At 38.8% G+C, this 104256-nt stretch overlaps 3 protein-coding genes and 1 long non-coding RNA gene across 4 annotated transcripts; 2 read left to right on the forward strand and 2 right to left on the reverse strand.

The window, feature by feature from the left end:
* Window positions 1–11149: 11149 nt before the first annotated feature.
* Window positions 11150–17352, forward strand: MNX1 (motor neuron and pancreas homeobox 1). Its single transcript, XM_074195082.1, has 3 exons — window positions 11150–11939; window positions 15232–15392; window positions 16071–17352. Exons 1-3 carry the CDS (start codon window positions 11345–11347, stop codon window positions 16422–16424), a joined length of 1110 nt encoding a protein of 369 aa, XP_074051183.1. The 5' UTR covers window positions 11150–11344; the 3' UTR covers window positions 16425–17352.
* Window positions 17353–47707: 30355 nt separating this feature from the next.
* On the reverse strand, window positions 47708–71887 carry NOM1 (nucleolar protein with MIF4G domain 1). The gene is made up of 11 exons (XM_074193268.1): window positions 71003–71887; window positions 68868–68989; window positions 66630–66825; window positions 58799–59122; window positions 58153–58263; window positions 55371–55535; window positions 54284–54405; window positions 50810–50942; window positions 49714–49845; window positions 49180–49289; window positions 47708–48836 (listed from the first exon to the last, which is right to left on the reverse strand). The coding sequence occupies exons 1-11, from the start codon at window positions 71870–71872 to the stop codon at window positions 48662–48664; spliced, it is 2460 nt and encodes an 819-aa protein (XP_074049369.1). The 5' UTR covers window positions 71873–71887; the 3' UTR covers window positions 47708–48661.
* A 230-nt stretch (window positions 71888–72117) lies between these two features.
* LOC141492683 (U3 small nucleolar RNA-associated protein 14 homolog C-like) lies at window positions 72118–99687 on the forward strand. Its single transcript, XM_074193269.1, has 3 exons — window positions 72118–72171; window positions 73507–73550; window positions 96760–99687. The coding sequence occupies exon 3, from the start codon at window positions 96815–96817 to the stop codon at window positions 98936–98938; it is 2124 nt and encodes a 707-aa protein (XP_074049370.1). The 5' UTR covers window positions 72118–72171; window positions 73507–73550; window positions 96760–96814; the 3' UTR covers window positions 98939–99687.
* On the reverse strand, window positions 73005–80202 carry LOC141492684 (uncharacterized). The gene is made up of 3 exons (XR_012470031.1): window positions 79769–80202; window positions 75904–76005; window positions 73005–73089 (listed from the first exon to the last, which is right to left on the reverse strand). It is a non-coding gene; the product is annotated as an uncharacterized LOC141492684 (long non-coding RNA).
* Window positions 99688–104256: the final 4569 nt, after the last annotated feature.

Raw genomic sequence — 104256 nt, forward strand, 5'->3', positions numbered from 1 at the left:
TGGACACCTTGGGTTCTGAGTCTCAGGGATGTCGTCAAACCTGTGATTGGTTTTAATCCGGAACAGCAGTAAAAGAAATTCGTTCTGAGACCCGCAGAGACCCCCTCCCTTTCTCTCCCCTCCTCGCTCCCCCCTCCCCAACATAACCAAGCAATAGGCCTCGCCGTCTGTGTCTGGGGCCCTGACTCCAGTCCTGACCCCTCTCTTGTGGCTGGGGGTAGGGGGCGGAGCTGGGGGGCCGAACGGACACCTGTTCCGAGGGGGTAATTATTTTAATGCAAGGAGGCCCAAGAGTCACCCGGGCCTGCCCTCTCCTCCCTCCGGTGACAGACGGCTGAGGTGGTGGCAGAAGCGAGCTCTGAGGCCTTTCAAGGGAATTTCCCAGATGGGCTGAGCCCAGGCCGAGCCCAGTGTCACCAGGGGCCCTTTAACGAGTTCATTAGCCAAATTATCTCAGCCCGCAGGATGGGGAGGGGGAGCCTAGGGGCAGGAGGGGTGAGGGCGGGGTGAGCCTCCCGGTGCTCCCGCAGCAAGGTATATGTCCTTAGGTGTCTGTACCATTTGCTTCCCGGGGAAGGTCAACACGAACACACGTGCATGGAGTAACTGGAACAGGAATGTCTCCCCAACATGGTAGAGGGGTGCCGCTCTTACACGTGAACCTTTGGCGTTTATCATCCAAGAGATGTGTTTATTTTTTAAATTTTTTTAAAAAAATAATATTTTATTTTTTCCAGTGACATGTAAAGATAATTTTCAATATTCATTTTTATAGTATTTTGAGTTTCAAATTTTTCTCCTTCCCTCCCCAAGATGGCAAACCATCTGTTATAGGTCCTACGTGTTCATAATTCTTTTTAATCGTGGACTAAGAATATTAGATAACATAATATGATGAATACACTGGACCTAGAGGACAATTATGCCTTCTAACAAGTTAGAAGGATCACAACAACAGCTAAAACAGTTTTACATCTGTATACATACATAGAAAGAGGAGATGGTATGTTTGAAATGAAGATCTTGGGACAAAATAATTCAAATTCAAATTCTAGTTTAACTCATTTAATCTGTTACAAGTTTCTGTGTCCAAGGTCATTTACTTGGGGCTCTCAGAGATCCAAACAAGAATATATTGCTGATCTACCTTCAAGGAGTTTGCCATATAGTCAGGAAAGATGATCTCTATCAGAATTATCCCACCAAAACCAAATTAGACTGTTATGCTCAGGGTCCCTTGCTCTCTCTAAATCTGGGGGGGGGGGGGGGGATGTAGATTTATACATCTATATGTGCAAATGTACAAAATGTAGGTTTGTGTCTCCCAAGAAATATAATTTTTGCCTACCCATAGAGAAAAGTCATGTTTAGATGTCGAATAATATGCCTATTGAAAGAAGATAAAAACTTTTATGTCAGAACATCACCTTTCCCTACAAAAGAATAGGTTCTCTTGGTTAGATTCATTCAATATTTACAAGAAAAAAAATAAGAGGTGAGTAATTTGCTTATTTGGCACTCTTTTTGGAGTTCTGGGAAATTTCAGCTTGTTGGACCTGAACCTCAGAATGAAGGCTCTCCAACCCACCAAGTGCTGGAGCCATAGGCCCCTCCTTCTCTCCCCAATCTGCCACTTCTGCAGCATCAGCACCTACTAAATATACCAATTAACTAAGACTTCCTGCCATTATCTAACATGGATTTGAACATTACATCGATACTATTCATCCATAATTTCAACTCAGAATGCACTTTACAGTTCATGAACTGAAACCTTAAAAGGTGAAAGCTTATGTCCAGGAGCAAGGGACATATTTACCCTATAGGTGCAGGGATGTGTACTTTATCTATCTATCTATCTATCTATCTATCTATCTATCTATCATCTATCTATCTATCTATCTATCTATCTATCTATCTGTCTATCTATCTATCTACCTTTCCCCTATCTATATCCTCCCTGTTACCCTCATCTGGAAATGTAGATATGATAGAAAGACATCTTTTTGGCAACACTCATGGATCTGGCTTCTTAATACTTACTAGCTTTTTGACCATACAGCATTCTCTTCTGAAAAGTAGGGAATAATAAAGTCGGTAAGATCTGCCTTACAGGGTGATTGTGAAATTCAAGTGACATAATCTATGTAAAGTGCTTACTAACTCTAAAGAGCAGCATAAATGTCAGCTGTGATGATGATGATTAATGATGATAATGGTCTGGGATTTCTGATTGTAAATTTTGTCCTGCCTGCCTGTACCCCAAGTTCTTTGTGTTTGACTGAATTCCATCTGGGTGGACAAGCTAGATTTGAAAAAACAGGGATTCATTAGAAGCCTTCTCTCATTTCTGGGTATCTTATTTTTGTAGCCCTGTAATATGTAGGCTTGTTATAAAAACACATTGTTTTGTGAGTCATTTCCATTTGTTTGCCCATAGAGAAAAGCCATGTTCAGATGCTGGATATGCCTATTGAAAGATAAAACTATTTTTGTCAGTTAGAATATCACCTTTCCCTATAAGAGAAAGGAACCTCTTCGATGGATTCATTTAGTATTTAGAAGGGAAAAAAAGAGGTAAGTATTCCCTTACTTGACAATCTTTTTTGGAGTTCTGAGAAATTTCACATAGAAAATGAGAACATGTCTATAGCTATATATCCATCTATAGATTGATGTATGTAGCTAACTTTGTGTTTGAAGATGTTTAGCACCACCTTCACTATATTCTCACTATCTAATTTATATGTAATCATATACCAGGATACAATGTAATATGTGTAATGGAAAACATAGAAATGTATATAAACACCTGTCTCATTTACTGAGATCTTACATGCCTTTCTATTCAGATACCATTTCCCAGTGTAAGCGAACTGTTCACATCTGCTGTCTTCTCCTCATTTCCCCTGTAAGGGAAAACATTTGTACAAATCAGGTGGTCTTTATTCTGCCTACTTGAAAACAAATTCAGCCACTGTGTTGTGCTCCAGAGGAGGCTGAAAGTTCTGTACTGTAGGGGACAAAGACTTGTTCTACGTTCAAATTCTATCTCTAAAACTGCCTTTCTGACCCCAATTGGACAAGTCACTTCTCATCCCAGACCTCAGTCTCCTCATCTTTGGGATGACCTCTTAAAATCCATGGAAATCTTGATCTATATTCTTATGAACTGGTGGCTCTAGGATTCTAGGAACGGAAGGAAGTTTCCACTGGGTTTCTGAATGTCTTTACCTCCTTACCCACTTCTCCCAGTAAATTTTCAGGGCAAGTGCTCAGAAATTTAGTCTCCTGCTGAGGGTAGCTAGAAGGCACAGCGGCCCTGAAGTTGGTAGAACCTGGGTTCAAATCTGGCCTCAAACATTAAGTCACTGTATGACCTTGGGCAATTCACTCAACCCTGATTGTCTCCCATCCAGGTCTATCTCCAGTGGTCCTGATTCATAACTGGTCACTGAACCCAGATGGCTCTGGAAGAGAAGGAGAGGCTGGTGACTTAGTACATCACCCCTCACTCAAATCTAATTCACAAGCTCATCATGACACATCTCTCTAATATCTTAGTCTTCTTTGAAAATGAAGGACAAAACATTGTTATCATGTTGCCAAGGTTAAGACCAGTTTTGGCTTTGCCCAGATGCCAATGTGGATATCATTATGAAACTTTTTCTTTTTCTCACTTGGGAAAAAATGGTGTAGAAACTAGATTCATATTAAGACTTGGAATTGACTCATATGTACAACCTACAAGGTTCCCTTCCATCTTAAATTCCAGTTAAAGTCCCTCTAGGAAAAGCCTCGTTGATCTGGGATCTGCTGGTTCTTGGTGGTAGTTGGATCATAACCAACTTTCAGGTGGGAAGATTAGAAAGTGTCCAAGCAGGGGTGAAGTCACAGGTCAAACCACCAAGCCACAGGCCAAGAGGTTCTACACTCAGCTTTCTGATTCTGCAGCCCAAATGGACCAAACTAGACTTCAAGGAAACATACTACATTGATTGTAATTCAAACCTAGACCATGATAATCTAGCCCCAGGAATGGGGAGGAAGGTGATATTTAGGCTGGCCAGTGTTCTAGGACCAGAAGCTCTGGTTTTATTTTCAAAATGTCTTTTTTTCCCCCCTCCTTGAGAGCAAATGAAGTTTCTAAGGAAGGGGAAGAAAAACAAAGAAAGAAATGTGTCAGGGTCAGGCCCCTTTTGTCTGCTACTTATTTCTCTTGTCTTAACTGAAAAATCCAGATAGATTATCTTTACCATTTGTGCTCCTTTGCCCTAATTGACTCTGGGGCTGAGGTCTCTGAATTTCTTTTCCAGGATTTTTCACTCTGATTCCACCTGTATTAATGCATCTTTCAAAAACATAGAATGCTGAACTTGGAGTCAGGAAGAGCTCAGTTCCAGTCCTGCTTCAGATATTTACTAGCTGTGTGACCTTTTCCAAGTCACTTGACTTCTCTCAAATTCAATTTCCTCATCTATAAAACGAGGATCATGATGACACCTACTTGACAAAGTTGTTGAGAAGATAAAATTTTTTTTTACCCTTTCCAACTCTTAGGACACTATATAAATGCTAACTTTTCAAAGATATGGATAAATGTAGTCAGAACTTCATTTCCCCCCCCTCTGAGTTTTCTGGTCTACCCTTTTCTATTTCTCTTCCTCTTACAAGACTCAAATCACTACATCTGATGCTCAATGTATGAGGGAAAGAACTAGTGTTTAGGTAATATGGCTGTCAGGAAAGCATTTATTTTCAGAAAACATTAGCTCAGGTTTAAATAACACTTTAAAGTTTGCAAAGCATTTTACATAATTTTATCTCATATAATCCTCTTTATATAGTGCTTACTTTGTACCAGAGATGATCCTTAGAGATAGATAAATATTATCTCATTTGATTCTCACAATGACCATGGAAGGTAGATTCTATAATTATCCTCATTTTTACAGATGAGGAAACCGAGGCAGAAAAAATTAAGTGACTGGTCCAGTCAAGTAAACCAGTATGTATCTGAGACTGGATTTGAATCCAGGTCTTCTTGATTGCATTCCCAGAGCTCTAAAGGCTTTCTATTGTCCAATAAACTCTGAAGAGTGTTTCATATTGATTTAGAGTTTGCATTTCCCTTTTTGGTACTGGCTTAGGACCAAGACTATGAAAAGGATGAATACTTGATTTCCTCAGCCTGAGGTTGCTTCCTTGACATGAGATTTGATTTTTTCTGAAAACCCAACCTGTGTATTTATTTGGGGAAGAAGGCATCTATGCTGCCAGCTTTGGAAAGGTTAACAGGTACAAAGAAATTTCTCACCCTAGAATTTTCCGGTTTCCATATTCAGATGTGAACATGAAGATGCATATCTCCTGCAATACCATATACTATATGTAGTAATCCTACAAAACACAGACTCTGGCAGGCATTCACTCACTCTGCTTATTTTTTGGGTGCCCACACACATCTAAAGACACTAATACTCCTTTCCAGTGCTGCTGAGCTATAATTCTAAGCTGGTTAAAGCTGGAATAAGACAATTGAGAAAATCCAGAATTTTTAGGACATCTTGATGCAGGTCTTGATGAAAGTTATGCCCTGTGGCCATTCTATTGAGGAAGAAAACAGAATGTGCCTCAGAGATGGCTCAAATAGGACTCTTCCTTTCAGCCAACACAGCCCTCCCAAACTCCCAAATACCCTGGAAAGTGTGATCTGAGGCCACAACTGTCCAAATTCCTGCTTCATAACTCAGAAAAATGAACCTATGCTCAAGACACCATGGAAGCAGGGAGAAGGCCAGAGTTTCTAATTCATTGATTTCCTGCCCAAACAAGTATCACACAAGGGGTGATCACAAACCTCCCCTAGGCAAATCTCTCTGTAAAGTCGTGAATAAAAAGGAGAATAAAGCTAGAAGTATAACTCAAACTATATAAAACATTAAGACAAGAGGGAGAAAAAAAGACAAGAGGGAGAAAAATCAGCTTCACATATATAAAAAAGGGGATGACTGGTTAAATGGCAAACAGTTCATCTGAAAAAGAGCTAGGGGCTTCAGTGGACAACAAAGTTCACCATGCATCAACAGTGTCCTATGGTACTCAAAAGAGCTGATTTTGTGCTAATCTTGTTCTGAATTAAGGAATGCATAACTACAAATTGTTTACTGTTTATACATGGAAATGTAAACATTATATACAAAATTGTTACGAGTTATTGGGTAGATGGAAGGAAAGATTGGGGTAGAACTGAGTAGGATGGAATTTTAAAAAATTAAAAAGTGTAGGGAAAGCTACATACAATGCTACATACAAATGAGATGTGAGAGAAAAGGTTGGGCAGAAGAATTAAATGGGGAAGGAGAACTGATAGTTTTGGAAGTCTACTTTCATTAGGAATGGGTTAAAGAGGAAAATTTTATAAGTGTGTGTGTGTGTGCAAATATATAATGTGTATGTATGTATATATATATGTGCATGTATGTGAATATGTTTAGATATATGTGTTCATGTAAATGTTTGTTTATACACACTTAATTATGGTGGAGAAGAAGAGAAAGTAAAAAATAAACTGCACAGCAGAGAACAGGAAGCAAAGAAAAGATGGACAACTTTGAATACAATTTGTAGTATTTACTATATAGGCTTTCTTGAAATGGAAATTTTTGCTTAATATTATGAATCCTTTTATTTTTTGCTATATGACAAAAAAGCATGACCATTTATTATTTTGTATTTAAGTCTAAAAATAAAAAAAATGTAATTAAACAATTAAAAAGAGAGAGAAGCATAGCTGCCAACATTAAGAGATGGTAGACCCAGCAATTAGAGCTATACAAAATTGGAATGAACTGGTAACAAGTCAATGATTCTCTCCCTCATTAGAAGTCTTCAAGAAAAGACTGGACAACTCCTTTCTGGATATGTCATGCTAGGTTTCTAGTTTTGTTTTGAATTGGGCTTTATGGCATCTGAGTGTTCCTCCAGCTCTGAGATTTTGTGTGATCTCAGAGTTCATCTAAAGACAGAATATATGACCTGGAAAGAGATCATCCAGTTCAAAGGTGTTCAAAGAATGATTTGAAGATCCAGAGGGTCCCTTAGACTCTTTCAAGAGCCTGAGAAGTTAAAACAATTTTCATAACACCAAGATATCATTTACCTCTTAAAGTACTACTCCCTTTTCCAACCACATATCTGTGTGAAACCAGATTTTCTTCATATACTTTAATCAAAACAACATATTGCAGCTGATTGAATGTAGGTGCATATATGAGAATCCAGCTGATTTCTATGTCAAATATTAGAAATATTTGCAAGAATATGTAAAACAATGTTATTCTTCTCACTTGATTTTTGTTTCATAAAAATTAATTTTATAAAGTTTTATATATATTGACATGTTATGGATTTATTATTGTTATTTTAAAATGGAACAGTTTTAATTTCTAATATGGTAAATATTGAAATGATAAACATAACAAAATCTCTTTCATCTCCTCAACTTTTCAGAATATAAGAGGATTCTTAGACCAAATAAATTTAAAACCATTTTGTAGCTGAGGAAATTGAGGGAGGGGACTCAAGGTCATACAAAGAGCTAAGGATCAAAGCCTGGACTAATTCATGGGCTTCTCTGAGAGACAAGACAGAGGTAGAGAAACTAGGATCAACCACATAAATATATATATATATATATATATATATATATATATATATATATATATATATATATATATATATATATATAAACCTAACTTTTCTCATCTTTAAAAAGGGAGGAATAATATGTGTACTATCTACCAAGGGTTGTTGTGGAGATCAAATGAGATCATATAAATAATAAGTGTTATATAAATGCTTAAATAGGAGATTGATATAAACTACTGTGATTAGGACTCAGACCTTTCAATCTAGGGTCCCTCTGAATACATCAAACTATCATTCTCTTCCTCCAGGTGGGATGGCACTTTGAATATGATCCCTGGAAAGACAGCATCTCTAGGCATAGCTAAGCAACTGTTAAAACACTATGCAAAATCTAGGTCTTCTTTGTTCTTTAGATGATCACAACCTCCCCTTCCTCCCCTCCCAAAAAAAGACCCCCCAAATATTTTGCCCAAAGAAATAACTATTTGGTATTCTGAGAAATCTTCCATATAAGGATAGAGAAGCTCTGTGATTAATTGTGAACCTTTTGAAGAGTGGGGACAATGCCTATCTTTACTTAAAAACAACTATCATTCTGTGATATACCTATAAATCCTCTTCTGTCCATTAAAAAATTTGCTCCCCACAGATTTCTCCTCCTCCCCCTGCCACACTCCATATTTTGACATGCTCTCCTTCCCCTTCATTTAACTATCACCTACACAGGAAACTGTGACTTTGTAAAACCTGGACCTCTTTCTCTCAGTTCTCGGTGTGCCTGTTTGGGTAAGATAAGTGAATCTAATAACACTGTTGACCACGCCTCATTTTTGGTGGCAGACTTGACTCTTTGACCTACAGGTGTTGATTCTTTCCTGCTCCTTAAAAAGTGCTTGGAAATGCATTTACTGTAAATATTTGAAGTGCTGAGGCATGATTGAAAATTGGAATCTAACCCCGTTCCTTGTCCGGTCCTAGTCTAAAACCTGAGGTCAAAAAAAAAAATTCTAGCACTAAATATTGGGAGGGGGTGATATGGGGAAAGCCCCACCCCCAGTTTTAGGTTAGCTTATTCTGGAGTGAAGTCTCCCTATCACCCCATCTTTCTCTCACTTCTAGAACTAGAAAGTGGTTCTTTTGACACCAGAATCTACTGCCTGTAGCTTTCAGTATAGCCCTGGAAACTTGTAGGTCCAGGATGAGGTGTGGGAGGCTCTCTTCTTTAACCCCTCCTCCCCCAACATCTTTCTTACAAAAGAGAATGAGTTCAGGTTCCATGGAAAACATCATTCTGCCTTCCCATCTGTTTCTATGTATTTCCCCTGGGGAACTGAAAAAACCATAGGACAGGGGTGCTGAAAGCCTTGCAAGTGAGATTAGCTTTTCCAGGCACCCAAAAAAACAGGTATTGACCAGTAATACCACTACTGGGTCTATACCCTGAAGAGATGATGAAAAAGAGTAAAAACATCACTTGTACAAAAATATTCATAGCAGCCCTGTTTGTGGTGGCAAAGAATTGGAAATCAAGTAAATTTCCTTCAATTGGAGAATGGCTTAGCAAACTGTGGTATATGAATGTCATGGAACACTACTGTTGTATTAGAAACCAGGAGGGATGGGAATTCAGGGAAGCTTGGAGGGATTTGCATGAACTGATGCTGAGTGAGATGAGCAGAACCAGAAAAACACTGTACACCCTAACAGCGACATGGGGGTGATGATCAACCTTAATGGACTCGCTCATTCCATCAAGTGCAACAATCAGGGACAATTTGGGGCTTTCTGCAAATGGAGAATACCATCTGCATCCAGAGAAAGAACTGTGGAGTTTGAACAAAGACCAAGGACTATTAACTTTAATTTAAGGGGGGGGGGGGGAACTGATATCTTATTGTCTGATCTTACTATCTCTTTTACTTTATTGTTTCTTCCTTAAGGATATGATTTCATTTCATTTAGATCAATGTATGCCATGGAAACAATGTAAAGACTGGCAAATTGCCTTGGGGGGGGAGAAGTAAGATTGGGGGGAAAGTGTAAAACTCAAAATAAATAAAATCTTTTTAAAAAAGGATATAATTTCTCTCTCATCACATTCAATTTGGATCAATGTATACCATGGAAACAATGTAAAGGCTGGCAATTTGCCTTCTGTGGGGGGTGGGGGAGGGAAGTAAGATTAGGGGGGAAATTGCAAAACTCAAAGTAAATAAAATCTTTTTTTAAAAAAGGGATGTGATTTCTCTCTCATCACATTCAATTTGGATCAATGTTATACCATGGAAACAATGTAAAGACTGGCAATTTGCCTTCTGTGGGGCATGGGGGAGGGAAGTAAGATTAGGGGAACAAGTGTAAAACTCAAAATAAATAAAATCTTAGAAAAAAAGGATATGATTTGTCTTTCATCACATTCAATTTGGATCAATGTATACCCATGGAAACAATGTCAAGACTGGCAAATTGCCTTCTATGGGGGTGGGGAGGGAAGTAAGATTAGGGGAACAAGTGTAAAACTCAAAATAAATAAAATCTTAGAAAAAAGGATATGATTTCTCTTTCATCCCATTCAATTTGGATCAATGTATACCATGGAAACAATGTCAAGACTGGCAATTTACCTTCTGTGGGGGTGGGGAGGGAAGTAAGATTAGGGGGAAAATTGTAAAACTCAAAATAAAATCTATAAGTACAAAAAAAAACCGGGGATCGGCGTACGGCAGAGTGTTTGGGGAGAAAATAGGGTGAAGCAGGTAAGATGCTAAAGATAAAATCATTTTGATGATTTTTAAAACTCCCAAGAGGAAATGATTTGCACCCCAAAGGGGCTGGCTCCATGGATGAAGAAGGCATGCTGCTCCCACCCCTTCCCCCTAACACCAGTGGCTTTGGTCTCATTTCTCGTCAGATCGGTGTGATTTCCAACGAGCAGAAGAGAGAGAAAGCTCCGGAATGAGCTTCCTCTTAAAGAAGCCCCTTTCCTCGGTGGCCGCGGGGGTGTGATCCCCCAAAGCAGGGCATGCTCCGTCTGGTCCCTATTTGAGTCAGCCTCGTGCGGGACCCTCCGAGCCCCCAGGGGCGCGGGCATCCTGGCTCCCCGCATCACCCTCATCCTCATCCTCCTCGGGGAGCCGGGGTCCGGACCTCCACTCCGCTACTGGCGAGCTGGGTGACCTTGAGCCAGAAGGCAGGGTCTGGGCGCGCCCGCGGCCGCCTCCCGGGGGGCCCCGTCAGCCCGCGCCGGGCCCGGGTGAGGGTCGCCGGCCGCAGCCGCCAGCTTTCCCGCGGGGGGGGGGGGGGGGGGGGGCGGGGCGGCGGGGCGGGGCCGGCCCCCGGAGACGTTGACAGGTGTCGCCGCCGGCCAATCCGGGGGGCGCGGCCGCGGCGCCGCCCCCACCCCCCGGGGCCGGGGTGTCCCGGGCCGCCAATGAGAGGCCGCGCTGAGCTACAAGTGGGCCGCGCCGGAGCGCGGCTCTTCCTATCGCGGCAGCGGCGTTCGGCGGCGGCTCGCGGGGATCCGGGAGCCTCTCCCGGCCGGCTCCTCGGGCTGCGCGAGGCGCGGGCGGGCGGGCAGCGGCGGCCCCGGCCATGGTGCCCCCGCGCCGCTAGCCGCCCCGAGAATAAGGCCAAAGACCCGAAGCAAAAGCCCCAGCGACCCGAAGGCGCTCCGCCGGCGGCCCCGCGAGGACCCATGGAGAAGTCCAGAAATTTCCGGATCGATGCCCTCCTAGCGGTCGACCCGCCCAAGGCCGCCTCGGCGCAGGCGGCCCCGCTGGCCCTGGTGGCGGCCTCCTCCGGCGGCCGCAGCCCGCCCTCGGCCGAGCCCCGCGCCGGCGGCGCCGACAGCCCGTCCCCGCCGCGCGGGCTGCCCGCCCCCTGCGGGCTGCTGCCCAAGCCCGGCTTCCTGGGCGGCGGCGGGGGCGCCGGGGGCGCCGGGGGCGGCGGGGCCGCGGCCGCCCACCCGCACCACCACCCGGGCGCCGCCGCCGCGGCCGCCGCCGCCGCCGCCGCCGCCGCCGCGGGCATGGCGCTGGGCTTGCACCCGGGCCAGGGCGGGGCGGGCATCCCGGGCCAGGCGGCCCTGTACGGCCACCCCGTGTACGGCTACTCGGCCGCGCTGGCCGGCCAGCACCCGGCCCTCTCCTACTCCTACTCCCAGGTGCAGGGCGCCCACCCCAGCCACCCCGCCGACCCCATCAAGCTCAGCGCGGGCACCTTCCAGCTGGACCAGTGGCTGCGGGCCTCCACCGCCGGCATGATCCTGCCCAAAATGCCCGACTTCAACTGTGAGTACCGGCCGCGCACTGGCGGCTCTCGTGGCATGGCGAGGGCACTCGAGCCCACCTGCGCCACAGCGAGGCAAGCGGGCACCGGGCCCTTGTGGGGGGCCCCGCCTAGACCCCGAGCGCCCCGCCGGAGCGACCTGAGCGGACGGACCGGCCGACGGGCAGGGGCCGGGCCAAACGGCCCGGGGCACCCCTTGCTACACAGATTGTTTTTATTAAACATTCTGTTTGAGTTTTACAATTTTCCCCCAATCTTATTCCGCCCCCCCCCCCGAAAGCAATCTGTCCGTCTTTACTTTGTTTCCATTGATCCAAATTGCAGATCGTTTTTTATTAAAGATTTTGAGTTTTACAATTTTCCCCCAATCTTATTCCCCGCCCCCGATGATCAGTCTTTACTTTGTTTCCATTGATCCAAATTGCAGATCATTTTTTATTAAAGATTTTGAGTTTTACAATTTCCCCCCAATTTTATCCCCCCCATTGTCAGTCTTTACTTTGTTTCCATTGATCCAAATTGCAGATCATTTTTTATTAAAGATTTTGAGTTTTACAATTTCCCCCAATTTTATCTCCCCCAGATTGTCAGTCTTTACTTTGTTTCCATTGATCCAAATTGCAGATCATTTTTTATTAAAGATTTTGAGTTTTACAATTTCCCCCCAATTTTATCTCCCCCAGATTGTCAGTCTTTACTGTTTCCATAGATCCAAATTGCAGATTATTTTTTATTAAAGATTTTGAGTTTTACAGTTTTCCCCCAATCTTATTCCCCCCATTGTCAGCCTTTACTTTGTTTCCATTGATCCAAATTGCAGATTATTTTTTATTAAAGATTTTATTTGAGTTTTACAATTTTCCCCCAATCTTATTCCCCCCCAGATTGTCAGTCTTTACTTTGTTTCCATTGATCCAAATTGCAGATTATTTTTTATTAAAGATTTATTTGAGTTTTACAATTTTTCCCTTATCTTCCTTCCCTCCCCCCCGACCCCCGCCAAGGAAAGCAATCTGTCACTCTTTACTTTGTTTCCATGTTGTACATTGATCCAAATTGCAGATTTTTTTTTATTAAACATTTTATTCATTTTGAGTTTTAACTACATAGACTTTTAAACCACCCTGCAGATCCCTAGCTCAGATCCTTTGCCAGTGGCAAAGCCTTCAGTCCACTAGGGTGTAGGTTTACTTAGCCCCCTGCCAGAAGGATAGGAAGGTGTATAGTATTTATTTATTTTTTTTCCCGCGACCGTACGCCTAAACAACAAAAAAAAAGCACCCATTGTTTTCGTCTGAATGGGTTTGTTTAGACTAAGAAGATGTAGACCTGAGGAAAAGAGAAAAAAAAACCCTAGGAAAGAAAAACGTGCCAGAATTCTGCCTCCTTTTCAGGGAAGCTTGATTGTAACTGAACTGAGAAGGGCAGTGATAATGGAGACTGGGAAAAAAAAAATCGCAGGACGGTGAGAAAATCCCGACTGGGTTACTATTTGTTCACCGGACACTAGTGCCTTTTCCCCTTGGCCCTTTTAACAGGTTAGCTCCAAATGAGGTAATAAAACCGCTTTCTCTCTCCTACCACTTTTTCCTGCATAATTCGAAGATTTTTATTCTTTTGAGGCACTTCCCCCCCCCCCCGCCCTTTCCAAAAGCCAAAGAAGAAATAGTGGATTTCAAGAAATGGGGGAAAGCAGTCAATTATGTTGGGGACAGCAACCTTCAGAGAGCTCTGAGTTTGGGCCAGATTTCTGACCCAACACCTTTTTTTGATTCGATCACCATTAAAAAGCAAAACCAACACCATGCAGTCCTTTCCCCCTACATACGTTTTCCATTTATATCTGGGTTTGGAGATACTTAATCATTGTAGTTGGGGTGATGATGGTCGTGGTGAGGATTAATATCTTTCTTACAGAACCATTAAGATCAGAAACTTGCCTCCCTGAGATAACCCTGGAATTTTCATTAAAATCTATATAATGAGAAGTAAAATCACTCACCAGGTAGTTTCTCCCTCCGTTGGTTAGGGTAGGAATATATCCTTCAAACCTGTCTGGAAGTTGCCCCCCCTGCACCCCAATCCTTATCCTTAATGATTTAAATTAATTTAAATTTAAAAATAGAAGCGTCCTCTCCCTTTAGGGACAGAAAACACACTTGAGATACCCTTTTGAAAGCGAGTGAAGGATTGAAACAGATTCCGAAAGACAACTCTTTCTTCGACTGTTGGAAACTTGTTTCGTTTACCCTAAGTAGCTTTCCTCATCTCCCACTCCATTGCAATTTCTCAAGTGGTCCCCTCGGAGCCCTCGCTTTAATTAAAGTTCTAATGTATTGTCAAATTGGGAATTCAGGGCCTTGTGTAACTAAAGCGAGGGGCGTGGACCTTTTTAAATAAAGCAAATTGTCACTCCCAAGGGAGACTGAGCTCATCCCACCCCAATCCCCAGTCCTTTTTCTTTTCTTTCCTTTCTTTTTCTCTCCTTCTTTTATTGTCTACCACTTGTCGGGCTCCTGGGAAATCAAGGGGAGTCTCATTTTGAGGTCATAAAATTCCCTGTGATGTAACCGTGCGAAATTATGTAAATAAAACCGCTGTTTCAAATAGCCAGTTAAGCCCTGGCAGCACAGACAGGTTGGGTCTTTAATTTGCGTAATGCGAGTTCAACAGAAAAGGCTTTTCTTTGCACCTTCTCCCTTCCCGGGCCCACACACCCCTTTAATACTCAAAGAGGGAGAAGTGGAGTTTATTTGTGACCAAAATCACCCAGTATAGAGGCCGGCGCTAGATTTAGGAAGGAGTTGGGTCCCCGACTGGCTGAGTTTTCCACAGTCTTGGTTTTTACCCAATGGGATAAGAAAGGATATCTCTATCTGTATGTGTTAGTGATAGGCAGTAAGTCGTTTCTGTACTTCTTTTCAGAATATTCTCTCAAAGTCACCTGCAAATTGACAGAACTACCAGGGACAGAAAAAAATGATTTAAAAAAAACTGGATTTTTCCTTTGAATCCGGATGGCTATGAGCTGTTAGCAGGAAATAGTTTTCAGGTCCTTGGAGAATGAGCAAGGAGTGAAAACATAAGAGAGAAGGAGCTACATAAGAGAGAAGGAGTTAGTCAGTCTTGTGATCTGGAGCCTCCATCGGAAGGCTGAGGACTAAACTGAATATTTATTGCTTTTGAGCATTTGTTGGTTTGGGGAAAGGATGGAATCTAGTTCCTCTGAGAGCCTTTATCACTTCCCTCTTCCACTGATTCTCCTCTGGCCCCTCCCCACCTTGTTCTTTGTAGCCCAGGCCCAGTCTAACCTTCTGGGGAAATGCCGTCGGCCCCGAACTGCCTTCACCAGCCAGCAGCTACTGGAACTAGAGCACCAGTTCAAGCTCAACAAATACCTATCTCGTCCCAAGCGCTTCGAGGTGGCCACGTCACTGATGCTCACGGAGACCCAGGTAGGCATTTCGGATCTTCTCACTTTGCTGACCCTCACTCTCTCTCCGGGCAGAGGGCCCCCTCCCCCTCCCACTGCATACAAACCCCTCTCCTTTGCAGATATCCCTAGCATGCTGAAAAGCAAGCTTTGGCCAGGAAACACCAGGTTTTGAGAGAAGGCCCTTTCTTTCAGACTGTCACTCTGAAGGTCAGACACACTTCATCTCGGGCCATCTGGCCCGAGTGAAGGCAGCAGTTTGGAACTCCTTTCCTCCTAAACTACTTAGTCATCTGGCCTCTCTCTAACTGTACTGCCCCTGCAATTTGCTTTCTCCTCTGGGAACAGGTGGGATCGAGGAAAAGGACTTGAGAGAGATGTTCTAACAAGACAACTCATGGTTGAGGGAGAAAGGGTAATGAAAGAAAAAGGAAAGTTTGAGGGCCAAGATGGAAGGCTGGTAGGTTAGTTTGTCCAGGGTCAGGTTTTCATTGAAACCGGGTGAGGTTTAAAAGCAAGACATGATGCAGATCGCTCTGGTTCTAGTTAGTAGCAAGGGAGTCCCGAGGCTACAGATTGGCTGTAAGAAAGTTAAGGCCACAGCAGCATTGCCTGGGAAGGAAACTTTCCAAAAAAGAATTGGGGTGAGAACCCAAATCGGCCCTGCTAACCTCGGGGGCCTTCTGTTTGTCTCCTTCAGGTGAAAATCTGGTTCCAGAACCGGAGAATGAAATGGAAACGGAGCAAAAAAGCCAAGGAACAGGCGGCTCAGGAGGCTGAGAAGCAGAAGGGGGGTGCAGGGAAAGGTGGAGGAGGGGAGGAAAAGGGAGAGGAGGACCTGCTGCTTCCCTCAGACAAGAGCAACAGCCGACGTCTGCGGGACTTGAGGGACAGTGACCCAGAGGAGGACGAGGAAGAGGAAGAGGAGGAGGAGGAGGAAGGGCATTTCTCCTACAAGAACAATAATGTGGCCCACTCCTCTGATTGCTCCTCTGAGGACGACTCTCCGCACACAAGACCCGTGGGGCCTGGGCATCAGCCCCTGCCCCAGTGAAGAGCCCCTGCAGCCTGCTGGGGTGGGAAGGAGGTGGTGGGCAACCTCGACCTCCCAACCCCCCCCCCCAATTTGACAGAGCGTCCTCCGGGTTCAGTTGGACCTGGGCACATCCAGGACTTGGGAAGCTGACAGAGTTCCTTGCATTCAGCAACCTGCTATCCCGATTTCTCTATCCAGAAAAGGAGAGGAGGAGTCGGGAGTGAGGGGGAAAGGATCATTCTTTCCTTGACTGTCTCAGCCCTGCTCCCCAGTTCTCATCTCCATTTTTCTGTTTTCTTGCCTCCTCCCACCCCATTTTCCGCGGGGTTGCAGCCCAGAGTTGTCTTTCGGGGGGAATTGGTAAATCCAGCTGCTGTCATTGACAAATGGATGAAGATCTGGGGACTCCCTCCCCCACCCCGCCCATTACGCCCCCCAGGAACCTGAAATCCCTGGAAATTTGGGACGTTTTTGACTACAGAGCTTCGGCTGCTATTGAAGGGGAAAAAAAGGAAATCCAGGGGAACGTTCAAACTTGAATTTTTTTCCTTTGTTTTTATTTAATTTTGTTGTGGTGGTTGAGTAAGAGGGGGGTGGGAGTGAGATGTCAGAAAGGGTCCCATAATGTATAGGAGACCGTCACATTTCCCCACCAAGTAGAGAAAACTTACCACACAGTGTTAAGAGACATTTAAAACTTGAACCGTGGAACCGATGTTCTTTTGCTGAGTATTGAAAAAATGTTTTGTGCTTATTATGTGTCATGAAAAAAAAACCAAACTATGTCATGAACGTTCAAACTGCTGGAAATCTCAAGACTGTACTGTCTTTATTTTTGTATATTGTATTTATATAAAAAGATACCTCTACTTATGCATGCTAAATTATTATTTAGCTTCTCCCATCGTCCATGATGGAATGTAAAATAAATTGGTTTTATACTAGATCCGAGTGTAAATCTGGATTAAAAGATAAGACTGTGATCCAATTCAGTTCAACAAGCCCTTATTAAGCGCCTCTTACATTCCCAGTCCTAGAATAGGACTCCTCTTTATTATGTCAAGGCTCCCTCTGACCATTGAATGGTCCATAGGATCCCTTCTCCGAATATATTTTAAACAAAATTAAAATGTTGATAATACAATTTAAATTTTATAAAAAAATAAGTGTTAAAATACATATTAATACAAACAAATATTTAAGGAATTACCAAAATACCAAAAAAACAAAAACCAGAGGCTCCAGGTTACAAACCCTCTCACTACAGAGAGACAAAGAAAAAAAAGCACCACGCAAGTTTTGCCATTTTATCTGTGCTTGAAATGAACATATGAAGGGTCACAACTTCGGCCTCTATTGTGTAACGTTCTTTTGTGTGTTGAACTGCTGAGTGAGGGCGAGAACAGGGAGGATAAAATCAGAATTGCAAACTAAGATGAGAGCTTAGAGATATATCCCAGAGCATCAGGGGAAATCCTTAGGTGCTGGCTTAGGTACCTCCCTACCTTGGCTACCTTTCTGAAAGGGAAGTGAGCAATTTTGTGTTGTGCAGCTGAATGATATTTGACCTGGAGAAGCCGCAGAGACTCAGCATGGACTAAGAATGACCTACCCCATCTCACCCTTTTGTAATCTTTATTTTTTAAAAATTGTATTTATCTGAGTGTTTCTTTAGCCCTCTGAATTTTTCATAATTATTTTAAAATCACTTAAAATTGGGTTGGTTTTATTTTTAGACCAGTTTTTTTTGTCCTTTTTTGCTTTTCTGAAGTTAATTATCCTCTATCAAGATTTTAATGTCCAATGGATTCTTCCTACCTCTTTGCATCTTTTCCTCTCCTTCCCTTTGCTTAACTGGTAAAAGCTCACTCTCAGATCTGTGCAAATTTGCAGGCGAACAAACGTGAGGAGAGCCAGTCAAACTGCAGATACATTTCACACTGGAACTGCAATGGCTTTGGATTAATAAACCTCTGCAATGTGTCTCATCAATCACACAGGGGCTGCAGAAGGGCAGCTGGCCATGTGCTATGCACATGGACGACAGAAACCCTGGATCAAAAAGCCTGTGGTTGCTGCTGCATGGGTTCCCAGTCCAACCAAAGTCACAAACTTTGGATTCCCAAATAGCACTGGGAGCAGGAACAGGACTTGAGCTGAGAAGCGTATAAAGGAGTCAGATAGGATCTTTCCAGCTTCCTCCACTCTTGGTGAGAAAAAAAAAAGTCTCATGGAAAGAGCCCCAGATCTGCTGTTTGCTAGCGCTAGGACCCTGGACAAGTCTCTGCCCCACTGCCGGGCTCTTATTTTCTCGTGTTTAAAAAATGAGAGGGATGGACCTCAAGTGACCCTTTGAGTTCCCTTTACAGCGCTAACATTCTGTGGTTCCTCTTCTTTTCTTGAAAGAATGAAAATGTCGGCCTCTTCCACACTCTCTAGGGGAAGGGAGAGAAGGAAATACAGGTGGCTTTCCCTCCTTTTTATAAGCACTTGGGTGTCCACCAGCTGCCACTGCCCTGCCTCCTCCCAGTTGATAAATGAGTTCAGAAGGGTCTGGTATTTCATTTGGGTGATTACAGCCGAGGCCAATCCAACGGCTCATCCACCTATAGGGCTGGGGCGAGATTAATATCCTGTGGCAGCTCATTATCACCCCCAACTCCTTCCAGCAAACCAATCGCGGCCAAAGCTAGGGAGGATCGAGTAGGGGAGGGGTATTGGGAGAGGGATGTGAGAAAGGGTGGAGGAAGAAAGCGCTATTACACTGGCCTCAGGGTCCAAAGGTGCTTTGAGGTAATATGGGCTCCAGCAGCTGCACAGATTCAAGCTGGCAGCTACTCGGCTGCCAGTGACCCAACTCTGCAAGTGCAGAGATAAAGGTGACCCGACTCAACAAATGCAGAGATAAAGGTGCAAAAAGAAGACTTCCTAAGTCTTTAGAGGGAGTTCCCCAGAACAAACAAACAAAAAACAACCCAACTGTAGATTGTTAGTGTGTGTGTGTGTGTCTGTCTGTCTGTCTGTACACTCAAATCCACAACTAATTTTAAATTTTCTAAAGCTGGATGAAGATGAGTCTGAAGCAAAATCGCATCTGGGGGCTGGCTATTTCTCAACCAGACCAGTCCCATCAGGGTTTCCCCTCCTGTGGAAGTGGCCACATGGCAGGTGACCAGGCCTCCAGAGGAGAGCAAGAGGGTGGGGTGAGAGGTCAGGACCAGGAAAGAAACTATTAATTATAACCCCTCTGGGGTCTGGACACCCTTTGAGTTCTGGTCTTCTTTGAGATCCATTCCTCCGCTGAAGTCACGACCCCCCACCATTTACTCTTCCCCTCGCACCCCGCAATCCCCTCGCCAAACACTACCCCAGGAGCTTACTGTGATATCATCCTTAGGGATTTTCTAGGGGCCCTTAGTGTTAGCAATTTCTCTTGTGGTGCAACAAAGAGTCACCCCTAGACCCAGGTCCCGGATCCAATTCTCAGATCGCAAGCCTGAAAGCCCAAACCGGTGATAGGGGACTAGCCCTGGGCTAGCAGGTCTCAGTTTTGGGCTGCCTTGGGAAAGGCGTGGGGCTAGGCCAGGCAGCCCCAGTGTCTCCAGCCAGCTGCTTAATCGCAGCGGAATTTATCTCGCTAATAAATTTAATGATCAATTCGTTCTTGTCACTGCAGCTCTTCCCCAAATCAATTATAGCAAATTTAAATATAATCACTGGCTCATCCTCACCCACTCGGGGCCACGACGAACAATTCATTCCCGCTAATGAATGACTGCGTGTCCCTGCTCTCCTCTGCCTCCCCCCCCCCCCCCACCTCCCCGGCTTGGTGCCCAGAGAGGGGGCTGGCTCGGCTACAGCTCCCAGGCGTATGGAACTGAGCTGAGCGAGGCCCGGATGTCAGAACAGTAAAACCGGGTGATCCCCAACTAAGCCATGCAGAACCACAATTAGTTGTTTTTTCCTACTGAAGGGCCCGATTCTCAGTGCACCAACTGGGCTACTCAAGCAAAGCCCCGACCCTCACCCCCAATAATGCAATGATTAGGATGGATTTTCATCTTCCTCCCCTAAAGATACAAATCACAAAACCCTTGCAAGGCATCCCCTTTCTCCCAGAGCAGAAGCGGTTGACCTGGTCTAAGGCAAGGGAGACTTTGAGGGGAGCTCCGAGCTAAAAATCCAACCGTCTGCAGGCTTCCTCAGAGTTTGGCAATCCAAGGGACCCGAGTCGAATTGTCCTGCCTGGAATCAGATCAAATCCAATAGACAATGATTCAGTCCCCGCCTACTCTGGTTCTCCCGGACCTTTCTAAGAACTGAAATCTTTGGTGCTGTCTAGCTGATCTCTTCAGGAATGAACAGTTTTCTACTGGCCTTCTTGGAAAGCCGGCCTCCTCTCTCTGTCTGTCTGTCTGTCTCTCCCCCCCACCACCACCATTTACCCCATCTTCTCTTCCTGCCCTTTCCATGCTGAATCTTTCCTGTCAAATATACTCATTGAAACAAAGCCCTGAATGTCCAGTAGACATCAATCTGTACTCTCCCTTAAAACAAACAAAAATGCGATGTATTAAAAAAACCACTTCCACATTCAAAAGCAAATTAAAAAATACCAAAGATTTGGATATTCATGGCATGTGGAACTTTGTTCCAAATTGTGACAAAGGAGAGTTACTGCTTATAACAGAGAAAACACACAATTTCTCTGTTCGCTAATCCAAAATGTAAACTGTAAAGTTTAAAAATGTTTACAAAGAAGGAAACACATATTAGCTCAATCTTGCCCCTTCCCAGCACTCTTAACAAGGGGCTACCCCACCATAAGGCCTTCGGCTTAAATTTCTTATTGGAAGACAAGCCGGAGGATTCTGATGAGAAGAGAGGTTCAGTACTCAATCTTGGGGGGGAGGGGGCAGGAGTGAGGAAGAGTGGGTGAAAAACTAAATAAATCTCATTTCGCACGTGAGGAAGCTCTATCTGGAAGGGTCGCCTTGGACTGCACTAGAGGGATCCTCATCGTTTTCTCCTTTTCCGAGGTACCTCGAAAATACCCGACAGGACCGGATCAGCGAACGAAATGCAGAGGTTCGAATCCTCATCGGGGACTGGAATCAATAGGCAGGGCAAGAAATCAAGACCCCAGCAAAGGTGGGGGGACCTGCTGCAGGGAAAAGAACTAACCAGCGTCCTCAGCCAGGAGAATTTACTGCTCTCTGAGTTCTTCCAAGCGGACAGCTCCCTGAAACTGAAGAGCAGTAATATCGGGATTATAATACGCATTTGTAGGGGAAAACACACGCGTGTGTGTGTGTGTGTGTGTGTGTGTGTGTGTGTAATTGTGTGTGTATTTGTATGTGTGTGTGTGTGAGAGATTGTTAGTATGTGTGTGTGTGTGTGTGTGTGTGTGTGTGTGTGTATTCCATCAAGGACCGGGGGAAATCACCTAACAGGACATGGGCGCACTACTCTTGGGCTCTGTATCAAAGTCCTACTGGTGTATTGTGTCTCCCTCAATAAAACTAATCCCTTTAAAGGTGTAACCTCTAACAAGAATGCTGCAGTGTTCCAGACTACAAGGGCAAATATGTTTTTCAGATTCCGTTTTTATGGTCGGATTAAAGTTTATTTTCCATAATAGGGCACCTAATAAAACTCATAAAGCTCTGTCAGCCCTCCAGCTGGTGGCCTCATTTAACACTTTCACTTCATAAATCATTTTACAACTTGCCAGGTGTTTCCAAAACTGGAAGCAACCAAAAAAAAAAAAACCCATCAAAAACTCACTCCAACAAAACCTTAAATCTATTGAAAATCTGTCTATAGCTCCTCAGAACTATTCGAGAGAAAACCTCGCGTGTCTTCCTACCTGCCCCCGGGCTCGGGTGTCTGGGGAGAAGGGTGGAGCCCTAACGTGGGGCTGGTGCTGAGAACGACACCTTGCTAGGCGCGATAACTGCTCTCAGAGTCCAATCCTCCCTCCCGGCCGCTGTGTAATAAAAGGCTTTGAGGCGATTAGGGAGGAATCCATTACAGAAAGGAGGAATCGGTTCCCCCAGGTCTAAAAAAGCCAGTCAGGTCGCTCCCCAGGAGACGCAAGGGGGACGGGGAGGGTGGGAGGCGGCCGGAAAAGCAGCCCAGATCTCTCCACCTTGCCTCTCCGGGGGCGAGGAGGCGTAACTGGGGAGAGGCAGGTCCACGCGGTCTGAAGGCCCCAGGGCTGGGACTGGCCAGAGGGAGCTGTTGGGGAGAGGAAGGAACCTTGGGGAGGCTGGGGGTGGGGCGTCCCCTCTCCTCTGCGGGCCCTTGGCAGGTATCTGTCCAGCACTTTCCTCCCTGGCCCCCGCCCCCATCCCACCTCAGACACGTTCCTCATTCCGCAGCCCCCAGCACCTGCCTACTCCCCTCTCTCCTTCAAAGGTGCGAGACAATGCCTTTGTGACCTGGGGAGGACAAAGAGTGCCCTCACCTGGGACATGGGGGCGGGAGAGGAGAGGGGTAACTGGAGAGGCGTGGGAGGGGGCGCTGGGAAGCCGGGGACCCAGAGTAGGGGTATGCAGGAGAGGGGGCAGGGCGACAGAGGTGGCAATAACTGAGGCCGGTTTACCCAGCTGGGAGCTGGAACAAAGGCTTCCAGGAGGCTTATCTCTGCCCAAGTCGGCCCGGAACAGAGGAGGGGGTGGCCAGAACCCGGGCCCCTGGAACGAATCTATGTCAATGGGGGCGATCCACCTGGGCCGCCGGGGTCAGGCGGAGGGCGCTCCCGGAGCACCGCAGGGACCCTGAGGCCACGCTCTGTAGGTAGGGAGAAAAAGGATGCTGCAGGCGCTACTTGAACCGCTGGAAGGTCCACTCCGTCCAGGGGAGTGAAATGAGGCGAAGAACGGGGAGCAAACAGGTCACAATTAGCCTTGCTGTCTGAAAGAGTTACTAATAGTGGAAATCATAAGGATGTGCTCTTCGGTAGCGTTGTATGGGACACACCCTCCCTACTAGACCAGAAACTCCTGGGAGGCAGGGCCCTGGAAAATCTTATCTTTAGATTTTGTACAGCTCCAGTACCCTGATATGCTTGTTGTTTGGTTTGTTTGTTCATTCGGTGGTTTCCTAAGTGTCTAAATTCTCTCCACTGGTGGAAATCTTCAGACATCCACAATTTATAATCTTAGAGAATTCCCTAGGCTAGCTTCTTGTCCACAGTAGTAATTCAGCTAGGAGGAAGCAAAAGGATGTGAAGATATTTTCTGTTTCTAAAAGGGCCTTACCTGGTTATCAAAAAGATGGTTCAAGGATCTCTTTGCTTTGCAATGGAATTACAAAAACAAAACAAAATAATAAGACAAAGAAACTTTAATTTGCAAAACAGTAAATATAGCTAAAAATAAGCCACATAAACAAAAGCTCTTGGGAAGGGGAGATTCTGAATAATTCTGTTTTTAAAGATTTTATTTATTTTTTATTTACATATTACTAAAATATTCTTGTTTTAAGAGTAAACACAATACCCCCTCCCCCATTAAAAATATAAAAACCTGATGAGAAATAAAGTAAAAGAAAGAGAAAAAGATGTGTTTCAGTCTATGTTCTGATACCACCAACTCTGTCTTGGTGGATCATGTTCTTTATCATAAGTTCATCATAGAAGTTACTTCCATATTTTTCCACAGTTGCTGTTGCTGATTGTAACTCCCTCCATCCATTGAATGATTCTTTTTTTTTTGGTTTTTGCAAGGCAAATGGGGTTAAGTGTCTTGCCCAAGGCCACACAGCTAGGTATTATTATTAAGTGTCTGAGGTGGGATTTGAACTCAGAGACTCCTGACTCCAGGTCGGGTTCTCTATCCATTGCACCACCCAGCCACCCCCATTGAATGATTCTTAAAGAGTACAAAGTAGGTTCTGAGTTCCAGATGTTGGATAACAATTGAATAATACCAAGCTAGTTCTCATTCTGTTTATGGTAAGCCTTTACTAAATGATTCAGATGAGTTGAAGGGCAGTTAGATGCTGCAGAGGCTAGAGCACTAATTCTTGAGTTACAAGGACCTGAGTTCAAATCTAGTCTCAGATCTTTGACACTTACTAGCTATGTGACTTTGGTTAGTCACTTAAACCTGAATGCCTCACATCCAGGACCATCTCCAGTCATCCCAATTCACATCTGTTCACTAGACCCAGATGGTTCTGGATGAGAAAGTATGGCTGCACAAAGCACCTCCTCACTCAAATCCAATTTCCTTGCTTGTCATGATGTTATGAACTTTTTTTGAGAATCAACTACAAACATCAGATGAGTTGAAAATAGGTGGGAAACTGTCCTGCTTTTTCTGCCTTTCCTTGAATGATTTTTTTATTTTAATTTTTAATTAAATTTTTTATTTTCAGATTCCGATTTTCTCCCTCCCTCCCTGCCCCAGTCTCTAAGCTCCTCAAAATCCAACATATTTTCAACTAGAGATGCTCATTTTTGCCTTGACCCTGGGAGGAGCACAGTGATTTTTCTCAGCCACTCAAATTGTCAAGGGTCAGAATCTGGTCACAATAAGTAATAAGATTACTTATTTGAGAAAATTTAAAAGCAGCCAGATTTTGGAGTCGGGTAGAGTTGGTTCAAAACTGACATCTAGTTATGTGACATTGGGAAAGCCACATAACATGCTTGCCTCAGTTTCTTCATCTATAAAATGAGGATACTATCAACTACCTCCCAGGGTTGTTCTGAGGATCAAATGAGATAATATTTGTAATTTGACTAAACATATATGTATATATGTACTAGTTATTTTCATTATTAGCTCAGGCCCAACTAAGTTTCCTAAGTCATCAAATATTTATGTGCCTTTTATAATTCTAGTGTGCCAGGCATTCATAGAGAAACAGAGGCAGTTCTCTACCTAAAGGAGCACACAAATTTAATGTTGAAGACAACATGAAAATAATTGGACACATTTAAGAAATAAGCAGAATGGAAGGTGATCATTTTAGGCCTATGTCCAGAAGAAATCATTAAAAAATGGGGAAAGTCCCACCTACTCTAAAATATTCATAGCAGTTCTTTTTGTAGTGGCAAAGATTTGGAAATTGAGGGGATGCCCATCAACTGGGGAATGGATAAACAAGTTATGGTACATGAATACTATGGAATAGTATTGTTCCATAAGAAACCATAAATGGTCAGATTCTAGAGAAGCATAGAATGAATTACAGGATCTGGTCAGCTAATCGAAGAAAGCAGAACCAAGAGAACAATGTACACATTAATAACATGGTGAGATGATCAGCCTTGATGGCTACATCTCCTCTCAACAGTTCAGAGGGCTAGGACGAACCTATTAGATCAGCTATGGACAATGCTATCCCCTTCCAGAATAAGCAAAACAAAATCCTTCAGAATCTGAAGAACACTACATTCACTTTTTTAAAAAAAATCTCATGTATTTCTTTCCCTTAATTCTAATTCCTCATACTAAAAATGACTACTCTGTAAACATGTTAACACAAATATGAATACAATATTAACCTGATTGTTGCTGAGGGGAGGGGAGTGGGAAGGGAGGGTGGAAGGCAATTTTGTAACTTAAAAATATACACATGCATATGGATGAATGTTGAAAAACTTTCATAACATGTTTTTGGAAAAATGAAATATCAATTAAAAAAAAGAATGAAAGGTGATCTCAGTGGGGAAGTCTCTAGAAGCCTCCCTTTTTCCCATTTGAAAAAAAAACAAACAAAAAACAAACCTAAAATGTGACAATGAAACAATTGGAGAGGAGGACAGATATTGAGGCTTGGTGTGAAGGAGAGCATGTGCTTTGAAGGAATATGGGATGGGAGTGATGAGAATTGGACTCTGGTTTCATTTTTCTAGGAATCTCCATTACTTCAGATGAGGAGACTCAGTATTTTATGAAACTTCAATAAAAGAAAAATAATAAACTGTAATTGAAAATGAATCATTCATGAATTTTGTGCTTGGTGATGAAAGATTCTAATTAGAGGTATAAAATATTTCCCCTAGAATAAGTAAAAACTGTTTTTTGATCTTTTTTTTGTAGGGCATCTACTATATTTCAGCAGTAATTTCTTCATTTATCTTTTCTACAATCTACCATCCCCTAAGTCTTTTTGAGAATTAGCCCTGAAAAATGTGCAAAATTGCCTTTCTGGGTTTTTGTTGTTTCATACCTCAAACCTCCTAAAAGTCCTCCAAGGGTACTATGAAATTTTTGTAACTCTAATGCATTTTAACTAAAAGGACTACTGATTGATTATTTCTGGTGATTTACATTTTTAAAGATAAACTTGCAAATTTATTGTAAACTAAAAGCAAATTACATCCCCTTCTCATATACACACACACCCCTGAACATAAATGATCTTTTATTGCAATCATACACTCACTCTAAAGACAGTTAATATTATGTTATAGCAGTGAACAATTTGTTTGGAAGAACATATTAAGATTATACTAAGGAGCCGAGTGGGGGTTGGTCTCTGAGGTATGTTTAAAGATTTATTTTGAGCATTCCAATATTCAATTTAAAACATTTAAAATGACCTTTACCCTTTGGGTAGAATTGATTTTCAGGATAGGGGAGCCATATGCTTTCCCTCCACTAAATAGGGATTTTATGCATGAATTAAGAAAGTTTCAAAAATTCTAGACATTAAGTATACTAGATTAAACTTCTTTGCAAAGAAAACCAGCTAAAATTAGCTGTCTAAAAAAAGCCACCTTTTTCACAGAGGTAGAGGTCTATGGGTATGTCACCTTAAATGTACTGTCAAGATTCAGTTGATTCATTGCTTAGTTTTGCTGAATTACTAAAAAAGTCTTTTTTTTTAACTTTGTTACATAGTCATGGATGGAGGTGATACATATTATATTTGGAAAGGAAGATGTAAAAACACAACATAAATATAAAAATAAACATGAGTCAGAAGAGATTGTCCAAATACTGGTTCTGCTACTTGCTTCATTGAAGAGCAAGGCAAATCACTTCTTTTTTGGTCTGTTTCTTCATTGGAAGATGAAAGAGTTCAGCTCTCTTAAGGCCCTTTCCATTTCAAATCCTTTGAGCCATTTTGTTGGGGATTTTGCAGAATGATCGAAATGGTGTTTGACAGCTTTGTTGTTGCTGTTGTTCAGTTGTATCTGTTTTTATCTCAATGGCCTATGGTTTTCTTGGCAAAGATGCCAGAATGATTTGTCATTTCCCTCTCCAACGCATTTTACAGATGAGGACACTGAGGCAAACAGAGTTAAGTGACTTGCTTAGGGTCACACAGCTACTGAACTTCTGAGAGTGGATTTGAACTTAGGTCTTCCTGACTCCAGACCTAGTACTCTATCCACTGCAATACCTAATTGCCTCACAATGCCTTGGTTTCCTCTTCTGTAAAATGACCTGAAGAAGGAAATGGCAAACCCTTCCAGCATGTTTGCCAAGAAAACCCTAAATGGGGTCACAAAGAGTTGGACACACTGAAAAAACTATTGAATCCAATTGAACTGAATACCATTTAGAGTGGACTTTATATAGAGTGGACTTCATGTGAGAATTTGCTAACAGGACAGAACAAAAGAAAGGTGGGAGCAACATAGGATCAGAGATTTACAGCTATAGGAACCTCAAAGGTAATTTAATCCAACATTTTCATAGTTTACAGATGAAGAAACTAAGGCTAGGAGAAGTTAATGATTTGTTCAGTCCCATAGTGGAGCAGCAGTGCTGTGATTTGAACTCAGGGGCTCAGACTGCAAATCCAAGAGGCTTTTCCCCAAAATCTTTTAAACATTTCAGACTCATTCCTACTTGTACAAGGTCTTTTTTGCCCCAGATATTTGCCCTCCCTGGAATTTTCCCTTTAGCTCTTTCCTCCCCAACCTTATTCTAATTTTCCAGATTCTATTCACCTTTCAAGGTCCATCTAGAATCCCAGCTCCTCCAGGAAGACTCTCCCCTAAGTCCAACACAGGCAAAGTTGTAATTATTGCCTCAGTTACCCATTTTGCCACTCATCCTATTGTCCTATGCATTCCTCTAATTGTTTCATGCATATTCTAAACTTCAAGATTCTTCAAGGCAGGAATGATAGTTCCTTTCTGTTGAACAGGGCTGGGCAAATGGCAGGCACTCCACAAATGCTTGTTGAACCAATCTGAAATCAGTTTACCTTTGCTATATTAAAAAGTCCCAAATCCTGCAGACTCTTAAGGAAGACACCAGCTGATCCTGAGGAACTCTTCTATGAATAAAGATGCTGGAAGGGAAAGGGCAGTTGGGTTGATTCTGGGAAATACAAAGGGAAGGAAGATCTCATCAACTGTTTTTCTATGTAATCTCTTGATAAGATTCAATTTGAAAGTAAAAGTTATATTGCCCTGCCCCTCCTGTGTCCCCAGGAAAAGCGAATTATATTCTCTGTACTCCATCAGACACAATATAATTTCAGCAGACTGGGATCAAATATTTTATCTGCCACACTCCAGCAGACTGATCTTTATACTAATGAAAAAGGCTAGTTAAGTAGAAATTGCAGGCACAGTCAGAAAACTTGTTTTACTTCCAGGCTCTTTGTTGAAATGCCTCTGTAAACTTGGGCAAGTAATTTCAATCCCCTGATCTGTAAAATGAGAATAATTTTTTTTGCTACTTCAAAGAGTGGTATGATTTGCTAATCATTTTGCAAAACCTACAGGAGTAGAAAATCAGTTATAACAAATTTGAAAATGATTATATTTAAATAAAATTTTTTTCAAAATTACTTATGGTTACCATATCTTGCATCAAGGTTAGATCTAGGCAAAGGAAAAAAAAAAGGAAAAAAGGGAAAAAGTAAGTTTAATTCTTTTCCATTATGGTTGTTTTTAGTCTCTTCTTTTTCCTGAGTGTTGCCATCTTCTTCCTCCAACACACTCAGCTACCCAGTACTTTCATATTGATCTTGGCTGCTTCCTTTCCCACCCCATCTCTCCACTCCATTCAGATTTAGTATCTAGAGCTGGTGACAGGGACGCTTCCCTCCCCCTTCCCTACTCTGCCCTCCATCAAAATTGCTCTTAGGTCAAATCTTGGAAAATATCCAATAAACTATTTCCTGATGAGGAGCTAAAACATGCAACTCTGCTAGGGGTATTTCTATTTTATAAGGGGCAATCTCTTGATACGGAGAAATGATTCTCTAAAGGTAAAATTTCAAACATTAATGATAACTAAAGGGCGGGGGGTTAAAGGGAGAGCTCTTATAATGCTTTCCAAATTTCACTATGAAGGGAGGTTGGCTAAAGGTATGACTCTTCTTGGTCAGCAGTGTAATTTTCTTTTTTGGCTTAAATTTTTTTAAAATTTAGCTTTTTTAGTGAATAAAAAAATCTGTTTTCTTTTCCTTCTACCTCAGCCTTTATAACAAATGTGAATAGTCAAACAAAGCAACATGTCAAAAAAAAAATGTCTCAGTCAGTATCAGCAGCATACATCTTCCAAAATCCTTATGTAATTCTCTTCACAATGTAGTAATGTATAGATTGAAGTTGGTAATTTTCCCTACCAAAGAAAGATACAGGTGTTCCTTTAGCCCAAAACTCCCAGAGTCCATTTAGGATCTTTTTCCAAATTGGAAATTTTAGGGTGTTTTTCAACTCAGTGTTTTGGGAACTGGGAGTCCTTAGTATTTGTACTAAAGAGCACTAAATTTGGAGGCAGGAAAACTAAGTTGAATTCCTAACTCTGCCTCTTACTATCTCTGTGGTTTTTGGTAAGATAGTCTCTCTGGACCTTAGTTCCCTCATTTATAAAATGAAAATTTTGGAATCATTGAACTGGACGGAATTCTAAGGTCCTTTCTATTTTTACAGATCTAGGAGCCTCGATGGACTTCAAGGTTCCTTTCAGTACTAATATTCTTGGATTCTGTTTTTTTTTTCCAAATTGGGACAATCTGTGTCCAAATTGGGGTAATTCCAGTTTATTCCAGTTTGGTGTGTGATTTGGGGTCCAAACTCATAGCAGCAATTTCAGAATTTTAACTCTCATTAAGTCAGTTTGGGAGCTTTGGAGATAAGTAACACCTTCCCTACTCTGGAAATTTGATCAGGTGTGAGGATGCTAAATTATACCAAGGCTCATCAGAAAGGTGCATTCCACATGTCTGGAATCCAGTTCGACTGAAGTCATTAATCAGATATCTTAGTCACTTTGCTATGCATGTTGTAAACAGGTACACTGCAGGCATTATGGCTAGGCAGTTTCCTTTGAAGGATCCTAGATTAAGTAAACTATTTAAACTGGTGTTCTTTTTTTGTAAAATCCTATGCCTATTGAGAGACTGAAAATTACTGGGATTAGGAGACATGCTTTATATGGAAAAGTGACTGAGTAATATTAATAGTTATAAAATCACAGGAGTAGAAGGAAACTTGCAAGGTCCATACATCAGTTTTCTTGTCCTAAGAAATAATCTCCTCTGAAAATATTTTTAATGTCTTTCTTTAAAAATCTTCAGAGGATATTTAATAATAGGACTAGCAGCCTGTTAAAAGTTAACATAAGTCCTATTAAAAGCTACAGAAATGAGTTTTTTGCATTGTTTACCAAAAAAATCATCTTAAAGATATATATTCTTAGGAGTGGATTGAAACTTCCAGAAAAAAATATTAATATTAAAAATAATACCAATTGCTAGTATTTATTAAGTATTTAGTATGTGAGCAGGAACTATTCTAACCACTATATGAATATCTCACTTGATCCTCAAAACATCCCTGAGAGGTGGGTGCTGTTATTATCCTCATTTTACAGATGAGGAAACTGAGGTAAACAGAGGTTCCCATAACTTGCTCAGGGTCACACAACTAGTAAATGTATGAGGTCTAATTTAAACTCAGGTCTTCCTGACTCCAGGCTCATTGCTCTGTCCACTTTGGATTGAGAAGGCTACGACAAGCTGAGGAAGAGGGAGAAAGTAGTTATGTTTTAGATGGGCAAAAGTTTTCTGTGGCTATAGATTTTAAATAATTCCTCTTATAAAAGTTTTGGTCTAGGGCAGCTAGTTGGTTCAGTGGTTAGAAGTCAGACACTTAATAGTTACTAAGCTGTGTGACCTTGGGCAAGTCACTTAACCCCATTGCCTTACAAAATCAAAACAAAACAAAAAAGTTTCAGACAACTTAAAGTGAAAGATCTAGACTATTTGTGTTCTTGGCTTTTCAGAAATCTTTCCCTAATTGGTTCAAAAAAGAGTTTATTGAAAACTTCTGTTCCCTGATTAATTTCAAAAGAAACTTATAATCTGGAGTCATCTCATATTGGCAGTTTTCAAGTCTGCCTGTCATTTTGCTTAATAAATGAAGAAAAATAGGTTTACTAAGCTTTTCCAAGAAAATCTGAAGGGAACTGTCCATTAGTCAAAATCTCCAGAAAACAAACAGCTCCCTGGAGCCTCTCTCAAAGAACTAAAAATTTTTAAAAATTATAGGCCCTCCTTGTCAGTCAGTATCACTCTCTCTCTCCTGCCTTAGTCTACTATCCATCTGTATTTACTTCATGGAAACTCAAGTCATATCACAGGGCCCTCACTAAGCTGAAACAAAAAGGCCTTAGAGGCTTTTTCAATCCTATCTTCATAAAACAAAATAATTCCCTTTTAATGACTGTCCTTGTTTTCTTTCCCAGTTCTATTTAACCAGATAAAATGTCTGGGGCATTTTCAACTGGGTTAAACCACTGTGACCTTCATAATCAGGAAACAGAAATAAATTATACATTCTCGTAAATGTTAATATGTCTCCATTACCCAGCTGCCTCCTAATCACTGATGGTAGTGATAATATTTAGCCTTTATCAGGCCTCTCATTCAAGGATAACAAAGTACTTTATTATTCCTATTAAGCAGTTAAGGAGTCTTTTAGATTTGCAAGGTGTTTCACACACAAGTATATGACTGTGAGTGTTATTAGGCACTGGAAGAATTCCCATGGCAGAGTGGGAAAACAAACAAACAAACAAAAAACATTCATCTATCTCTGAGTCCCAAGATCTAGGTTCTAATCCTATCTCTTCCCCCCTCAAGAAAAGCCCCCCCCCCAATTCATGTCTCTGAGTCTCAAGACTGTTTCTCCCCACCCCTGCCAAAAACAAACAAAAAAATTTCATCTATCTCTGAGTCCCAAGATCTAGGTTCTAGTCCTGTTTTTCCCATTTGCCTATCTGTGTGACTATGGACTTAGTGAGGATCCAAGAAAAAAGGGAGGAAGAGTAGTAAGCCTTAAGGAGATGAAATCATGAAAAATGACATATGGTGAAATAATGATGGGTAACCCACAATTTTCTGATATCATATCAATAAAGAAATTATACATTCTGGAGAAGATTAGACTCATTTAAAAAACATTAGACCTTTTATCGGTCAAATGAACTCAATACAATACAGACCAGTGATAGAGAGGCAGGGGTGCTGACAATTGAAAAAATATATATTCAAACATATATGCAGAAACCTTTCACTAAAGTGGAGGTAATAAAGGTTAAGTGACCTCTAGTAAGTGTTGGGGGCCAGATTTGAACTCTGGCTCTACTGTTCTACTTTTCCACCCAGCTGCTCCAACTCTCAATGTTTGTAAACAATATCAATAATAAAAGCTAGCACTTGGATAACCCTTATGTTCTAGGCACTATATTGAGTGCTTTATAAATTTTGCATTTGATTTTCTCAACAATCTTAAGAGGTAGATCTATTATTTATTCCTACTTGACACTTGAGGAAACTGAGGCAAATAGCTTAAATGGCTTATTCAAAGTCATATCTATTTTTTTCTAACTGATATTTTATTTTTCCAATTACATGTTATGAAAGTTTTTAAACATTCATCCACATGTATATTTATGTAAAATAATTTCCTTCCATCTTTCCTTTCCACTCCCCTCCCCTCAGTGGCAAACAGTTTAGTGAAACTTGTACATGCACATTTGTATTTAACATATTTACATATTAGTTATTCTCTTTATAAGGAGTTAGGACTAAAGGAAAAGAAACAAACATGGGATTGGAAGGAAAAACAAAACACATTTAAAAAAAAGTGAACACAGTGTTCATTCAGATTCTGTAGGGTTTTTTTTTCCTTGATCTGTACAGTATTGTCCATAGCAGGTCTCCCAGAGTTGTTCTAGCTCTCTGAACTGCTAAGAGCAGCTGCATCCATCAAAACTGATCAACTCACAATGTTGTTGTTAATGTGTATGATGTTCTCTTGGTTCTGCTCCCTTCACTCAGTCATGTAATTCTTTCCATGCTTCTCTAAAGTTTGACCACTCAGGATTTCTTATAGAACAATAGTACTCTACAACATTCATGTACCATAGCTTGTTCACTCATTCCCCAATTGATGTGCATATCTTCAATTTCCAATTCCTTGCCACTATAAAAGGAACTGTTATAAATATTTTGAAACATCTAGAACTTTCTCTATTTTTTTATAATTTCTTCTGGATATAGACCTAGTATTGGGTCTATAGGCTATGATCAGTTTTATTGCTTTTTGGGCATAGTTCCATATTGCTCTCCAGAATGGTTGGATCTGTTCACAACTCCACCAGCAATGCATTAATGATCACAACCTCTCCAACATTGATCATTTTCCCTTTTTTGTCATCTTAGCCAGTAATAGGTATGAGGAGGAGTTCATAGTTGTTTTAGTTTGCATTTCTCTAATCAGTAATTATTTGGAGCAATTTTTCATATATAGCTTTAATTTCTTAGTATGAAAACTTCCTGTTCAAGGTCATATCTATTGACTGAAGCTGTATTTCAATTCAGGTCTTCCAGGCTCCAATTAGAACCTGTATAATTTCTATATTGAATAGTGCTGAGTATTATTTAAAAAAAAAAACAAAGCTAAAAGACCCAAGTTAGGACAAAACAAGAAAATTAGGGATATATCCATTCCCCTCAACTCCCATTATAACTACTCAGCTTTTTAATATTTGGACTGAGGAAGCATAGAGTCCTGAGAAACCTGGCAGGAATTTGAGTTTGTGAGATTAAAATATTGCTAAAGACATTTGCAATTTGATTTATCTGTTGGTTACATAGTCTGTAAAGTTGAAAACCAGACTTTGGACTTTGGTCATTTTGATTTAGAAAACAGAAGGAGGCTCTGAAAACCTAATTGTCCATTCAAGTAAAAAAAAAAAACCCTAAACAACCTGCCTCCTAAAAAAGCCCCAAGAAAGAGGAGTATTAATAATTTTTTCAGTTGTCTGACTTTTTGTGACCCCATTTGGGGTTTTCTTGGTAAAATTTTTGGAGTGGTTTGCAATTTCCTTCTCCAGTTCATTTTTGCAATTGAGAAAACCGAGGCAAACAGTGGTTATGTGACTTTCCCAGAGTCCTACAGCTAGGTGTATGTCTGAGGTCAGATTAGAACTCTGAAGGATAAGTCTTCCTGACTCCAGGCTTGAAGTACACTGCATTACCTAGCTACTTGTCAATAATCACTACATGAACTTTATTAGCTAGTTGGAGCTCAAACTAAAATAGATTTCCTTTTCTGATCAAATATGGTTCTTGTGGATGTAGCTGTGGAATGAATGTTAGGAAGACCTGAAATTGAATCTTGCCTCAGACCCTTGCTTAGTTGTACCCTCTTGTCATCTGTAAAGTGGGGATAATAATAGTGTCTACTTCAAATGGTTGTTGTGAGATCAGATAAGATAATAAGTATAAAGAGTTTTTTAAACTTTGAACTATTCTTATATAAAGATACAGATAAATTTCAAATGATAATACTGTTTTATTAACTAAATATAAACCATTTTCTGCTCTTATTCTTTCACTAAAATCCTTTTTGTTAAAGATTTCTTTGTTTTATGTAACATTGTTATATAATATTTCATTCATAATAATTAGGCAATAACATATTTCATTGTGGCAGGCAACCCTGGGTTTCAACCATTACTCCAATAAAGCACATTCTTTGGGTAAATCCTTCCAAACCTTCCAGTAAAGGGCTCAGGCTCTAACTATATATCTGTATCTGAGACCCAATCTAGACAAAAGCCCATCACTGCATTAGGTTCAGCATGATGGATTTCTCCATTGTAGCAACTTTCAAAAAACTCCATAAGTTGGAGGGGGCGGAGCCAAGATGGTGACTAGAAGGGATCGAGTCTTAGGAGCTCTCTGATAAAATTCATCAGCTAAGGACTCTAACTAAACTTTAGAGAGACAGAACCCACAGAGGGACCCAGTGAGGTAGTTCTCCTACTCAAGGTAACCTGGAAAAGAGCAGAAAGGCTCTGCTCCCCGGGGTCGGAGGGGCGGCCCAACGGAGGGGTGGCCCGCCAGAGCAAAACAACTTCAGCCTCCCGGAGGCAGACCCAGGGAAGTCTACTGAACTGCACCCCGGGGAGCAGCAGGCACAAAGTCGGGGAACAGCGGGGGACCTCTGCCAGAGAGAGCACTAGCACGTGGAGCCCAGCCCTCAGGGCACACAGCTAGCAGCTTGGTCTTTCCCCAGCCCTGATCCAGGAAACAGAAGCAGGCAGAGCTGGTAAGCAGGAGCCTCCAGGGCATGAGCCCATAGAGCTGAGGGAGGGGAGTGAAAGACTGTGAGCTCAGTCCTCTGCCCCTGGAACAGGACTCTGGGGCTTTGACCACATTCAGATCCTGATCTCAGTCTAGGCCCCCCCACAGAACAGCAGCGGCCCCCCCCCACCTCAGCCCCGTGGCAGAGGGGGGCGCTTATGGTCATTCACAGACCAGGAGGGAGGACAGAGCCTCACACACTGAGACCCTTGTGGGAGTGTCCCAAAAGCTCAGGAAGCACCCCCAAACGAGGCCCAGGCTGGGAAAATGAGCAAGCAAAGAACCAAAAGGAAGACTATTGAGAAATATTTTGCAAATGAGACCAAGAAGGATCAAAATACTCAGTCTGAAGATGAGGAAGCACAAGCTCCTGCATCTAAAGACTCCAAGAAAAACAGAAATTGGGCTCAGGCTATGACAGAGCTCAAAAAAGACTTTGAAAATCAAATGAGGGAGTTGGAAGAAAAACTGGGAAAAGAAAGGAGATGCAGGAAAAACATGAAAATGAAGTCAGCAGCTTAGTCAAGGAAATCCAAAAAAATGCTGAAGAAAATGGCATGCTAAAAACCAGTTTAAGTCAAATGGATAAAACAGTTCAAAAAGTTATGCAGGAGAAGAATGCTTTAAAAAGCAAAATTGGCCAGATGGAAAAAGAGATAAGAAAACTCTCTGAGGAGAACAAATCCTTCAGCCAAAGAATAGAATTCAGGGAGATTGATGAATTCAACAGAAATCAGGAATCAATACTTCAAAACCAAAAAAAATGAAAAATTAGAAGAAAATGTGAAATATTTCATTGAAAAAACAACTGATATGGAAAACAGACTTAGGAAAGATAATTTAAAAATTATTGGAATACCTGAAAGTCATGATCAGGAAAAGAGCCTTGACATCATTTTCAAAGAATTACTACAGAAAAATTGCCCTGATATTCTAGAAGCAGAGGGCAAAATAGAAATGGAGAGAATCCACCGATCCCCCAGAGAAAGAGATCCCAAAAAACCAACCCCTAGGAATATTATAGCCAAGTTCCAGAACTCCCAAGTCCAAGAGAAAATATTACAAGCAGCCAGAAAAACACAGTTCAAATATCGTGGAGCTGCAGTCGGGATCACACAGGACTTAGCAGCAGCTACATTGGAAGCTAGGGCTTGGAATACAATATAACAGAAGGCAAATGAGCTTAGAATGCAGCCAAGAATGAATTACCCAGCAAGGCTGAATGTCCTCTTCCAGGGAAAAAGATAGACTTTCAGTGAACCAGGGGAATTTCAAATGTTCCTTTTGGAATGGCCAGAGCTGAACAGAAGGTTTGATCTTCAGATACAGGACTCAGGTGAAGCAAGGAGATTGGAGGAGAGGGGGGAAATATGAGGGACTTAATGAGGATGAACTGCATGTATTCTTGCATAGAAAAATGACACTGATAATACTCATATGAACCTTCTCAGTTAATAGAGCAGGTAGAGAGAGCTTTTATAGTTGAAGCACAGGAGAAAGCTGGTGTAAAAATGGAGTCAATAGAAAAAAAGGGAAATGGAATGGGAGAAAGAAAAAGGAGAGGGGGAATAGTCCAAGAAATTTCACATAAGATTTTTTTTTATTTACAATGAGATATTGCAATGATATGGAAGTGGGGAGTCAAGGGGGAATGAGGGAACCTTTGCTCTCATCAGAGATGGCTAGGAGAGGAAACAGCAAATATACTCAATGGGGTATAGACGTCTGGAGTAAGAAGGAGGGGGGAGCAGGGGGAAGGGGTGGGGATGTGAATAAAGGAGGAGAGGATGGACCATGGGGGACAGTGTTCAGATATAACACATTTTCTTTCTTACTTCTTGCAAGGGGCTGGGATTGGAAGGCCTGCCCTGGACCACGGGGCCAGGTGAATTCTGGGCCTAAGGGGTGGTATGGGAGCTCAGGGCTTCTTGGCCCCAGGACCAGGGATCCGTCTGCTGCGCCACTCAGCAACCCTACAGCAGAGTCAGAGTGAAAGGAGAGAGAAAATAGAGTACATGGTAGTGGAGAAATAAGAAAGGAGGGAGTTGCAATCAGCAATGGCAATGGTGGAAAAATATGGAAATAACTTTTGTGATGGACTTATCATAAAGAATGAGATCCACCCATGACAGAGTTGTTGGAGTTGGAACAAAGACTCAAGCACATTTTTTGTTATTATTATTTGGGGGAGGGTGCAGGCAAGTGGGGCTGGATGGCTGGCCTGGGGCCACATAGCGGGGTGATCTTTGGGTGTCTGAGGCTGGATTTGGACCCAGGTGCTCCTGGCTCAAGGGCCAATGCTCTGTCTGCCACCCAGCCACCCCTACTATTATTACTATTTTATTTTATTTTGGGTCTTTTCTTTCTTTCTTTTTTTTTTTTGGTTTTTGCAAGGCAGTGGGGATTGGGTGGCTTGCATGTCACACGGCTGGGTGATTGTTGGGTTTACGAGGCTGGATATGGACTCGGGTGCTCGTGGCTCCAGGGCTGGTGCTTCGTCCATTGCGCTACCTGGCCATACCTACAATTATTACTATTATTTTTTTTATTTTAGTTTTTTTCTCTCCCCTTTACTTTTTCACCCAAGCAAGTCTATCTATACTCATGGGGGGAGGAAGGGTATTTTGTTTACTTGTAAACAAGAATATTTTATTAATGTAAAAAAACATTTGTACAAAATGAGAATAAAAAATAAATTAAAAAAAGACTCTATAAGTTGTAGAAGCGTCAGCTATCTGAAGGAATATCCTTCCTATCTACCTTTTCCCCCTCTCCACTCAATGATAAAAGTAATACAGCCTTTGAATTTGGAGTCCTTTAGATTGGAAGAGAGACCCAAGATAAGGCATCTAATTCATCCCCATCTTTTTATAGATGAAGAAATCAGGGCTTGGGAAGTTGAAATAACTTGGATCTTGTCTAAGGTTACACAAGGCAGTGAATGAGTGTAGACCTATTGGAGTTTATCCTTATGACCTCATCTTGTTGGGTGCCATGGTACTTTCCTCTCTCTCTATGCATAATACTCAATAGATATTTGTTTGGTAGCAAGGCTCTAACTATGAGTTTCTGCTATTAATGATGTCATTTGACAGAACCAAACTCCTAAATATATAATTATCTTCTGGTGATCAGAAGTTTGAAAATATGGAAGAGAACAAATGGAGTAGTTGGCATAAAAAAAAATTAAGGATGCCCTGAATTGAGACATTCAGGACTGGTCAAGACAAGACATGGGATAATTTACCTGAACTTTCATTTGGTCAGGATAGGATAACTTCATTTTAATATACTTGACTTGTATATTTTGAATTTATCCTTCATTGGAAGTAGCTTGCCATTTCCTTCTTCAGCTCATTGTACATATGAGGAAATTGAGTCAAACAGGCTTGCATAGCTCAATGAAGCTACGCAAGGTTATCCTAGATGAACAGTTATGACTAAAGGTGGTTCCCTAAAGAAAGAAATGACAAACCACTCTAGTATATTTGCCAAGAAAATTCCATGGACCTCTATCCATGAAAAATCAAACATAGCCAGACAACTGAACATCAATTGAAATAAGAGGAGTTTGGAAGGTAAAAGACTAACAGTTGGTGGGATTAGAGGAAAGCTTTCATAGAGAAGATGTTGCTTTGTCTTGCAGGAAGAAAGAGATCCTGTGAGCAAGAGGTGAGAAGCAAATATATTTAAAGCATAGGAAACATCAAGGGCAAAGGTACAGAGTTGAAATGTTTGTGGGTAGTAGAGAGAAGGCCAGGATGAAGAAAAGGAGTAATGTTCAGCAAGGTTGCAAAGATAGGTTGGGGCCCAGTGTTGTGAAGAGCTCTAAAAACTTAACAGTTAACATTTTATCCTAGAAATGAAAGGAGTCACTGGAGTTGACTGAATAGAGAAGTGACAGTGGTCAGATCTGTGCTCAAGGAAAATCACTTTGGAAGGAGAATGTGTAATGACCTGGGGTAGTGTGAGTCTTGTGGAGACATCAGTAGTTGATGAAAGGTGATTGATACCTGAACTAAGGTGGTAGCTGTGTGAGTGAATAGACAGAAAGGGTAGGTAAGATGATATGGAGTTAAAAACTTTAAGATTGTACAGTGCATTAGGAGAAATCAAGGATAATGCCAAGATTACAGTCCTAGGAGATTGACAGGATGTTAGTGCCTTCTACAGAAATAGGCAAGTTATAAGAGGAAAGGGTTTTTTGGGGGAATGAGAAAGATAAGGAGTTCAATTTTGGAAATGTCAAGTTTGAGATATCTCCAGAATACCCAATTTGAAATGGTCACTAGGTAATTGGTAATGCAAGACTAAATCCCAGGAGGGAAATTAGTACTGGATATCTAAATCTAGAAATCACCTGCATAGAAATGGTAGTTAAACCCATGGGAACTGATAAGGCTACTGAGAATATGGAGAGGAAGGGGGCACCCCCAATCAGGGGGCCTGATAAGGATAATGAGCTAGCAAATGAGATATACAAAGAACAGCTAGGCAGAAGAACCAGGAGAGAGTAATGTCACAAAAACCTGGAGAGGAGAGAATATTCAGATCAGGGTGTTCAGCACTTCAAATATGACAGAGAAATATAGGACTGAGGACAGACCACCAGATTTGACAATTAAGAACCAACTCCTTTGCTTCCCAGATGGAAGAAATTAAGGCCTAAAGATGCCTAAATGATTACAAAATGGCAAAGCCTTGATTTAAAATCAGATTTTCTGATTTCAAACTTGCCTCTCTGCTCTATCTGCCATGACACCTTTTTAGCTTGGCATTCAAAGTTCTCTCAGTCTGACTCCAAATTACCTTTCCAGTCCTGTACTTCAATACTTCCCTTCCTTATGATCAAGATAAAGTAAAATAATCAATTTCTGAAGACATACCATTGCTCACATGATGAGTTCTTCAACCTAGAATCTCTTCTCCATCTTACCCACTTTCACATCTTTCCCCATTCCCTCAGAGATGATTTTTCTCTTCTCTGAACTAGAGTACTTTTCCTTCTCTTATGTATTTACTAAATTCTGCCTTTTATTATTATAGTTTTATGCATATTTTATTTCTTCAGTTAAATGATAAACTCCCCATAGAAGGACTCTTTCTTTCTTTATTGTTGTATCCCCCCAAGTGCTTAGCACAGTATCTTGTATATAGTAGACATTCAATAAATGACTGTTAAATACTTTAAGTGAAATTTTAAAAGTATTTGTTTGTTAATCCCCTAATATGTGATCAACCACTGGCCTAGGAGCTAAAAGGGTGTCTGAAAAAACACAAATTAAAGTCTTTTCTTTCTCTAAATCACAAAGACTGATTTTTAATTCCCTCAAAAAGGAATTTTAGTAAAAGCCGTCTTATGTAAACTAGCCAATATCTTACATTTTGTAAAGCACATGATAGTTTTTGAAGTGCTTTCTCAGACATTATCTCGTTTACTCTAACAGTCTTGGGAAGAAGGGAAACATGGCAGGCAGATCTCTATAATGATGCCTGAATGCCAGCCCTTTGGGGTGAGTCACTATGTTTGTTTGATTGGCATTGCCTGAGACATCATGCCTCAAACTGTTACTCTTAGTGTAATTAAAACCATAAAAACGCATGAAGCTATTTCCACTGGTAATAAACAATATTCCTCTAAAGCTGTGGCAAAGGATATATTATTTTGTTTACTGTTAGATGTAGGGGATGGCATTTTTAAAAACATTTTAAATCTTTCTAATTCACACCAGATGGAGCCAAATCCATTTCAACATACTCCAGAAAGTCAATAATGGTTAATAGTGCAAAATAATGTATGATTTAAAGCTACAGCCAGTTCTCAAATAACTAAGATATTTTCTTTATTAAAAGATGTTAGCTAATTGGTAAAGTGAATCTATTTTTCTGAGTCCTTGCAATTCCACTCATCATAGTTTAATGGAAGAGAGTTGGCCTTGGACCTGAGAACACCAGATCAGCCTTTGACATACATTGGATGTGTGATCTTGGGAAAGTTAGTCTCTTAATTTCTTACTACAGAAGTCAATTCTTTCTTTGGTAGTGGGGCATGGGGAAAGAAGTTAAAATTTTTCTTATTTTTAATTTTTTGAATAAAATAAACATTTCTATAACACAGTACAATTAAAAAGATGATTGTACAAGAAACTGCAAATGCTTTCAAATATACAACAGAATTATCATGTAAATTTCCTTTTTTTCTTCCCCCTCCTTTACCTCACCCTAGAGAGGACTAGCAGTAGACCCAAATTGGTGTATGTATGTGTGCATTTATATAAATACATATATATATGTATATAAAAATATGCAATAGATAATTTTACAAGACTTGAAATTGCAGACCTTTATTGAGAGTTTCCTCATTCTTGAATTTCTTCCAACATTGAAATAGGGATGGTTTCCCAATCCCATGGCATTTATGTTGGAACTACTGACCATTTACTTTCAAAACAAATAAAGCATTTAATTATTTTTTTAAAAAGTTCTACTAACATTAAAATGGGCAGCAAGATGGCTCAGTGGATAAAATGTGGGGTCTGGAGTCAGAAAGCTGAGTTTAAATATGGTCTCAGATACTAGCTTTGTGAACTTGGGCAATTCAATCCCTTTTGTCTCAGTTTCTTCATCTGAGAAATGAGCTGGCAAACCAGCTCCAGTATCTTTGTCAAGAAAATTCCAAAATGGGGGCAGCTAGGTGGTACAGTGGATAGAGCACTGGCTCTGGAGTCAGGAGTACCTGAGTTCAAATCCAACCTCAGACACTTAATAATTACCTAGCTGTGTGACCTTGGACATGTCACTTAACCCCATTTGCCTTGCAACCCTCCCCCCCCCTAAAAAACAGAAAAGAAAATCCCCAAATGGTTCAAGATAAAAAAGTCTGATTATAATTCTGGTGTCTAATTGTACTTTTAACTTAGGATCTAAAATGAGTTATTCTTTATTTCTAGATAGAAGATGTTTTAGACCTGTGATTTCATCAATTTAGGCACCTCCTTCCACTGCTCAGAAAGGTGCTTAGTACTTGTGACTTGGCCAGGGTTCCACAGTCAGTTCTGTTGGACATAATTTAAACTAGACTTTCTGAGAAGTCCAGTATCACATCCTGGGCTGTGCTGCCTTCAGGGCTCTACAGTAATTTTTTTTTTAATTACCAAGCCCTTTTCTGGTGAAAGGAGATGAATAGGTAGTTTTCAGAAGAAACCAAAGCTATTATTAGTTACATAAAAGAAATGCTCTAAATCAATTTTGATTAAAGAAATGCAAATTAAAACAACTCTGTCCACATTACAACCTACAGATTGGCTAACATGACAGGAAAGAAAAATGATAAATGAGGAAGGGGATATGGAAAAATAGGGATAACAATGTACTGTTAGTGGAATTGTGAACTGGTCCAACCATTCTGGAAAATTGTTTGGAACTACTCACAAAGAACTTTAAAACTATGCATACCCTTTGATCCAAAATACCACTTACTAGGTCTGCAACCCAAAGAGATCAAAGGACCTATATGTACAAAAGTATTTATAGCAACTCTTTTTGCCATGACAAAGAATTGGAAATTGAGGAGTTGGTGATGCATCAAGTGTGAATGGCTGAACAAGTTGTGATATATAGCTGTGATGGAATCCTATTTTACTATAAGAAATGAAGTTTTCAGAAATACCTATTAAGTTGTATATGAAAATGAAGTGAGCAGAACCAGCTCATTGAAGACAGTAACAGTAATGTTGTATAATGATACAGCTGTGAATGACTTAACTATTCCTTAAAAACAATATATTTATTTAAGGCAATGGGGTTAAATGACTTGCCCAAGGTCACAGAGCTAGGTAATTATTAAGTGTTAAGGTCACATTTGAACTCAGGTCCTCCTGACTCCAGGGCTGGTGCTCTATCCACTGAGACACCTAGCTGCCTTGACTTAGCTATTCTGATCAATACAATGATCCAAGACAATTCCAAAGAACTCATGATGAAAAATGTTATCCATCTCCAGAGAGAATGGATGCATCACTTTGTTTCTTGCATTTTATTTTTGTAACATGGCTAATATTGGAAATGTTTTAAATGTCTTATGATATCTACTTGATACAATATTGTTTGTCTTCTCGGTGGGTGAGGAAGGGGCAGGAAAGAGGGAGACAATTTGGAACTCAAATTTAAAAAAAAGGCTAAAAATAGAGAGGTGTTTTTTTTTTCTTAAGGCTGCTTTTCCGTTGGCTGTCTCTTTGGACTTTATTCAATACTCGGTCCTTGATTTTGAGGGATCCTATATAAAATTAGACTATTAGTCAACAAGAATTTATTAAGAAATATATTATATGGTGATATAAAGAATGAGCCTCTTCCTCCCAACCTGTCTACAACCGGCTCATTGACCTCTGTTATTTTTTTTTTAATTACAGGAACTCTACCTTTCCAATCTCTGCTCAGTGCCGCTTTCATGCAGGGACATGTCTAGTGGAAGCTGATACTTATTTCTGAGAAATTAGGAAAAATTGAAGTTCCATTATCAATCTCATTTTCCTCTCCACTCACAAATATGAGACTATTATAATGAAAGCATTATCTTAAGAGAACTATTCTGAAACAAAAAACATCAATTAATTAGCATTTTGTTTTTTAGAATGAGTCATCTTTGATGCTTGATTTGATATCCTCTAGGACAAAATATAATACCCTCTTCGCTTTTAAAGTCTCTTGGCTCAGGCAAGGGATACAAAATTCGGTAAATATGAGGAATTCAGAGAAATGTGGAAAGTTTTCTATAAGCTACCTTGACCAAAGGGCAGGATCCGGCCCTTGCCAACTGCTCTGCCCATGCTTTCCTCTACAACAATGGACACTGATCCAGAACCAAAGACCCTTCTTGCACCTCCCCTACCCCTATTATCTTTTCTACCTTGGAGAGCCCCTTGGGGCAGAGCTGATGGTCATCGTACCCCTCTATAACTAGCAAGGTCTTCAAATTCCTCCTTGACCATAAAAGGCAGGACTAGGGACTAGCCCCTCTCCCCAACCTCCTTTCCATTCCTTGTTTAGAGATTGCTAATCCAATTGACCTTATCACTGCTGTGTGGAGTCCCCCCCTCAGAATCCTTAGCTTTCTTCTTGGACACCAATACTCCCCTCTTCTCACCACCGTATTATCAGTCCAGTGCTCCTATATCTCTATCTCACTCTCCCCTACTGTAGGTCTAGAACTTATTCTACCATTCACAAACTATGCCTTCCTGCTCATATATACTTTGTATTCCTTTCAAAAGAGCCTAAGTTCCTTGAGGGAAGTTTCATATTTGTCTTTGAATCATTGACACCGAGCATAGCACCTGTCATGTAGCAGTGGCTTAATATATGCTTACTGAATTGAGGTCAAAATAAGCAAAACCAAGAGAACAATAAATAAAATGAAAAGATCACTAAACTGAGAAATGGAAAATACAAAGTAAGTCCTAGAGATTGAAATTTTTTCCTCCCTCATGTTGGACTCCAAGGACAAAATACATTGTCAGTCTTGGAACCTATGTTTTAACTTAATTGTTTTTGTCACAAATGAGGGTTCTGTCTGAAAGGACTAGTGGAAAATGACTGATGTAAAGACAAAAGATATTTGTTGAATTTATTTTAAAAAAATGTCAGAAAAGTCAAACGCCTTCACCTTTTTAATTGACCTGAAAACCCATCTCCTTCATTCTAGTATTTCTTAATTAAGTAAAAATGAAATTGAGATGCCCAGATATTCATCTAACTTTGCTTACCAACAAAATATTCCTCCAGGAAAAAAAGTACAAAAATTAAATATTTTCCATATGTTAAGAATAGAAGGCACACATCTAGGAGAAAATATTCCCTTTGAAGTAAATCTTTTGAGTATATCATGCAAATATGAGCTTAATATCGATATGTCTCACTTAGGAGAAAAACCTATTCTTAAGGATTAGGTCAAGTAAAAATTTCATTCTAAAGAAAAGTGTAATCTATTTTGAAATGTGCAATGAAAATCAACATGAAGATGGGATTCATTAAATGAAATTTAACATTATTTTTTGGTGGAACTCATCATTCTGTTAAGTGGGGGAAACTCATACATATTACATGATGATGAAATTGGACAGTATTATTCCAGTCATGTGCTGGTTTATTTCTGCCTTTGACAGCTGTGTATGTGATTCATTTCTTTTCAGTCTGCGTTTTACCACTCAAACCACCTAGGAGCTTGGCTGGGGAAGCTTGTAATAAAAGCCTACTTGTGACCGGCGGGATTTCACTTAATTCACTTCTTTCTAACACCTGCAGCCTCTACTCTTTGTTGTTTAAATCCAGAGCCTGGTAGAGGGGCACACATAGGGTTTTAATTTGGCACAGAGTGGAGCGCTTTCTGTGGCTGCCACTGAAGAGAGACAATCGGCACATAATGGGCACTGGAAAGTTCTTGTGCTCTTTATGAGTCTGTGATCTGACAGTTTTACGTACTCCTCTTTGAACAATCCACAAAAAAAAAAAATAACATGCAATAAAGGTGACAAAAACCAACTTTGTAACCTGAATGTAAAAATGTTCAGTTTATAAAGAGAAGGTAGAGATGCCTAAAAATAGCTGGAGTGGGTGGGTGTTAAACACATTTCAAGTTGAAGCTTATTAACAAAACTGACATTTAGCATGGGTTATTTATCATGCTGAATGTTTGCTTTACCCAATTTATTTATTACAAAATAAAATTCATTATAAAATTTTTTTTTGCTTTTTACTCAAAGGAGGTAGTTTAGATAAGAGATTCATCATAAAATGGTCTTACTTATTTATATAGGCATCCTGAGGATAAAGCAAGGAGATTCTTAATGAAAAATAACTACCAAGAAATGGAATGGATACTTTAAAAAGCACATTAGAATATTATACACATGTATATATATATATGGATACATATGTATAGATGGACAGATGTTTTTGTGCATACACATACATACACATATGGGGGAGTGTTGGGCCTTCACAGTTTTCACTGTGGAAGTTTAACAGTTATTCCAACAGTATTATATACTGTTCAGTATCATTCTGGGAGACCTTTTTCAAAAGGTGCTCAAGTCCTAAGTCACCTAAGTTTGTGACTTTACATGCATCATCGATCTGTATCACTAGACTTATTTACTATATTTGATTTAGATGACGTTTGTGGTTTCCAGACCCATCACTTAAGGACAAGAGCACTTAAAAAATATGCAGTACACTGGCTTTGAGGCCAAAACTAAGAGGAATTTTAAAAACATTTTTATAAATGTATAGCCTCTAAAGGAGGCCATTGAAGGCTCTAACAACATTCTTTAATGTACAAGTACCAGAAAGTTTGTTAAAATTATTTCAAAAATTCACTTAATTACTTATAAGAGACATCTTATAAGAACTCAAAGTACTATAAGTAAACTTAAATTTTACTATACTTAACAGCATACTGTTGAAAATGGGAATATTAAATTGTTACTAAAACCCAGTAATCATTAAGCATACACTGAACATCTCTTACATTTAGGCATCGGGGATTCTTTAGTGCCCTCAAGAAGCTTCTAGCTAAGAAGACAGGAAAAGTAGTTAAAATATAAACTACCAAAATGAGTTCCTTTTATAGTCCCTACACTTCATTAGAGTAAATTTTATTTTTAAAAGTTGTATTGCTTTTGTTAGTAATTCTCAATTACATTTTAATCTGGTTTGGGCTGTAGTAGGGAACTATGAGGGCAATCAGTTTTGAATACTCTGTCCAAGACAACAGTACACTGAAGATGCTTTATATTTGGTACAGAATTTCTGTTTTGTGGATATTGAGAGGTTATGAAGATGAAAGTGTCCAGTTCTCCATCTATTTGGTTTACTAATACAATGGCAGTGGTCATGAGTCCTTTGTGTACATTCTTTTATTAACTAGAAAACATTTGGAAGCCAACAATATCTATATTCACCCCCAAAGGAAATAGTTTGATCTTGTCTTTTTTCAAGGTAAGGCCCTCAATTATGAATTTGAGCTTTTTCATCTTTTTCATTTTCCCCCTTTGGAGACTTTATCTTCATATTCTGGAAGAGCAAAGGGTTACTTAGACAAATGCAGCATATTTAAAAAGAAATAAAAGGGGAAAAAACCCTGTTTATGGAATACCTAATAGTTCACTAAAAGCAACACAGAAGAAATTATATTTAAATAATTTTATTGAGGGAATTTTTTATACAAAACATACAATCACTGTCATTGACTTTTTTCACGATTATTGCACCATCTAGTGGCCTACTCTTAATTTGTATCATGGTTCCATTACCACAGCCAGCAGCAGAAAACCATTGTCAATATAAAAAACTGTATAAATTATACCCAATATGCTTTATACATATACAAAAAAACATATATATAAAAATAAATAGATTCTTGTAAAGTGTCATTCTGGAAATATTGGCTCTATAGACTAAAGATTTTTTGGTTTTACCAACTCATTCCAATCATGACTCTTTCCTCCAACACTACATTTAAAAAAATTATTTAAGGCAAAGGGGTTAAGTGACTTGCCCAAGATCACACAGCTAAGCAATTATTAAGTGTCTAAGACTGTATTTGAACTCAGGTCCTCTGGACTTCAGGGCTAGGTTCTATCCACTGTGCCACATAGCTGCCCCAAACACTACATTTTTAAAGATGATTTTCCTTGCAAAGATTTCGTTGCCAGATCAGCTCTTTCTTGAAGTGTATTGGCTTCTTCAGCACTTTGAAGAGTCTGTGCATTCCTCAGTAAGAAGTGGCTAATAAAAAGCTTTAAACCTTCCCGCAACATTCCCAGTTTTGGGTTGTCAGATACTCTGGAGAAAAAAGTGAAATAAAACTAGTTTTTTTTATATCTATACCAAAAACAAAACAAAAATCACGGACTGAATATTACAACAAAATCGTCATTTTCTAGTTACAATACTAAATTTATAACATTTTATGTACAAGTTTAATATTAAATTATTTTGCTTTCTATTTCAAACACTTTTTGTGACAAAATAATTAAAATACCTATTTAAAATGAAGTCTTAAAAATTCCTTCTACAAAGAATTTAACTAAGCAGATGAAATCAACTGAACCAAATAAAAACCAAGGAACACATACTTCAATCTTCAAGTTATATTTTCCCCATATCTAATAAAATGATTACAAACCTGCCAAAAATGGTAGTTAGTTCTTCAACTTCTGTTTCCATTAGTAGCATATATAATATTTTCCGTAAAAAGTGGACTCTGGGTTTGTTCAGTTCACTGAATTCAATTACCTAAGATATTAATTACAATGTGAAAAAGAATTTTAAATACAACTCAAAAATTTTTAGTAGCTTCCAGATATGTATAATTAGAAAAAGATTTAACAATGCTAATTCTTAAAATAACATTATTTACCAGTCAATATAATATTCCATTACCTCATTTCTAATGAACTATTACTTCTAGCCATGAAGCGAAAGACCAAATCTCCATGTGTTTCTTTACCAATGAGGAGATAGTAAACTCCGAACATGCTTATTGCACATACTGGTGTGAAATAAATAAACTATCTATTGATTACTGGATAAACATACAATGTTGGTTACTATAAAGAAATATAACAAAATAGCTGAAGTCCTTTAAAATCATTTTTAAAAAAGATTTTGATTTAAAAAGTGCATTTTAAAGTTTAATATTAATTTACTAGTTACAAACCTTAAAGATAGAAAGTGGAAGAGACTTTTTCTTCAGCAAGTGGGCCACCAGCTGCACAAAATTAGAAAATGCAGGAGCTGACAAATTTTCTAAATCCCGAAATTTGTCCCATATGCTGAACTGGAATGTCATCTACTCCAAACAAAAATAAAAATAAAGTCACAATGGAACAAAATATAGGTAGAAATGGAGGTAACATCATATAATACAATGCCATTCTCTTTCTTTCTCATTTTTGTTTTAGATTTTTCAAAGCAATAGGGTTAAGTGGCTTGACCAAGGCCACACAGCTAGGTAATTATTAAGTGTCTGAGGTCGAATTTGAACCCAGGTACTCCTGATTCCAAGGCCGGTGCTCTATCCACTACGCCACCTAGCTGCCCCCTCTTTCTTTCTCATTAAAAGAAATGTGATCATAAAACACAGTTTATGATAAATACATTTGTTGACATTTCAATGCAAAGTATTTTAGAAATGTGACCCTTATTATTATCATTATATTGTGCCTATAAAATGAAATCTTTTGGTTAAAAGCAAGTTAAAATATATTTAATATTATTAAATTTGTCAAGATTTCTTTAAAGGAAATCTGCCAGTATTTTAAGATTCTTGTAAAAGTTTCTTTCAAAGGCAAATTTCTTCATTTAAAGTAGGTAATACATGGAATTGAAATATGTAAAAGTGTTGCTAAAAAAACTCTTTAGCAAAAGACATATAGGGGGCGGCTAGGTGGCGTAGTGGATAGAGCACCGGCCTTGGAAGTCAGGAGTACCTGGGTTCAAATCCGGTCTCAGACACTTAATTACCTAGCTGTGTGGCCTTGGGCAAGCCACTTAACCCCATTTGCCTTGCAAAAACCTAAACAAACAAACAAACAAACAAAAAAGACATATAACTAGATGATGAGAACTCAAGTTATAAACTTGGTTCTGAAACTAACCACCATGTATGGTATGATTTATGTCACATTTGGAGCTAGGGCTGTGGTGGGGAAGAGAAAGAATTGTAGAAGGGAGAGAGAAGAAAACCTGACTGGCTCTCAACTAAGTAGATAAACTAAAACTGAACTAAAGCAAAAATAAAACATTCAACTTACCTGAAATCTCCTTTCATAATCACAAAATTTGCTAGCCAAATATGCATAAAAAGGATTATATGTTTTTTCTTGTAGGCAACAATCTATGAGGACATGAACTATTTCTCTTTCTTGTTGATCCTTGAGTCCAAGCCTGCAAGTAAGAAATGACAATAAATTAGAAAGAAATTTACATAAGTTAAAGATTAAAATTTCTGAAATAAATTCAAAAGACATTATTTGAAGAGAAAAAAAAAATCGGTTACAAGTAAACAGTATTAGAAGAGACAGAACTCTAGTCTGGGGGCCAGAGATTGGATTCTTGGATCTGATGCTATCTATGACCACAGACAAATTTTTTTTACTTTTGTCAGCCTCAGCTGAGGTTAGAACAAATGTCTAAAGTCTCTCCCAACTCTAAAATTCCCAGACTTTATGAATTAAGACCAGATCAATGCTTATGTCAAATCATATGTAAACATAAGCGTTAAGATGTCTTTTAAAGCAATCATTTTGCCATTCATGATTTTTACCTCAAAAATGGAAAATTGGCTGCCTATAGAAGCAGGATTTCATGGGGAAGAAACACTTTTTTCCTTTTCTGTATTAAAGTTTTTCTATCTACCACTTAGCACTAATTTTTTCTTTTTCTATTGCTACCTGAATAGTACAATTAGATCACCTGTCAACATACACACTGCTGATAAATTGATTATTTTTGCCAACAGTTTCCTTTTTAACTTGTACACAGTAGTACAAAGGAAGTTAAATATATTTAATATTTAATTAAATTTAATTACATATTAATATTTAAATTAAACCAAATGAAGTTGTGGCTAAATGTGGAAAAGATTAAACATAGAAGTAGTCTATTCAGAGAGACAAAGAATTGAAAGAACTGGTTTCATATGCTCATAGGCAATAAGAAAACATTTTATGAGACACTTATTTGGTCTTGCAGTGTTTATAAACATGGGGTCAATCACAGATATACAGCTGGAAGGGTCTCCAGATACCATCGAATACAAGGTCACCCAAGTATTAAGCATCAGGGGTGAGATTTGAACCCAGATTCTCTGACTCCCAGAATCAGTATTTATTCTACCATAATTCCCATAAATATAAAGATCATCATGAAAATACCTGCAGATTATATGTCAACATCAGTTGATGAGAATGAAGATAAATTCCCTTAAGAATTTGACAAGATTCTGGAAACCAAGCCAACATGAGCCTTATCCTTAATAACTTCAATGCAAATTAAGTATAGAAAAACAAGATAATGTGCAAGAAAAAGTAGTTTGGAATTAAGAAACAAAAGAAGCTAAAGCATTACAGACTAATCAAAAGCTTCATACTTACACAGCATTTAATACTTCAGAAGAAGAGAACAGGAAAGCACTAGAAATAGCAACACTCAATCATCTCAGAAAATGAAATAAACTACAGTTCAGTAGATAGAAAATTTATTATTAGTATTGGAGTGGTTTCAAAATCAGCTGTCTATAAGCAGTCAAAGTATTCACTATTCTAACTAGAACAAAAGTAAAAATGACTATCAAATAAATTAGACAAGAAGATAATGAGCCGGCATTGTCACCGATGACAACAGCTTTAGCCTAACTTATTAAAACCTTGGAAAAAGGGGGGGCGGCTAGGTGGCACAGTGGATAAAGCACCGGCCCTGGAGTCAGGAGTACCTGGGTTCAAATCCGGTCTCAGACACTTAATAATAATTACCTAGATGTGTGGCCTTGGGCAAGCCAATTAACCCCATTTGCCTTGCAAAATCCTAAAAAAAAAAAGAAAAAAAAACTTGCAAAAAAAATGAAAAAAGGAAAGGACATTGATTCAGTTTACACCTTTTTTTTTAGGTTTTTTTTGCAAGGTAAATGGAGTTAAGTGGCTTGCCCAAGGCCACACAATTAGATAATTATTAAGTGTGTGAGTTCTGATTTGAACTTAGGTACTCCTGACTCCAGGGCCGGTGCTTTATCTACTGTGCTACCTAGCCATCCCAGTTTACACCATTTTTAACAGAAGTTTAACTGAGGTAAAGAGGTCACCACAAGGAACAGAAGAGTTCAAAAACAACTTCCACAAACCAAACCCCTAATCTCTTTGCCAAGACAAGAGCAAGATATGACAGTCATGGGCTTCACTGGCTTAAGGATACAAAATTACTGGTAAAATGTGGAAACAAAGTTTTACATTAGGAAACAGATAAAGACAGTGGAGAAGAAAGCAAGTTTTTGGATCGTTTGTGCTGACTTCATTAAATACTAGAATATTCTAGGGCCACTCAAAAGCCTGGTTTAATAATCCACAAAAGAGAATGTTATGGAGAGAAGTAGAAGTGGACAATAAGCTAAAAGCTGTGCAGAATCTACAATGATGGCAGGCTGCTCCCACACAAATGCACACATATAAGAATAAACATCTTTCAAAAATGTAAAGCTTTGTGGTTGAGACATAGCTGACTATATTAGAAAAGGTGTTAGGTCTAAGATCTGGGTTTTAATTCTGCCTCAGACATTTGCTAGTCATATGACTGAAACAGATACAGTCATGTGGCAGAGCAAGAGGTGACCAACCAGCACATGACTTGTGTATGCCACCAATGTGTTTCTGATGTATGGTAAACTGAGGAAGGCCTGGGACCTTCTAGGTGAATACAAGGGATGATGTCACACTGGATGGGTGGCCAAGAATGGGTTCTGAGCTGCACTGTTTGATGATGTCCAATCAGTCTGAAGGAGAGCTCCTGGTACCTACCTCACAGCATTCTTGGGAGGCTCAATGGGGCAATAAACTTTTAAAACATTTTAAAACATTTTCAAGTGCTATGCAGCAGTTATTATTGCTATGATTCTAAATAGGGAACATCATACCAGAACTGCACTGGTATCCTAAATATATTAAAAGATCTAGAAGAGGAGGGTGATACATTTGATGATGATAATATTGATAACAGATGGCATTCAAATAACACTATGTTTTGCAATGCTTTACAATTATCTCACTTGAACTTCACAACAGTCCTGGGAAGTAGGTGCCATTATTATCATTCTCGTTTTACAGTTGAAGAAACTGAAGCTAACCGAAGTAGAGTGACTGTTTTCTGTCCTACATATGGGTCTGTTCAACTCATTAAACCACCTAGATCAAAGTACTGCATAATATAAATCATGTTCAGAATAAATGAGATTTTACTACAAGCTCATCTTTAATCAAAAATCCAAGTATGTTTAGCATACACCATATCTCTTAAGATAACAAATATTTATTTACTTAATATTCTTTGCTGATCATTTCCTCGATTAAAAAAAGAAAACCCACATAAAATTATAGTTAAGCAAATTTCCTCAGCCAATGAACTTTAGAAACATTTTCAGTTTGAAGGTCAGAATGAACCAATAATTCTTTGATTCAACCCTAGCTAGAGACAAAGAGTCAAATCGCAAAAGAAATTTGAAAATTACTAGATGTACTTACTTTAGAAGCTTTTCAAATGCATCCAAAAAATCTTCACTAATCATCAATGTACAAAAAATATTTCTTCTGATATCAGTGTTCATTCTCTGCTTTCGAGCAAGCTCTAGTATCTTTGAGCTAACCTTGAAAGAAGAAAAAAATGCCATGGCTAATAAGCATATCTTAACAAAGAACTTTTTTTTCTTATGAGTTTATGCATACATTGGATTATGGAAGCTTTTAAATTTTAAATCTCTAACAAAAAAAAGTATAAGGAGAAATTTGATGCTGTCATAAAATCAAAAGCTGTCAATGAAAGCACACAGCATCAAAAAAAATTAAACACCTTTACTGTTCTGTACAAAGTTTAAAGGTTTTTACTACATTTTGTTATTACATAGACATAACTATTGCAGCTAGAAAAAAGCAATCTGTTGGAGTAAGTACTCAAAAATTTGTTGAACCAAATCCCTTGGTTTAAATGATTTAGTCTTATAAATGAAACCTTTCAATGGGAAAACAGACAATCAACTATTTGTGCCTTAAAAAAATGAGAGGAAAAGACAGAAATAGGAAAAGAGAAAGCAGTAAGAACAGATGGGTATCATGCCTGAGGAAAGCTTCCATGGTAAAGTACAGTTTAGATCAATCATGAAAACAATATAATAAAATAAGTATTTTAAAAGAATTTACTTTTTAGACTTAAAACTGCTCACTCTTGACACTTCTCCCTATGTCACCTACTCTATCTTCTTTAGCTATCATCATTAAAGTACCTTCCAATAGTAACCTAATAAAATAGCAGCTTGCACATTTATAGGGAAGTATATTCCATAATAAAATTTTTTTTAATAACACTGTGGATTCCATTTTGGAATTAAATAATATTTTTTTAGTTTTCAAAGATGTGTATGTGTGTGTGTAAGTGTATGTGTGTATTGCATAATTGTATTCACTTAAGAAGTATTAAGGGTCTACTATGTGCAGGAGATAAAAGGTGTACATGCCTGTCATTCTTTAAAAAGGTTATATTTTAGAGAAAATATAAATAGTACAAGCACAATAAGAATAAATTCCAACAAGAATCATTATTATCAGTTTAGTTTACCGTTCCTTTAAATTGTTTCTGCTGGTTATTACTGTTGTTGTCAATCATTGGGGCTCCACTCCATGATGACCCTACAATCCACCACCTGCCAATCTGCTCTGCATTCAAAAGGCTTTCCCAAGACACCCGAAGTTGAGTTTCCTTACCAGAACCACTGTTTCGAATCTATTTAAAATATGAAGTAAGTTTTTATTGCAGCTTTTGAGAACATGATTTATATTTTATACTAACATCTTCCTGCAACTAGTTCATGAACATTTAAAAATGATAGTATTTTGGGGACAAATTAACTGCATTTAAAACATTGCAATATTAACTTAATCATGGAAGTGAATATAATGTATGCACACGAACCATATTATAATCATACACATCTTTGTTTTGTTTTTTAGTTTTTTGCAAGGCAGTAGGGTTAAGTGGCTTGCCCAAGGCCACACGGCTAGGTAATTATTAAGTGTCTGAGGCCGGATTTGAACTCAGGTGCTCCTGACTCCAGGGCTGGTGCTCTATCCACTTCGCCACCTAGCCGCCCCGAAATAGTTTTTCTTAATGTGCAAAAAAAAAAAAAAAAAAAAGACTTAAGAAACAGTATGGGGGTGGCTAGGTGGCGAAGTGGATACAGCACCAGCCCTGGAGTCAGGAGCACCTGAGTTCAAATCCGGCCTCAGACACTTAATAATTACCTAGCCGTGTGGCCTTGGGCAAGCCACTTAACCCTACTGCCTTGCAAAAACAACAAAAAACAAAACAAAACAGTTATGACATGGTGAAAAGGGAGCTATATTAGAGTTAGGAAGACATAGTGAAGCTCTGACACAGACCTGGAGCAAGTCACTAAACATCTTGGTGTCTTTAAGACACTAAGATTTGTACACTGGTAGAAGAAACTGCCTCTCTTGGAGAGTTCCCTGCACCAAAGAAATCATAGGTTTGGTTAAAAATATGCATTCTTAAATTATGAAAACTCTTTAAAGAATTACTTTCTTCTTTTTGAAAGTGAAATGCAAAACTCTTATAATAATAACAATATATATGTTCTATAAATTATGCATGCTCTAAGAAATGTAGTACTTTCAGACTGTATTAAATTATTTAGTGAAAGTCTTTTCAGAGTTAGAAATAGAATAAAACCTAGAAGGTAAAAAGTACAATTTAAGAGTTTTCTAGTCTTTCACCAGATTAAAAATGAGGTCATTTCAGAAATTTATAAAATTAGTCTGGTAAAAAAAATAACAAAAATAGAAAAAGCAAGGATGTAGATGAAAAGTTTATATATACTTTTGCTTTTACTTAATATTTATCGCCATCATCCCATAATTCATGAGGCTCACACTCACACATTTCAGAATAAGAAAAAAAAGTTGAAAAAGACAAAGAGGTTGTCAAGGAAGTTTTAAGAGCTATCTTTTTTTTGTACTTCACAAATTGTATGGTGGAGCTTAGGGATAAAACTCATTCTAATGCATTTCTAGGGAATTCAATCTTTTTGTTTTCCTTCTCTCTTAATGTATGAAAACAAGGCCTCAATATGGGGAGTAGGCTTGGTCTGTTTCCCAACTACCTTCTTAGTTAAAAAAAAATGAAGGAAATTTTCTAACAAGCAGTAATATTATATATTTTTTAACTCGTATAACCTCAACAATATTTTAATGTGATCAATAACAAGCAGCACTACTTTGTGGAAATTCAATTACTCATTAAAAAAAATTAAAATAACCAAATGCTGAAGAGAGATATTAGGAAATAATGATTTATACTATATTACTAGATTATTACTATATACATTACCATAAGACATCTTTTACTGCAATTAAAATGGACTTTTATAAATGTGTTTATTGTATTACTTATAAAATTCAATTAATATTAGAAATATCATTTAAGGGATATGAACCTAAATGATTATAAGGAATTAGTTTATTTAAAATGGTAGAACAAAACTGTTTTTTTCTCATTTACTATAGTAATAAGACAAGATAATGACATTAGTCTTCAATATTTATTCACCTAAGATTTTCTTAGTATATGATTAGATGATTACTGTAAATATTATCAATACAGATTAAAAAGACCAGTAGACTAGAGATCTACAATAGTCATAATCATGATTTCAACAATAATTCTTACTCATACCCTGTGAAATTTGGGTCAGATTTTGATCTTTACTAAAATTATTACTTTCCTACACAGTCTGACTTCTGAGTCTCTAACGAGGGGTATATGCATTCATCAAGATACTTCAATATCTAATTTCTTTACTGAGAATTACCTTGCCCAATGCTGAAAACTCCTGCACCTTAACAGACTTGTCTTTTACATCACATTACATTATACTAAAACCAAAAACTACATCATAATGAACAATCTAATCTGGTGGAAATTATTCCTCACATTAGCAAGGTTGGTCCTCAGACCACAGACATTCTTTTTCTTTTTTTTTAATCTCTTTTTTTTTTAGGTTTTTTGCAAGGCAAATTGGATTAAGTGGCTTGCCCAAGGCCACAGAGCTAGGTAATTATTAAGTGTCTGAGACCAAACTTGAACCCAGGTACTCCTGACTCCAAGGCTGGTGCTTTATCCACTACACCACCTAGCTGCCTGACACATTCTTTTTCTTCAGGCCCATAAGTATCTTTCTAGCTTAACAGAATCTGTGCTGGAATGACCTCAAAGACACAGGACCACCTCTATATCTAAATGAGACATGAGAGGAGGACTTTAGTATAGAGTTAATTGGCACAGCAATCTAACTTGTAAATTAGCATTAAACTTTTTTTTTTACCAGTGTTCTCTGTAGTTTTCTTAGTTTCTCCACAGGTTCAGGATCATAGCCTGGAATTTTGCGCATGTCATTATTCTTTAGTGCCAACATAGTCTCCAACATGAATCGAATCTTTAAAAGAGAGAAATATTTAAAACTTTAATGAATAGTACCTTACTTAGATGGTCAGAAAACATATTCCTATATACAAGGACATACATATTGTGACTCATCATATTAATTCTTTTCTTTAGGTAGGATGTATGGAATGTGCACTCACAGAAATCACTTGTGTTGAACTAGATTTCAAAATTCAAATCAGCATCACTTAAATGTTAACAGTTTAAAAAAAAGCTTTCGGGAGGGAAGTAAGATTGGGGGGAAATTGTAAACTCAAATAATATCTTGAACAAAAATTAATAAAAAAGCTTTCATTATGTAAACAAAGAGAGCTACTAATCATATTCCTTTATAGTTAGAATTTAAAACTTCAGATTCATTGATCAAGTCTGAAAATTCTACATGTTAAATCTAATTTATAAATTAGTTGAAGTCTAAAAATTTATATATTACCTATAGAAAATTAAATCTAATAGTTTATCAAAAGTTGTTTTTCTAAATTTTCATCAAATGTACTACTTATATTGTTTAAGTTATGTAATCATACCCTAGTCTGATCTTGAAAATTCTTGCCTACTCCACTGGCTTTGGTCTGGGCTTCACTGATCAGTTCCTTCAGGGACAAAGCATCATCTTTTCTCAAGGAAAAACCGACATTTTTCAGCATTAGTAGAATCAATTCAATGTCCTTTTCTGTGAATGTTCCAATAAGTCTTTTTAGAATGTCAAAGATGAGTAGAGATTGTACCACATGAAAGTTATACAGATGGGCAATTATGGCAAAGAGGTTGTCACATTCTTTCCCTTCACTACCAGTTTTATGTATTTCATCAAATTTCTTCACCACAGTTTCCAAAAAGTGAGCACCAACCTGAAAATAAAGAGAAAAAAAATACATTCAAAAAAAAGTAAATTTTTCTTAGGTTCCCCCTTTTGTTACCAAATTTAAAATAATACTTCATGAACACATACAAAATATATAGGTAATATATATTTATTAAACATATACATATATATGACCTTCATCTCTAGTGTTAAGCACATCATACAATGTCTTGTAGTTATTTAATAACAAAATTTCTCAGCATCTGAAACAATAAAAATGTCTCCAGAATATCTCTAAAAATCAGTTTTCTTTAAAAAAATTGTACTACTTCCTAAAAAACTAGTACCGAATATTAAAAAAATTTTTTCTCAGAATAATCTTCACAAACTTACTGATTTTATTTTTTTAATTTTTTAAAAATTAACTATTTTATTTCTATTTCCAACTACAAATATACTGATTTCAATCTCATCAAACACTTTATTTAGTTCTCATTGTGTGCACATGACTATGCAAGTATTAGAGAAGCTAACATATTGTTCCTGCCTTCATCAAGCTTACTGGTAGAGTAAGAAGTAAATAATTTTGATACACAAGATTATATAAGTGATCAAAGGTACAAATCAAAGCACTAAAGTGATGACTAAGGAAAATGGATATTACCAATATTGGGGGAAAAGGAGGAGAGGACTCATGGTCAATTTGTTTTTGTTCCATTATACATATTTACTACAAAGATTTTGCTTTTCTTATTTTTCTCCAACAGCAAGCGAGCGAGAGCGAGAGCGAGAGAGGGGAAAAAAACACATGGATTTCTGTAATTATGAGAAGTTGAGGAAAAGAAAGAATCAAAGATAATTTCAAGATTTTAAATATAGGAGACCAGGTGAACGAAGCTGCTCCAAGTGGGAAAAGAAGTGGCATGTGTGAAGAAGGGCCAGGAGGCCAGTGTCACCAGAAGCCAGAGCCCATGGAGGGAAGTAAAGGCAGGAGGGGGTTAGATTATGAAGGACTCTGAAAGTCAAATGGTATTTCATATTTGATTCTGACAACAAAAAAGAACCCGAGGACTTTGGTGACCTAGGGAATGATATGGTTAAGCCCAAGCTTTAGGGAAATCAATGATCAGGTTGTTGAAATACAAAATAGCCCAGCATATGGTGAGGATGGCCTCCACCAGGGTGTTGGCAGAAGTAGGTGTCCATGAAACATGCTACAAAGGTGGAACCAACAGGACCATAATGTGACCTTAAGGTGGTGGGAGAAAGAGAACTAATGGATTGATCTCTAATTCTATAGTAATTTTCATTTTTAAAAGACTTGTAATCATCATCAAAATGTATTCCAGTATATATAGGACAGGGCAGCCTGGCAGACTATCTATAGGCAAGTCACAACCTTATAGGGTCTCTTTCCTCACATGTAAAACAGAATCATATTTATACTACCTACTTTGAATATAAAGGTTCTATAGAAATGGGAGTAATTTTAAAGCTTGAAATTCAGATTATTTACAACACATAAACTTAAAACAAAATCCAGAGCTTCCACATTAAAAAAAAAAGGCTACAAGAAGCAACCGGAAAGAATTTAGGTACAAGGAACCAGTCAAGATCACTCAATATTTTATAGTTAACTACTATAAAGGGACAGAGGTTAGAATATGATATTTCAGAATGCAAAGAATACAAGCATACAATCAAGAATCACACTCAGCAAAACTGAGTATAATTCTAAAGGAGAAGCAATTAAAGTGAGGTTTTCTAAGCATTACTGATGAAAAGTTCAGAGCTAGGGAGAAAGTTTACAATGCAAACACAAGGTTTAAGAGAAACATAAAAAGGCAAACAAAAGTGAACAATCAAAAGGGAATTTCAACAAGGATAAATGGTTTACACTCTAATATGACATTCATTCCCTGCTCCCCTCCATTGCAAGGCAATGGTGTTAAGTGACTTGCCTAAGGTCACACAGGTAATTACTGTCTGAGGTCACATTTGAACTCAGGTCCTCCTGACTCCAAGGCTGCTGTTCTATCCACTGAGCTACCTAGCTTCCCCTATATTCTAATATGAGATGATATATGTAGCCTCCTATTACCATCCAAGAATCACAGAGAGATCAGAAAGTGGTATTGTTATATGTTGATCTAAAAAGAATAAAGTGGGAATGGAAAAGGAATATGTTAGGCAGATTAAAAGGTAGAACAAATTATCTCCTAAGTAGAAGAGTATACAAAACAAGAGGGAAGGGGAAAATTTCACACTCATATGAAATGGTCAAAGAAAGGAATATAGAAACACACTCTCCTCCTTCCCTCCCCATAAAGAGGTAAGAGTTTATTTGTGAAATTGGAAAGAAAGGGAAGATATGAGATATAAAAGGGAGAGGACAGAAAAAAATCAGACCTAAGTAATATAAAATCTAACTAAGGAAGATGACTCTTGAAGAGGGGTTTAAAAGAAGGGAAAAAGAACACAATAAGATTAGGCCACAGTGAGGGAAAAAGATGAGAGACAGGGAAGTATGATGACACCAAACTCAGAGCACTGGTATTGAGCAGTCCATCTCTCTCACTACCCTTTTCCTCTTTATAAAGAGGAGACAAAAAAAAAAAAAAAGAAAAATACACAAGATGATGGAAATATTCAAATAAACGCAACCATAAATGGAAGAGGATGGCAGAATGAATTAGAAAGCAGACTCTAACAGTAGGTCATTAGAAACACACCTGAAACATAAAAAGAGATTCACATGGAGTTAAAATAAGGGACTGGAACAGAAAATGGCTTTAAGATCATAAAGCTGAGTGACCAAGGCGGGGGGGGGGGGTCATTTCAGAAAGAGAAAAGTGGATCTGGGGTAAGGAGAGAGGGGATTATGAACAGTGTCACAAAGGTCAAAAGAATAGAAGTATTAAGAAGGTGGGAATCATAGGAAGGTCAAGAGGAATGTGGAAAGGAGACCATTAGATTTAGCAATGAGGGTCTCCATCACCTTGGAAAAAGTAGTTCTAGTTACTGCTAGAAACTTACAAATAAGAGAAAGAGGAAAATCATTATGGTTGGAGATCAAAGATTGAAAGGAAGACTTTTATGGAAGAGGTGAGACCAATTGCTTATAGGCTATAGGAAGAAGAAAGAACTGAGTATGCATGAAACAATGAATAATGGAATAAGGTTATAGAACTAGAGTGAGACGATCAAGGATACAAGTGAAGGGGTCAGCTTTGGCATGCTAGAGGACTATCTCTTCCTCTGTGAGCATGAGGGAAAAAGGAAAAGGTGGCTAAGGATATTGAAGCCCTTTGACGTGAACTCAATCTTTTAGTAAACAAAATACATAAAAAAAAGAAAAATTATGTAGATACAAAGAAACATTCATATGCATCCTTTGTTTTTGAATGGATTTAAATGCAGAACAGGATTTTACAGTTTTTAAGCCTGTACTTTAAAACTATGGATTACAAATAAAATCTGAGAAGTAATTTAATAGTCTAACATTACAAATAAAAATATATGAAGAACATCAATACTGTTACATAAATAATTGGAAGACGTTTATTCACACATTATTTCAAATATGGGAAATATAAGAAAGTTTACATCCATCCGGAATTTAATTTTGACTCAGAACAGACCAATAAAAAATATTTCATCAAACGACATTATGGTCTTTAGTACATTTTTTTGCATGGGTTCCTGTGAAGATGTTTCTGCCATTATAGAATTAAAAGAAAGTTTAATGGAACTAGCATCCTGAAATAGCTCATTATACTTTGGCAAAAGCTTCAGTGGATGTCATTAGCCAAACTGCTGTAATGACTTCCCCTTTGGAACAAGTAATTTCAACTGTCTTTCATGCTATTAGCTAAGGTACAGACGATAAGTATGACTAATAATCTCATGTTTGCAGATAAGTAAATCCTTGACATGCTGTGAATGGTCATTGTCCATAGTTATCATAACTCACTGAAATGCTAAGCTATCAGTGCTAAAACCTGATAGTAACTTTACTCAAAAGTGTAACAATGTGATTTAGGAAGACCTAAGCAAGTCCAGAAATGGCCATATAATGGCACTGTATGATTGCAATCAAAAGTTACTAAGAATGGCATTCAGGTGTTTCATTACATTTCATAATGGACAGGAAGAACTGGCTTACAACACTAAAGTACAGAAGAAAAAGAGTAGTTTCTGGAAATGAAAGATAATATAAAATACAGAGTTAATTACCAACCATTTATGAGCAGATTATTCACAATGGAAATTACCTAAACCTTTTGAGTTGTTTTTCTCTCTTATTCACTCATGAGTCACTTGTTAAGCATTTACCACAAAGAAAATATTATGCTAGGTGCTCAGGAGATAAAAAGATAATTATAATATGGCTCCAATTTCATGGTGTTCAATTCTAACAGAAGAGATATGACACATGCACAATATGAAATGTTATATAGTTAAAAATACAACTTGGTGAAGAGAATGTGATTGATACAAATTGCTACATGAAGTCAAAGAAAAAAATGACTCTGAGAAGAGAACTCAGAGTGCTTCATGTAAAAGGCAAAATTTGGAGAGTATTTTGAAGATGGGTAAGATTTCAAATAGGTGGAGAGGGATGAAAGACATTCTGGTTGTATCAACTTTTCTTATATACCACCTTAGTAAATGACCATTTAAAAAAGCTCAGCCTGGTAGGCTAACTGAAAATGATCAACAGGAGGGGAATACACCCGTGCGGGCTTCCAAAATCCTTAGTTACCTTTATAACTCTATTAGTTAGCTCCTTTTTTGATTAGCAAAGTGAGGGTTAGGAGACAAGTCCAGAGCAATGTGGAACAGCAAGTGGTACAATTTGGGCATAGCAGAGAGCATGTAGCAGGAAGAATAATGAAATGAGCTTTACCTTCTTATTGCTGACAAGATAAGCCACTCCTAGGGGTAGCTAGGTGGCGCAGTGGATAAAGCACCAGCCCTGGAGTCAGAAGTACCTGGGTTCAAATCCAGTCTCAGACACTTACTAATTACCTAGCTGTGTGGCCTCGGGCAAGCCACTTAACTTAACCTCATTTGCCTTGCAAAAAACCCTCCCTAAAATAAGCCACCCCCCATTACTGGAATGTATTTCACCATCTCCAACTTGGACCTTTTAGTTAGGGACCACCTAGTCATGCAGCTTTCCTAGATTACCCCAGGTGTTAGTACTGTCACTTTTTTTTAAAATTATATTTACTTTTTGTACACACTGTACTCCTCCAAGTAAAATATGAGACAGGAACTGTTTTATTTTTAGTCTTTGCATCTTTACTGCATAGTGTCAATACTGTTTATGGAGTTGAACCGAAACACTGGGTACTTCCAGATTGTGTAGAACTTGAATGCCACCCTAATGGTTGAATATTTTATTTAGGAAGAAATAGAAAAACACTAAAGAGTATGGAATAGATGAGAAACATGATTTGAAGGGGAAGCTGTTATAACAGTGTTCAAAAGCTCTGTCCTTTGCCCCGGTGTTTAAAAGTTGTTATCAATGATCTAAAAGTAAAAGTATAGATGGCTTACTTATCAACTATAGGGATGACACAAAGCTGGGAGGGATGGTCACACACTTGATGGGAAAATCTAGGATCCAAAAAGATCACAATAAACTGGAGAAATGGGCTGAACCCAAGAAGATCATGCTTGTATTGGGCATCTGTTTATAGGTGTACACCCCATCTTCTTCCAGTACACTGTCAATTCCTTGAGAACATGAACATACATTCTTGCCTTTCAATCCCAAATATTCAATATAGAGTTTGCCACAAAGTAGATTTAATAAATGCCTTTTTAAAGATTAAATGGAGGGGAGGCAGAGAGATGATGCAATGACTAGAGCACTGGCCCTAGAGTCAGGAGGACCTGAGTTCAAATGCGACCTCAGACACTTATAATGACTTAGTTATATGATCTTGGGCAAGTCAATTAACCCCATTTGCCTTGCAAAAACCTAAAAAAAAAAAAAAGATTAAATGGAGGGGAAGTTAGGTGGCTCAGTGGATAGAGCATCAGTCTAGAGTTAGGAGGACCTGAGTTCAAATCTAGCCTCAAACACTTAAAAATTACCTAGCTGTGTGACTGTGGGTAAGTCATTTAACCCCATTGCCTTATAAAACAACAACATATAGTTAAATGAGTGTAAAAATGTATTTAGAATAAAGGAAGTGATATTCTTATTATAATGACCTTGTCAGATCCTATCTGAAATTCAGTTTGGGGTGAAATATTTAGGAAGGACCTTAAAATGTTTGAGCATATTCAAGTGAGACCATTATGATGGTTAAGGGAACTTTAAACCATACCAGATATGATTCAAATGAAGGAATGAAAAATGTCTAATTTGTTTAAAAGAAGATAGGGATTGGATTTACTGTAGTTGAACTCCAAGGCCTGAACTAGGACCAAGAATGGAAGTTAACAGGTAGGCATATTTCAGCTTCAACAATTTCTGTTATTCAGTTGCTTTTCAGTTGTGTCTAATTCTTCATGAACCCATTTGTGATTTTCTTGACAAAGATACTACAGTAGTTTGTCACAATTAGAACTGGCCAAAAGTAGCACAATTATCTCCAAATATTAAGCGAAGTGATGAAGCAAAAGTTGGATGACCACATGTCAGAAGTGTTTAGAAGAGGTTCTCACTTCGGTTAAGGAGTTGGATTGGACAAGTTTTCAACCAAGGAAATTTATGAAAGCTGAGAGTAAAAGGGATAGAATGGAAGGGATAGAATGGAAAACTGGTAACAGTTCATCACGAGGTGTTATTTAAATATCCACTATGTGTTGTAGATGTTTTTGTTGAGTCATCTGTCATGTCTAACTCTTTGTGGTCCCACTGGGCTTTCTTGGCAGAGAGAATGGAGTGCTTTGCCATTTTCCTTCTCCAGCTCATTTTTACAGATGGGGAAAGTGAGACAGAGTTAAGTGATTTGTCCAGAGTCACACAGCTAATAAGTGTTGAAGGTTGGATTTGAACTCAGAACTTTCTGATTCTAGGCCTGGCACTCTATTTGGAAAACCACCCAGCTGTCCTGTTTTGGATTGTGGGAGACAATCCCAATTTATTTTATTTTTAAAGTTATAATATTTTTCTATAGCATGGTTTTTACTTTTAAATACTTTACAGGCTTACAAAGATAAGTTCAAATAACTTGAATCCACCCATGACACATAATGTGTCCCTTGACAAGTCATTTAAACCTCCAGAGGATGGGGAAATTCTTGAAGCCTCTAATTGCAGAGAAATGATCAATTTGTACTGGTAAAAGAAGGCTCCTTGCTGGGAACTCTTGGTACCTGAAATGACTGGATTAGTACAAAACAAAAGGCTCATCTGTGAAGTACCCAAGGCAGAATAAGGTGCTAAATTGGGCCTTGTGAATTATAAGAGCTAGAATTAAAATTATGAAATTTGAAATTTTCTCAACAGAAAGAATATAAACAATGGACTGATATAACTTCAATGTAGTGAAGATAAATGAAGAAAGATGAGAAAGGTAAAGACTTCTTACCTCAATTCCTACAGTGTGGTGAAGAATGCTAACCAAAAGGACATGTTCCATCATCAGCCTGGCAGGCATCACAGCTTCAGTTACACAAGCATTCATAAGAACATCTGTCAAAGTATCATTCATATCCTTTCTACTGTTTGCCATATATAGCTCTTCCAGCTGTCCACTTATAGACGCCATATTAGGTTCACTCAACCTATAGTAAAAATTGCATTTTTTCAACAAAAATTTATTTCAAGTAAACTTATAAAATTCTGACATTCAAGACTAGAAAGTAATCTTATTTTTGGTTTTAAAGATTCAAATTCTATTTACTGCATGCAAGTTAAAAAACAATAACTAAACACAACCTTTTCATTTTAAATATTTTTTCCAATTAGAACACTTTCATCTTACTCTGAAAAAGTTACTATGAACAGATCCAAAACAATTCAATTAAACCAAAGTTTTATTTTTATTTAACTAATACTTATTAATTTGTGTAAGGTACTGAGGACAGAAAGATAAAACTCCCTCATTCAAAGAATTTATACTCTGCTGGGAGAATTTTTACTATATTGAATATATTATTCAAAGATAATAAAATAAATACATTATTCAAAATAATGCACTCCTTACAGTTCATGTTATCAGATGTTATTGCAGAAAGATTGTTATATTGATTGTTATATGGAATCATTCACTATCACTCTCCTGGTGGTCCTTCTTTTGGACATAATGCCCCAAAGAAGAAAGATCCCTATATAATCATCTTTCATCATTATGTCTTGAGAGCAGCGAAGGAAAACTCAAGTATTGTGTATACTTAATTTTGCCTTTCAGTCTTTTACCTTTGAGATGTATAAAGACTTCCAGATTTAGAGTTAACTTTTTTGAGGTCATAGAGTGACAGATCAATGAGCCCTATGGACCTACCAGAACGTTTTTAAATGCATAAATAAAATATATGTGTTTACAAAGGGATCCAGTCACTCTGAAATAACTATAAAAATCTTTTTTTTTAAACAAGGTCATGGATACCAGAATTCTTGTTCTAGAACTTAAACTGAGGAGAGCAGTTAAGCTGGTTGTTTTAGAATAGAGTAATATATAGAATAAAACCTTGCAATTTTTTAAAGTCACTTAAAAAAACCTCCTATAAACAATTTTCATTTATTTCTCCCCAACCAAGGTGCTACCCTGTCAACAAGACATACATAGTCTATACATAGAGCAGAATTGCTTCTTTTCTGCTCCATCTATATAGTCTGAATTTCAAGACACCATTATCCTCTTTTACCCAGGTCTCCTCAACTTAAACTACATTTCTTAATATCTTTGAAGGTAGGGAGTCTAAAGTAGAAATTAACCTTTTTTATTGGGGGGGGGGGTTGCAAGGCAATGGGGTTAAGTGGCTTGCCCAAGGTCACACAGGTAGTTAATTATTCAGTGTCTGAGGCCACATTTGAACTCATCCTATTGACGCCAGGGTCAGTACTCTATCCACTGTGCCACCCAACTGCCCCAAAATCACCTTTGTTAATTTTATTCCATTCTTGTTTCTCTGATTGCCATCAATAACAAAGGAAAAAAAGGGAATTCCATGTAACTCAGGACTTCTTACACAAGATAGGCCAAAAAACAGAAAAGGAAAGAGGAAATGTTTGTTGAGGAAAGAGTCATAGATAGACCCAGGCAGAGGTGGGAGGGAATGCTGGTGTTCTGTGAATCTGAACTGAAACTACTAGAGAAGAGGGTATATGTAGTTCCTCTACTTCATCACAGAGAAAGATTTATTCTTGCCTCTGACCCTAGTTTTGAGATAATGGGTAATTCACTTAATGTCTCAGGAAACTAGTCTATAACAATACTTAGAGATGATTTTTCTGATTTCCTCTCAGAAGAGGAAAAGGTCACCTATCTATTCCTCTCCCAGCAGGCTGAGGGTGATTTGTAGCATATGATCTGCCTTAGATATTTTTGAGTTAGAGGTAGAGAATAGAGATGGGGGACTTAGAGGAAGCAGAGAAGAGCTGTCGTATACATAGGAAGAATAAAATTAAAGAATTCATGGCCCAGAATGTGCTGCTTTCCTTATAGAAGGAGTAAAGAGTATTCAATAATCTAATTAATTTTCCTACCTGCTGCTTAAAATTTAATTCACTTAAAAAATGATGTTCTACTTCTCTATGGAGAATGAACAATTTGGCTAATTTCAAGACACAATAGAGTCCTCCAGAACTGAGATATATATATTACCTGTTAATTAGACCTTTCACATTTTTCTTTAATCTTTCTAGTTCTTCCTTCTTTTTGGCATCCACAGTTTCCTCAGATCTTCTCACATGAGGTGGGATATACTTTGTACTTTTACAAAGAACCTAATTAAAAGGATAGAGATAAATTAGTGAGATAAATTTTCTATTAGAAAAAAATTCCAAATTCATTTGCAAATGGCCTTTTGTCACAATCCCATTAAAGTATTAAAGAGCTAAAATTAATGGGGAAGGTTATAAGGATTCACATTTATGCAGTGTCTTAAGTTTATAAAGAGCATCCTCCACAAAAACTCTGTGAGGAAGATCATACAACTACAATTGTTTCTGTTTTATTAAGGAAATAGAAGTTCAGAGAGAGAAATAATTTCCCTAAAGTCACAAAGTTAAAGTGGGATTCAAACTAAATTTTGACTTTTCTTCTTTGGATATCTATTTCTCATCAATGACCTGTTTCATACTAATGCATGTGTTAGTAGCTTGTACTCCCTAAGCTTATTTGGGTATCCCACAGCACACATGAATTCAAATGTTAAACTAGATGAAGTGGACCATATTAAGAACATGTTAAATTTACTGCATGCACAACAGTGCTCTAGAGAGTACCTTCAGTTCATTTAACAAAGTTCTGGAGCAAAAATAACTTGAAACAGTTTAATATCTGTGGAAAACATCAAGACACAGGAAACAAAAATCTGTCTCTTGCTCAATAAACCCAGACTGATAAACTGGGGTAACACCTCATAGAAATACAACCTGGCAACTGCTGCAGGTCCCACCCAGTTACCCAAAACCTAGACAAGAAAATTACCATCCTAAAATGATATCATTATGTCAATAAAAGTGACTCTCATGAAGATACATTGCCTTGCTGCTCTGACTTGTGGCAGAAACTTCCTCTACTGGAGCAGCTTTCCCTGGGCCTGGAGTAAGATCCCTGTTCAAATCCAGCTTCAGACACTTAATACATATGTGACTTTGGGGAAGATACTTATTCTCTGTCTCAGTAAAGCTCCTGGCACACACTAAGAGGTATATGAGCTATCAGAATGTGAGCTTCTTCATACTTTTTCCCCCTCCACCTTATTTTTTCTTTGGAGGAGGTTATGTTTACTTTTACATCACAAGTATTATAGTACTGTTTTTCATGGCCACACATCTTTGACCTACTCCAAGTAAAAGCAACCAAAGTAGCTTTCTCAACTGGGGACATGGGGTGGGAGGAAGGGAGAGAATTTGGAACTCAAGGTTTTGGAAGTAAATGTTGAAACTTGCTTTTTGCATGTAGTTGGGGGGAAAAATTTAAAAGAAGAATAAAAGGAATGTGAGCTTCTTGAAAGACTGGCTTCCTGTCTTCTTCCCCAGGAATCTGCAGTGCTTTTCACAGAGTAAACCTTAGGACATTTTTCTTTTTCATTCACTCGTCATCATGGCTCAAAAGTGAATTCTAGGAGGGAGAAAACGGTTACCTTGAATGGCTGGCAGGGAGCGTCCTCTACAGACACCTTCTGCTCCTCCCTAGTCTAGAGCACTCTCTGGATAGTAACCTTCTTACTTAGTGTTGAAAGGAAGCTTCCAGTGGGCTGATGCCATTCAGGTTTTTATTGATTTGGGATTAATGGGGAAAATCTCAAATTCACTTTCAGCTTTTTCATAATTTGGGGAAACTTTCCAATTCACTTTTAGCTCTTTAACAATTCAATGGGTGGGTGGCTAGGTGGCAGTGAATAAAGCACCGGCCTTGGAGTCAGGAGTACCTGGGTTCAAATCCAGTCTCAGACACTTAATAATGACCTAGCTGTGTGGCCTTGGGCAAGCCACTTAACCCCATTTGCCTTGCAAAAACCTAAAAAAACCCAAAACACCAATTCAATGGGAATATGATAAAAAGACAAATTACAAATGAATTTGTAATTTTTTTGCATCTAGAAAATTTATCCCCTTAAATTTTTTTTTATATTTTTGCAAGGCAGTGGGGTTAAGCGGCTTGCCCAAGGCCCCACAGCTAGGTAATTAAGTGTCCGAGGCCACATTTGAACTCAGGTCCCCCTGACTCCAGGGCCGGTCTGTGCCCATTTCTATTCCTCTGAACAAGAGACCCTGGACAAGCTGCCCGACCTCCTCGTCCTCGGGGCGGGGCTGCCCGCTGTCCCCCTCCGCATCGCGCAGCCTTTTCTTGCCCCTCTCCTCTTCCTCTTCGGCCGCTGCGGGCAGGTGGGCATCTGCGTCCTCCTGCTCCTCCTGCTCTTCCTCCTCTTCTCCCTCCTCCTCCTCCTCCTCGCTGCTGGTGGCCCCGCCCGGGCCGCGCCGTCGGGCCTCCGCCGCCGCCGCCTCCTCCTCCTCCTCCTCCTCCTCCTCCTCTTCTTCTTCTTCCTCCTCCTCCTCGCCGTACAGGGCGGGGCCGCCGCCGGCACCCAGCGCCCCGAGGACGTAGCCCAGGCCGTCGCGCACGAAGCCGGGCGGCAGGGCGGCGGGGTCCGGGCCCGGGCCGGCCTTCTTGCCCCGGCGGCGCCTGCCCAGCCCCAGGCGGCGCTCCAGCCGGCGGATCTCGCGCTCCTCCTCCTCGTTGGCCGCCAGGAGCGCCCGCTTGCGGGCCGCGGCGGCGGCGGCTCCGGGGGCCCCGGCGGCTCCGGGGGTCCCGGCGGCTCCGCGGGCTCCGGCCCGAGCGGGGCTGCGGCGGGGCTTGGCCCGGGCCGGCGGCGGCGGCGGCGGCTCCCCGAGGGCCGGGCCCGGGGCCGTCGTGGCTCGCGGCCCGCTCTCGGCCGGCCGGCCGGCGCGCCGGGCCTTCCGCAGCCGCCGCTTCTCCCTCCTCAGCTCCCGGCGGCGCTTCTTCCCGCCGGGCCGCGGGGCGGGCTCGGGTGGCCCGGCCGGGCCGGCGCCCTCCCCGCCCCCGGGGCCCTCCGCGGCCGCGTGCACGAACTCCTCCACGGCCTCGCGCAGCCGCTTCATCGCGGCGCCGCGGCGGCCCGGGCCGGCCCCGCGCCGCATGGTCTCGGGCCGCCGGCGGTCAGCGCGCGGACGCGGGCGCCGCCATCTTCCCCAGCCGCGAGGCGCTCGTGGGAGGAAGGGGCGTGGCCGCCCGCCGCGCTTCCGGCCCGCGAGGACGCGCGGCGCCGCCGCCGCGCCCCCTGCTGGCCGGAGGCCGCGGGGCCCGCGGGCGGGGACAGCCGGCCTCGAGGCAGGGCGGCAGAGGCGCGGCCCCGGGGACCGCACTGGGAAGCCTCCGCCCCTCGGCGTCCGCCCCTCGGCGTCCGGCGCGGACCAGGCTCGGGGCGAAGAGAGCCGGGGTAGGCGCGGCCGGCGGAGCGGCCTCCGGGGCTTGGAGTGCCCGGCGCGGGCCGGCGGGCGCGTCTGCGGCTGCGCGGGGCCGGGGCGGCGGCGGGGGCGGCGGCGGGGGCGGCGGTGGCGGGGCCTTCACCCGGCCTGTGGCCCCGGCGCGGGGGGCGGGGAGGGAAGGGAAGAGGAAGAGGAGACGGAAGGAAAAGGGAAGGAGGGGAAAAGAGAGGAGAGAAGAAAAGGAAACGGGGAGGAAAGGAAGGATGGAAGGAAGGGGACAAGAAAGGAAAGAAGGGAAAAGATGGAAGGGAGAAGAAAACAGGAAAGGGACAGGATAAAGGAGAGAAGAAAGAGAAAAAGAAGGGAGAGAAGGAATAAGGAGAAAGGAAGAGAAAAAAGGAGAGAAGAAAAGGAAAGGAAGAGACAAAAAGAGAAAGGCAAGAGGAAAGGATGGGAGAGAAGAGAAGGAAGATAGAAAAGGGAAGGAAAAAAAGAGAAAGACAAAAGAAGAGATGGAAAGAAGGGAAGGAAGAGAGAAGAAAGGAAGGCAGAATAGAGAAGGAAAAAGAAGGGGAGGAAGGGAGGAAGACAGAAGAGAGGGAAGGAAGAGAAAAAGGGAAAGAAGAGAAAAGGAGAAAACGGAAGGAAGGAAGGGAGGGAGAGAAGAGAGAAAGGAGACAGAGGAGGGAGGAAGAAAACCATTATTTATTAAATTACTATGATGCCCAGCCATTACAAATAAGCCCTTTACAAATGCTATATTATGTCTTTATTTATTTTTATTAAAGATTTTATTTGAGTTTTACAATTTTCCCCCCAATCTTGCTTCCCTCCCCCCCCCCCCCCACGGAAAGCAATCTGTCAGTCTTTACTTTGTTTCCATGTTGTACCTTGATCCAAATTGGGTGTGATGAGAGAGAAATCATATCCTTAAAGAAGAAACAAAAATATAATATAAGAGATAATAAGATCAGACAATAAGATATCAATTTTTTCCCCTAAATTAAAGGGAATAGCCCTTGGTCTTTGTTCAAACTCCACATCTCCTATTTGGATACAGCTGGCACTCTCCTTTGCAGACAGCCCCAAATTGTTCCCTGTTGTTGCCCTGATGGAATGAGCAAGTCCTTCGAGGTTGATCATCACCCCCATGTTGCTGTTGGGGTGTACAGTGTTTTTCTGGTTCTGCTCATCTGACTCAGCATCAGTTCATGCAAATCCCTCCAGGCTTTCCTGAAATCTCATCCCTCCTGGTTTCTAATAGAACAATAGTGTTCCATGTTTCATGTCATCTTTAAAAATAACTCTAGGAAGTAGATGCTATTATTATTATTCCTATTTTATAGGTCTGAAAAAACTGAGGCACAAGGTGAAGTGACTTGTCGAACTAGTAAGTGCATGCATTTTGTTGTTTGTTTTCTTTTTTTGCAAGGCGATTGGGTTAAGTGACTTACCCAAGGTCACACCACTAGGTAATTATTTCAGTGTCTGAAGTTGGATTTGAACTCAGGTCCTCCAGACTTCAGGGCTGGTGCTCCATCCTCTGCACCACCCAGCTACTCCTCCATGTGGGGGTTTTTTTTAGGTTTTTTTTTTGCAAAGCAATGGGGTTAAGTGGCTTGCCCAAGGCCACACAGCTAGGTAGTTATTAAGTGTCTGAGGTCAGATTTGAACTCAGGTACTCCTGACTCCAGGGCCCATGCTCTATCCATTGTGCCACCTAGCCTTCCCTTCCATGTGGTTTTGAACTCAAATCTTCATTTTAAAAGCAAGAGTTCTTCACATTTTGGATCCCTTTGACATTCTAGTGAAACCTTAAGACTTCTCAGAGTGATGTTTATAAGGACTTAAAATAACATTCATAGGATTAAAAAGGGAAACAATATAACAAACCAGTTGTGTTGAAATAGTTATCAGAATATTTTAAAACAAAAAGTTTTACAGATACCAGGTTAGGAACCCCTGTTTTAGGAAATTACTTGGAGCACTGAAGGATTAAGTGACCAACAAAGGACAGTTGGTTAGTATCCCAGTAATCTTGACTCCAAGAAAGAGTGCAAGCCTCTCCCTACTGCTTCATTTTGCTTAAGTTAATAGAATCAAATCATACTTGCATGGTAACAGGTAACAGCTAATGAGAGAGCATTAAGGGTCTGCAAGTTCTGGGCCAGGCACTCTGCTAGGTGATAGGAATACAAATACAGGTAAGCAAGATGGACCCTGACCCAAAGGAGTTTACCTTCTAATGAATAAAAGTAGTAGAGCCTGGCCAGGTAGGATGAGGTGGCCAGGCAATAAAGTATCCCCATGGCGGATAGAATACCAAGTCAGTTTTTCCAGTGAGTTACTTCACATTTATTCTATTTTTTCATTCTTTTGGTTTTATTTTATTGTTTTTTCATGTCTCATGGAATCCTTAGCTTCCATTTGCCGAATTCTAATTTTTAAGAAATTATATTCTTCAGTGAACTTTTATACCTACTTTTTTTTCACTTGGCTAATTCTACTTTTTATGAAATTCTTCAGTGAATTTTTATATATCTTTTTTTTTCCCATTTGACTATTTCTGCTTAAGGAGTTTTCTTCAGTGGATTTTTGTACCTCATTTGACCTGTTTTTTTAAAGTTGTAACTTTCTTCATTATTTTTGGTCTTTTTTTAAACAAGCTGTTAATTATTTTTTTCATGATTTTCTTGCACTACTCTCATTTCTTTTCTCAATTTTTTACTATCTTTTATTTGATTTTTAAATTCCTTTTTTGAACTCTTCCATGAATTAATTATTTTTTGGACTTGAGACCAATTCTCAATTTTTCTTTGTGTCTTTGTATGTAAATGTTTTGACTTTGTTGTCTTCTGACTTGGTGTTTTGATCTTCTCCATCTACATAGTAGCTCTCTATGGTTAGGTTCTTTTTATGTTTGCTTATTTTCCCAGCCTATTTCTTGACTTTTTACTTTATGAAAAAATTGGGCTCTTGAGGTTTCAAGAGCCTGTTCTAGAAATCTCTTAAGTTTTTAATTCCTCCAAGGTTCTATGATCTAAGGAGAGGTGTGTTTACTGCTCTCCTGCCCTGTGTAAACAACCACAAGCTCTCTTTTCTGCCCTGGAACTGGGGCCAGAGCCCCTGCTCCCCTGTGGCTATAAGCTCTGGTGGTGCCAGTGCTTCTCTTTGCCACCCAGGACTGTGACTTGGATCTGCATATAGGGAATGCCATAGTCATCTGCCCAGTGCTACCAAAGGGACCCTTGTAATCTCCTTACCATCTGTGGGTTAAGAACTCCAGAAAATACTGCCCCCAATAACTCCATAGACTTACTCTTACCATATTACCAAACTTCTAAGTTTGTTTGGGCTAGAAAATTGATTTTTGTTCTTTGATCAGTGATTTTTGATGTCAACTATTGCAATTATTTTGGGGCACTGTGAATTGTGCCCATATAAGATGACAAACAATCTGTAAATGTGTGTGTTTTGACTGGGTCAGACTTAAGATTAACCAGCTAGTGGTATTGGAACAAAGACTGAAGCACATTTTTTTCTCTTTATTTTATTTCTCATGAGGTTCTATATTTTTTTGGGGGGAGGGGGTATTATGTTTACTCTTAAACAAGAATATTTTAGTAATGTATGAAAATCATTTGTACAAAAATAAAAATTAATTAAAAAAGATTAATCAGCTAGGAAATAATCATTCAAAAAGGAAATAACACAATGGGGAAACTGGGTCAAGAGAATCTTACCTTCAGCTGTGCCAAGCCCCTCAAATTTTTTCCAGACACAGATATCCATCCACCTGTGGCATTTTCTGGTTCTAAGTTCCTTTGAGTAACTTTCAGCATTTCCTTCAAATGGTAGATTACTGACTTAATGATCATCCAGACATTTATACCTGAATTCATCACTCAAAATATCAAAAAATAACATTTCTAGGAGATTTTTATATCAAATAGCAACTTTCACTAATTAATAGTTTAGCTTAAGGTATAGTTATTTCTCTTACGTTGTTGCAATAACATAAGTAAAAAAAGTCTTACAAGACTTTTAAAAAAAATCTCTTTTCTTTTTTGTCTCCAGGGTGAATTCAACTTAAAAATCAATATAAAAATTGTGTAAAAATCAATCATTTTCTTTCCAGAGTTATAACGATCTCTTGGTTGCCAAATCCAGCAACTTTTTCTTAATCCTCATTCTCCTTGTCCTCTCTGCACCATTAATCACTCTCCTTGATTTTTTCTTCTTTCTAGGTTTTTTGGGCATTCTCTCCTGGTTCCTCCTACCTATCTAATCACCCCTCTCACTCACTCTTTTGTTGGATCTTCCTCCTCCAGTCACACACTCTATAACTATAAGTGTCCCTAAGTTCAGTCCTGGGCCCTCTTCTCTTCTCACTCTATATTACTTTACTAGGTGAGCTCATCAACTCCCATGGATTTAATTATTACTTTTATGGTGCTGATTCTAAAAATCTACCTTTTCTGTATCAATCTCTCAGCAGACCTCCAGTTTCTCATCTATAATTGTCTAAATTTCAGACATCTGGATTTTACATCTTTGTCTTATTAGAAAGTTTTTGCTTCTTTATAATTCTTCCCTTAGAGGGATTCTGGGTTTGCCTGCTTCACTTTTCTCCTCATTCCAATCTGTGTCACTAAAGTGATTTCCCTTAAGTCTAAGTGTAATTATGTCACCCCTCTATTCAGTAAACTCTAGTGGCTCCTTATCTCCTCTAGCACCAAATACAGAATAACTTTTTTGGCATAACCCTTTATAACTTAGTCTTCCCAGTCTTCTTACACCCTAGTCCCCAATTTGCACTCTTCAATTCAATGACACTGGCTCCTGTCTACAAACAAGATACTTTATTTTTCAGATAGTGGCATTTTCTCTGGGTAATTCCCATTTCTGAAATGCCCTCCTTCCTCATCTCTACTACTAACTTCCTTTGAGTCCCAACTAAAATCCTATCTTGTACAGTAAGCCTTTCACAACGCTTAATAATTCTAACACCTTCCCACTCACAATTATTTCCTATTTTTCCTACATATAGTTTATTTGCATATATTTATTTGTTGTCTTCCCCCATTATTAGATTGTGAGCTCCTTGGGGGCAAGGACTATCTTTTGACTCTTTTCATTATCTCCAGGGTATAGTCCAGGACCTGACTTCTGGTAGATTCTTAATAAATGTTTATTCACTAGCTGACCATTCAATAAAAAAAAATCAAGATGAGACCTCTCTCTTATGTGGGAAAATGGAGGAGGCAGCAGAAAGCTGGTGCTGATTTGACTGAAGCTTCCCAGGAGTGGAACCTCAGACCTTTCAACAAAGCCTTTCTACCCATCCCAGGCTCCATAACCAGGGATCTCAACTTTGACCCAGCACCAGATGGGAACAGGTATGCCGTGTGCATCCCAAGCTTAGAGGTCCTAATTAAATGTCAGTCATTGCTGTTGCAAAGCTATATATGCTCTGAGCTACAGGCTTTTAAACAAACTGGAAAGAAATGAAGGCTTCAAGGAGGCCACTAGAGACTTTAAATAGTTGTTCCTATGTTGACTGAGGTTTTTGTTTTTTTAAATCTTATACTCTCCATTAAGTCAGATGGAAAGATGCAGTAGATTGTATCCTGACCTCTTCCCCATGCACATTTCTTGAGAGTTTGAACCTTCCGTTATCTTAGTATGTCTTCTAGTAATCAGTAATATATCCAAACACATGGAACAATAGAAAAAGAGGGAGGAAAACTCCTTTGAAGAAATGCTAATTAAGGCCATTCTCAAATTCTGTTTCACATCCATTGGAAAAAATGTCAAAAGATGAAAGTAGCCAATGTTAGGAAGGCTATGAAAAGACTGGTTCATTAATACATCATTGGTAGAACTAAATTAGACTAATCCTTCTGCAAAACAACTTGGATTTATAAGATTCAAAAGGATACATTCCCTTTGATCTAGCAATATCACAAGTGGGAAGATAACCTTATGGAGATCATAATGCCATATGGGAAAAGTCCCATAATTTCATAAATGTTTATACCTCTCCCTTTTGTAATAGCAAAGAAAGGGAAGAAGAATGCATGTCCACTAACTGATAAATGGTAGAACAAATTGTGGCATATGAATATGATGAAATATTTAACATAAGAAAAGACAAATATATTCAGAGAAACTCAGGGAGATAGAAATTAGTACTGAGTGAGGTTAAGAAAAATAAGAGCATCTTACAAAATGAAAACACTAGTGTAAAGGAGGGGGAAGCAATTGAAAAACTTGGGAATTCTAATCAGTACAGTGACCAATTTTGATTTCAGAGAACTAAAAGTAAAGCAGCTTAGCTCATCCTACCTCTAAAAACCAAGAGTTCTTTCCTGTTTTGTGTCATGGACCTCTTTAGCCATCAAGTGAAACCTATGTATCCCTTCTCTGAATGTTTTTAAATGTATAAAATAAAATGCCTAGAATATCAAAGGAAACTAATTCTATTGCAACACAATAAGCAGCTAGGTGACACAGTGGTTAGAGCACCAGCCCTGGAGTCAGGAGGACCTGAGTTCAGATCTGGCCTCAGACACTTAATAATTGCTAGCTGTGTGACCTTGGGCAAGTTACTTAACCCCATTGCCCCTTAAATAATTTTAAAAAAAAGAATACCATCTATATGACAAATTCTTCACTTTTTTCACTTAAATGTCAATTCTTAGTTTATTAGAACAAAGACTGTAAACAAATATTTTCTATGCATGTTACACATAACAACAAAGGAACTGCCTTAAATCAAAAATCCATCCCACTCCTTCACTCCATTTTTACAAATACAGGTATAAAAACAACCTCAAACATGCATTTTTGATTTCTACTAGTAATACCACACTTCTTCAAAAATTAAACAAAATTAGTGATGTTTTTTATTGTACTTGCTTTTTAAAAACAGTTTGAATCAAGGCTCTTCCACTAAGCAAGATGGATAGAGCAAGCCATTTATAACTTCTCTTCTTGAAAAATTAGGTTTCTAAAGCATATTTCACAGCAGTCTAACATTTCCTGTCATACTTTCATCTTATAAAACCTGAATTCCATTTGGAGTTCTCCAAGTTTATGTTTAAATGATAAGAAAAAAAAAATCACTCTTCATTTTTCTTCCCATTGGACTTGAAAACATAATGGTTGTGCATTTATTAAGCATTCTTTCAAATGTCCAAATCAGATATACCAGCTAAAATTCTTAATAGGTAGATTTTACAATTATGGCAGTTTTTATCATGAATAGATGGTTGTTGATTCCAATAAGTTTGAGATCTTTTAAAATTACTTCCTGTATGTCCTTCTGAAGGATGTGAATACTTCATAATTTCTTTGGACATTGTTAAATTTGATCCTTGAAATTATAGTGATAATTCTTGAAGTATAACTTAAGTGCTATAAGAATTTTCCTGTTTTGTCATCACTGGTCTTTTCTATGCAACCCTCATTCCACTGGAATTATATGCCCCTTTCTATTTTATAGATAGTACATTCTGTTTTCATAATTTGTCCTTAGTGGCCCAATAATCATGCCTGCCCTCCTACCAAGTGTTATACATCTTCATCTTCAAGTCCCCAGCTTACCTTCCTTGATCTGCTTTTTTTAATCACCTCCAGATTCTTCCAACAAATGACCATCACATGGAACTTGTAACTTCCTTAGGGACTGCCATCTTCTGCATTACTGAACTTTTCTTTTGGTCATCTTTACCAATCTTTAGGGAAAGAGGTGAAATGTAAGAGTTGTTTTAAGTTGCGTTTCTCACCATTAATTGTTGTGGCTTGCTTCCTTGGAGCCCACAGCGGCGACCTCCCTCCAGGTGGGGAGCTGAGAATAAGGAGTCAAGCCACTACTGCCTTATGCCTCCAGCTCAATTTTATTATTGCTTAGCTATTACATATATACTGTTAGGTCTTCCAGGGTAGAACAAAGAATAATGAGGTAATGGTCAGGGGGTACAAGCAATGTGTATACGCAGCTTCTTTCATTACAGGATAGGAGGGTACGTTAGGGAGGAGATGATAAGGTGCAGCTGTGTCTAGTGCCCTTGGACAGTGGGGCAGAATGTCCAGCTCCCAAGGACTCTGGCTCCCAAGGACTCCAGCTCACCTTATCTCTCAGGGCGGCAAGCCAGCTCCTGAGACTGTCCAGGTGGCGGTTTACTTGGAGATGATTTGTGTCATGGCTGTTAGAATAGCCTGTGTACCCACAATTAATGATTTGGAACTTTTTTTCTTGGCTCTTAGTAACTTGAATTTTTGTCCTTTGAGAACTGCCTGTTCCCATTCTTTGAACATTTATTGAAGCATGTCTTTTGTTCTTATATATTTGGGTCACTTTCCTTTTTAGTTTTTATGAGGCAATGGGCAAGTTCGCACAGCTAGTAATAATTATTGTGTCTGAGGTTGTCCTGATTCCAGGACTGATGCTCTACCCATTGTGCACCTAGCTGCCCCTCATTTTGCTTTTTTACTTGATTATCAGACCTTTTCCAGAGAAACTTGCTGCAAATATTTTTTCCAATTAATTTTTTATTGTAATTACAATTCTAATTCACAAATTGTAATTTGTAATATTATTCTGGTATTATCTAATCAAGTACAGTTAATATTAGGTCTTTATTTCTATAAAGAATGTTTTGTAGTTATGGTCATGTAGTTCTGTGTGTATCTTGCTAGGTAGACTCCCAGATATTTTACATATTCTGTAGTTATTTCATTGTTTTTTTCTTGTTTTGTTTTTTGTTTTTGTTTTGCAAGGCAATGGGGTTAAGTGATTTGCCAAAGATCACACAGCTAGATAATTATTAAGTGTCTGAATTTAGATTTGAACTCAGGTCCTCCTGACTCCAGGGCCGGTGCTCTATCCACTGCACCACCTAGCTGCCCCTCTGTAGTTATTTCAAATGGAATTTTGACCTTGACATTTAGTTGTAGTTTTTTTATTTGCTTTTTTCCAAGATTTTTTTTGGATGCATGCCCAATTTATTGATATTATTTATTTTTTTTGGTTGTTGATGAAATAGGTTAAAAATACTAATTTTACCCAAAGTATTGCTTTGTCTAGATCTCATAAGCCTTGGTGTATTGTCTCATTGTTGTCATTATCTTTGAAGAATTTTATACACTGTTTCTGTAATTTGTTCTTTGAATTAGTTGATAATTAAATCATCCAATCCCCATTTATGTTTCATTGCTTTCATCAAAGGACTTTTAATATTATAATTTTCATTGTAGTATAATCAATAAAGGATGTTTTTAATCTTTTTTGCTTTTATTTATGAAATTTTTATATCCTAGCAAATGTTCAATTCTATTCTGCTTATTATTCCCTTTAGTGTTTTCTAGATATATCTATCTAACTTTCCCATAATTCTATTAATTTAACTTCTTTCTTGCTGTTCTTTTAGAGGTGTTGTTTTGAAAATTGCAAAATGAAACCCTCAAAATATTTTTAATTAATATTTTAAAAATATTTAATTTTGTAAACTTTTTCCTTTCCACTATATAGTGCTATTTGGTGTGTATGTATTAAAGATAGATATTAATTGTTTATGAGACCCATATCATAATCTCATTTCCCTTTTAATCTCTCTTGAGCATTTTTTGCTCTTATTTTGCCTGAGATTATGATTGTTATCTTACTTTATTATAAACTTTCTTTTCCCTCAAGCAAAGTAGATTTTGCTCTTATCCTTTATCTCTTTATGTTTGTTTCAGGTGTTTCTTATAACATATTGTTGACTTCTGTTTTCTAATTCATTCTGCTATCCTTTTCTATTTTTTGAGTGATTTCAAAGCATCCACATCATTGTTGTTAATGATATGTATTCCTTCGTCATATTCCCTTAGTCATTTTTCCTCTGTTTGTTTCCTGCGTACCTCATTACAATATTATCCTTCTTTTTGTTGAGATCTAGATCATAGGTTAGTACTTGGTTTTCTTTACTTTGCCCTTCCCTTTCATGATTAACTCTTCATATAATTCCTTCCACTTGCTCTCATCTATTTACTTTTCTCAGTTTCTCTCAACTTTACTTTTCAAGTTTTCTACTCAATTGAGAGTTTTGCTTTTGTTTTTAAATTAGGACTGTTTGAAAGTCTTATTCCATTAGAGGTCCTTTTTTTGTCCTTTTTTAAAGGCAGTCTTGTCAAGTGAGTTATTCTTGGTCTTAAGCCATTATCTTTTGCCAGGTTGTTGTTTGTCCTTCCTTCTCCAGAAAGGCTTATGACATCAGGAAGATGAAGCCATGATATAACATGCTTGTGACTGAGGTTGGCTGTGCTAAGTCATCAGCCTCACTTTCTCCTCTGGACTCATTTGGGTTCAGTGGCCAGATAAGGGTCAGGATGACTGGAGATGGCTCTGGATGCCAGGCAATCAGGGTTAAGTGACTTGCCCAGGGTCATACACCTAGTAGGTGTCAAGTGTCTGAGGCCAGATTTAAACTCAGATCCTCCTGACTCCAGGGCTGGTGCTCTATCCACTGCACCACCTCTCTGGATAGCAGCTTTTAAGATCTTTTTTTAATTGAAATTTTATTTTATTTTTCCAATTATATTCTATGTAATTCATAGCATTCATCCAATTGCAAATTTATAGGTTCCACATTTTTCTATCACCCTCCCTTCCCTCCCCCTCCTCATGGCAGTGAACAGTCAAGTTGTACATGTATATTTGTGTTAACATATTTATGTTTAAGTCATTTGGTGTATGAGGAATTAGAACTAAAGGAAAAGAAAGAAAACTATGAGATAGCAAGCAGAAGCATTAGAGATGTTTTTAAAAGTGAGCATCTTATGCATTTGGATTCCATGGTTATGTCTTTTTTCCTCTAGATGTGGTTGGCATTGTCCATAACAGATCTTTCAGGGTTGTCCTTGATCCCTGAACTGCTGAGAGGGGCTGCATCTATTATAGTTAATCATCTCACAATATAGTTGTTAATGTGTACAATGTTCTCTTGGTTCTGCTCCCTTCACTCAGTATCAGTACCTGTACTTCTCTCCATGTTTCTCTGGAGTCCAATTGCTCATGATTTCTTGTAGAACAGTAGCATTCCATAACATTCACATACTGTCATTTGGTCAGCCATTCCCCAATTAATGGGCATCCCCTTAATTTACAATACCTCTTCTTTTTAGTAGATGCCCAGTCTTCTGAATCCTTACTGTATGTACTTTATTGGAATTTGAACTTTCTTTTTGACTACCTATAGAATTTTTTCTTTGACATGGAAGCCCAGAATTTTGACTGACATTCCTTGGAGTTCTCATTTTGGATTTTCTTTTAGGAAATGTCTAGTATATTTCCCTTTTGCTTTCTGATTTCTGGGGGGTACTTAGTTATGATTTTTTTTAAAAGTATTCACATGGGATATTTTATTTTGTTTGGTTCTTATCCATGGTTTTCAGGAAGTCTGTTAGTTCTTAAATTATATGTCCTCATTTAGTTTTCCTGGTTAATTATTTGTTGATAGTAGAAAACTTCCCTTTTTGGAAAGAGATTCTCTTTATAGAAGTCGGTTGGCACTAAGTAGCAGAGTATTATTCAGCTCTTACATCAGAAAAACATTTCCATGAACAGTGTGTGTAATAAAACTGGCCTTTCTGAACTTGATGAAAAGGGTCTTAGCTCTTTTGCTTAATAGAAGTAGAAGGGTCTAAGCTCTACTACTTAATAGAAGTTGAATGGAGAATCTCCTCATCATTTCACAACCATCTATCATTTGGGAAAGGGCATGCCTCTTGACCACAGATCTGTGCTCACAACCCTTGTACAAGAAAGAAAGGGAACTCTGTTAACTAATTGCACATGGTGCTACATTTAATATTTTCTTTCTAAAAGCCAATTGCATTTCATATCATCAAGCATGCCGAAATTTGTACTTTATTTAAAAAAAAAACAACAGTTAGTATTGGGCTTCCTTAAGCCTCCATCTGAGGCTATGATCTTTAAATTAGATTTGTCTGTGTCACTGATCCCATCATTAATGTCATGGCTCTCTTTGTGGTCGTCCATCTCGGTCATTGTTACCAAAGTCCAGAGTAAATCTTTGGTCCCTGGCTCAGATCCCACTTCTATCAGCTCTTGACTAGTTGAATATGGTAGAGTTATATCTAATTTTCATTGAAACTCAGATGCAGCATTAATTTTCATTAGAGATTTCATGTTTACTCTAGTCACTTTTCCATTTTCCATCTGATCTGGGCTCCAGGTATTATAGGATTTTGATGTTACTGTTCTGGGTACAGTTCATCTTTTTTATCTAAATTATGCCTTTTTCCTTAGTCATACAAGATGTCCCATTGATTTGACTTGGATTATATTTTTAACTGTCTATTTTTAATTCCATGTATGATTGTGGGCCTGCTTTTTTATTCAGGTTGAGCTGTTTATATGCATATATTTCTATCTTGTGGTTTATTTCCCAGGAGTGGTTTTTTAGGAGTGCATTCAATGCATCTTAATAGCGTTATTACCATCTAGCGTGCTCTAGAATAAAATGATCATCACATTTTAATTCTAGAAAGGATCTTGGAAGTTATCCACACCAGCTGTGGAAATGAGACTTAGAGAGGTCATCTGACTTACTAGTTAATGCTAGTTAGACGAGGAACACAGATGCTCCAAGTCTGCAATGCCAACCCTTAGGTTTTTGCCTAGCCTCTAGAAAAGACACATGATTTCAGAGCAATCTTTTTTTTAATAATACTTTTTTCCCAGCTATGTGTAAAGATGATTTTTAACATTCATTTAAAAATGTTTTGAGTTCCAGATCTTCTTTTTCCTTCCTTCCTTCCTCCTCTCTACCCCATACTCCATAACTAGTTTGAGATAGGTAATACCTCTAATTGTGTAAAACATGAAGAAAGACAGACCAAAAAAAAACCCTGAACTCCATCATGAAAAAAATAAAGTGAAAAATAGCATGCTTCATTCATTCTATCATTTCTCTGGATATGGAAAACATTTTTCATCCCGAGTCCTTTGGAATTGTCTTAGATCATTTTATTGCTGAGAATAGCAAAGTCATTCACAGTTGATCATTGTGCATTATTGTTGTTCTGTGTTCAGTGCTTTCCTGGTTCTGCTGTTCTGTGTTCAGTGCTTTCCTGGTTCTGCTCACTTTGCATCAGTTCATCTAAGTTTTTCTAGGTTTTTCCAAAATCATCATGCTCATCATTTCTTATAGGCAATAGTATTCCATTAAAATATACTACAATGCGTTCCAACTCTTTGCCATTACAAAAAGAGCTGCTGAAAATATTTTTGTATGTGTAAGTCCTTTTCCTTTTCTTTTCCTGATCACTTTGGAATACAGATCTAGTAGTGGTATTGCAGGATCAAAGGGTACCACAGTTTTCTCTTTGGGTGTGGTTCCAGATTGAAACCATGCATTCGTGTTTCAATTTTTCCACATCCCCTCCAACATTGCTCATTTTTCTTTTTTGTCATTTTAGTGTGAGGTGGCACCCCAGAGTTGTTTTAAGTTTTTTTCATATGACTATAAATAGCTTTGATTTTATCTAGAAACTGCCTATTCATGTCCTTTGACCATTTATCAATTGGGAAAATGACTTGTATTCTTAGAATTGGACTCAGTTCTCTGTATATTTGAGAAATAAAGTCTTTATCGTGATACTTCCTATAAAATTATACTTCAACTTTTGATTTTAGAGTATTATTGAGCACAATTTATGCTATAGAAACTGAGGGTACAGCAGATTTCTAATTCTTGATAGACATTTGATATTCACAACCTGTGGTATATTTTGAATCATGTAGATTCTGTGTTGCTTTTTGCTACTGTTTGTAAGCCTTTGCCTCCTCTGGACTTACCTATTATTGGTAATACAAAAAGCAGCCCTTTGGAATTAGATTAAGTGTAAAATTGAGGTTGAACATTTGTGCTCTGGTGATTTAAATGATAGAATTTGACCTAGCATTGGTGAAGTACTGTGGTCCTTTTCTATCTTTATAAGATCCTTTGCTTTTTTTTTTTTTAGGTTTTTGCAAGGCAGATGGGGTTAATTGGCTTGCCCAGGGCCACACAACTAGGTAATTATTAAGTGACTGGATTTGAACCCAGTTACTCCTGACTCCAGGGCCGGTGCTTTATCCACTGTGCCACCTAGCAGCCCTGATCCTTTGCTTTTGAGTTGCATACTCTGCTTAATTATTCACATAGACATGAAATATTTTGGGGGAATTTTAACAGGCCTATATGTATACAGAAAAGTAATTTTGTGTAATACTTGAAACTTAAGATCTATATGTGATACAATAGATAGAGTACAGGGTTTGATGTCAGGAAGACCTGGTTTCAAATTTTACCTTTGACACTAAATAACTGTGATTCTGGATAAATCAGTGAATCTCTATATACCTCTGACAGTTTTCTAAGATTTATTTATTAATTCATAGACAGTTGTGATTTGCATCATAATTGAGATCTTGAAGGGAAGAAAGGGAATTCCCTAGACAGATAAAAACACATTTACATAAATAAATAGTAAGCATCCATTTGTTAACATTAATGAAATAGTTGGTTCTCTTGAATGAGACATCAAGAACATCCTCAAGAATAATGGAAAGCAATCAAAGAGGACTAGAAAACGGGTACATAAAAAAACAACCTCTGATAACTTAGCATTTGACCAGTCATTATTAGCTGTTCAATCTTTGACCTGGACACTGGGAAAAATACAGTCAGAATAACTTTCTTGTTAGCATAAGAGTAAATCTTAAGCAATAATCAAATGTTGCCTAAATACTAGCTTTTAAATTAGTTCTGTTTTAAATAGCCTTGGTTTAAAAATATACAACAATAAATCAGAAGAGAATCATTAATCAATGTCCTGCATTATGGAACTCTGCATTTCCTTTGTGTAATTTACGCAATTAATCTATCTGTTGCCAAGGAAAGTAATTCTTCCTGTTTGGTGAGATTCAGCATAGAGATGAAAGTTGCCCTCACCTTGGGAACACTTACTGGTATTGAGTATGATCCTGCTGTCCATTTACCTTCTTATGGACTGCAGAAGCCAGCCCATTACTTTGTCATTTATAGTGCAATTTTCATTAGTGCTCAAGCAGTAAGTATTAAACAAGGTGAATTTACTTTGCTTCAGTCCTCTCTTCATTTGACTGATAATAATTGCTGGATTATGCAATGCATAAATGCAGTGATAGAACTTGACTTTCCAGATGGCTATATTTTATCCTGACAATTCAAGAATGAGTATCTTAACAGTAAACATTTGAAAGACTGGAAGAAAACACAACTTGGTGGAAATGAGAAACTGTTAAGATCTGCATTCTAGGGGCGGCTAGGTGGTGTAGTGGATAAAGTACCGGCCTTGGAGTCAGGAGTACCTAGGTTCAAATCCGGTCTCGGACACTTAATAATTACCTAGCTGTGTGGCTTTGGGCAAGCCACTTAACCCCATTTGCCTTGAAAAAAAAAAAAGATCTGCATTCTAGAAAATAAACCAAGTTTGAAATCATAGGATTTGGAGATAGAAGGGACTTTACAGATCATGTAGAATAACTCTTTCCTTTTACAAATGAGGAAACTGAAGTATAGAGAAAAGGAAAATGATGATACCAAGACCCAACAGATTATAGTCTGCACAGCCAGGATTTGACTCCTAATTTCTTGATTATTTTTTTCTGTTGAAAATGATGCCAATTTTACTCACATAAATGTTTACCCAACAATTTTGAATTTATAGACTATTTCAGTGGTTCACTTAAGGTCCAATTCCATCATTTCCATGTTTCAGGTCTCTTTGTGCAGGTTGGCCCCAGTGCCAGTAACCATTAGTAGGTACTTTCTAAATGCTTGTTTGGATTGAATTTAAATTACAAGCTTAAAAATTATAAAGTTAGTTTTGCAATGTTTAATTACTTTAACAAGCTTAGTTTTTTCAGAAAAGAGCAGCAAAAAAAGATAAAGGATCTAGATATGCTTTGTAAGAGAGATTATTTAGGCCTACTTAAGAAAGAATTCCTGACAGTGACAGTTGTAATATAAGGGTTTGGAATCTTCTTATCTGAAGGAATCTAAAACTAGCATATCTCTCCAATGTGGGATATATTTGGTATCATGCTGCTGAAAGCAAAGGATTTACATGGACCTCTCTTTTCTAGTTATAAAATTCCTCAGTTCTATGAGGATTGTGAAATTTGCTTTGATTCAGAGGAATGCACCAGGCAACCACTTCAGATTAGCCAAAGAGCTAACAGGAAAGTTATTAGTTACCCCTTGGTTCTATTTGAGAAGTAGCATAGTTTTATGTTGTTGTTGTTGCTCATCCTTCATTCTCTTTTTTACTTTTATTATTTTTTCAATTACATGAAAAGATAGTTTTCAATATTCATCCTTTTGCAAACTTTTGAGTTCCACATTTTTCTGACATCTCTCCTCTCCCCAAAAGCAAGGAATAATCTGATACAGGCTGAACATGTCCAATCATATTTAATATATTTCCATATTAGTCATGTTATAAAAGAGGAATTAGAACTAAGGGGGAAAAGCATGAGAAAGAAAAAAACCTAAAAGAAATTTTAAAAAGTAAACATTTGCCCTGCATTCAGACTCCATGTTTTTTTCCTCTGGACGTGGATGGCATTGTCCATAGCAGGTCTTTCAGGATTGTCCTAGCTCTCCAAACTGCTTAGAGGAGGCACATCCATCAAAGTTGATCATCTCACAATGTTGTTGTTAATGTGTACAATATTCTGGTTCTGCTCACTTCACTCAGCATCAGTTCAGGCAAGTCTTTCCTGGATTTTCTAAAGGCAGGCTAATTTTTTATAAAACAGTAGTGCTCCATAACATTCATATACTATAACTTGTTCAGCCATTTCCCAATTAATGGGCATCCCCTCAATTTCCAATTCTTGATAGTAGTTTATTGAGCAGAATGTTGGACTTGGAGTCAGGAAGTTCTAGGTTCAGATCCCTCTTCTTACACTTACTTTGTGACCTGGGCAAACAACTACCTCTGATAGTTTTGTTAACTATAACATGGAACTAGTAATATACTTGGAACCTGCCTCACAGGATTATTGTAAGCTTCACATTAGATGATTGTATATAAGATATATATATATATATATATATATATATATATATATATATATATACATATATATGCTTAAATGTTGATTTCTATTTATTGAGCATAGTAAAAAAAGAGTACCTGCTTTTGCAGAGCTTACTATTTAGTTAACATGATTAACTGTAGATGCTGCAATTTCATAATTTCCTGTTCCTTGCCTCAAATGCTGAAGTTTCTTTTTTTATTTAAAGAAAGAATAATAAAAAATTTCCCAGAATATCTAGGATTTGTAACTTGCAAGTCTCTCAATATAGGCTTGCTACCTAGACCACCAGAATTAGTGCTTAATGGTTTTATTTCAGAGAAAAGTGTTTAAGGTGAATATGAATTGTGTGCTAGGTACTACCAAACTAGCGCTACCTCCACATAGCACTCTGCCAGGCTATTGAAGCTGTAGAATGCCATCAGAAAGCCCTCTCCACTTCCACTAATGAAGAGATGGAAGGTGTCAAGGACACACATGTTGTGAGGTGTTCTTGTGCCATTTACTGTGAAGCCTTCTTGGACCATAGGTTAATATATTAATGAGGACTGTGATTGTTCTCTTATATTAAGTAATGCCTGTGAATGATTGGGAGAGAAATATCTCTGCCTTATTTTCTCCCATAGAATTAAGATTGATGAGAATGGATTACTTTGCCAAGAGGACTCCAAAATATTACAAGCTCTTATTCGTCTGCAACTTGGATGAGTGCATATCCATTTCTATGCTCCTACACAGAGCCTCTTAAAATGATTCTGGGCTAAAAAACACATTAAATCATCAATTTAATTACACTGAAACTGCACACTAGCCTTCTGTCACTAATCTAGTTTAATCTTGGCATTTCAGTCTCATCCATTATTTTACTTATACACAGGCTGTTTTAGTCAATTGGATATAATCTGTAGTATTTAAGGCATATGCATATTTTCTATAGAGCCCCTAAGGCCATGACCAAAATGAAAGAATTATGATGATGCCTCAGTTAATGTACTTTTTACCATTACATACAAATATAATTTTTTTCATATTGAGTGATTTGATTTCTCTACCTTGGAATATTCAGGTCCTTTCACTTTAACTAAAATATGTGAATGAGACCATTATTTTGGATTTTATTATGAATATTAAATCCCTTTGTTTAGACTTTTCTATGCCGCATACAGGCTTCTAAGACAGATCATCTAGAAAAAAAGGCAGAATCCTAGGACTATGGCACAAGACTTAAAGAAATAAACACAAGCCTAGGGATGGGTAGGTGGTACAGTGGATAAAGCCCCGGCCCTGGAGTCAGGAGTACCTGGGTTCAAATCCGGTCTCAGACACTTAATAATTACCTAGCTGTGTGGCCTTGGGCAAGCCACTTAATCCCATTTGCCTTGTAAAAACTAAAAAAAAAAAAAAAATAAACACGAGCCCAAAGAGCAATAAAACTTTTCATATCCTTTGACCCAGCGATTCCCATTCTAGGTTTATATCCAGAAGAAATCATAAAAAATGGGAAAAGTCCTACATGTTCCAAAATAGGAATAGTAGCTGTTTTTTAGTGGCAAAGATTTGGAAGTTGAGGGGATGCCCTTCAATTGTGGAATGGCTAAACAAGTTATGATACATGAATACTATGGAATAGTATTGTTCTCTAAGAAACCATAAATGATCGGACTCTAGAGAAGCATGGAATGACTTACAGGGTCTGATGCTGAGCGAAGGGAGCAGAACCAAGAGAACAATTACACATCAATAATAACATTATGAGATGAACAACTTTGATGGAAGAAGCTCCTCTCCACAGTCCAGAGAGCTAGTACAACTGTACTGGACTGGTAATTGTCTATATTATCCCCATCCAGAGGAAGAAAAACAAAACAAAACAAAACAAAACATACAGAAATAAAAAAAAACCAACCATCCCGAATCTGATGAACACTTTATAAAAATTAACTTGTATGTATCTCTTTCCTTTAATCCTAATTCCTCTTGCCGAAAATTACTAATTTGTAAACATGTTTAACTAAATATGTATGTATAATACTAACCTGACTGTTCCTTGCTGAGGGGAGGGGGTTGGGAAGGGAGTGTGGAGGGAAGTTTTGTGACTTGGAAATATGCATGTGCATATGGATGAAAATAAATAAACAATTAAGTAAATAAATTATATAAAAAAAGAAATAAACATAGGATTCCCAGTGCTAGCTCAGGGTACATTCACTGGTGTTGACTTAGGGAGGGTGATTGAGGTATTTTGATGGGTGGGAGAGAATATCAAAAAAAAGCAGAAATCATTTCCTTTGAGTTTTTTACATTTATTCTTCTTCCTCCTCCTCCTCCTCTTCCTCTCTTCACACTGAACAGAAAATTATTCCTGAGATAAAGGAGAAACACTGCGTCCACTTGCCTTAGATAATACTGCTATAAATAAAATTCATAAATTTTGACATGTATAGATAAAAGAGCCTGGAAATAACTAGAGCTCAGTTCTTCCCATTCATCTTTTCACTCATACTATAAAGGTTTAAAACACTAGTGACAGGAGACAAAGAACGAGCAGCAGTGTATGAACATCAGACTTGTGAAAACATTCTGAGGTTCCTTTCAGTTCTAAAGCCTCTGACCCTCTGATCCCTAAGACATGAGTTAATATGATTTTCTTTTTTTTTTTTTTTTTTGGATTTTGCAAGGCAAACAGGGTTAAGTGGCTTGTCTAAGGCCACACAGCTAGGTAATTATTAAGTGTCTGAGGTCGGATTTGAACTCGGGTACTCCTGACTCCAGGGCCTGTACTCTATTCACTACTCCACCTAGCTGCCCAAGTTATATTCTTTTTCTGATGTTTCTATTTGTATATAATTTTGAGCCAGTTTCTTAACTTCCTAACTCCTTAGTGTAATTTCTTCATTTGTAAAAATGGGGATAGTGTTGTTGTTTTATTTTAGAGGGTCATTTTGAGAAAAGCCCAGTGTGGTTTGGTGGCAAGAATGCTATGCCTAGAGTCAGAGGGACCTAGGTTCAAATCCAGATTTGTCATTTTTTAGCTTTGTGATCTTTGGCAATTCTGGGCATTTTTGAGCCTCAGTTTCCTTCTCTATAAAAATGAAGCTACATCTCAGGTTATAAGGAAAGCCTATTTTCAGCCTTAATGTGCCATATCAATGTCCTGTTAGTAAAAACAATGAAATGTAAAATGCTTCAAAAATAAGAACTATCATACAAAGATAAATATGACATAATCCTTGCTTTGTCCTTTAGTCTTCATTAATTCCCAGTATCAGTCTTTTCCAGTAAGTCCTATCTTCTCATTATGTGGCCAAGTATGTAAGTTTCAGTATTTGTCCTTCCAGTGAGTGTTTTCTAATTTTTTTGAAGAGCTACCTTGTCTTTTCCATTCTATCGTTTTCTTCTGGGGTTTTTTTGGCATTGCTTATCTTATCTTTTCTTCCTATTCTCTGAAATTCTACATTCATTTGAGTATATCTTTCCATTTTCCTTTATCTTTCATTTTAAGTCTTTCCTCAGTTATTTGTGAGCCTCATTAGATAGCCATTTGGATTTCATGTTGTTGTTTTTGTTGTTGTTTTTGCCTTGTGGGATATTTTTGTTGCTGCCTTCCATACAATTTTGTGAACCTCTGTCCATAATTCTTCAGACACTCCTATCTACCAGTCACAGTCAGCTTTGGGTCTTATTTTAACTGACTGTATAGAGCTCCACTTTTGGCAGAAAAGTATATAATAAATTTGATTTTGATATTAACCATCTAGTGATGTCCATGTATAGAGTCATCTTCAAGTTGGTGAAAAAGTATTTTTTATGACCATAAATTATTTTGACAAAACGATTAGTTTCCGCTCTGCTTCATTTTTTTTGCTCCAAGGTCAAATTTGCCGTTATTCTAATCTATTTTAGCATTCTAATTCCCTTATGAGATTTTTGGGGTGTTATTTATAGAATTTGTTGAAATCTTCATAGAACTGAGTGACTTTGGCCTCTTTGGCATCACTGGTTAGAAAATAGCCTTAAATTACTATGCTATTGAATAGTTTGCTGTTATTTTTGAGATTTTTATTCCAGTACTACTTTTCTCACCCTTTTATTAACAGTAAGGCTATTCTATTTCTTCTAAGGGATTCTTGTCCACAGTAGCATATGAAATGATCACCTGATTTAAATTCACCCATTCCACATTGACTAACTCTCAATATATTGTTTAATCTTTCTATCTCATGTTTAACTACATCCAGTTTACTTTGGTTCATAGATCTTATAGATCTTACATTCCTAATTCCAGTGTGATACTGATTATTCTAGCATCATTCCAGACACATTTACAGCTGAGTTCCTTTGTCCCAGCTACTTCATTTTTTTCCATGAGCAAGGAAGAATCAGAGCAGCTCAAAGGAAATATGAGATATTTAAGTTTAGAGTAAATATCTCAGGTGTTCATATGGACTATTTGTGCCCGACCTATGGTAGAACATTCAGAACTTGTATTGATCAGCCACAGTGAGACACACTGTAATTTATCTCTAATATAGTGATATCATTTTGGTCTTCTTCGATAAGAAAGGATAAGAACCACCCCAACAACTGGCTTGTAGAATATCCTCTACTCTTCCCCAGAAATATATTGGACATTATTTTACCAGAAGGTTCCATCTTCTGGGGTCATATCTTTTATCATTTTACTACAGTCCATGGGGTGTTCTTGGCAAAGATACTGGAGTGGTTTGCCATTTTCTATCTTCGGTAATATTGCACAGTATAGCTATTCAAACCCCTCCCCACTCCACTACCACCACCATCACCACCATCACCACCACAAGGCAGTGATCCAGGAGGGAAATTGAACCATTATAACAAAATATTACTGATAGGAAAACTCAAGTAATTAAGACTTTTTTCTTCTTTTTTTCTTTTTAAAGATTTTATTTGAGTTTTACAATTTTTCTAATTAAGGCTTTCTTAATCCCTCTTAAACTAATGTTTATCTAATATGTATTTTTCTTAAAATCTATCAAGGAAGTACTATGCAAAGATGGCATAATAAATTATAATTAGAATATGAGAGATAGTTGTGAGGATATATCAAATTGAGTACAAGTCTTTTTTGCTAAGGTTGGCATGGGTTCTGGGTTACATTATAGATTAGATGGATAACTGGATGAAATACCTTTAAGTCATATTTGTCATTGCTCAGATTAGATGGAATAACAACAGATTTTAAGAAGGTCCTTAAGGCTAGAAATCGGCTCAGAGTTTATGGAGAAAAAAAATTACCATTTTCATAAGAGACTAAGCATAAAAATGCATGAAAGTCAGTTGCTCTCCACAGAGTACCAGGCTTGTATTTTCAGGAGGCATGGGCACTTTAGAATGGGTATTTCAAAGATACTTAACAACTAAGCAGAAACTCAACATTGGAACCAATTGGATGATACTTAGGGAAGTATTACTTATTTTGAAGTTCATCTTGTATCACCTTCCTTCTCCTCCATACCATCCGTCCTTACTCTTTTCATTTGCTTCTTCTTCACTTGACTTTATACCTCTTTTTTTTTTAAAGTTTTTGCAAGGCAGTGGGGTTTGAGTGGCTTGCCCAAGGCCACACAGCTAAGTAATTATTAAGTGTCTGAGGTCGGATTTGAACTCAGGTACTCATGACTCTAGGGCCTGTGCTCTATCCACTGCGCCATCTAACCACCCCTTATACCTCTCTTATGAATCAGGCCACCCCCTTCTTTTTTTCTTCTTCCTTTAACCCATGCTTTTTTCATACCATCTTCCAGTAATTTTCTTGCTGATTAGTGAAGATTCTTGAGGTTCCCAATTCTTAGAAGTCTTTTTTTAGGACAGTGATTTATTTTTACTTTAGAAATCTCATTTTGTAACATAGACATCCACAGCACCATCCAAGACTCCACTGGTAAAACAGCTTGTAAAATTAACTTACTTATCAGGATAATGTGGACAAAATCACTTCTGCCAGAATTATCTTTCTTCCCACTTTAGTGACTAAATAAACAATAGTCTCTGAGGGTATATAGGAGGGTGAAGAACAAGGAGTAACTGATTAAAAGTTCTGTTTCTTTTTGTCAATGGGTGATCTGACTTTTAAAGGTCATAAAATGAATATTTTCCTTATTTGCCTGATGCCATCTTTTCTGATTAATAGTAGAATGACACTGTCTTACCAATAAGACATTACCTAGGCTCCTTCTCTTTGATCCATCAGTGATCATCCAGCTCTCTGTGTCATTCTAAAATTGTAAAGAAGTTATGTGCTAATTGAGCTAGTGTAAGACAAAAATATGATACACAGAGAATTTAACATTATACTATTTTTTCCCCTCTATTTTCTGTTAAGATCAGTTAGTCTCTGAAGGACATGACAGATGGATATAATTTCTCCCAACCATCAAGGAATATGTTTGTCCATTTAGGGGTCAGATCACTCCCAACGAAGAGATCCAATTTCTGTTTAAAGCATAAACAGAATCCAGTCTGGGCAAGCTCTCATGTTGGAGAAAGGATTCCCTGCCCTTGATCTCTTCCCTCAGAAGTGACCCAGTTCATGGAGGAGTTAATCATCTAGAGAGGTTCAGTTGGAGATGGCTTCCCCTTGCTCAGACGTCTTGAGACTTATGAGTTTTATGATCAAGTCATATTCTTAGCAGAAGGAGCTAAAGACTTTTGCCCCACCTTCTCTACCATTCCAGTCTGATTTTCACTTGTCAGGAGAGTTCCCTTTCAGAAGAGATTTAAGGCATTTTCAGGGTCTCCTTTGGTATTTTTGGTTACCATGAGAAACTACTGACCATCAATTGATTGTATTTGTATCATCAGTTTGATTGTATATGTATTTTTCTTAAAATCTATCAAGGAAGCACTATGCAAAGATGGCATAATAAATTATAATTAGAATATGGGAGATAGTTGTGAGACTATGTCAAATTGAATACAAGTCTTTTTTGCTAAGGTTGGCATGGGTTTCGGGTTACATTATAGATTATATGGATAACTGAATGAAATACCTTTAAGTCACACTAGCATTACAGCTAATCTAAGTAATAAATTGATAATTACCTAGAAATTTATATCTCAGGTTTTTTTTTTTATCCCAGAACTAAACCAGTCACATATGCAGCTCTTAAAACTCCTGTGCATGTCCAAACCACATTAAAATGTACTTGGAAAATATTTAACAAAAAAAAATACAGTAAAGAAAAAAGTCAATTTGTAGCCCACAGGGATATACATGTGCATGTATATGGTTCAATAGCTCCTATTTCTATTCGAGTTTGATGCCAATGTATTAAACTATCCAACTCTCTTGTAATTCTTCCATTTGACCTTTTGCTCTCTACTACTTTGTTTCAAAAAATGAATTAAAAGGATACTTATTGGGGCTATATGCTGCTTTTCCCCTTCAGAATACTTATATTGTTTCATTTTTTGTTTCCTGTAGGGGTTGAGAGAAAACGTATTGTGAAAAGAGCACTGGACGGTGACCTGCATATGGAATGAATGACCAGCTGCCAGCCAAGATGAACAGGATGTTGGCTATGCAGAGCAGCTTTCTGGCATTGCAGAAAGGGGAAGAAGTAGTGAATTTTTTGAATAACTATCCTGTAAGTGCCAGTGAGGATGAGGAAGGTAGTGATGGAGAAAGAAAACATCTACAGCTCCTGGCGGCAATAAATGGACTGGATGGGAGGGACAGACAGAAATGGGCTGAGCGATCTGAAGCTAGTCAGCAGGTGTCAGAGTTCAGCATTAGCACTGAAGGAGTGGAGGAAAAGCTGACCCTTTCAGAACTGCTTGATCATATCAAACCTTCTTCCTCACTGGCCAAAGTGAAAAGACAACTGAAGAAAGTCAAAAATAAGAAGTCTGTGGAGTTACTCCTCAGTAAAGAGGATACTGAGCAGATCTTTAGGGAAGCTGCCTACAATAAAACCTCCCAAACTATGACCAAGTGGGATCCCGTGGTTCTGAAGAACAGAAGAGCAGAACAGCTAGTTTTTCCCCTGGAAGACAAACAAGTACAAATTGCCCCTAATGAGGAAGTCTTTGTGGGTAACTGGAAGGCAAGAAGTCCCTTGGAACAGGAAATTTTTAGCCTCCTGCATAAAAACCATCAACCACCGAAGGATCCTTTACTCACACCAGTGGAGAAAGCCTCCCTCAAAGCCATGAGCCTGGAGGAGGCCAAGCAGCGCCGGGCAGAGCTTCAGAGAGCCCGGGCTCTGCAGTCTTACTATGAGTTCAGGGCTCGAAGACAGAAGAAAATCAAAAGCAAAAAGTTTCACCAAATGCTAAAGAAAAAGAAGGCCAAAGAAGCCCTCAGGCAGATGAAAGGGACAGTCACTCCTCATGCCTCCTTAGAAGAGTTGGAAAAGAGAGAAGTGGCCAGAATGACTGAGCGGATGAGCCTCAGTCACCAGAGCAAGGGGAAGTGGGCCAAGAGAAGAGCAGCCATGGCCAAGTATGACCAGAAGACCCGAAAAGAAATCCAAGACCAGCTGGCCAGGAACAAAGAACTGACCCAGAAACCTCGAATGCCACCTGATAGTGAGCAAGAGGAAGATGCAGAAGAGTGCCAGCTCATCCCTCAAGTCATGGATGAAATTAAAATGAGTACAGAGAGTTCCAATCCCTGGATGCAGAGAAATTGTGACCCACATGCTGAGGTGTCCAAGGGCCCTCAACAACCCTCCAAGGCTGTTGCCAGTGAAGAATCTGAGACCGAAGAAGAAAAGGTCGTAGCAGAACTTGAAGAGAGCAAAGCCCTTAGGAAAAGGGTAGGTGTCCTCCTGGAGTCACAAAAACAGAGGAGTGTGTTCACTGAACCAAGGTCTCTCTCTGAGAAAATCAAAAAGAAGGCCAGGCGAGACAGAAAGCAGAGTGAGAGGTCAGCTACCACAGCCCCCAAGGAGCCTATTCAGGGAGAGGAGCTTCCCCAAGATGAAGTGGAGATAGAGACTCCAGGAATAGAAAGTGCCCAAGACCAGCCATTTCTTAAATCTCTAGCAGGGGGCCAGCCACAGCAGTCTTTGCAGAGTCCAACTGAGCAGAGCAGTTCCTCAAAAACAAAAAAAGAGATGGTGATTAACCCACTGGCAAACTTCACTTTGAAATCCCAGAAGGCAAGTGCTTCATCTCTTCCCACCCTGGTAGAAGAGGAGGACATCAGTGATGAGGTGGCTGCCCAAAAGCAAATAATAAAGGAGGCCTTTGCTGGGGATGACATCATTGCTGACTTTCTGAAGGAGAAGCAAGAAGCTAAGGAAGTAAGCAAGGCTATGACCCTGAGCCTGCCTGGTTGGGGGGTATGGGGGGGTCCAGGTCTTGAGATGAGGACCAGCAAGAAGTGCAGGTTTCTCATCAAATCCCCTGATGGTCCCCCAAGAAAAGACAAGAGCTTGCCAGATGTGATCATCCATGAAAAGCGCAACATCCAGGCTGCTGCCCATAAGGTGAACATACTTCCATTTCCTTTCAGCCACCACCTTCAGTTTGAAAGGACTGTCCAGACCCCTGTGGGTTCTACTTGGAACACACCAAGGGCATTCCAAGAAATGACTGCTCCTCGAGTTGTGGTCAAGCAGGGCTACATCATTGAGCCCATAAAGTGGAGGATATAAACTTTTAGCTGCTGCATTCAGACCATTCAATCCTGCAAAGAAATCTATAGCAACCAGGGCATGCACATCATAGAAGACTGTGAAAGAAAGCACCCTAGGTCCTGTTGCTTGAGCATCCACCTTTTGTTGACCCAGGACAGGGAGAACTCCATACTCTGCTATGTTTCTGCTTTGCCTTCAACTGCTAAAATGTGGCCAAAGATGTCATCTAATGGAAGCAAAACAGACCTTTCAATTAAATAAAAGAGAAAGTACTGGGCTTAAAGCAAGGGAGTTCCAATCATTTTTCAATTCCTATGACCTGTGGTTTCCAATAAACCTTCCCTAACTAGACCCTCTAGTCTGTTCAGTATGAAAGGAAATAAATTTCAGTGTTTCTTGCCTATTTGCTGAAGAAAGAACATAGAGATTAATTTTTCATAACTTTATTTGCTACTTTTTGGTGTTTTTTTAAACTATAAAAGTTAAATATCAGAACACAGTCAAATAAATTATCAGGAAACTAATTCTATTTCTTGTCAGCCCACAGGTTTTATACATGGTATAGTTTTTTTGGGGGGGTCTTTTTTTTAGGTTTTTTTGCAAGGCAAATGGGGTTAAGTGGCTTGCCCAAGGCCACACAGCTAGGTAATTATTAAGTGTCTGAGACCGGATCTGAACCCAGGTACTCCTGACTCCAGGGCCGGTGCTTTATCCACTACACCGCCTAGCCTCCCCGGTATAGTTTTTGAAAGAGGTATCTACATATATTCAACCTGTAGTTTGATCCTTTCCTTTAGATTTTATTGAGCTCCCTGTTGAGAAACCTCATTTGTAAAGATAAGTTGTTACAAAGGGAATTAAAGCCTTGAAAGGTTGGGTTTTTTTTCATTTTTAATCTTTTTTATTTATTTAAGGTAATGGGGTTAAGTGACTTGCTCAAGATCACACAGCTAGGTAATTATTAAGTGTCTGAGGCTGAATTTGAACTCAGGTCCTATTGACTCCAGGGCCAGTGCTGTTTCTACTGTCATCTAGCTGCCCCTAGAAGTTTGTTTTAAGATTGAAATATTAGCTCATTTTTCATTGGATTTCAGAGATAATTTCTAGCTCAGTGTGCAAAAAGGTTTTGTATGCAAACCTCATTTCATTTGTTTTTTTCTATTAGGAATGGTTCTTTTCATTGTTTTTCTCATTTTCCAGATGTGTTAGAAAACTCCTATTTTTTACCCTTTCCTACTTCCTAATTCACAAATTTTTCACAAGCATTACTACTTTTGGAATATTTTTATATGATAATATGGTTATTTAACACTATTTTTCCCTTTGATATACTTCCCATACCACCTGGGAGGACCAAGTTGAGAATCCCTGACAGGAGTCTTAAGATCTGAAATTAACTTTGAGTTTTGTTCCTTACCAGTTGAATGATTTAGGATAAATAATTTCCTTCCTTGGGGAAAAAAGTTTCTGCATCTGTAAAATGGGGTCATATTGCTTCAAGGACAGTGTTCTTGTCCTTTTTTTGGGGTCATGAATTCTTTTGGCAACTTGGCAAAGCCAAAGATTCCCTCAAGTTAATGGTTTCAAAAATTTGAAGTAAATGCTTAAATTTCAGTTTAGAAACTGGTTAAAATAAAGATGTAATTTTTTTCCCATTCGAGTTCATGGATCTTTGGAAATCTGTCCCCAGATTCTGATTTAAGTTATTATAAGAATCGAATGGCATAATGTTTCTCAGTAAAGCACTTTGCAATATAAAGGGCTATATAAATATGAGTCATCTTCCTAGTTCAATTTTGGCCTCACTTACTAGATGTATGACCCAGAGCAAGTCACTTAACTGTTTGCCTCAGTTTCCTCATCTGTAAAATGAACTGGAGAAAGAAATAGTAAACCACTTTTGCCAAGAAAATTCAAACGGAGTCACAAAGAATGGAACATGACTGGAAAGCAACTGAACAACAAAACTATAAGTATGAACTGGAAGACAGTGTAGCATAATGGAGAGGGCTAACCTTTAAAGTAGGAAGACCTGGGTTCAAGACCTGTTTCTGATATCCACTTGGTTGTACTCTGGGGAGCTCTAAGCACTGAGTTACCCTATCTACATCAGATTATGAAATAAAACATGAGGGGAAAGTATGAATTATTGTTGCAACTACCAATAATCATTTATCTTCAGTGGGGAGGCTGGGAGGAGAATTCTCAATGACAGAAGAGAAAAAAGGCAGTCCTAGAGGTCTTGACCTTCCTGAAATAAGGAATTTGGGATAGCATCTTATTTAGCATTATAAAGATAGTACAGTTTATTAATATAGAAAAGCAAGGATATGGTTTCTTCAAATAGTGTGTGGCCCTGGTGGGATTCTGGGAAGCAAGCCGGATTGTCCCTTTATGGGAGATGAAGCGCCATCTCTTAGACAAGTGAAGGTGTCCCCCACGGGCCTCAATGTGTGCTTTTAACACTTTTGCTCTGCTTGGAAGCAGGACAAGTGTGATCAGGGCTTGCAGTTATTCTGTTTGCTGATGAATACCTGTTGCAGGGTAGCAGGTGCAGAATAAAGATCCTCTCTTTGCAAAGGGCTGCATAGGGCTGCCTCTAGTGGCAGGGAGCTTATTCTTCTCATGACTACTGCAAGCTTAGCCAAAGCGATCACTCTAGTAGAGTTGAAGGTTGGGAGATTTCCTTTCCTCCTACAGTTTTGGAGACAAATCAAGGTATCCAGCAATCAAGGTTGAACAAAGTCGTTGAACTTATTGGAAGTGCCCTTGGACAATACTGAATTATAAAATTAGAAATTTTATAATTATAAAAATTAGAACATATACAAAAGATATGCCTATTCATTTTTTTTGGTAGTGAGAGAGAAGATGAAGATCTGAGTACTGTAGATTGTTTTTGACATGGCTCAAGGATATTAAGGTTTTCCAAAAGTTCATTTATTTTCTTAATGTGCCTGGAGGCATTAAGCACATTTGATTTTAATTTTAACAGAACATCCATGATTTCAGAATAAATTCTGCCATTGTTAATTGTGAAAATTAATCTGATTTATTTCCTTTAGATTTTTTAATGCTTTTGGAAAAAGTCTTAGAAAATATATAGCCTATGGCTTCTTATCAATACTTTAATTGAATAAAGTGAGTGTAAACTCTGGGACAGAAAAATAATTCTCAATTTAATTTTGGATGTCTGTGAAGTTGGAACATTTCATTGTGTGCTGTCTAATGTGATAATCATTTAGCTAATGAACTGAATTCTATCCTCCAATAACTTATATAAGCTGAGCTCCCGAGGTATCACTATCAGCAAATGTGAAATCACATGAAATCATAAAATCTCAAGTCAGAAGTGATCTCAGAGGCCATTCTTTTTTTTTTTTAGTTTTGTTTTTTTTGGCAAGGCAAATAGGGTTAAGTGGCTTGCCCAAGGCCACACAGCTAGGTAATTATTAAGTGTCTGAGACCAAATTTGAACCCAGGTACTCCTGACTCCAGGGCCGGTGCTTTATCCACTGCGCCACCTAGCTGCCCCTCAGAAGCCATTCTGTCCTGGCCACCCTTGAACAAGAATCCTTTCAATGATCATCCATTGGTTTAACAATGGAGTATACCTGGGGTGTTTGTGAGTTGTCATGGTGGGGACTGTCAGAAATACATAACTCTGGGATTAGAGCTGGGAGAAACAGGCCATTTAGTCCAACTCCCTCACTTTACAGGTGAGGATGCCGACTTGGGAGCAGGGAGGGTTCCAAGGGACATGTCCAGCTGGGAAGCGATCAAGGCAGGACTCCATCTTAGTGCACTCTCAAAGAACAAGTTGCATCCTGACATATCTTTCAACTCAATGAGTGATTCTAGAAGTAGACAGCAAGCAAGCTCAAGATGGCCCCCAAAGTACAATAAACCCTCTTTCCTTTTGAGTCCCTTAGATATGAATTCCCCTCGTCATTGCCCCATTGAGAACATATTTGTGCTGACTCAAGTTTGCTGCTCGTTACAAATCTGGGCTAGTCTTTGGGATTTCAAGGGAGGTCAGATGCTATAGTAACCTAGAAAAATCTCTAGCCTTCTGGCCTTGGTGATCTTAGTTCAGGCTATCTCTGCTCTAGACAGATACTGCTTACACAGAGGCTAGATAGCACAGAGACTGGACACAAGAAAACCTGAGTTCAGATATATAACCTCAGACCTTGGGCAGTCATAATCTCCATTTTCCTCAACCATAAAGTGGAGAAAACATGATTGTTGTAAAATCAAATGATGATGATGTTTGTTCTTTATTCTCAAAGAAGATCACGACATCAGGGATGTGATACCATCACAAGCAGGGGGATTGAATTTGAATGGGGGGACCGTGCTAAATCACCAATCTCACTTTCTCCTCCAGAGCCATCTGGGTCCAGTGACCAGATATGAATCAGGATGAATGGAGACAGCCCTGGATGGGAGGCAATCAGGGTTAAGTGACTTGCCTAAGGCCACACAGATGGTGTCTGAGGTTTGTATTTGAACTCCTGTTCTGACTTCAAGGCCAGTGTTCTATTCACTGCACCACCTAGCTGAGAATCAAATAAGATCATATGTGGCACACAAGGCATTTCATAAATTCTCCTTCCCTTCTTCCCTATCTTTTCCTTCTGCAAGATGGCAGTACCAAATAGGAGTATTTTCTCTGGATCATTTTCCTCTCCTTCCCCACCTCTCACACTCCCAGTATTTTCCTTGCTGGAAAGTAAGGATAGTTCTGATTATCAAAATTTTTCATAAATATCAAACCTCTATCTTTTGTTTTTCAACTTCTGCTTATTGCTGTTAATTTTGTCCTTTGGGTAAGAAATCCTGCCCCTGTCCCCTTATCCTTAGGATCACAGAGTGCCAAATTCTACAAATGAGGGAAGTAAGCTTAGAATTAAGTGGCTTGTTCAGAAATAGAGGTAAATTCAGGATTCAAACTAGGTTCCTCTGACTCCAGATCCAATCTTCTTTTTACTCTGTGTCCTTTAACAGCCTTTGGGTTTCTGGAAGATACCTAAGCTGTCTGCCCTAGGCCTGGTCTTCTCCAGGTTAATTAGATGCAGATGCTTTACCTTATCCTTATTAGGCACCACCCTGTTCATTCTGCTCTAGACACTTTCTAGCTTATCTGTATACCCTCAAGAGAGAGTTAAAGGAGACAAGGTTTAGTGGGATTACCAGTCATCTTATCAGTTTTCTACCTACAATGCAAAATCTTTTAAATATCAAAAGTTAATTTACTTAGAAAGGAAAATTATTTTTCATTCTCTTTATTTTAGTCATTCAATCTATTGATATAAAAAACATCAAGCATCCAT

This window comes from Macrotis lagotis, chromosome 7 (assembly GCF_037893015.1).
Source record: "Macrotis lagotis isolate mMagLag1 chromosome 7, bilby.v1.9.chrom.fasta, whole genome shotgun sequence".
Taxonomy (NCBI): domain Eukaryota; kingdom Metazoa; phylum Chordata; class Mammalia; order Peramelemorphia; family Peramelidae; genus Macrotis; species Macrotis lagotis.

What these genes read in the sequence shown, in the direction of transcription:
- MNX1 (XM_074195082.1), top strand. Translation starts at nt 11,345, where the DNA reads ATGGAGAAGTCCAGAAATTTCCGGATCGATGCCCTCCTAGCGGTCGAC. An exon ending in CAAAATGCCCGACTTCAACT is followed by an intron (nt 11,940 to 15,231) that starts GTGAGTACCGGC and finishes TGTTCTTTGTAG; the next exon opens with CCCAGGCCCAGTCTAACCTT. An exon ending in TGATGCTCACGGAGACCCAG is followed by an intron (nt 15,393 to 16,070) that starts GTAGGCATTTCG and finishes TGTCTCCTTCAG; the next exon opens with GTGAAAATCTGGTTCCAGAA.
- NOM1 (XM_074193268.1), bottom strand. Translation starts at nt 71,872, where the DNA reads ATGCGGCGCGGGGCCGGCCCGGGCCGCCGCGGCGCCGCGATGAAGCGG. An exon ending in CCCGCCCCGAGGACGAGGAG is followed by an intron (nt 68,990 to 71,002) that starts GTCGGGCAGCTT and finishes CCTTTTAATTAG; the next exon opens with GTTCTTTGTAAAAGTACAAA. An exon ending in ATTATGAAAGGAGATTTCAG is followed by an intron (nt 49,846 to 50,809) that starts GTAAGTTGAATG and finishes TGTTTGGAGTAG; the next exon opens with ATGACATTCCAGTTCAGCAT.
- LOC141492683 (XM_074193269.1), top strand. Translation starts at nt 96,815, where the DNA reads ATGAATGACCAGCTGCCAGCCAAGATGAACAGGATGTTGGCTATGCAG.